The sequence below is a fragment of the Silurus aristotelis genome, assembly GCF_946808225.1.
Source record: "Silurus aristotelis genome assembly, chromosome: 22".
NCBI lineage: Eukaryota > Metazoa > Chordata > Actinopteri > Siluriformes > Siluridae > Silurus > Silurus aristotelis.
This window is the reverse complement of record NC_139595.1, coordinates 11002131-11118608: the sequence shown is the minus strand read 5'-3', so window position 1 is coordinate 11118608 and position 116478 is coordinate 11002131. Positions and strand designations below refer to the sequence as shown.

Here is a 116478-nt window from a genome sequence, read left to right as displayed (position 1 = left end):
CCTTCCAGTTGTTTTCCTGAACACTAAACATATCTACCTTTATCTGTTCCATCATTTCAGCTACCTCTCTCCCTTTACCAATCATAGTACCAACATTTAAAGTACCCACCCGAACCTCCACTCTCCTCCACTTCTCCTTTCCTTGCTGTCTCTGTAGACGTCTTTCCCTTCTCCTTCTTATGACAACAGTAGCCCAATTTCCACTGGTACCCTGTTGGCTAACAATACCTGTGGCGGTCGTTGGTAACCCAGGTCTCGACAAATTTAGTATGGAATTCAGTTATGTGATTGGCATATTTGATTTGGCACGTTTCAGGCTAGATGCCCTTCCTAACCCGACCCTTCCCATTTATCCAGGCTGGTGACTGGCACTTAGAGTGCAGTGGCTTGTGCAACCCTAATGGCTGGGTCACAACCGTTCAGTACAGAGTAATTTTTTTTTATAAATCAACTTTTTTTTTTCCTAATGGCAGAGACCTGTTGTTAAAAGGCAAATGATCACAGAAAGTACAATAATTTGCTGGACTCGAATTGTGAAAAAAACTTTCAGGAGACATAAGGAATCATTCTGGCACATGAAGCTTAACCCCACTGAAACTGTCATTAGGATGTGCTGAAAAACTATTTTATAAAGTGGTTCAGTCCTCAATTCATGATCATGAAGATATGGTGTACATGGGTTGGAGTGGACGATCTTTTGTGGCCTGCACTTGAGCTCTGAATTCAATGCTACTGAACACCTTTGGTATTAATTGGACTAATTTTGCAATTAATTGGATTACCTGCACCTCAGGCCTCATCACCCTACATGAGTACCTGACTATAGTAAAGCCCTTTTGGCTGAATGAGCACAAATCTCCACAACCAAAGTCAAGTGTCAATCTCTCCAGTAGTCAATCTCTCCAGTAGAGTAGATGTTATTACAACTGCAAATTGGAACTATATGATGTTTAAACAGCACACATGAACTTCATGGTCAGGTTTCCACAACTGTGTCTATAGTGTGCATGCAATATAAAACTCCAAGATCCTATAAAGGGTTGCATCACATTATTTAGACTCTTAGCATACCATGACATTTTGGACAATGCTTCCAACTTTGTGGGAACAGTGTGAAGGTTTTATTACAGCATGACTGTGCCATTGGGCAAAAAGCAGTGTTCATAAAGACATGTCTAAATCAGAGTCCTGAGCCAAACCCTATCAAACACCTTATGATTAACTGAAACTGACATTGCAAGTCAGGCCTTCTTGTCCATTATCAGTCTCTCCCCTCATAAATGCCTTACTGTAAGAATAGGCAAGAATTTCTACAAAAAACTCTCCAGAATAATGCAACTTAATAATAATGGAATGCAATGGCAGTCTTGATTGGAATAATGGTTAGCTAAAACCAAAACCCGGAAGGGAACGTCAAGCGCACCAAGCTGGAAGCAGCTCCGTCTCGTGTATTTTTGCTTTCGGAAGAGCGCTTTTATCCCTGTTTGAGAATTTGAAAGCAGTGCGTGGAGGATATTCCCACCAGAACTACGAACACACAGTACATTAACCACATTAAGGGTACGTAATTTCTCTGCTATGGCGAACATCCAGTTCATTCAGTGTGTGAAGTGTGACATGTTTAGTCAGTCTCTCTCCGTTGTTAGCGATAATTTAATCTGTAAGAAGTGTAAGCTAGTTTGCTCTTTGACGGAGAAGATCTTAGCATTAGAGGAGCGCATCCAGAGTCTAGAGAGAAGTAGTGAGTGCGAGAGCAGTCCAGGTTCTGCAGGGGAAAGTCTGGATGCCCTAGGTGAAGTTAATATTCCCCCGACTCCGGCATTAGAGCCCTTGCAGCAGGGCGAATGGGTGACGACTCGGCAGCATATTCGCAAAGCCAAAGCTAACGCTAAGGCTCGCCCACGGGAGCACCATTCCTCTCCGCTTCACGTGTCCAACAGGTTTGCTCTCCTCAGTGAAGCACCCGCTGAGAAACCTGAAAGAGCTCTGGTTTTAGGAGACTCCATTCTGAGGCACGTGAAATTAGCTAGACCTTTAGGGGCACCAGCAGCACAGGTCATGTGTATACCGGGAGCCAGGGCGCCGGACATAGCAGGTCAGCTTAGATTCTTAGGAAAGCATAGGTTCTCTAAGATAGTTTTTCACACAGGAGCTAATGATATACGCCTTCGACAGTCAGAGGTTACTAAGAGTAATATTATAGAGGTGTGTAAATTAGCGAAGGCAATGTCCGATGCTGTAATATGCTCTGGCCCCATCCCAATACGACGTGGCGATGTAGCCTACAGCAGGTTATGGTCGCTGAACTGCTGGATGTCCGAGTGGTGCTCCAAAAATAATGTGGGCTTCATTAATAATTGGAGCATTTTTGAGGGCAAGGCTGGCCTGTTAGGGCGGGACGGTGTCCATCCCACTCGGGAAGGTGCTGCTCTCATTTCTTGTAGTATAGGTCATAGTCTCAGAACAGCACTAGTTAACAAGTGACTGTCTAGAGCCAAGGCCAGGGAGCAGACAGACAGGCTAAACCGACCGTCTGCTAGCTGCACAGAGTCGTTACTCAGGATCCACCAAATTGAGACTGTGTCTGTCCCCCGAGCGAAACCAACATATAGGAATTCTCAGAAAGTCTGTTTTAGTAACCTGATTAACATAAAATTAAATAGGACTGAACGCACAGCCAGCACCTCTGATCTAAAGATAGGATTGCTGAATATTAGATCTCTCACGTCTAAAGCGCTTAATGTAAACGAAATTATTACCGACCAGGAGTTTAAAATAATGTGTTTGACAGAAACATGGATTAAACCAAATGAATATTTAGCATTAAATGAAGCGAGTCCTCCTGGGTATAGTTACATACACCAACCCCGTCTAAATGGCAGAGGAGGCGGAGTCGCAGCTATTTATAATAATAATCTAAGCGTCACACAAAAGACTAAACACAAATGTAAAACATTTGAAGTTCTTTACACCAGCATAAAATATTCAGTGTCTGAAAGCAGGTCCAGTCAGACAATTCCACTCATTATTATTTATAGACCCCCAGGGCCCTACTCTGATTTTCTCATAGAATTTGCAGATTTCATCACAAATTTAGTTACTTCTCTAGACAAAGCATTAATTGTTGGTGATTTTAACATTCATTTTGATCATCAGGAAGACTCCTTAAGAGCAGCTGTTGTGTCCATTCTAGATTCAGTTGGAATTAATCAGAAGGTTATAGGACCCACTCATAGTGGTGGACACACTCTCGATTTGTTGTTAACATTTGGATTAAAAATAAAAAACGTAGTCATAATTCCACAGTCTGAAGCTATTTCAGACCATTATCTCATCTCTTTTAAAATTTGCCTCAGTCATTGCATTACTACTTCACCACGTTATCGTGTTAAGCGTACTTTCACGTCAGCTACAACAGCGCGTTTTATTAACAATCTTCCAGAAATTACGATATTAGATAGATCTCCGTCTGACCCTGCAGAGCTCGACTGGGCCACTAAACACCTAGAATCAACATTACGTTATACCCTAGATGATGTAGCTCCCCTTAAGACCAAAATGATCAGGGAGAAAAAATTAGCACAGTGGTATAATGATCATACACGCACCTTAAAACAGACCACTCGAAAATTAGAACGTAAATGGCGTCAAACAAAATTAACAGTATTTCAAATAGCATGGAAGGGGAGCCTCCTAATTTATAGAAAATCTCTTAGTGCTGCTAGATCAGCATATTTCTCCACCCTCATAGAAAATAACAAGCATAATCCTAGATTTTTATTCAGCACGGTAGCAAAATTAACAGGGAATAAAAGCACTGCACTCACATGCACACCATCATTAGGTACTAATGATTTCATGAACTTTTTTAATAATAAAATTGAAAACATCAGGCAAAAAATCCAGACGGTTAATATAAAGCCAAATTATTTTACAAGTAACCCTGTAGACAGCAGTGTAATTATAACAGACAATCAATTACAAAGTTTTACTCCTATTCACGAGAATGACTTAATTTCATTAATTTCCTCATCAAAATCATCAACCTGCATTCTCGATCCCTTGCCTACAAGTTTCTTTAAACAGATCATTCCAGAGGTAATTGAACCTGTTTTAAAAATAATAAACTCTTCCATTAGCACTGGTTTTGTACCAAAATCCTTCAAACTGGCAGTTATCCACCCCCTAATTAAGAAACCTGACCTTGACCCATGTCAGCTGTCCAACTACAGACCAATATCAAATCTCCCCTTCATAGCCAAAATTTTGGAAAAGGTTGTAGCACAGCAGTTATGCTCACACCTACTTATGAATAATATTTTTGAAATGTATCAGTCAGGATTTCGGCCTCATCATAGCACAGAGACGGCGCTAGTTAAGGTGGTAAATGACCTGTTATTGGCCTCTGATCAGGGTTTTGTCTCCTTACTTGTTTTGCTCGACCTTAGTGCAGCTTTTGACACCATTGATCACACTATACTACTTGCTAGACTTGAGAACGTTGTTGGAATAAAGGGAACAGCTCTCTCTTGGCTCAGGTCTTATTTGACTGATCGCTATCAGTTTGTTGATGTTAATGGTGAGTTCTCCACACTCTCTGAGGTAAAGTTTGGTGTTCCTCAAGGATCTGTCTTAGGCCCTCTGCTTTTCTCTTTATATATGCTGCCTCTTGGAGAAATTATTCATAAACATGGTATTAGATTCCATTGCTATGCTGATGATACACAGCTATATATTTCAGCAAAGCCAGATGAGAGAGATCAGCTTAACAATGTTAAAAAATGTGTAAAGGACATTAGACAGTGGATGCTCGATAACTTTCTTCTGCTAAACTCAGATAAGACGGAAGTACTTTTACTAGGACCACATGCAGCTAGAAGCAAACTTTCCGATTACCTAACATCTCTGGATGGTGTTTCTGTTTCAGCGTGTACGGCTGTCAAAGACCTTGGTGTGATTATTGACTCGAGTCTTTCCTTTGAGGCTCACGTGAATAATATCACCAGGATCGCCTTCTTTCACCTTAGAAATATTGCTAAAATTAGAAATATGATGTCGTTACAGGATGCAGAAAAACTAGTTCATGCTTTTGTTACTTCTAGATTAGACTACTGTAACGCTTTACTGTCTGGGTGTGCGAGTAGGTGCATAAATAAGCTTCAGTTAGTTCAGAATGCAGCAGCAAGAGTCCTCACTAGATCTAGGAAATATGACCACATCACCCCTGTATTAATCAGTCTACACTGGCTCCCAATCAAATCTCGCATTGATTATAAAATTTTACTACTGACATATAAAGCACTTAATGGTTTTGCACCACCGTATCTGAGTGAACTTCTGTACCAGTATGATCCTCCACGCCTACTTAGATCAAAAGGTGCAGGCTATCTGTTGGTTCCTCCAATAATGAAGATTACAGCAGGGGGCAGATCTTTCTCTTATAAAGCCCCGCAGTTATGGAACAGCCTTCCTATCAGTGTTCGGGACTCAGACACAGTCTCAGTGTTCAAGTCGAGGTTGAAAACATATTTATTCAGTCAAGCCTTTAATCAGTAGATTTTTTCTCAGGTAAAGGCTCAGATCTGGAGGGAACATTGATATAGAGTGTTTGGTGAACTGGGATATTTGTACGCTGTCGTCCCCTCACATTCACGTGTTCACTCAGGTTTGTTGATGGTGGTGTGGTGGGTCGTCTCTTATCCCAGAGATCCCTCATGTCTGTGTTGCCTTCTGGTTCTCCCTTTTAGTTATGCTGCTATAGCGAGTCTTGCCGGAGTCCAAACTGCACAGTGACTTTAACTCTCATGCAACAATAGGTACACTTAATAATCCATATCCTTCTCTTCCTGTCACCCTCTTCTCTCTCTCTCTCTCTCTCTCTCTCTCTCTCTCTCTCTCTCTCTCTCGGTCGAGTTAAACATGCTCCTGAGGCTCCAGTGACCACTGTTCCTGCCCCTCTCCCCCCCGTGGATCTTCCCACTTCATCCAGGCCTGCCTGGATTGGATGTCAACAGTCTCCTACACTGATGTCAACAGTCTCCTACACTGACTCAGAAATACACTTCGCTTTTGATCATCATCACTGCACCCCGCAACATTGTATACCCGCCACAAATGGACATTCGGTGTAACCCAGATGAGGATGGGTTCCCTCTTGAGTCTGGTTCCTCTCAAGGTTTCTTCCTTATGCCATCTCGGGGAGTTTTTCCTTGCCACAGTCGCCAGTCGCCACCGGCTTGCTCATCAGGGACAAACTTACTCATAAAGAACATATTCATTTTTAATCACCGCATTATCTGTGTAAAGCTGCTTTGAGACAATGTTCATTGTTAAAAGCGCTATACAAATAAAAATGAATTGAATTGAATTAGCTGTCCCAATACGCTAATCCATATATTGTTACAAGATCATGTAATCTTTTTTTAGCCTAGTAACCTAGCTCAACAAGTTATTTACACCCAGTTCACCTTGTAGATTACAAACAAAACAAAAGACAATTAAAAAAACAAATGTTACAAGCTAAATCTATGTGCACTTAATCTTTTTAATTGATCAAATCTAAAATTTGTTAATGATTCTTAAATCAGTATCCTAAATTGTTGTAGTTCACAAGTTATGTTTTGAACACAAATAGTGGAGAAGTTCTTGACTCTAGGAAGAATGATAGACAGTAGGGTGGCATAGCTGCTGCACATTGCTGTGGAGTTATCAAAAAGATATGAGCCAAATTTGGTGAAATAGAAAAAAAAAATGGAGTAGCAAAAATATAAATATTAATGTAAAGTAAATGTAAATATTGTAAAGTTTTACCAGCACCTGTTGCATTTTGACACATTGATGCATAGCCATTTCTCATGAACTAGGTAGTAACTGTAAGAGAAATAAAATAAAAAAAAAGCAATGATGGTGCATAATCTAATTAGGTTAATTGACGCTGAACCAAGGGAACCAGACATGCCTGGCTTTTCGGATTAGCTGTTAAAAAATATAAGGATAAATAAACTTCGATATTAGACCCAAATTTGACACTGTGTGTTTGTTTCAGAATAATCAAAAAAATAATAATAATTACATATGGAAACCATGCATTATTTCACATTGTCACAATAACTGCCAGGAGTGTAGTCTGCTAATTAGTATGCTGATACTCTTTTAATTGTAAATCAATGTGTCAGCATGGGTCGGCTTTAGTTTTTTCCGAACTGTTGGCTCTAGTCGGACTGTGTCAGCTGTTTTTCAGTCAATTCTGCATGTTGAGTCAATAGCAGAGCTCGTCACAGAGAAAGAGAACTCCGATAGTTTATTCAGCTTTGCGGATGAGCACATAAGGAAAAAAAAAACAGAACAGGCTTGTTGTCGTCCTTGCTATTGTCTTTGCAACTAAACAGACATGATTGGAAAAAGCTACACAAATCCGTTAGTAATGATTGCTGCTCACACACACACTTATGTATATATGTGTGTGTGTGTGTGTGTGTGTGTATATATATATATATATATATATATATATATATATGTATATATATATATATATATATATATACATATATATATATATATATACATATATATACATATATATATATATATATATATATATATATATATATATATATATATATATATATATATATATATATATATATATATACACACACACACACACACACACACTTACATACATACACACATTATAATTATATATATTATATAAATAGACTTTAACGATGTTAACTATAACAAACGTGTTGTGAGGATACTGCGCATGTCTGGTTCTAAAGCATTTCCAGTAGCGACATTTTTATAGCACGGCTCTGTCATAACAACTAACTAACCAATACTTTTTAAACAGAAGAGCTAAGATATTTAAGGTAAATGATGTACTACAACTTTTAATAACACTGTTGTGTTCTCCTGAGCTTTAATTTCTGACAGCAAGTTAGTTTCTGGTCTGAGAGAGCACGAACAGCATGGTCCTAGTTTTAATTTTGAAATTTTTAATCGGAAGAAAAATAAACTGTCGCAATATCTAACTGTTGCAATATAACTGTGCACGTTAGCTAACCAGAAACATCCTAGGACCAAAGACGTCACTTCCTCACATGAACGGATGGCCGTTTAAATGGTCCATATTCACAGTTCTAATGCTTCTGGTTTCCCTGTTTGGACGCCGAATACAGACAACTGCCCCTTGCTGGTATGGGAGAGTTGTGTTTTCTAATAAAAGTTCAGAATATACACATTAAAAAATTCCAAAAATCAAATTGATTAATTGGCTGGCCAATCAATCAGTCAATCTCTAATGGGTATGTAATGAAAATCACTGCATGTGTTCAGAAACACCTCCAGAATTCATTGTCTGTGAACACAGTTTGCCATGATATTTACAAATGCAGGTTAAAGTATGATCCAGAAACACTGCAGACTTCTCTGGGCTTAAGTGCGTTTAAAATTAAAGGCTTTGCATATTTCAACAAGAAAATGCTAAACCAAATATTGCATGGATCATGGTATAAAAGTCGAACGCTGCATTGGCCTACCAGCAGTCCAGACTTTTCACCAATTGGAAACATTTGGTGTATCATGAAACAAAAAAATCCAAAAAAACATCAAGACTCAGAACTGGTAAGCAGTTACAATGTGACATCATACCTTTCCCGCCCAAAAAAAGCTCCAGCAACTTTTCTTCAGTACCCATACATATAAAGACTGAGTTAAATATTTTAATAATTGTTGGTTTTTTTTTTTTTTTTTTTTTTACATTTTACACAGCATCCCTAATTTTTGGAAGTGGTTACATGTTTTCTAAGTTCTTAGTTGATGTCTGCTTAATGTAGGCCAATAATTAAAAAACATGGAGTAACATTTTTCATGACAGCAGTATACAATATTGAAATGAATGTTTAAGAATGAGTAGCCAAATGCTACTCTGACTGCATCAGTTCGTATTAACTAAATATTATTTTTAATTAATATTTAAATATTATTTCCTTTGTTGTGCCATGCCAGGGGCAGTGCCTTCATTGTACTTTAAGAAAATTCAGCTCATTACAGTAAATCAAATCTTTTGATTCTGTTCACTATTTACTTCAGTGACTCTTCCGGACTCAACACACACTACTCACTTCGCACACCCATGACTTCAGTACCACTCACATTACATCACTTCATTACCCTAAACTGTTTACATGCCGTTTTTGCACATCTTTCCTGAAGTTCTGCTATATTGCTCTTTTGCACAATATTTTGTTTACATTTTGGCTACTTTTCACTTTTGTTCAGCTATTTTGTGTTTTGTCCTGCACTGTCTTGTGTTGTCTATGCACTGTTTGCACCAGGTTGCACACATGCACTTTATGTGGTGAGGACACTTACTAGTCCTTAGCCCTCTGTTTTCTGTTTCTGTGATTGTTGTTTAATGTAGCATCAGGGTTCTGGAGGAATTTGTTTCATTTCACTGTGTACTGCGTCAGCTATATATGGTCGAAATGACAATAACAGCTTCTTGACTTGACTCTTTCAGTACATTACATAATAAAATAAATCAGTAAAAATAATAATAATATTTTTGAAAAAGTCAACCATGTGTACATATTGGTGTAAAGCAGATTATGCTATGAATAAAATGTATTTAGCTGATCATAGTCATTTTAAGCTTTGTCTTTGTCACTGTTTCTCCCTCTCTATTTTTAAATGGTGGCAGACTGTCTGAAACACCCATTTTGTGATGTTTTACAAATATACAGACTAGGGCTGCAACAACTTAATAATAATCGATAATTAAGTTTGTTACTGATTAATTGGGCTGCTAAAGTTATGGGTTAGTGTGAGGGCAAGATAACACAGCGACTAGCAAAATGGCAGAAAGTACAGGTAAACCTGGCAGCAGGAAAAAGTGTGCATCCCGAATCATCCAAGGTATGGGAACATTTTATATTAAAAGCAACAAAGAACACTGTAACCTGCAAGTTATGCAGAGCTGAGCTTGTGTGGTATGGAAGTACCACAGTGATGCACGAGCACATAAAACAAAAACACACTGATGTCACGGATGTAGGCGAAACAGCAAGGTAAGCAAAAACTGTATATATATATATATATATATATATATATATATATATATATATATATATATATATATATATATATATATATATATATATATATATATATATATATAATCCTCAAGTGGAAATTATATAGTTAATGAAGTGCTTTTGTGTAAACTATAACTTTGGGACAGTCGCACTGGATCTTATCTGTCGTGACTTGCAAGCATCAGGTTGCACAATCACCTCGATCACAACATACTGATGGATTCAATTAAAACAGTGCGAACAAACGCTAAATCTAAAAGCAGCAAATAACAGCAGCAGTAAACAATTACATTTTTTTTTTTTTTAGGGTATTTGTACACCAATGCATATTTTTTCCGTTCTTTTTAATTAAGACTGTTGGCTTGCTGCGTTTCTCGGTTTCATTCTCTTTTTATAGCATTTGCCTAATACAACAGCAGCAGAATGGCTTTAACTGCTGATATACAGACAAGTGTTGCCAGTGAAGCATCCCTTGGCATTACAAGCCATTACATTGGAAATGACTGGAAGATGAATGTTGTTATGTTGATGCTGTTATTTGCTGCTTTTAGATTTAATGTTTGTTCGCATCGTTTTAATTGAATCTATCATGTCACGAGTGAGGTGATTACTGAACAGATGCCAGAACAGATCCAGTGCGACTGTACCGAAGTTAGAAAACAAACAATTCAAACAATAGCACTTCATTAACTATACCATTTGCACATGATGAGGTTTATACAATTTTTGTTCTCCTTCATCTGTGACACCAGTGTGTTGTACTTTCATGTGCTCGTGCATCTTTGCTACTTCCATGCCATAAGCTTAGCTTTGCATAACTTCCATGTACAGTTTTCTGCGTTTAATATAAAATGTTCACATGACTCGGATGACTTGGGATGCACACTTTTTCCTGCTGCCGGTTGACCCTGTAATTTGAGCAGTCCAACTAATCGATAATGGTATTTGTTGACAACAAATTTCATCATCAATTATCAATTTTATCGATTAGTTGTTGCAGCCCTATATACATAAATACCATGAATTAGAGTTGTATATAGTTATAATAAGGAAAACACCTTATTAAAAAAAAGGTTTCATCCAATTAATCAATTATCAAAATAATCATTAGTTGCAGCCCTGCACTACAGACACATGAACAAATGGTGTTCATAAATGGGTTTTTTTTGTTTTTTGTTTTTTTTTTAGCTTAAAGGACACCAGCAGAGCCATTACATTTTGCTGTAATTTGTCAGGTGCTGAGTTTAAGAAAAAGAACAACTTACATTAATCAGCTTCGAGAGGGTGACATTTTTATTGTGTAAGATATTGATTCACATTGATTAACTGGATTATTGTTAAATGCACAAATACAAAACTTTACCAAAGCATTGCTCCACCTTTCTCACTCTTGTTGAACCAATGTCCAAAGTGGATAAATGACGCTTTTGTTTTATTTACTACAGCCAATTACCAGAAGTCATATGTTTTACACAAACAGGACTTTAAAGTGAATGTGAACAATTAGTTAATTTAAAATATTTGTTAATATAAACTTATTCATTCACCATCTGAACATTATTATATTGAGAAATGGGTTAGGGTTGCCAACTTTAAACTGATTCAAACCCCTTCTTAACCTTTAATCGGTCCTTGGGGTCTATATGACCCCAATCGACTTTTCCTTGATTAAAAAAAAGGGTTCCCTTCATCTGAGTGGAATAATATTTTGTGACTTTTCCTACATAATCTATCTATACACACACAAAAAACTGGGCTTGATTCGGTTGTTCTGAAGGTATGTAAAAAAAATGTTTACACTTCTGGTCTTCGGGGTCAATATGACCCCACATTGAAATGAATGGGAAATGTGAAAAAAACTCAATATTTTTTCTTCATTTGTCAAAAAAAATCTATAAATGCAGCATAAATCTGAAAATTTTCACACAGAAATGAAGGCCTACTACTAGAGCATAAATGTGATGTAGAAAAGACATGCTCACTCACACACACACAAAGACACACACAAACAAACACACACATGTATGTGTGTACTGCCACAGCATTTTTATAGAACTGGCAAAGGAAATCAGTCACAAATGCAGAACAAAGATATAAAAGGGTAAGACCTAATTCATGCACACAAACACACAGGCACACACAAGCACACACACACACACACACACGCACGCACGCACGCACGCACGCACACATACAGTGAGGAAAATAAGTATTTGAACACCCTGCTATTTTGCAAGTTCTCCCACTTAGAAATCATGGAGGGGTCTGAAATTGTCATCGTAGGTGCATGTCCACTGTGAGAGACATAATCTAAAAAAAAAATCCAGAAATCACAATGTATAATTTTTTTTAACTATTTATTTGTATGATACAGCTGCAAATAAGTATTTGAACACCTGAGAAAGTCAATGTTAATATTTGGTACAGTAGCCTTTGTTTGCAATTACAGAAGTCAAACGTTTCCTGTAGTTTTTCACCAGGTTTGCACACACTGCAGGTGGGATTTTGGCCCACTCCTCCACACAGATCTTCTCTAGATCAGTCAGGTTTCTGGCCTGTTGCTGAGAAACACGGAGTTTGAGCTCCCTCCAAAGATTCTCTATTGGGTTTAGGTCTGGAGACTGGCTAGGTCACGCCAGAACCTTGATATGCTTCTTACAGAGCCACGCCTTGGTTATCCTGGCTATGTGCTTCGGGTCATTGTCATGTTGGAAGACCCAGCCTCGACCCATCTTCAATGCTCTAACTGAGGGAAGGCGGTTGTTCCCCAAAATCTATCAATACATGGCCCCGGTCATCCTCTCCTTAATACAGTGCAGTCGCCCTGTCCCATGTGCAGAAAAACACCCCCAAAACATGATGCTACCACCCCCATGCTTCACAGTAGGGATGGTGTTCTTGCGATGGTACTCATCATTCTTCTTCCTCCAAACACGTTTAGTGGAATTATGACCCAAAAGTTCTATTTTGGTCTCATCTGACCACATGACTTTCTCCCATGACTCCTCTGGATCATCCAAATGGTCATTGGCAAACTTAAGACGTGCCTGGACATGTGCTGGTTTAAGCAGGGGAACCTTCCGCGCCATGCATGATTTCAAACCATGACGTCCTAGTGTATTACCAACGGTAACCTTGGAAACAGTGGTCCCAGCTCTTTTCAGGTCATTGACCAGCTCCTCCCGTGTAGTTCTGGGCTGATTCTCACCTTCCTTAGGATCATTGAGACCCCACGAGGTGAGATCTTGCATGGATCCCCAGTCCGAGAGAGATTGACAGTCATGTTTAGCTTCTTCTATTTTCTAATGATTGCTCCAGCAGTGGACCTTTTTTCACGAAGCTGCTTGGCAATTTCCCCGTAGCCCTTTCCAGCCTTGTGGAGGTGTACAATTTTGTCTCTAGTGTCTTTGGACAGCTCTTTGGTTTCGGCCATGTTAGTAGTTGGATTCTTACTGATTGTATGGGGTGGACAGGTGTCTTTATGCAGCTAACGACCTCAAACAGGTGCATCTAATTTAAGATAATTAATGTAGTGGAGGTGGACATTTTAAAGGCAGACTAACAGGTCTTTGAGGGTCAGAATTCTAGCTGATAGACAGGTGTTCAAATACTTATTTGCAGCTGTATCATACAAATAAATAGTTTAAAAATCATATATTGTGATTTCTGGAATTTTTTTTTTAGATTATGTCTCTCACAGTGGACATGCACCTACAATGACAATTTCAGACCCCTACATGATTTCTAAGTGGGAGAATTTGCAAAATAGCAGCGTGTTCAAATACTTATTTTCCTCACTGTACATACATACATATGCACACATGCATTCTCTCACTCTCTCTCTCACACACACACACCGAAGACCGAGCTGTGTTTTCTTCTCTTTTTGCGTTTAATGAAACACACACTATTGTTTCGTATTGCCCCAAAAGGCATAAAAATGTGCTGCTCATGAGCACATGTCACAAGGATGACAAAATCAGTGACAGGAAGGACAAGAAGCCAGAGGTCATCTTGGACTACAATCGCTGCAAAGGCGGAGTTGACAACCTTGACAAGGTATTTACAAATTGTATTATTTGATGCATTGTTTAGCTAATTTTCAAAGTTGCTGAGTTAGTAATTGGTATTTCTTTTGCTAGCAGATATACTAATTTGTTCGTGTGTGTGTGTTTGAAATATTGCAGATGGTTTCAAGCTACAGCTGCAAGCGAAAGACTAATCGATGGCCAATGGTTGTCTTCTCCACAATCCTCGATGTTTCGGCCATAAATGCCTTTGTGGTGTGGAGAGAAATCAATCCATCATGGGAGAGAGGGAAGAGTATGAAAAGGAGGCTCTTTCTAGAGCAGCTGGGAAAAGCTCTGGTGTCCCCTCTGATGGAGCGACGACAACACATGCCTCGTACACCAGCCTCTGCAGTGATTCTGAAGAGACAACAACAGCATTCGTCCAACGAGCCAGGGCCCTCCACTGATCCACCCCCAAAGAGAAAACGGTGTCAGGTTTGTCCACGGGCAAAGGACACCAAAACTGACAAGCAGTGCACAAACTGCAAAAGAGCCATTTGTGCTGCTCACACAGTGTTCCTGTGCCAGATGTGCGTGGACTGATTATTGTTTTACAATTTGTTTTACATATTTTTTGTAGCTTGATATTGCTTTTATGTTCAGTGTTCAGAATGTTATTGAAAATTTTTTTATTGTTATTAGATGTTCCCTCATATTGCTTTTGTTTACATATTATTTATTTAATTTCTTTTGCATTCTAAAGTTAATTATTTATTTTTACACTTTGTTCATTAAAATAATGCACACAACAATATGCAACTAAAATCTGATTCCAAGTCTTGTCCTTTAGGTGTGTCTTAGGTGGCATTTAGGTGGCATTTTTCTGTCAAATTTCTGTGGCATTTTGTAAACATTTCAAAATGCATCAAAACTACAAATATTCTACTATTTTAAAAAATAATTATTTTAAATGTCCTTTCTTATGTGTATATATATATAAATTCACAAAATATATTTCAAAAGTTGTAATACAAGCAGTTGGCCACATGCAGTAAAATGAATGGCTCTCTATTGCCTCTGCTGGTCAAAACTATTTCTTTCTTAAACTGCAAAGAATTTAGGTTTATCTCTAACCAGTAGATGGCGTACTTCTACACACAACACCTAGATCAATATCCAGAAACAATTTTAATTAAATTTATATCATCATTTAAGTGATTTTTTCATAAAAAATTAATATTTCATATGCAAGCTTATGGTGTAGTTGAGGAATTGTGTGGTAAATAGGTACAAAAGTACTTCATATCTCCCAAAACACAGCATTAATGAATAGATGAGAAGTAAACAAAAAATATATATATATTATTTGTATAATTAAAAATGTATATTTTTTGTATAATTTCTCTATCAATTGTTGGGGTCATATAGACCCCAAAGACCAGATTTGTAAACAGGAAACGAAGACCTTATGAGGGTTAAGACCCACCACCTCTTGTAAAAAGGGGGCAAAATATCAAAATAAAAAAAAGCAATAAAAGCTGTACAGAAAATCTTCAATCTTCATGGTCCAGAATTAATCTTTTTTTATTCACATTTTATCTTGAATTTGCTAGATGTTTTCATGTTTTGATCATATTTATGTGCTTGTGAATTTTATTGCTTTATTTGAATTTGACACAGGGCTGCACCGCCTGCAAAAATAAAATAAAGAAAATGGTGGACATGCTCGTGGTCACATGACTTCTTTGTTTTCGACAGAATCTGTTTTTATACCTTAGCCATATGACCATGGTGTAATTAATTGAATTACCTTTGATTACAGGCTAAATTTCTATAGTTAATTTAATACCATTACATGAACACGGGAGTTATTTCGATGGTATATAATGCCGGCCATTTTACGCAAACCAGCGCAGACAAACAAGGGCGCACACCGAATTGTGAGAATAAATGTATTAACGCAAGCACCAAAACGTACCGATTCCTCCTCTTTTTCCATCCCCGTTGGCATATGTGGCACAGCCCGATTAACAGATACATATTCGTGCAAATCGGGTAAATCCAATACAACGGAAGACGGGTAGAGGCTTAGAAGCGTCCAGCGCCCGTGCACGAAAATACAATTTACTCATTTTTTCATAACACAAGTTGCAGCATGAATGTATCCGATCTGCTAGTGTTCACAAGTGATATGAATACAGCTCTCATTTTATTGCGTTATTCCGGAGATTAAGTTTGGATTGAGTGTAGGTATAATATTGCGGTGCGAGCGAAACCGGGAAGGCCCGGCTCTCGTTCGCGCTCTCTCGGTATACTTTTACCAGTAGGTCCGGTCCCTTTTTCTGGCACAGTACGCCATAGCCAACATGGCGGACATTAAAAATTCTTAAAGACTCAGTTCGCTTTTAACGGCCCAACCCCACGATCACGGAACAGCTATTCCTACAAGGTTTACTGCGACTGCGCTGTGTGTGTGTGTGTGTGTGTGTGTGTGTGTGAAACTAGACAAAAATGATCCAAATCTCATCAATCTAATTATGCAAAAAATATGCCATTTCACCTTCAATTAGCCGGATTAATTTGATTTCTGTTTATATATATATATATATATATATATATATATATATATATATATATATATATATATATATATATATATATATATATAAAACCTTTGGTTAAAGGTATTAGAAATAAAAAAATAACCGACTACTCCACCTTTCTAGCCACCCAGCCTACAGATAGGAAAGGAATCAAAGTGCCCCACTCAACTGTGCTTTTTCGGATTTAAAATGCACCCATTATTTATGCATGTCTATTTGTCTTCATTTTAAAGACATTCAAACGGTCACATATTTTATATTATATATATGTATTCCCTTATGAGGCGAATATGAAATCTGATTGGTTAAAGTAACAGAGCTAAATTCTTAAGGAGTCTATGGTAAAAACACCAGCTGAACAGACTTTGAAGGCCCTGGGCAGATTAGATTGACATGATGGCACATAGAGGTTAAAATCTGATTGGACAAAAAGCAGTGCAGCCAAGATAAACGCTATGAAATGAAGAGAATAAACTGTTGGGGATAAATAACTACAATTTAATGGAGCAAATATTAGAATTCATGTTGTAAATGCATGTGTAAAAAAAATATAATTGGATGGACTTATCTCTTACTGAGCAAAACTTAATAAATCTGAATGAGAGCGTTACTGATTCTGTGAGAACTGGGTCTTTTGGCTCAGCACAAACCAAAGGAACTATTTTCTGAACAGTATGAACGAACTTGAACATGAAATGAGTCATGAAAGTGCTTTTCAGAGTCAGGAATTTACATATCTACTTATTTAGACATTATTTTACTTTGTCATTAGACCAGCCATCAACTTACTCATCAATGCCACTCTATCCAGGGCTGTCGCTAGACACCAGAGCTAACTCCGGCACAATCCGGTAAAAAATGCTACTGATCTGCTGGAATCACTGACTAGTTAGCTCATTTGCCTCTGTATGTATTGCACAAAAAGGACTCAGTAGAAGCTTACTTCATAATACATGTAAAAGCTTTTTGCAGACATTCAAACTGAAACCAGATTAGACACTATCTTTTGCATGTGATGATCATGGTGTCCACAGGATTAATTTCCTTCACCATGCATTAACTAAAATAGGAACACTTACTAACAAGGAGAAATCAAATCATTGTCCCAGAAAAAATTTATTGAGTCCAGGAAGTGTGGTCAAAGGACTCATTCAAGACCATTCAAGAACCATAAGCATCATTCAATCGTAACAGCATACTTAAAAATATGGCAAGTGAAAATGGAAAATATAATTTGGGATCACCTCTTTGTTAAAAATTAATGGCATTAAGCTCTGCATGCCTGTGCTCCATTTTACACTAGCCCAAATGGTCTGGACAAATTGTGCAGTCATTGATGCGTTCACTGAAATCCTATAAGGAGCCAACCCCACTTCAACAGCAGTTGGACACATTCTTACAGCAGTAAATAGATACCTCAAACAGCACAACAAGAGAAACTCCTGATATGCTTTTTATACATTACAAATTGTAAACAAGCCAGGATCTACTGCAACTTGTTGATGATACACTCCAGACACAGATAGTTTTACTTAGGTAACTCAGTGCTGGTCTTGAATTATCAGTACAGAGAGGAAAAGTCGAAAACTTGTATTGTTATCTCTAAAAAGGACAATTGTCTTATACTGTAAAAGTGCATAATCCATATCTTTGGAAAATACATGCTGTTATCCTGATATTCCCCACCCTGATATTATGACACAAGACAATGTTGGAGAGGATTTGTCCTTGATATTTAGTAAGTCAAATAAATGTGTTTTGTAAAAATAACAAAGTTCTGTGAACCATCTGCAGAGGTGGGAAGTAACTTCGTTACTGTACTTAAGTAGATTTTTCTGGTATCAGTACTTTATTCCACTATTTATTTTTCAACTATTTTAACTTTTTACTTTTACTCAGTAAATTTTTACACAAATATCTGTACTTTCTACTTCTTACATTTTCAAAAACAGCCTCGTTACTTTTAGTATTATTTCTTTTCATTTGCGCTGTTTCCAGCCTATCAACCCTTCATTGCGTGGCTTTTCTTATTAAATTACTGGTGTATTATTTCATGGCTATCAGACGTAGACGTAGGCAAGTGGAGCTTACAATGAGCAAGGCAATAAGAGGAATGGTTAATGTGAATTCAGAGGGAGTCGCTGGTGTGAAAATAAATAAAAACAAAGACATTCCTCAACACCCATGGCAATATATAAGGGAGCTGTTCAAAATTATCGGTGTAAAAAAGTGCTGGCTTTCAAGAATTCGCCGTCAAATTTGAGAAAACACATACAGGTAATCTAACATTTTATTGTTATATCTTTCTTTTCATGAGACATTTTAATGTTTTAAGTTTTTTTCCCTACAATTTTGTTTGTCTTTTACATAAGGGATGCTGCCACATGTTGCTATTTTTTTTAAATAAGGATGTTCTTAATGTTCTTAATTTCTGTAGTATATAGCTGTCATTTGAAATCTAAAGTTTAGTCAGATAGTTTCTATATGTTGGAGAACTGCTCTACAGGTAAAGAATAAATGATAAACTTCGTATTTACATTTCAATAAAATGCACAAGATAACTCACCTTAAATTTGTCATTTGTAAAACATCATAATAATTTTGAGTTGCAAATAAATAAACATAAATAGGTAAATGTATATATATATATATATATATATATATATATATATATATATATATATATATATATATATATATATATATATATAGGCAAATGTATATATATATATATATATATATATATATATATATATATATATATATATATATATATACATATATACATTTACCTATATATATATATATATATATATATATATATATATATATATATATATATATATGTATATGTATATATATATATATATATATATATATATATATATATATATATATATATATATATATATATATATACAAACCCGATTCCAAAAAAGTTGGGACACTGTACAAATTGTGAATAAAAACAGAATGCAATGATGTGAAAGTTTCGAATTTCAACATTTTATTCATAATACAACATAAATGACATATCAAATGTTTAAACTGAGAAAATGTATAATTTTAAGGGAAAAATAATTTGATTTTAAACTTCATGGTATCAACACATCTCAAAAAAGTTGGGACAAGGCCATGCTTACCACTGTGTGGCATCCCCTCTTCTTTTTATAACAGTCTGCAAACATCTGGGGACTGAGGAGACAAGTTGCTCAAGTTTAGGAATAGGATGTTGTCCCATTCTTGTCTAATACAGGCTTCTAGTTGCTCAACTGTCTTAGGTCTTCTTTGTCGCATCTTCCTCCTTATGATGCGGCAAATGTTTTCTATGGGTGAAGGATCCGGACTGCAGGCTGGCCAGTTCAGTACCTGGATTCTACTTCTAAGCAGCCATGATTTTGTAATTAATGCCGTATGTGGTCTGGCATTGTCATATTGGAAAATGCAAGGTCTTCCCTAAAAGAGATGACGTCTGGATGGGAGCACATGTTCTAAAACTTGGATATACCTTTCAGCATTGATAGTGCCTTTCAAGATGTGTAAGCTGCCTATGCCACATGCACTCATGCAACCCCATACCATCAGAGATGCAGGCATCTGAACTGAGCACTGATAACAACTTAAGTTGTCCTTATCCTTTTTAGTCTGGATGACATGGTGTCCCAATTTTCCAAAAAGAATTTCAAATTTTGATTCGTCTGACCATAGAACAGTTTTCCAATTTGCCACAGTCCATTTTAAATGAGCCTTGGCACACTGCCACTCTGAGAGGCTCTTTTTTATACCCACTCATGTTTCTAATTGACCTAATAAGTTGCAAATTGGTCATCCAGCTGTTCCTTATATGTACATTTAACTTTTCCAGCCTCTTATTGCTACCTGTCCCAACTTTTTTGGAATGTGTAGTTCTCATGAAATCCAAAATGAGCCAATATTTGGCATGACATTTCAAAATGTTTCACTTTCAACATTTGATATGTTATATATATTCTATTGTGAATAAACTATACGTTTATGAGATTTGTAAATTATTGCATTCCTTTTTTGGGACGCAATTTGTACAGTGTCCCAACTTTTTTGGAATCGGGTTTGTATATACACATACACAAATGTATTGGGTCACGCGACCTTTCCTGCTATATGTGGTTCTTTTCCAAACTGTTACCACAAATCTGGTGGCACTCAATTGTACAGGACGTCTTTAGATGCGCTATAATACAATTTTGCATTCACTTGAACTTGTCAACCCAAACCTGTTCCAGCATAGCAATGCCCCTGTGCACAAAGTGAGCTCCTTGAAGATCTGGTTTACATGCTTTGGAGAGAAAGATCTTGAGTGGCCTGCTATAGAGCTCTGATCTCATCCCTCCCAAACACCTTTGGGATAAATTGGAACACTGACTGCACCCTGATCTCATCACCTACAACAGTACGCCTTTCGTAACACCCTTGTAGCTGATGAACACAAATATCCATAAGCACACTCCAAAAATCTAGTGGAACATCTTCCCAGAAGAGTGGAAGGGAATTATAAGAGGAAATTGGGACTAAATGTAGAATTCAATGCTCAAAAATTACATACCATAAATTAAGTAACTTCGTTACCGTTACCATATGGTGCGTTACCTGTTACTTTTATTAAATGAATAAATTTGGGCTGAAGTGTAGGCTACAGCCTAACCTGTTTACAGCAGCGTCACATTGTAGGATTGGTGGATGAACCACTGTATACACACGAAGAAGACATGGGCATGTCTCTGTTTAATCAGGTCTGTGCGGCAGTAATGGCGAGTCGAGGCGAGAGCAAGACGAGTTTCTCAAAGTGGAAATATGCTCATTATTTCACGTAAGTTGAACATGAAGACAAAAACATTTCAGTCAAATGTAAGCTGTGTCTTTCTGGTTCGAAGGTCGTATCTACTGCGATAAACAGCAACTACAATCTGTTCAAGCTCCTCCAGGAACTCCATGCTAGAAGCTAACCCGGTGTTCTGTTCTACTTTGTTGATAGTTTTCATACTTAAGCTGTGAAAGGAACATTTTTAAGAGCTCAACAGTACAGCAGAAGCCACTTTAGTTTTTGATTGTGAATATATTATTCAGCTTGTTTTGTTATTTATTTCAGAAATCCTTGTTATATATTCAGTTTGTGTTGGTCTGACTTATATAAAATAGTGTTTAAAAATTACTTTGTGTTTAAGTCAGTTTTGTGTTTGTATAGAACATAACGCATAAAAGGGCATTAATGGGAACATTAAAGAAGGTTCTTTAAAAAAGTAACTAAAAAGTTACTTTTAACAGTAACGCATTACTTTTTAGTGTAAGTAATCAACAAAGTAACTAAGTTACTTTGTGAATGAAGTAACTAGTAACTGTAACTAGTTACTATTTTTTAGTAACTAGCACAACACTATATATATATATATATATATATATATATATATATATATATATATATATATATATATATATATATATATATATATACACACACACACACACACACACACACACACACACACACACACACACACGGAGGGGTCTGAAATTGTCATCGTAGGTGCATGTCCACTGTGAGAGACATAATCTAAAAAAAAAAAAAAAAAAAACAAGAAATCACAATATATGATTTTTTAACTATTTATTTGTATGATACAGCTGCAAATAAGTATTTGAACACCTGAGAAAGTCAATGTTAATATTTGGTACAGTAGCCTTTGTTTGCAATTACAGAGGTCAAACGTTTCCTGTAGTTTTTCACCAGGTTTGGACACACTGCAGGAGGGATTTTGGCCCACTCCTCCACACAGATCTTCTCTAGATCAGTCAGGTTTCTGGCCTTTCGCTGAGAAACATGGAGTTTGAGCTCCCTCTAAAGATTCTCTATTGGGTTTAGGTCTGGAGACTGGCTAGGCCATGCCAGAACCTTGATATGCTTCTTACAGAGCCACTCCTTGGTTATCCTGGCTGTGTTCTTCGGGTCATTGGCATGTTGGAAGACCCAGCCTCGACCCATCTTCAATGCTCTAACTGAGGGAAGGAGGTTGTTCCCCAAAATCTCACAATACATGGCCCCGGTTATCCTCTCCTTAATACAGTGCAGTCGCCCTGTCCCATGTGCAGAAAAACACCCCCAAAGCATGATGCTACCACCCCATGCTTCACAGTAGGGATGGTGTTCTTGGGATGGTACTCATCATTCTTCTTCCTCCAAACACGTTTAGTGGAATTATGACCCAAAAGTTTTATTTTGGTCTCATCTGACCACATGACTTTCTCCCATGACTTCTCTGGATCATCCAAATGGTCATTGGCAAACTTAAGACGTGCCTGGACATGTGCTGGTTTAAGCAGGGGAACCTTCCGTGCCATGCATGATTTCAAACCATGACGTCTTAGTGTATTACCAACAGTAACCTTGGAAACGGTGGTCCCAGCTCTTTTCAGGTCATTGACCAGCTCCTCCCGTGTAGTTCTGGGCTGATTTCTCACCTTCCTTAGGATCATTGAGACCCCACGAGGTGAGATCTTGCATGGAGCCCAAGTCCGAGGACGATTGACAGTCATGTTTAGCTTCTTCCATTTTCTAATGATTGCTCCAACAGTGGACCTTTTTTCACCAAGTTGCTTGGCAATTTCCCCGGAGCCCTTTCCAGCCTTGTGGAGGTCTACAATTTTGTCTCTAGTGTCTTTGGACAGCTCTTTGGTCTTGGCCATGTTAGTAGTTGGATTCTTACTGATTGTATGGTGTGGACAGGTGTCTTTATGCAGCTAACAACCTCAAACAGGTGCATTTAATTTAGGATAATAAATGTAGTGGAGGTGAACATTTTAAAGGCAGACTAACAGGTCTTTGAGGGTCAGAATTCTAGCTGATAGACAGGTGTTCAAATACTTATTTGGATTTTTTTTTTTAGATTATGTCTCTCACAGTGGACATGTACCTACGATGACAATTTCAGACCCCTCCATAATTTTTAGTGGGAGAACTTGCAAAATAGCAGGGTGTTCAAATACTTATTTTCCTCACTGTATGTTTTCTTTCATTATAATTGGCAATTAGTTGATAACTTTTTACGTAATAGTTACCTTTTACTGCTCTGCTTTGCTGCTTTGTTGCTTCTCTGCATGGCTGTAACCTGCAGGGTTGCTTTGCTCATGTACAGTATGTTCTTTGCATTTTACTTGTTTTGCCCACACTGTTCTTACTGTATCTCTCTCTGAATAATACTTTGGTGGGATCCAATTGGCACTGGTACGTCTCTAGATGGTTCAGGATGTTTGCGAGTTTGGCATCTACTTCTTTAAAGTCCATAATCTTAATGAGGAGGGACGTGACTGGAGCTGGCCAAACCTCAGGAAGCCTCGGGATGGGGAGAGAAAGAGAAGCAGTTGAGAGGAATTAGCGTAGCTGCTGTTCATGATATTAACAGCACAAGTTGATAATGTGCATGTGATCAGATGTTCTGGAGCACAAGGTTATGATGCGATGTTTGCTAAAAAGATATGTTTTTAATCTGCTTCTGTTTTAATCTAATATCCATTCCATTCATTCTCTCACGCTTATCCGTAATTCGGGTCGCGGGGGCAGCAGTCTAAGCAGGCCCCCGCCTTCGACTGCTGCCCAATCCTCACAGCACCGTCCCTCACGGCCTTCCTGCAGGTGGTGAGCCCACGGGAAGGCGGCCCCACGTCACTCCAAAGTCACGGACCTTGATATTTCCCTCGTAAGAGACCCCCGGAGCATAGAGGGTTAAGGGCCTTGCTCAAGGGCCCAAGAGTGGCAGCTTGGCGATACCGGGCTTGAACCCCAGACCTTCCGATTGGCAACACAGCGCCTTAACCGCTGGAGCCACCACTCCCCCTTAATCTAATATGTTTTATTAAAATGTGAAAACGCTCTACCACCTTTAGTGGACTTTGCTATTCTAGGAACTACTAGAAGCCCAGAGTTTTGAGATCTCAGGGAGCGTGACGGATTGTAGCGTGTTAGAAGACTGGAGAGATACATGGGAGCCAATCCATTTAGTGCTTTATAAGTGAGTAGCAGTAGTTTGTAGTCTATTCGAAACTTAACCGGAAGCCAATGTAGGGACGATAAGATCGGGGTTATATGGTCATATTTTCTTGACCTTGTAAGAATTCTGGCTGCCGCATTCTGAACTAACTGAAGCTTGTTTATTAATGACGCAGGACATCCACCTAGAAACGCATTACAGTAGTCTATTCTGGAGCTCATAAACGCATGGACGAGCTTCTCTGCATCGGATATAGACAACATATTTCTTAGCTTAGAAATATTTCTAAGGTAAAAGAAGGCTGTTTTTGTAACTTGGTTGATATGATTTTTAAAATGATAAGTTGCTGTCTAAAATAACTCCCAGGTCTTTTACTGTTGAACTAGTGGTTACAGAGCATCCGTCTAAATGCAGGTTGAGATGCTGGTGCTTCTGTATACTAGTTTTTGGGCCGATGAGCAAAATCTCCGTCTTATCAGAATTTAGTAAAAGTCGAAAGTTATGGGTCATCCAATCTCTTATTTCCTTAACACACTCAGTTATCCGGGTTAATTGAGCTATATCGCGTGGCTTAGATGAAATATATAGCTGAGTATCATCAGCATAACAATGGAAGCTAATTCCATGCCTTCTAATAATATTTCCTATGGGAAGCATGTATATTGTGAAGAGCAGGGGTCCTAGAACTGAACCTTGTGGCACGCCATAGTTCACTAGCATTAGCCTGATTAGCTCTCCATTTAAATCTACGAAATGGTAACGATCAGACAGGTAGGATTTAAACCAGCTTAATGCCTGTCCCTGAATGCCAATGTAATTCTGTAAGCGATCTAGGAGAAGATCATGATCTATAGTGTCGAACGCAGCACTAAGATCTAGTAAAACTAACAGCGAGATGAAGCCTTGGTCTGAAGCTAAAAACAGGTCATTAGTGATTTTAACTAGGGCAGTTTCTGTACTATGATGGGGCCTAAAACTTGACAAACTCCTCAAATATATTGTTCTCTTGCAAGTGGGAACATAACTGGGCAGCGACAATCTTTTCTAAAATCTTAGACATAAATGGCAGATTTGAAATTGGTCTATAATTCGATAGCGTGTTTGGATCCAGATTAGTTTTTTTTTTAATGAGGGGCTTAATAAATGCTAACTTGAGGGATTTAGGGACGTGACCTAACGATAGTGAGGAGTTAATAATATTCAGAAGAGACTCACCAGCTGTATATAACACTTCATTTAGTAGATTTGTTGGAATGGGATCTAACTGACATGTTGTTGATTTAGCTTTGATAAGAACATCATACAGCTCTTCCTGTCATATACATGTCAAATAGTGGAGTTGAAGGTAACACTGTCTCAGGAGACGGTCTCAGAGGTTGAACTGCCACAATTGTTTTTCTAATGTTATCTATTTTTTCAGTGAAGAAATTCATAAAGTCCTCACTACTAAACTGTGATGGAACACATGTTTCAGATCCCTGATTTGTAGTTAGTTTAGCTACTGTAGAAAAAAGGAACCTGGGATTGTTTTTGTTATTTTCTATGAGTTCGCTCAGATGTTCAGCTCTAGCAGCTTTTAGCGCCTGTCTGTAGCTGAGCATACTGTCTTAATACGCAATTCTAAATACTTCTAATTTAGTTTTCCTCCATTTTCTCTCCAGATTACGGACTGTTCTCTTGAGGGCATGCTTATGACTATTATACCAAGGTGCAGGTGCTTGTTCTCTAACCTTTTTTAACCGGATGGGGGCAACGGTGTCTAATGTGCTAGTGAGGATAAGGTCTATGTTGTTAGCCATTTTATCAAGATCATTAGTAGTTATGGGTTTAGTGTGAAATTGAGATAAATCAGGCAGGTTATTTATGAATCTGTCCTTAGTGGTCGGAACAATAGTCCTACCAGGTCGATAGCGTAGTGCAACACGGCTAATCTGCTCCACCGGTAGTGTGTACAGTATAAGATAATGGTCTGTGATGTCATCACTCTGAGGTAAAATATCTATATCAGTGACGTCTGCGCCGTGGGATATTATTAAGTCTAATGTGTGGTTAAAGCGATGAGTTGGTCTGGTGACGTTTTGTTTAACCCCAAAAGAGTTTAATAAGTCGACAAATGATAATCCTAGAGCATCGTTTACATCATCTACATGAATATTAAAATCTCCTACAAGCAGCACTTTATCAAAATCGATCAAGAGGTCTGAAAGAAAACAAGCAAACTAGGGCCCTGGGGGTCTGTAAACGGTGACCAGAGCAAGTTTTCTATGTATGTCTGAAAGTACAATTTTAAGGACGAGCACTTCAAATGATTTAAAACTGAATCCTAATCTCTGACTAACATTAAGAGAGGCACTATAAATGGTTCCTACAAACACCCCCCCCCCCCTCCCCACGAGCAGTCTGACGGGGCTCATGCTTATAAACATATCCTGACGGTGTAGATTCATTTAGACCCATATAATCACCTGGTTTAATCCAGGTCTCAGTGAGACAGAGTGCATCGAGATTATTCTCTGTGATCATCTCATTTACAATCAGTGCTTTGGGTGCAAGTGTTCTAATGTTTAATAGACCAAACTTTAGAACTTTTTGGTGTTTGCTTATCTGGCATTTTTCAGTTTTAACTGTAATAAGATTATTTCTGGATCTTGTGTATTTAATTCTTGGTTTTACTACACGAGGAATAGATACGGTTTCTATAAACTGGGCTGTGTGTGAACTTGTAACTATTTGGTCAGTTGTATTCGTGTTCTCATAGTTGAAGATTTCCTGATGTCTTACCAGTCAGATGGTGTGAAGTATCCTGGAGATGTTATCTGATAGCACTGCTGCTCCAACTCTGCTGGGGTGCAGGCCATCGGGGGGGGGGGGGGGGGGACCTAAGACGCTCCCAGAAACAGTTCCAGTTATTAACAAAGAGAAGTTTGTGCTCTCGACACCATGACTGTAACCATTCATTTAGTGCAAGGAGTCTACTAAACTTCTCAGCCCCTCGCTGGTAAGTGGGAAGAGGTCCTGACACAATGATCCTCGTTGTGGGCGATGTGCTGCGTACCGTCTCCACCAGGATCCTGAAATCCCTCTTTAAGATCTCCGTTTGCCTCAGCCGGGTGTCGTTCGTTCCGGCATGGAGAACAACAGCTCCGAAGTTCTCGTTCAGGATCGCGGGTACCTGCGCAGCGACATCCAGAACACGAGCACCAGGAAAACAGCGAGTGTGCACCTTACCTTTAGCTCCGGTAGCGCGGACATGCCGGACGATGGAATCTCCGAGAATCACGGTATCGCGTTTCGTCTCGCGGAGAGGGGCGAAGCGGTTCTCGGTCGAGATCTCGAAGGCCGGTGGAATGACCCTAAAAAATCTATGGCAACCTGAATCATATAAAAAAAGCATTTTTAAATGTAAGTAAATAATTCAAAAGTGTAAAAAGAAAAGCATTGCACCAAATACTAAGACAGCCAGGCACAAGAAAAGTTTCTTCCCCCAGGCAATCTACCTCATGAACACATAAATGCACTTCCCATTGTGCAATAAAATAAAACACATGTGCGATACCCCTTTCTGTACTTTTCTGCAATAATCTGTACTTTTTGTGCAATAATACTCTAAATTTTATAAAAAATAAAAACTATTAAAATTTTGTTTTATTTATTTTCCTTTTTTTTATTTCTATTTCACTTTAAAAAAAAATGCAACTGGAAGCTTCTGTCACTAAAACAACTTACTTGTGAGTGCAAACATACGTGGCAATAAAGCTCTTTCTGATTCTTCTTCTGAATATCTGAACACCAAGCCTATAAGTTCAGTCACACCTGGTTACCTTTGCTACTGCTAAGGTAACCAGGTGTGACTGGACCTATAGGTCTGTTTAAGAGTACTCTCTTAAACAGATAGTACTAATAAGGATGAATAAGTAGGTGCAAGCTAGACCCAAAATCTAGCAGTGCAAAAAGTATTGCATCTTAACTAATATAAATTTCTAAGGCCAGCAACTCACACATCATGAACAGCAGATTCAACAAAGGGATAGCATTTTGAAAGCATTTCTCGGAATAAAATTCTATTTAACAAAAAATCTCGTGATTAATTCCTTCATTAAGTGTGTATAATTTACTAGTTATAGTCCTGTAATAATAACTGCATCAGCAGCTTATAAACGCAAGAGGGAAGCTTGGAAACCAATGCTAATCTGTTTCTACAGATATGAAAATAATTATACGTTAACGACCAACAGACCTAACATATCATGTGCACCTGTTAGGGCTTCAAATCCATAATTTTGTCACTTGAGGTATTTCTCAATTGAGCGGACCAGAGGCTCCAGTTGCAAGGAAGAACTTCCTGAGGTGAAGAAAAATTGACAAGAGCCATACTTCAAATTTAAACCAGTCAATACAATTTCACATAACATCGAGTCTGATTTCGACATCTCGCGGCTTCCTTCGAACTTCCTTCATCTCTTTTATGGGACTCGCGGGTGCGCGCGGCTGTGGGAGCGCGCACAAGCAAACAGTGGCAACGCCTGTGGAGGAGTACTGAATCGCACTAAGGTGTTTGTTCTATAGAAACGATGAAGTTGTAAATAGAGTTAACTGTAGGCCTAACATCAGTGTATTGGTTTATTAAGAAGGGAAAAAAATCGACGAACACACATTGGACACTGTATGTCCTTACCTGACACAAAGAAATCTCCGCATAAAGGTTTCAGGTATGTGCCTCTGGAAGGTGTTTGCTTTATTTAATGTTACATTTTACCAAAAAGGTTTAACGTGTTGTGTCTTAGCAAAATTTACGTAACTAACCACGGCATCTAGCTATGATAACGAGATTACACTCTCCTGAAACTTTTAGCTGGCCTTAGTTAACTCCCTTTTACTTGCAGAGGAATGAGAGAGAACCTGTTTCTTCATGCCCGAGTTCAGGACCCGATACAGCTATTTCAGGTAGCTCGTTAATCTTTTTGCCCGACCCATCGTTTATTAAACCTTAATTCACCTAAGTCGTGAAATATAGCTGTTCGTCGTCGTTTCCTCGTCGAAAGAAAATTCCTGAAAAATATGAAAATAAACAGTTATCGAAAATATGAGGCAGATTAATTCAGGCGTGTACCCTCGATTGCTAGCAAGGTGGCTAACTAACTTTACCGAATCGAATGTGTTATTTTGCAGGATTAGAAAAGACAAAATACGTGTTTAGTAGCGGAAACGTTTATCTATAGAGGAGCATGTAAAACTACATCTATTGAAGTGTCTACTTGTAGGTTTAAAGTTGTCTAGTAGTATCCTGAACACATCGTTTACTAGTTTGTTCTATTGGACTCTTATTTACACGTCGTTCACATAGACTTGATATAAGTCAGTAACGTTTTCAAACTTATGTTCGTTTCGATACATTTTACACTCCAAATAGTTTACGTGCGTCAGGTGCTTATTACACTGGAAATGTAATACTTTTCTAGAGGAGTAAACACATTTTTAAAAACACCATTTTCAAATGTTTATAGAGAAGGATTTTGATCTGCCTGAAGCTATGAAATGCTGCTTAGCATTTTTTTTGTGTATATAACAGACTCTTACTGTCATACAAATTGTCCGTAAAAGATTTGTATGCAAGTAAATATAATGGGAATTACACTGTTACTGGCAAATTTAATAAAAAGTGCTTATTCACGCTTTTCAGCTAATCACGTGACAGTGTCATTCCCTAAAATCTCTGTGTATTTTGGAGGTGGTAATTGGGTCAATGAAAAATGAAGCTTCTAACAAGTTTCATTTGTTAAATACATTTTTAAGCATTTAAGTTAATCTTTATTTTTTTTTTATATTTTTAATTTAACCCCCCTAAAAAAGTCAGGTGGTACAACCAAATACTTGCCAGAACTGTCTTAGAAGTTTCTTCTTTCAAAGTCCAGCAAGAACCTGGCTCATTATCTGGCAGCCTCACTGGAATGCTAAGTTGATTTTTCTACAATCTAAAGAAGTTCAGAAATGTTTGAATTTGTGGAAAGGTAGTAGCAAATCAAAAAGAGTATTATGGAGTGACAAATACAAGTTTGGATTTTTTGGGTCCAATTGTTGACAATATGTATGGTCCCTGGTGGTCTAGTGGTTAGGGTGCGGCGCTCTGACCGCTGCGGCCCGGGTTCGATTCCCGGTCAGAACCAACCCCAGCCATTCTTAGTGCCGGTCCCAAGCCCGGATAAATGGGGAGGGTTGCGTTAGGATGGGCATCCAGCGTAAAGACATGTGCCAAATCAAACATGCGGATGATCCGCTGTGACGACACCTGATGGGGGAAGCTAAAAGAAAGTAATTGTTGACAATATGTGAGAAGAAAAGTTAGAGAGGGATGGAAGAATGAATGCTTGTGGCCTTCAGTAACACATGGTGGAGGGTCTGTCCTGGTTTGAGGTTGCATTTCTGGAAATAGTGATTTTGCAAGATTTTGAAGGTGTGTATCTTATTCATATTCATTTTACATTCATTGCATTCTAATAGCCAGGTATTTAGGATCTTTGGCATTTAAAGACAATAATAATCATACAAGTATACAAATTAATGCATTATGTATACCAGGGGTCACCAACCTTTTTGACACCGAGAGCTACTTCTTGGGTACCGACTAATGTGAAGGGCTACCAGTTTGATACACAATTCTGAAATAACAAATTTGCTCAATTTACCTTTAATTATATGTTATTAATAATTAATGATATTTATCTTTGTCAAACTCAATTGCACAGGGGGCCAAAACTCAAAGCACACTTTAGGTCGCGGGCCGAACAGGATACACATTTATTGAACACACTTAAACAATGTTTTTTGAACATAAGTATGAATAAAAACAGACAGGAATATTATTCCAGAATAAATCAACTTAAACTTTTAATAAATAGCTCTCCATTAAAATACCTCCTGTCAAAATTATACAAGTTAGAAATATGAACATGCTGCAAAAAAACCCTGAACAAATAAATAAAAATTGTGCTTTTAAGTAAACACTAAAACATCAACCAATCAAAACAGTCAGATTTCTTTGCTCTTATGCCATTTTATAAAAAATAATCCTAAACTTTAAATAACTGAAAATATTTTGCTCTTCATAAAAATATCTCCTGTCAAACACACCTTCATCATGCAGCTCTTCAGAAACTCTCCCTCGGTAAATAACAGGCTGATGTGCCTCTGATTTCTCCTCTGCTTTCACACCAGCTTCACTTTGTGATTTTGTGAAAAATGTCTGCTGAAATGTCAGATTCTTCTTTAACTCTTCTACTTTCTGTATCTTCTGCTCTGCATTCAGGTTTTTCAGCTTCTCCTGATGTTTTGTCTCATAGTGGTGTCTTAGATTCAATTTCTTAATTACAGCTACATTTGCTCCACAAATAAGACACACGGGTTTACTGGCAGTGTCAGTAAACATATACTGAGAATCCCATCGGTTTTGAAAGGCTCTGTTTTCAGAATCAACTTTTCTCTTCGCCATTGTGAGGGGCTTCACAATAACTTTACAATAGGGTTAAATACATTAACAAAAGCTCGACTTGATAGACGCTGGAATGTTCCCAGGTTGCCTAGCGTTCGGTAAGGCAGCTCAAGCGCTGCATTATGGGATCTGTAGTTTGTGTTATCAGCGCTTCATATAACCGGGTCATTAATAACAATAATAATAGATCTGTATAAATGATCTTGCGGGCCGGATATAATTGTACGTCGGGCCGGATTTGACACCCCTGATCTATGTGAAGACACTGATCATGTTAATGATTTCTCACAATAATTATCAACAATGATTTAACAAGTTAGGAAACAGCTATTTTTAGAAAAGGCTCGCTAGCGACTCATGTGGTCCCTGCGGGCGACCTGGTGCCTGCGGGCACCACATTGGTGACCCCTGCTGTACACTATGTACAGCCATTTGATCACTTTGAATGTACATTTTTGCACCACCTGAATTTTAATTCTTCCGCCTGATATTATAATGGCAGGAAATATGATACATACTGTCTATTACTATTTTTATTTCAATGACATAAAAATACTACAGGTGTTTAAGACAACAGTTATTGAGATTAAAGTAGGAAAACGTATCAAAAACGATATCCTTTCTTCCTGCCAGAAAGCGATTGTTATACTAATAAAAGAAGTCAACAACTGTTTTCTTTGGATGGTATATTTCTTTAGAGTCCTTGAACTGTTAATGTTTATTTATCTTTCCAGGCTTTTCTTTAATTTGTGTTTTCTTAATTTCTTAATTTTTTTTATTTATTTGTTAATGCTTGCTACTTTCTGTGGTGTTGTACTGTATGAATGCTGTAAAGTAAGCATGCATTCAAAAAAGAAGTGTTAATGGTTTATTTTGTATAATATTACAAAATGGAAATAAATAAACAGAAGAGAAATCCTTTTAATTAAAACAATATTTGCTGGACCACCCATAATTTCTTCTATGTACACTTTACACAATTTTAACATTATCTGTGGATGTAGGTTGGCTTAAATCTTTCTGTCTCTTCATATAATCCCAGACAGACATGATAATGTTAAGCGTAGGGCTCTATGAGGGCCAAAACTTGTACTTCCAATACTCTACTCTACGTCTGGCTGCAGAAAACCTGAATTTGGGCCCAATCAGATGCCTCCATGATTGCATTGTATGATCGATAAATATCTCCTTGTATTTTTCAGCATTGAGGACATCATTAATCCTGACCAACTTCTTTAACTCCATCTTTTACAAATGCAAGAAACCTCCACAATGCTTCACTGTTGCTTGCAGATACTCATTATTGTACCGATTTCCAGGCCTTCAGGCAAACAGATTTTGACCCATTGGTCCAGAGCATTTGCTGCTATTTTTCTTCACCCCAGTTGCTATGTTTTCATTCATAGCTGAGTCTCTAACAATTATCCCAATTGTTTTGAGATGTGTTGCAGCCATTAAAAGCAATATTACCTTGGAAGAAGGTGGAGACAAGTGGAGACAGGCGGTGGTTGACCAAGCAGAGCTTTCTTTATTTTCTTTTCATTCTTGCCCCTTTGCTTTCCTTCCTTGCAATCACTCTGCACGTGTTTTCTCTCTCTCTCTTTTATTTAGGCACCCACACGCATGGTCCCACATGCCTTCACTCGACACCAATAAGATTCCCATACACATTTAGACATGCACCTTCAGTCAGCTCTGCTTGGTGTTGCTTTCCCCAAGGCTCTTTTCTCTCTCCTTTTAATCGGCATTGCCAGAAACTGAAACAGAGCCTACTGATTAGTTTAATCAGCTACAGGTGTGCTTCTTACTGCTTCTTTCTTTTGGCTCCACCCTCCCCTCTCGAACCAGTGCTCGTCCACGAACCCACATTGGCACTGCCACATACCCCCAACTTTCTTTTACTAATATTTAAATTAGTTTGATGATCTGAAACATTAAAGTGTAATATAATATAATGTATAACTTGTAATATAATAATCTAACTCAAGCAAATGGGCTGTATTTACTATGTCTCCTTGTTTTCTGGCTCCAACTGCAAGTCTCCTGCCTCAGCCTCAAGCGGAAGCAACATTATAAAATAGGCTTTTAGTTAGATCTAGTAGTCTTAAAATGTCTCAAAAGTGGCTCAACCAGTTATTAGGTTTAAGGGGCAAACACCTTTTCCACACAGGACCATGTAGTTTTGGATTTTGTTTTCCCTCAATAATAAAAACCTAATTTAAAAATGGCATGTTGTGTTCACTTGTTATTTTTTTACTAATATTTAAATTAGTTTGATCATCTGAAACCTTAAAGTGTGACAAACATGCAAAAAAATAAGAAATCAGGAAGGGGGCAAACACTTTTTCACACCACTGTATATACTGTAAAGTTTATATATTATGGTACTGTAAATTGCTCTGTTAAATAATTTACAAATTACAGGATACTTCCCCCATACTGAAAATAATTTTTAAGACTCCTGGGTAGACTAAGCCATTTCTCGACTTTATTCATCTCGACTTAATATTTTCAAGATGGTGTCATTAGAACGCTTCTCCATCAAAGTCAGGGACTATCTGTATATAATATATTATATTCACACATAATAGATAATTTTCCCTATAAATTATTTTTGAATAGCAAAAATTTATTTAAACAGTCTGCACATTTTTTTTCATTCTAATGAGTAAACTTTTTTTGTTTTTCAGATCATTTTGCATTGGTCGAGGTCTGTAGAGAATGCTTATTAAACTTTGACCTCTTTCCTCCAAGTAAAGGATGGCTGATCGCAGTGATCTCGCAGTCGCCCCAGGTCAGCTCTACATTGAGGTGGAATACGACTATGAGTACAAGTCTAAAGACCGTATGATAACCATCAAGCAAGGTGAATGTTACTTGCTGGTTAAAAAGACTAATGAAGACTGGTGGCAGGTTCGAAAGGAGGAGAGTACTAAGCCTTTTTACGTACCTGCTCAGTATGTTCGTGAAGTGCGGCGAGCCCTCATGCCACCAACCAAACCTCTCTCGCACAGTGGAGGTGGGATTGGGGCAAAAGGAGGATCTGAAAAAAAAGTTCAAACTGCCCTGGAGCACAAACAGTCAGATGAGAGTTTAAACAAGAGGAGTCCAACTCGGTCACTCCATGCTGGATATCCGACAGCAGTGCAGGCACCCAAAGAGGACAAAGCCAGTCCAAAAAGCCCAAGGCTCCGAGTGCCACTGGATTTGGATGTAGAGACTGAGAGGGAGGGAGACAAAGAGAAAAGGAAGGAAGAAGCAGGAGATGGAGAGTGGAAGAAAGAAGGAGTAAAGGATAGGAGGAGAGAAGAGTGGACAGGGGATGGAGAAAGGAAAAGAGATGAAGAAATGGACAGAGATAGAGAGAGAGAGAGAAAGAAAGATAGAGAGATAGGTGAAGAAAAATCAAGGGAATGCAAAAGAGAAGAAAGATGTGATAAAAATGAAGAGAAAGCAAGGAATGGACAGAGGGAGAAGAAGAAAGAATTAGAGATAATAGATGATGCAAAAAAGGAGAGAAAGGGTGAAGGAGGGCGACACAAGATTGCTATACCTGAACAAACTTCAAGAGAAGCAACAGAAAAAAATCTGAGCGATTTGGATACTGGGGATGAGCTTAGCAGCAGTTCAACTGAGCAGCTCCAGGTAGGGCTTATAGCACACATCCAGAACAAGGTTTTATTGGAAATCAATGCTATTGTAAATTATTATATTTCATAAAATATAAAAATAAACTATTTAGATTGTATCAACACAGCTACTGTATGAATAAAACATTATAGATAAATAAAAAATAGTCTAAATAGGTTAAGATGTCATATGGATTTAATAGTTCTGAAAACTTTATTTTTAAACTTTAGAGTCTGATTTAACTAATGCAGTGGTTCTCCATGTGTGGGGCACAGCCCCCTAGTGGACAAGGCAGGATTTATTTAATTTTTTTGTGTTCATTAATCTTCATTAATGATTTTCTTCATTGAAAGTAGAGCTGTTGTTACCTATTATTTTAGTAATCAAGTATTCTACCAATTAATCCAACAATTGAGTAATCGGGTAAGAAGGTTTTTCTTTTTTAGTAAATAACAAGCCTAAATATTCAAGAGGAAATAAGACAGGAAAATAAATTTATTTATTTTCCTTTTTTAAAATAAATAAAATTTTTATTGCTGAAATTGCAATCTGTGAAAACTTAACCCATTTAGTAAATTTAATTACCATATTACATAAAAATGTAAATGCAAATACAGTGGAACCAGGTTATGTCGATGTCCTAAGGGGTCGCCAAAAAGCATCGAGGTAACCGATGATCGAGATAAACGAAAATCAAAATGGCGGCAATATATTAACGTGCTTGAAATTTCTTTATGTACATGATGTGCGTTAATAAATGAGACTGTGCATGCAAGTGTTTTTGAAGGGGTTTTTTCACAACAGCGTTGCCTCGATTTGTTTGATGAAGGCATGTTATAAAAATACATACAGTACATGTTTATCTGTCATGAATCCACCTGCCACGCCCCCTTCGGCCCCCTTCAGCGTGTCAGGTGCTTTCTCGGACGCTTTTTCTGAAGCTCCCGGCTTCAATCGCGCACATCTGGTGCTCGTTTAGCATCATCACCAGCTCCTATTTAAACTTCCACACTCTCGCCGTCCATTATTGTTGGTATATGTTGATTCACGGCGGTCGTTGTTATCGCTCATGCATATCCCGGCAAGTGCCTTCCCACTGGCACTCTCTCACCGGCTGCTCTTTTCTTCCCAAAGCCCACCGCGGATTCCCCCCGATCCTGCCGGTGTTCATTCTATGCTTTTGCTGCTCATCCCACGTTCCGTGCCGCCAAGCGCGGCTTTCGCCTCACGTTCATCGCATAACATTTAACAACAAAACGCATGTGTGCACTAACTAACAGCAGAGATTCACCAGTATACAATACAACACCTGTAGCAGCTGTAAGGTTTGATTTTTCCGCCACTTCCGCGAGTTCTGGCAAAAATGGCAAATTTTTCCCCCCTTGTGCTCGAGATATCAGGGTTCGGCGACATAAAAAATCGACATAACCGATAAAAAATGCTTAGAAAAAGCGAGAATTTGGCGGTTCCACTTCAAAAACGTCGACTTAATAGGGTTGTCGAGGTAACCGAGGGCGAGATAACCGGGTTCCACTGTATATACATAAAAAATCATAAATACAAATAACATTTCTAATTATAAAAAAAAAAAAAAAAAAAGCAAAACGCACTATATGTTTTTTTTTTTTTTTGTTTTGAAATGATCTTTGCATGCAACTTTGTCTTTTTCTTCGGCCTAAATCCCATGAAAGCCCTTTTATTAAAGTTTTAGTTAATACCATGTGATTCTATTGATTTTAGCCCATTTCATTTTCAATGAGAGAAAAAATAACTGAATTAGGCAGACTTTTTATTTAATGTGGTGAAAACGGGCTTTCATATGAATCTTCTCCTCGCCCCGTGCTGTTTTCTTCCCGTTTCTCCATTTTTCATTCTGCAGCTTTTTGTGTGTTCCCTATTCAGAGTGCTCCAGGGTTTGGTGGGTGTGTCAGTAATAATAATAATGGAAGTATTTAACAGTATACCCACAAAATCGCTTAGTGTTGCAGTAGCACATAATGTTTTATAGTATTGTATATTGTGCAATGTGTAGTCATTTTACAATCCCAGATTAATTTGATGTTTTTGTAATTTGTAAATTATTATAGCTTTACAGATTATTTACATCATGCAAAATACTGGTCATTATAGCGCTACTGTTTAGACAGAGATGTTACCAAAGGCAACCCAAGTTCAAGTTTCATGCCAGAAAGGGTAGATTTTAGCTAGCATTTATCAGCTAGTCTTTGATGGCATGCAGTATTTTGTGCTTTCTAACTGTATTTATTATTGTGCATTTTGTTTGGTATGTATGTTTTAATCACTTTAGCTGGCTAGTTTGCTACTGATGACTTTATAAACTATGTTACTTTTGTTTAGGAGGGACAATTTTATGCTGCTCATTCTTGATTAGCCCAAATTAAAAATTGTTGCTTGGCTCTGAAGGTAGAAGGTAGGATCTTCAGGTTCAGAAAGGATGCAGAATACACTAAAATTCACATATTAAGAGACACAATTTGTTTTTAATGATCTTAAAACTTCAGACACCATGTTTATCAAGACATCACATTGATTGTCTACAGGGAGTACATATGTGCTTGTTTTATTGACCTGCTTTTTCCTTTCTTATTGATATTGGCTGATTCAAATTGCAGCAAATCATGATTTTAATTTGAAGGACATAAGTGCTTAGTAAATTGTAAAGGGAAGTTTTTTTTATCTCATCTCACAAATGTGAGTACACCCCTCACATTTGTTGCCAGCTGTTTTAACAATAATGGCTGTATGTTGAGTTATTTTCAGGACTGTACATCTGTACTGCTATACAAGCTGCACATTGACTACTCTTAAATATTTCCTAGTTTTATTTCTGTAATATTGTTCCTTAGAACAGTGGTCCCCAACCCCCGGGCCGTAGACCGGCACCGGTCCGTGGGTCAATTGGTACCGGGCCGCACAGAAAGAATACATAACTTACATTATTTCCATTTTATTTATTATCTGATTATGAACGATGTTTTATTTTGGAAAATTACCGGAATCTCTCTGCCACATCGGTCTATGACTCACTCTTGATGCATGTCATGATGCTTCGGTCACATGTCTTACCTCCATCCGCTGCCTTCTTAAAGGGTCTGCTCCGGCCGGTAACATAAAACATTACTGCTAATTTAAAACCCCCAAACTAGCAAAATGTCCAAAAAAACAACTGAGTTGAACAACAAAGTGGATTCACGTTTTTTATCATTATATTTAGAAAATACCAGTTTTTATGCCAGTTGTATCATTTTATTTTGTTGTATTTATCCACTACACCTTAAAGGCGGGTCTGTGAAAATATTGTCCGACATTAAACCAGTCCGTGAAAATATTGTCCGACATTAATTAACCATTAACCGTGGCGCAAAAAAGGTTGGGGACCACTGCTTTAAAAGATATTCTAAAACGGTTGCTAAAATTTGAGGGGTGTACTCACTTTTGTGGGATGCTGTAATTCATTTAGCTGCTTTTCCAGAATTTAACCTTTTTAGGTGCTGTTACACTTGACATAATGCAATAAAAAACATTAATTAGCCTGATTAAAAATATTTTAGGTGTGGAGAGCTCAGGGTGGAAGAAAGAAGAGATGCTGTAGGCAACAGGTTCACCAAAACAGAATTGGCTTTATTCGTAACCAATAAATGCTTTAATGCAGTAAATGCTTTCGTGTTTTACTCTCACTTTTCAGTGTTTTAAGCCTAAACACACATGCTTAAACACTCTACTCTGCATCTCTCTCTCTCTCTCTCTCTCTCTCTCTCTCTCTCTCTCTCTCTCTCTCTCTCTGTGCTCTTTTTTCTTTCCCTCTTTATCCAATTTACTGTAACAGAGAACGCACATCACTGCAACAGAGAATGCTGATTAGTTAGTTCACCTACAGGTGTGTGATTTGTACCACTCTTTTCCTCTAGCTTTGTCCTTCATTTATAAACTTCAGCTTGGCCATGCACCAATTGCCACATATCCCCACCACTTGACTCAGGCTGGGGAGCCTTCTGGCCTTCAGCGCAGTGGTATCTTTCATGTGATTGAGCCATTGAAGTGGAGCATGCTACGAAAATGGCCATGGCCTATTTTATTGCTAGACAATTCTTTTTATTAGTGCTGTATCAGCTCTCCCCATAGAGAGCTACGGCTAATGCACAGCACCATGCGCTTCTCCCCCTCCAACATCTGGGATAACACAGCCCCTAGCCCCCTCTTCGATGCATCTGTCTGTAAATCAAAAGGGAAAGAGAAGTCAGGGGAATGTAAGAGTGTTAAACATTTGCATTTAAATTTACACTTGCGGCATTTAGCAGACGCCCTTATCCAGAGTGACGTAAAAAAGTGCTTTGAGTCTCTAGCACCGAATAAATCTACACTGGTACGCCAGATTACAAACTTAATATAAATATAACTCTTAAATTCTACAAACTTGAAAAGTGCTAATTTAAGTGTTTCAGGAAGAGGTGAGTCTTCAGTCGTTGCTTGAACATAGTCAGGGACTCCGCTGTACGGACATCTAGGGGAAGTTCATTCCACCACTTCGGTGCCAGAACAGAGAAGAGCCTTAAAGTGTACTTACCCCTCATTTTGAGAGAAGGTGGTACCAGTCGAGCAGTGCTGGAGGATCTCAGACAGCGTGGTGCAGTGCGAGATGTGATGAGGTCACCGAGGTAAAATGGCGCTGGTCCATTTTTGGCCTTGTAGGCAAGCATCACTGTTTTGAATCTGATACATGCAGCTACTGGAAGCCAGTAAAGGGAGCGCAGCAGTGGGGTGGTGTGGGAGAACTTGGGCTGATTGAACACAAGCCGTGCAGCTGTATTTTGGATCATTTGCAGTGGACGAATAGCGTTCAGGGGAAGACCTGCCAGCAGAGAGTTGCAGTAGTCGAGTCGTGAAATGACAAGAGACTAAACAAGCATCTGGGCAGCCTGTGTGGACAGAAATGTTTGAATCCTTCGGAAGTTGTAGAGAAGAAATCGACAAGAACGAGCCACATTATAGACATGTGGGAAGAAGGACAGTTCATTGTCCATAGTTACCCCAAGGTTACGAGCAGTGGCTGAAGGGGAGAGCAGAGAGTCATGAAGTGTTATTTGGAGATCTTGACCTGGAGATTAATCACCTGGGATGACCAGCAGTTCTGTTTTGCTGGAGTTGAATATTAGTTGGTGAGCACTCATCCATGAAGATATGTTTGTCAAGCATGCCGAGATCCGAGCGGAAGCTGTGGTATCTGATGGAGGGAAAGAAAAGATTAGTTGAGTGTCATCTGCATAGCAGTGATAAGAAAACCCATGTAAGGAAATGACTTTTACAATGGAGTGGGTATAGAGGGAGAAAAGGAGGGGACAGTGTACCGAGCCTTGTGGGACACCAGTGGTGAGTCTGCACGGGGCAGATGTGGATCCCTTCCATGTGACCTGGTATGAGCGACCTTTCAGGTAGGAAGCAAACCATTCCCATGCTGTTCCGCGGATACCGAGGCTCTTGACGGTTGACAAAAGTGTCTTGTGGTTGACTGTGTCAAATGCTGCTGAAAGGTCCAGGAAGATAAGTACAGATGACAGCTTGGCTGACCGAGCAGCATGCAGTTTCTCAGAAACAGCCAAAAGGGCCGTCTCTGTGGAATGTGCCGCTTTGAACCCAGACTGGTTCGGATCATGGAGGTTGTTCTGTGGGAGATAGACAGACAGTTGGTTAAAAACAGTGCGTTCCAGAGATTTAGAAAGAAAGGAGAGAAGTGATACCGGTCTGTAGTTGTTGATGTCTGATGGATCCAGAGCAGGTTTCTTCAAATGGAAATGACCCTTGCTTGCTTGAAGGTAGTTGGTACATAGCCAGATGTTAATGACCCGTTGATGATTGTGGAGATGAAGGGCAGGCAAATCTTGTGTGATGGTCTGAAGCATAGTTGAAGGGATTGGATCCAGGGGACAGGTGGTGGGATTGCAAGATTGGATGACTTGCAGTATCTCATCTTCGGTTAAGGTTGAGAAGCTTGACAGAGACGTAGTGGATTGTTGGCTGTGTTGTGTAGTCATTGCTGGGGAGGAAGTGAAGGTCTGGCAGATTGTCTTAATCTTCTCATCATAGAAGGAGGCAAAGTCATTAGCAAACAGGGAGGATGGAGCAGGTGCAGCAGGGGGTTGAGTAGTGAAGGGAAGATGTTGTGAAGCTTATGAGGCTCTTGTGCAGAGACCTCAAGCTTTTTCTTGTAGAAGGCAGTTTTGGCAAAAGTCACCTTCAAAGAAAATTTGGTCAGGAGTGCGCGGTAAGATGCAATGTCTACATCGAGTTGTGATTTTTTTTCCCACTTCCTTTCTGCAGATCTAAGCTCTTGTTGATTGCTGCGCAAAACCTCTGACAGCCACGGTGTGGGACAAGAAGTCTTCTTGGGTTTTGTAGTCAAGGGGAAAAGGAGGTCCATGGTTGAGGAAAGAAATGAGAGGAAGTAGTCAGTAGCAACCTCCAAGGGTTGAGAGGAAAAGGAGTCAGGGTCAGGAAGAGATGAAAGAGTAAAGGAAGCTACAGAGGAGAGAGAGAGATAGATTGAAGGTTAGGATGGATAAGAGAGACATGCAAATAATTTTTAGGTTGAATAGGAAGAGTGATTGAAAAGGAAACCAGGTGATGTTTAGAGATTGGAAGTGGAGTGGCAGTCATGTCTGTAGTTGGAGTAGGGCGGGTGAAAACCAGGTCCAGGACATGTCCTCCTTTGTGTGTTGAAGGGCAGCTGTTAAATGTCAAGGAGAAGGTATTCAGAAAAGGCAAGAGGCAAGATGACTGAAGTTTGTCGGATGGGAGGATGAACTCACCAAGAACTGTCAGAGGGGTGCTGTCAGAGGGGAAAGTACTAAGGAGTGTGTCCATCTCTTGTAGAAAGTCTCCAAGGGGACCAGGAGGGCGGTAGATGACAATGATGAAAAGGTTGATTGGAGAGGTAACTGAAAACTGCATGGAATTCAAAAGAAGACATGGTTAGATGAGACAAAGGGAGAGGTGTAAAACACCATCTCTGTGATAAAAGTAGACCTGTACCACCACCTCTACTGGTTTCTCTTGGTGAGTGAGAAAAAGCATAGGCAGAAGACAGAGCAGCTGCTGTAGCAGTGTTCTGTGGGGATATCCAGGTCTCAATTAGTGCCAATAAGTCGAAGGTGTAGTGGGAAGCCAAGCCTGTGAGAAAGTCAGCTTTCCTTACAGCAGACTGGCAATTCAAGAGCCCACCTACCAACACTGAATGAGATTGAGACAACAGGGGAGGGTAGATGAGGTTACTGGCAATGGAACATCTGTTCTGTGGATGAGAACGTATGTGTCTGTAAGAGATGACTACAGAGATGGGTTTGAGGCATATGACTGATCTCCCAATTTGAGATCAATGTATTTTAAAAAGAAAAAGTACAAATAGGAAATTCTAAATAAACACTAAGCATTACTGGCTTTAGGGGGCTGCCTACAACCACTACATAGTCTGTATCGGAGCACCTTCAATATAAGTGAGTAAGCCCTGCCCACAATTCACACCTCAAGTGAGACTGAAACTACCCTTGATTATTCACCTGACCAAACTAATAAGCACAGACCAACACTCTAGAATCAAGTTAAGTAAAGTTAAGTAGATATACAAAGTTAGAATCCTACCTTACCAAAAGAGAGTAGATTCAAGATCGAGCTAAAGCAAGTTTGTGAGGCCGGAGGATTTGGTGATATATTGAATTGAATTTTGTCCCACTTTTCACAGATGACGTCTAACAGTTTGTGCATCTTACGGCTGTGCAATAATAAAACATTTTAGAGTATAGCTTATGGTTTCAGAACAGGACTAGTTAACAATTCACAATCTAGAGCCAAGGCCAAGGAGCAGACAGACAAACAGACAAAACTGACCATCTGCTAGCTGCATTGAGTCATACAGTGTTTAAAGAAACGTGGATTAAACCCAACTAATATATAGATTTAAATAAAGCTAGTTCTCCAGGGTATATTTATATACACCAGCCCTGTCTAATTGGCAGTGGGGGAGGTGTCACAGATATTTATAATAATAATCTGTGTTACACAAAAATTAAACCTATGTATTCTGCTAAAAAAAATTATAGTCTGTCAATTCCACAAATTATGATTTATAGATGCCCAGGGCCCTATTCTGATTTTCTTGTAGTATTTGCGGATTTTATCCTTAACCTAAAATAAAAAAAATATATTTTAGAGAAGGGCTACCAGGTCCAAAACTCCTGGAAGCAGCGCAACGGGGAAAGGCGTACAGGCATGCCCTTGAAGGTGTAAGGGAGAACAGTGTGGGACAGTGTGAACGCGAACAAGTCTACCTGTCTACTCCCAGATCTGCTCTCCCACCTGAGGGTGAAGCCGCCATTCCCCTGGTCTCAGCCCTTGTCTTGAAAGAGCGTCGGCTCCTTCATTTAAATAGCCCAGGATGTATGCTCAAGGAGCGCATACAGGAGGCCCACAGGAGGATTTGGCATGCCAGCTTGTACAGGAGGCACATGCGCAGACCCCCCTGGTGGTTGAAATAGTCCTTAGATCTGATTTGAGACACGACTTAAGATATACCTTTATTCGTCCCGCAGTGGGGAAATTTCTCTGTTACAGCAGCAGACTTGCTTGAGGGTCAGCATCTTTAACCTGAGCCTCATTAGTGAACGGTTCAGCTGACGTAAATCTAGACTAGGATGCAACCCTTACTTTTTGGGAACTATGAAGTACCGCTGTAGAAACTAACCCGGACTCTTTGTCTGATGGAGGCACCACCTTGATGGCCTCATTCCTCAGAGGATTTACCTCTTGTTCCAGAGCCTGCTTGTCAAACCGGGGCGGATGAGACCCGAACTGAATCTTAAAACCTCTGCCTACAGTACGCAGGACCCACGAGACACGTCTGGCAGAGCTGTCAGGTAGTCAAAAAGTAACAGTCCTGAGATCTGTCATCTCAGGGGGCTTTGGCTCAGAGCATTGCAGTCCTAGCATTCCTAGTAGGGGCAGTGCGAGTTGTGACACTCTGCTTTGGAACCGCCCGGTCACGGGAAGTGCTGGGTTGTTCTAGGAGCTGCGCCCGCCAAGCAGCCCCATGAGAGCGACGTGGGAGGAACCGCTGAAATGTTGCCAACTGCTTCTTGTCCTCCTGAAACCTTTTGACGACCATATTTACGGTATATATATGTAACCAAACAGGCCAGTCAGCACTAGAGGGCCGTTGAGCAGCACTGCCCTATCCCTGTCAGAAAGATTCGATAGGGTGAGCCATAGGTGCCTATTAGTGGAGACTCGGGCAGCCATAGACCGACCAACGGCCGCTGCACAGCGGAGCTACTAAACTTCCTGGCCGCCCAAAATGCCCCCCACATCTAGCTCTCGCAGCAGGTTAGCCTGATATGCACGTAACACCGCCATTGTGTGCCGACGTGTTACAAAGGGGCTTGGTGGGCAGTGTGGGGGTCTTAAGGGACGATGCGACACCCGGGGAGAGATAGCTAGCCATTGCTCTTTAACTCGGGGCACCGAACCGTAACCACACTCTTTCAGTCCTATTATGTTGGAGTACAACGACTGAAGAGGCGGGCCTAATACTGCTGAGTCCAGGACCTGGACACCATGGTGCGCAAGTCTGGAAAAAATGGCAGCCCCCAAAATAGAGGTTGTGATGTAGGTCACAGAAAACGCTCGTCAATCTTACTGGACGGGGCAGCTTTCTGCAAATCGGCTGGCCAATCCAAAACTAGTTTGGCTATGGCACGGGTCACAACCTCCATAAGCTCCTTAATCTCTGGTTTGCAGAGCGCAGCTCCCCTTATCAGAGTAAAAGAGGCGGAGCTGAATGTTCTCATCGCAAGGGTAGGAAACCGCCAAAAAGGCGTGCTTTACCGAAGCTTGTGAATGAGTGCCGGACAGAGCAGGTGAGGCAGCAGAAAGGGACAAGCCTGTCTCAAAACCCTCTGCAAGGTCCCTCCTCAAAGAGTGCCCACCGGGAGTAGAGCATTTGCAAAGACATGTGAGCGCAATATGCACAGTTGGCTCCCTCAAAAACTGACTTAGCATGCACTGCTCCCAGGCAAGCCCCACACAGGCTGTGTGTATCCCCTCCATAATATAGCGCAAGGAGGAACATACAGCCGGAAGGTGTGTTCAGTTTTCTTGGTTGCCTACATGTTATATATTTATATAACGAGGAAGCATTCCCAAAGCGTTTTTGACGCAGCTTGAGTTCCTGAAAGAAGGAGGCAGAAGAAGAGCCTTAGAGAGGAGACCCAGAACCCAATAGTCACTCTGACTAGGCTTCCAGAAGGACAACAATCACTGCAGCCCTCCAACAATCTGGGCTTTGTGGCTAGATAGAAGCCTGTCTTCAGTGCAAATCATATAAAAGCCAGGTTGGAGTTTTTGAGTAAAAGAATGAAAGAATTAAATATAATAGATAACAATCATAGATAGCATTAGCTACAAAATAATGTCTTAGAACAGAGAGAATACCTTCATGTTTAATAATGGTCCAAAGTATTGTAAAATATGTATAGAGATAAAATGTGTTTCATGATAAATTATATTTATTTGATATTCCTTATTTTAGAATAACAGTTGACTAAAGTTATAGCTTCATTACTATAGTGTCTTGAAATGAGATTTAAAAATGAAGGGTGGGGAAGCTAGAGAATAGTTTTCTTATAATGCTATAATACTTGCGACGTCTGGTTGCTTAAATATGTTTGTTCAAATGGTCTCAGGCTTACCTTTTTTATTATTTGTGTTGGTAGACCATGCACTACACATTTTTTCATGTTTACTTTTTCAAAATTTTTTGCCATTTTTGTTTTATGACAGAATTAGTTATCTGTAAAAGGCAATTTTGAATGAACCCTAAATCAGTTAGACACATGCAAATGCCTGGAAAAATCATTAGCACACACTGTGGTGGAAGTATACGAAAACATGAATTGTGCTTTACTGTTGGAATAGAGTATATAAAGAAATGTTGAGGTAAGAAATAGAAGTTAGTAATGATTGTATGTTTGTCCAAATTACTCATATAGGACAAGAATGAAAGTTTAGATATGCCTGGAAGAATCATTAGCACACACTGTGGTGGAAGTATACGAAAACATGAATTGTGCTTTACTGTTGGAATAGAGTATATAAAGAAATGTTGAGGTGAGAAATAGAAGTTAGTAATGATTGTATGTTTGTCCAAATTACTCATTTTAGGACAAGAATGAAAGTTTAGATAATGATAAACTGATTGCTCACATTTCTCAGAAGCTGCTTTAGGAGGAGGCCCTAAATCCACTCTGCGCCATCTCACAATTTCTTCCTCAACCCACACACACCCAGAGACAAACACAGTCAAACACTTTAGCATCTTTAAATTTATAAATTTGTTTAGACAAAGTAAATTTTTATCCCAATAAATTATCTAGTTTGTTGCATATAAACAAAAGGAACATGCATGTGTCACTCAAAAACAAAAAAACAAGTTTTGACAGGCACTATCATTTCAGAAAGTCTCAAGCTATAGCAATCTTCAATCTGAGAAATAGTACTGAGGGAGAATTAGAATCATTGTACAAACATTTATCATGGCTTGAATAAGTACCAAATATCTGAACCACCATACTTTGAATGTGAGGCTGTTTCTCAGAAGCCAATTTGTGCACTAACATAAAACTTGCTAGTCATCTTCAGAATTAGAACCTCAATTTAAGGTTTGAGGCTATGCAACAAACCTGATCGTAATGTTACAATAACGTCAAATTTTACCAGATTTAGTTTAGATTTTCCTGAAACGCTTAATAGAGAACTGTTTTATCTAGAACTAGATCTGAATCATGATCTACAGTGGTGTGAAAAAGTGTTTGCCCACGTCCTGATTTCTTATTTTTTGTTTCTTACACTTTGTTTTAGATCATCAAACTAATTTAAATATTACTAAAAAAGATAACACAAGTGAACACAACATGCAGTTTTTAAATGAAGGTTTTTTTTATTATTGAGGGAAAACAAAATCCAAAACTACATGGCCCTGTGTGAAAAAGTGTTTGCCGCTATGTTAAAACTGTGGTTTATCACACCCGAGTTCAATTTCTCTAGCCACACCCAGGCCTGATTACTGCCTTACCTGTTCGCAATCAAGAAATATCTTTAATAGGACCTGCCTGACAAAGTGAAGTAGACTAAAAGATCCTCAAAAGCTTGACGTTATGCCGAGATCCAAAGAAATTAAGAAACAAATGAGAAAGAAAGTAATTGATATCTATCAGTCTGGAAACGGTTATAAAGCCATTTCTAAAGCTTTAGGACTCCAGTGAACCACAGTGAGAGCTATTATTCACAAATGGCGATAACATAAAACAGTGAAGAACCTTCCCAGGATTGGCCGGCCGACCAAATCCCCAAGAGCACAGCAATAGTTTAAAGTCAGTGTTCATGACTCCACCATAAAAAAGAGACTGGGCAAAAATGGTCTGCATGGCAGAGTATCAAGACAAAAACCGCTGCTGAGCAAAAAGAACATAAAGGCTTGTCTCAAACGCTTGCCTGAAAACATCTTGATGATCCCCAAGACTTTTGGGAAAATACTCTGTGGACTGACAAGACATAAGTTGAACTTTTTGGAAGGTGTGTGTCCCATTATGCCTGGCGTAAAAGTAACACCGCATTTCAGAAAAGAACATCATACCAACAGAAACATATGGTGGTGGTAGTATGATCTCTGGGGCTGTTTTGCTGCTTTAGGACCTGGAAGACTTGCTGTGATAAATGGAACTATGAATTCTGCTGTTTACCAAAAAATCCTGAAGGAGAATGTCCAGCCATCTGTTCGTGACTTTAAGCTGAAGCAAACTTGGGATACAAACTTCCACCTCTGAATGGCTGAAGAAAAACAAAATGAAGACTTTGGAGTAAGACCTTTGGAGCAACAACTGCAATCAATGCTTGATTGCAGTTGTTGCTGCTAAGGGTGGCCAAACCAGTTATTAGGTTTAGGGGGCAAACACTTTTTCCACATGGGGCCATGTAGTTTTGGATTTTGTTTTCCCTCAATAATAAAAACCTTCATTTCAAAACTGCATGTTGTGTTTACTTGTGTTATCTTTTACTAATATTTAAATTAGTTTGATAATCTGAAACTTTAAAGTGTGACAAACATGCCAAAAAATAAGAAATCAGGAAGGGGGCTAACACTTTCACACCACTGTATACAGTCAGAGAATTTGACCACATACACATCATGAATTAAATTACTAATCACTGTTCAGTTAATTTTTTTTTAATTATGTTTTTGCTTTTCTGGAATTACCTAAACAACAGATGTAGTGCATTCATGAATCAGTTGCACACCGAGCCTGGGTGCTTGGGTGAAGCATGAAAATGCTGCTTACAACGTTATTATGCACATAACATTGTGACCACCTGCCTGGGCAAGCCATCGCTCCCCATGTTCAGCCATTGCTCACCACATGCCAGAAATGACCCTGTTGCCGGTCTACCACTGTTCCTTCCTTGGTCCACTTTAGATAGATACCGACCACTGCAGCCCGGAAACAGCCTAGAAAAGCTGCGGTTTTGGAGTTGCTCTGACCCAGTTGTCAAGCAATCACAATTTGGACCTTTTTCAAATTTCCTCAAATTCTTATGCTTGCCCATCATTTCTGCCCATTTTTCCACACATCAACATAGAGGACAAAATCTTTACTTGCTGCCTAATATATCCCACCCCCTAAAAAGTGCCATGATGAAGAGATAATCAGGTCTATTCAATCACTGGCCATATTGCTATAAGTTCACAATGTTATGCCTGGTCGGGGTATAAATTAATGTGTGGTTTGTACAATCATCTATGAACTAAAATAACCTCAGGTGACAAAATTAGCAGTAAAAATACAATTATCAGCCAGCCAGGTACTAATGAATTGCAAAAGATTAGTTAGTCAAGAAGTGTGACTAGATCCAAAATCTTTTAAGGTTTATTTTATTGCTGCTAAAGGTGGCTGTACATTCTATTGAAACAAAAGGTTTGTAATATATCATGTAATATGTAATGTGGTGTTGTTAATCCGAGGTTGTAGTTACCTAATCCTAAAACCTGATGAGGACCAGATGATTTTTATGTCCTGATATGTAAAAACCTACAATTCAATAAGGGTATACTTTCATTTCAGAGTTACTCTGTCAGTAATCAGCTACTGCCTTGCATTGTTGTAGTAGCATTTAAAAATTGCTTATTTTTCCCAAGGCTCTCTATGAATTTTATGATTAAATGTATTATTTGTGTATCATTGGAAGGAAAGACCTGACTCTCCCGTCTACACTAACCTGGATGATTCAAAGATCTCTCAGTCATCTTTGCCGTCACTGCCATCATCCTACCCACTTACTACACATGCTGACTGGGAGACTTACAAAGATGCAAATGGTAGGCACTTCTACTACAACCGCACCACGCATGAGCGTTCATGGAAACCCCCACGATTACGAGACAGCCATTTGAAGAGGGAGGAGAAACATATCACAGCCACTACAGAGACTGAGGTACTGTCTGAACAAACACACCATTAGCCATGATATATTTTTGTCTTACCCCTGAGACCAGTTGTATGAATTTTGGGAGAGGAACCTTGTCCCATTTGTGTCCGATACAGGATTTGTCCTACAGTCTTGGATCTTTTTTGTCTTTGACAACGTTTTGTCATAAAAGGTTAGACTGCAGGCAGGCCAGCTCAGCACTCAAACTTTTCTACTATGAAGCAATGCTGTTGTAATAGATGCAGTGTGCAATTGGGCACTGTCTTGCTGAAATATGTATATGCAGCCTTCCCTGTAAAAGACGTTTGTGTTCACATAGTGATTTCTAGATGTTTCTAAACCCATGCAGTGATTTTCATTACAGACACTTGCCTTTTTTTATGGAGTGCCACCTGAAGGCCAGAGATTGTGCAGAGATTTCTCCAGATTCTGAGGAATCTTATGATTATATGTACTGTACATACATATTATTTGCAAATTATGGTGGAAAATAAGTATTTGGTCAATAACAAAATTTCATCTCAATACTTTGTTATATACCCTTTGTTGGCAATGACAGAGATCAAATGTTTTCTGTAAGTCTCCACAAGGCTTTTACACACTGTTGCTGGTAGATTGGCCCATTCCTCCATGCAGATCTCCTCTAGAGCAGTGATGTTTTGGGGTTGTCACTGGGCAACATGGATTTTCAACTCCCTTCAAAGATTTTCTATGGGGTTGAGATCTGGAGACTGGCTAGGCCACTCCAGGACCTTGAAATGCTTCTTACAAAGCCACTCCTTCGTTGCCCGGGCTGTGTGTTTGGGATCATTGTCATGCTGAAAGACCCAGCCACGTTTCATCTTTAATGCCCTTGCTAATGGAAGGAGGTTTTCACTCAAAATCTCACGATACATGGCCCCATTCATACTTTCCTTTACACAGATCAGTCCTCCTATTCCCTTTGCAGAAGAACAGCCCCAAAGCATGATGATTCCACCCCATGCTTCACAGTAGGTATGGTGTTTTTTGGATGCAACTCAGCATTCTTTCTCCTCCAAACACGACAAGTTGAGTTTTTACCAAGAAGTTCTATTTTGGTTTCATCTGACCATATGACATTCTCGCAATCCTCTTCTGGATCATCCAAATGCTCTCTAGCAAACTTCAGACGGGGCCCAGACATGTACTGGCTTAAGCAGGGGGACACATCTGGCACTGCAGGATTTGAGTCCCTGGCGGCGTAGCGTGTTACTGATGGTAGCCTTTGCTACTGTGGTCCCAGCTCTCTGCAGGTCATTCACTAGGTCTCCCCCATGTGGTTCTGAGATTTTTATTCACCAGTTCCCTGGTGGTCTAGTGGTTAGGATGCGGTGCTCTCACCGCTGTGGCCTGGGTTCGATCCCCAGTCAGGAAACCAACCCCAGCCATTAGGGTTGCACAAGCCTTAGTGCCGGTCCCAAGCCCGCATAAATGGGGAGGGTTGCGTTAGGAAGGGCATCCAGCGTAAAAACATGTGCCAAATCAAACATGCGGATGGTGACCCCTAACGGAAGAAGCCGAAAGAAAGTTCTTGTGATCATTTTGATCCCACAGGGTTAGATCTTGCGTGGAGCCTCAGATTAAGGGAGATTCAGTGGTCTTGTATGTCTTCCATTTTTTAATAATTGCTCCCACATTTAATTTCTTTACACCAAGCTGCTTACCTATTGCCGATTCAGTCTTCCCAGCCTGGTGCAGGTCTACAATTTAGTTTCTGGTGCCCTTTGACAGCTCTTCGGTCTTGGCCATAGTGGAGTTTGAACTGTTTGAGGTTGTGGACAGGTGTCTTTTATACTGATAATGAGTTCAAACAGGTGCCATTAATACAGGTAACAAGTGGAGGAAAGTTACATGTCTGTGAGAGCCAGAAATCTTGCTTTTTTGTAGGTGACCAAATACTTATTTTCCACCATAATTTGCAAATAAATTCTTTAAAAATCAGACAATGTGATTTTCGTGATTTTTTTTTCTCATTTTGTCTCTCATAATTAAAGTGTATCTATGATGAAAATTACAGGCCTCTCTCATCTTTTTAACTGGGAGAACTTGCACAATTGGTGGCTGACTAAATACTTTTTTGCCCCACTGTACATAATATATTTAAAGTCTTTGCAATTTTATGATGCAGAATATTATTTTGAAATTGTTCCATAATTTGTAGACACACTTATTTGCAGATTTGTGAACCTCTGCCCATCATTATTTCTGAGAAACTTTGCCTCTCTTAAAATATTCTTTTTATAACAAATAATGTTACTGATTTGTTGCCAATTAACCTAATAAGTTGCAAATGATCCTTCAGCCATTTTTTAAACTAACATTTACTTTTCCAGCTTTATGTTGCCAATTCCAACTTTTGAGACTTCTTGTGGCCATCAAATAAAAAAAAATTAATTATTTAAAATAATTATCCAGTGGAGGGGGAGTGGTGGCTCCAGCGGTTAAGGCGCTGGGTTGTCGATCGGAAGGTCTGGGGTTCAAGTCCCGGTATCGCCAAGCTGCCACTCTTGGGCCCTTGAGCAAGGCCCTTAACCCTCTATGCTCCGGGGGTCCCTTACGAGAGAAATATCAAGGTCCGTGACGTCGGAGTGACGTGGGGCCGCCTTCCCGTGGGCTCACCACCTGCAGGGGGGACCGTAAGGGAGGGTGCTGTGAGGATTGGGCAGCAGTCAAAGGCGGGGGCCTGCTTAGACTGCTGCCCCGCGACCCGAATTACGGATAAGCGGGAGAAAATGAATGAAAGGATGAATGAATTATCCAGTGGAGAGAAATATTAATTATACCAAGACATTTTAAACATTGCTATGCTACCAACTTTGTAGGAACAGTTTGGGGAAGACTCTATTCTATCACAGTTTGACTGTGCCCCAGTGCAATAAAAAGTGCAGGAGGTTTTTTGGTATGGAAGAACTTGCCTGGCCTGCGCAGAGCCCTCACCTCGACTCCATTGAACACCTTTTGGATGAACTGGAATGGAGATTGTAAATCATGCTTTATCACCTAACATCAATTCCTTTTCAGAAGAGTGGATATTAATCTCTAGGTATTTATAATGCAATCTCTTTACAGTCCCTGTTGGTGTAATGGTCAGGTGGGCAACTTTAATTATTATTATTAAAAGTTTCCACATGAGCACAAAGTGCAGACTTTCATCTTTAATTTAAATGTATTTACTTACAGATGTAAGGTGTCTGAACATCTGTTTCATGCCCATGTGTTTTATTCCTTCATTTTATCACTTACAGTAACAAAGGTTTGCCTTTGGGAGTTTGTGGTGGTCATTTTTCCATATCAACTCAAAATGTCAAAAAAATATGTGTCAAAGTGAACAATCAAGTGAAAAAACGCCAATGCATACACGCATGTTTTATAATAGCCAAGGCAATAACCTGACCTGAATTCAGCCACAAAATACCACAAGCAGGAACCAAAGACAGTTGCAATAAAGCCTGACAAAGCATCACTTGTAACGGAACCCAAAGCCGTGCGATATTTATAGGTTACCAAAATAGTAAGAAAAAACTGCAATTAACCATTTAGGACTTTAGACAATATTTTTTTTGTAGTCCTTTAGCTTTTACAGAGTTAAAAATAATTACAAAAACTGACAAATATATAAAGATAATAATTATTCTTAAATACGTTATGAATATGTGGATTCAAATCTTTTTTTAGTCATTGACTGTCTGTAACCACTAACAACAAAAATTTCATGGACATAAACAAATTCAATGTGAAAACTGAGTTTTCACTCTTAAGATTGAGAGTTTGCCAGTAATTTACTTTAGCCACCTTTATTTGCTGGTGGTTTGTGGGACTTTTTGACCTTCTAACAGTTTATCTTCATGATCTGAAAAGCATGCTAAGGTTGAGGTGACTCTGAGGTGAGCAATTTAAGAAAATGTATCTGCTTTAAGAAGCTATTTTTTCATGCTTTTATTGTTAGTCATATAACCAATAAACAACTGGAACTTAGTTCCACTGGCAGCCATAAATGCAACACCATAGCACTGTCTCAGTGTTTTACAGTTGCTACTTTTAACATTTGGTTGCATTATATTTTTTTTATATTTTTGTTAAATCTTTTGAATTACAGCTGACACTTGAATCAAACCTTGATTGCTTTACTTCAGTTTGGCTGAGCTTGTGCTCGTGATGGCCTCAGTTTTCTGTTGTTAACCGACAGGAGTAGAACAGGTGTTAGGTGCTAGATTTTGCCTCACATTAATTTAATATTAAATATTCTTCACTTAGTGTGACAGAAAGTAAGTTCACAGTAGGAGACTTCAAAACACTTGTGTATATCACTCCAAATGAATGGCTATTGACTCCCTTTTTATTTAAGAGACAGTACAATTTTTTTTTAAGGAATACCTTGTTTGGTAGGTCTTAATAAAGACTACATATCTCTAGTTCCCCAATCGGGAACTTCGAGCTGCGGCGAAACGCTTTGGGAAAGCCCCTGCGTTGTCTACGCTCTGAACCATGTGTGAAATCTGGCCAATAGGCAAGACGTGACGTCATAGACAGGCGATGTCACGTAAACCAGGAAGCTACAAGATGGCTGTGCGGTGGTAGCAACATTAGGTTCTGCTCGTTCAGGTAAGCACTTTGTGTGTGTTGTCTGTGCAGTCATGAGCTTACTTGCAGGCGGAATTCCCCCGATGTGTTGTTTTGCTTAGCTTAGGAGCATGCTTAGTCGGCTTTTGAGGGAATCGGCTGTTGGCATTTTAGCTGTGTGGCTATGCGCTCCCGGCTCGTGTAACGCGGTGCTCCGTATTTCTTCCCCCGAGGTGGGAGAAATTTCAAGGAGAGCGCTTTCCCTTGCGGCTCTGTCCCGCTTTGCCGAGGCTAGCGGCGCCGGCGGTTGTGTGGCTCACAGGCCGATTTGGCTACTGCTACACAACCGGCCAAGCTAGATGGTCGACTGGCGACTGTTCACATCATGGTGTAAGCACCGTGACTTGGACCCAGTTAACTGGTCCTGCAGGGCAGTCGCTGGGTAGGCACCCTCTGGTGACACGTTTCCTCCGCGGCACCCGGAGGCTGAGGCCCGTCCCGGGCCTCAGCCTCCGGGTGCCGCGGAGGAAACGGAGTCACCAGAGGGTGCGACCCAGAGTGCCTGTCTAGGACTTGGCAGTTGTGTTGGCGGCTCTATCTGAGCCCCCCTTTAAGCCCTTGGCCGAGTTGGCCCTTAGGTTCCTGTCGGTTAAGACCGCCTTCCTTTTGGCGATTTCCTCCTTGAAGAGGATCGGGGAGCTACAGGCTCTGTCCGTAGCCCTGTCCCACCTGGAATTTGCCCCTGGCATGGCCAGAGTGTTTCTATACATGAAACCTGGGTATGTACCTAAAGGTGCCTACGGCTCCCACACGACGTGTCGTGTTACAGGCATTCTGCCCTCCTCCGTTTATAGCCCCCGGCCAGGAGATACAGAACTGACTGTGTCAAGTGCGAGCACTGGACGCTTGCCTCCACAGGACGAGTCCATGGTGGGAGTCGGAGCAGTTGTTCGTCTGCTGTGGCCCTAATAGGAAAGGTTTCCTAGCCGATGGGCAGACTTAACGTTTGTACTACGTTTGCAGGTGGGTAGTGGATGCCATCCTTTCAGCTACAAGTACTGGTCTCCTCGCTCTGTTGTGTGGCGTGATTGGACACTCATCCCAAAGCGTTTCATAGCAGCTCGAAGTTCCCGAATAGGGAATGTCTTCAGGTTATGTATGTTACCCTAGTTCCCAGAGGGAACGAGACGCTGCATCTCCGTGCCACACTCCCTGCATCCCTGCGGTGCTTACCTTCTCTCTTTGCAGAAGCTAATGTCACTACCACCGCACAGCCATCTTGTAGCTTCCTGGTTTACGCGACGTCACCTGTCTATAACGTCCAACTTGCCTATTGGCCAGATTTCACACGTGGTTCAGCGCGTGGACAACGCAAGGGCGTTCCCATAGCGTTTTGAAGCAGCTCGAAGTTCCCGAATGGGGAACTAGGGTTATATACGTACCCTAGAGACGATATTGCAGCAGTGCATCATTGATAATCTATATAAAATCTGTTTTCATTTTAAAAAATCACAAATTGGTCAATTACGTAGAAGCATGTTTATATATGTTTCTTTTTGAAAATATACTTTGTATTTTTGAGATGGGAAAAGTCTTTCAGAAAGATGAAAGTGGGATTGATAGGTGATTTTGTAAGATATAAATTGTCTGCAGCTGAAATTACAATGTAGTGTTCTTTTGATAATAATTCTAAATGTACAAAGTGCATAAAACCTGTAATGATTCCAACATGTGTGAACTGAAATGTATGTGTGACAATTAAAGGTTTCTTCACATTGTATACCAGTCACTTGCAAGTAGCCGTGCATATTACTAGCATATATGTATATGCATATGTTTGTGTTCGAGGGTGAGTCCTTTATTTAGACATCAAGGGTTTTTTTTTTGTGAATCTGCCAATAGATTTTTCATATTTCATATAATTAATTGATTGACATGCACCTGTATCTACAATATGTGTTTTAATGTTAATACTGATTTAGTTCAATCTGTCTCCTGGTGCAGGAGAGTGGAAATATGGCCAAAACATGCAGTTTGAACCGAAGACAGCCAGGTCCTATAGTGACAAAATGGAGGCACAGTACATATGTGTTGGAGACTAACATTAAGGTACATCAACATGTATTCATTATTTAAAAGCACTTGGAACACTTAAGTGAATATTTGACAGACACAGCCGATTCACAGAACGCACAGACTCCATATGGGAGTAAACTAAGTAAGATGCGAACAACGCACCATTTTTTAAGTAATTTGAAATTGATTTTTATATTTTTTATTTATATACAATGCATTCAAAAAGTTCACCTGCAGTGGTTGCGTAGAGTAGGTAGAGGGGCAAGTTTTTAAAGCTGGCAATAAATACACAGATGAAGTGCGTGAAAAATTTCAAGCAACTTTTCCGGGGACAAGAAAACCACATCGAGGTACTGTTTGAGATGAATAAATAAATACATAAGGGAAATAATGAGTTTCATTAATCAAATATTTTTCCATAACCTACTCTATGTGGCCACTGCTGAAGGACTTTTTGAATGCACTGTATGTGTATTTTGATGTAATATGGCTATTAAATGCACTAAATGGGTTTAGTTTTTACAGATATTCTTGTATGCAATTTCAGCAATAAAAATGTACATTTTCCTAAAAAGGAAACAAACTACTTGTTTATAATAAGAGACCTGTCTTATTGTCACTCTTTTATTTAGTATTACTCTTTAATAAGAAAAAGTATATCGTATCCAATTACTCGATTAATCAATGGAATCATTATTAGAATACTCGATTACTAAAATAATCTATAGCAGTAGCCCTAAAATACTAACATAGCAACGAAAGTGGTAGTGCAGGTGATCATATGGTGACTGCACATTAAAAGGATAATAATAATTAATAAAATGAAGAGGAATGTTAAATAAAAAAAATAATAATAATAAAATAAAAAGACAGCTTGAACATCTAATAGCAGTGGTTATGAAGGGCCTTCTGTACCACTTTACTGTGCTATTATTTTGCTTTAGGTCCATCTCAAGTCTCAATCAATCAGTACTAAATACATAGTATCCTATCAAAAGCACTGGAAAGTGGAAAGTACATGTCTTTCACATACTGCCAAATTTGTCCAAGTGGGAATGTGCCCTCTGTAAAGATTATAGTATTATCTATATTGACTTGATGTTTATATGACAACTGCAGGTAGTCAACTTATGGGCTAATGAGTTATGTGTTTGGCACATTTTCTTTGCAACTGGAAGTAGACATTTTTTTTTAATTGGGAGTTATTTACAGAATCTGTGCAGGCCTTCCACCCCATGGTTTAATGCCATCTCCTCAGATGAAGTCTTTTATCGGCTCCCTTTTCAGCTGTTCTATAGTGCCCATCAGGGAAAATATTTGTTCAGCATATGTATGAATGTAGTTCATGTAGTTATGTCTATGCTGGGTTTTAGGAGGGACCAGGAAGCAGGGGCTAGAAAACAGAAGTGAAGTAGGAGAAGGAGAAGTGTACTGTACTCTCTTCTAATTATATGGATTATGTTTTCTGGGCATACCTTGGGTCTGTTGATACCAATCAATAGTTTCTCAAATGCCACAACTTATTTGAGTATTGTTGCTTATGTGAATCCCTTAATTGTCACAGCTGGCATATCTAATGCCAACTTGCAGCTTGATAATGCACCATGTCACAAAGCTCATTTAAAGTAATTTTTAACTAGTTACATGAACATGACCTGAGTACAGTGTTCATTGGCTTTCCTGGTTACATGACTTAAATACAATAGAACAGCTTTGGGATGTAGTGGAATGTAGAAGTACATTAGACATGTAGATGGATTCGTGCTGAAAAATCTGCATAAATTGCAAGATGCAATAAGCATTGAACAAAATCTGAAAGAAATTATCCCGAACTCGTGTGGAATTCGTGTTACAAAGAATTAAGGCAGCTTTGAGATCAAAGAGAGGCCCTGCTCAATACTACTATAGTATTTTTGTTAAGGTGCCCAGTGTTAGAACGTTTACTGAGTGAACAATAAATGTATACCATGTATCCAAAAACACTTGCCAACAAAAATGAAAATATGATTGGCTCATGCAGCAGCATTTGATTTAAAAAACAACAAATCCTGTTACATTTTGCCAGTGGGGGGGCCATGCATTTGGTACCTTCAGTGGGGACTTACCCGACTGAAGTCACCTCTTAATACCACCACTATCACGTTGCAATTATAGAAACCAGCAATACCATACAAAAATGCAGTATAACAATTATACATTATAAAGAGGGAGGCATTTCACATATGGCGGGTGAACACCACTTTACTAAAGCAAGAAACCCAATTAAGACAACTCCAAACCTCTACACTACAACCGCAACTCTGCCACCTATATCATCTGGAGCAGTTCAGAATCAATATTTGTCTAATAACATGACAAAAATGTAAATAAAATACAACCTACCCACCAGAGATGCAGACTCATAATTTGCACTGCTTCTCAGAGGCTGTAAGCCAGTGGTACCGCTCGTATTTACTGGTCTGGAAGTGGCGAAGAAACCTTTCCCGGGCTGAGACAAGCTAGCTAGCTTCGGGGTTGGCCGACCTCTTCTCAAGATGTCTAGCTTTTCTGGAAAAATTATTTTTAAGTATGTCCAAGACCAACTCAGTATTCATGTGTGCAGCAGAAATGTTTTGCCAGTCGAACTTGGTTGTAACAGTTTCCCTCTGAATTTAGGCCAGCAGAGAAGACTTTGCTGGCCCTGACCGCTCGCCACTGCATTTAGCCATATATTAAATGCTAGTGGTCATAGTTTGTAAAACAACCCGGACACATACTTCATAACTGTACTTAAATAGATTTTTTCTGATATCAGTACTATATATCAGGCAACTTTTTACTTTCACTCATTAAATTTTTTACACATATCTGTACTTTCTATTTCTTACTTTTTCAAACCAGGCTCGTTACATTTAGTTGCCGTTTTTAGCCCATTAACCTATTTCCTGTTTTTGCAAAAAAAAATTTCCCAACCTATCACTCCAAACACGAAAAGTTGAGTTTTTACCAAGAAGTTCTATTTTGGTTTCATCTGACCATATGACATTCTCGCAATCCTCTTCTGGATCATCCAAATGCTCTCTAGCAAACTTCAGACGGGGCCCAGACATGTACTGGCTTAAGCAGGGGGACACGTCTGGCACTGCAGGATTTGAGTCCCTGGCGGCGTAGTGTGTTACTATTGGTAGCCTTTGTAACTTTGGTCCGAGCTCTCTGCAGGTCATTCACTAGGTCTCCCCCGTGTGGTTCTGAGATTTTTGCTCACTGTTCTTGTGATCATTTTGACCCCATGGGGTGAGATCTTGCGTGGAGCCCCAGATCGAGGGAGATTATCAGTGGTCTTGTATGTCTTCCATTTTCTAATAATTGCTTCCACAGTTGATTTCTTCACACCAAGCTCTTAACCTATTGCAGATTCAGTCTTCCCAGCCTGGTGCAGGTCTACAATTTTGTTTCTGGTGCTCTTTGACAGCTCTTTGGTCTTGGCCATAGTGGAGTTAGGAGTCTGACTGTTTGAGGTTGTGGACAGGTGTCTTTTACACTGATAACGAGTTTAAACACATGCCATTAATACAGGTAACAAGTGGAGGACATAGGAGCCTCTTAAAGAGGAAGTTACAGGTCTGTGAGAGCCAGAAATCTTGCTTTTTTTGTAGGTGACCAAATACTTATTTTCCACCATAATTTGCAAATAAATTCTTCAAAAATCAGACAATGTAATTTTCGGGATTTTTTTTCTCATTTTGTCTCTCATAGTTGAAGTGTACCTATGATGAAAATGACAGGCCTCTCTCATCTTTTTAAGTGTGAGAACTTGCACAATTGGTGGCTGACTAAAAACTTTCAGATGTGAGTCCCAAAATCTGTGGCGAAGGCTTAAAGGTTTAACAGACTTTCTGGGAATTTCTACATTTTGGTTTCGCTCGGGAGACAGACACAGTTTCAATATGGTGGATTCTGAGTGATGACTTAATGCAGCTAGCACATGGTCAGTTTAGCCTGTCTGTCTGTTCCCTGGCTTTGGCCTCTGGACAGTCACTGTTTAAATCAAGCTGCTCTGAAACCTATACTACAAGAAATGAAAGCAGCAGTTTCCCGAGTGGGATGGATGCCGTCCTGCCCTAACAGGACAGCCTTGCCCTCAAAATTGTTTTATCTATGAAGCCTACATTGTTTTTGGAGCACCACTCAGACATCCAGCAGTTCAGCGACCATAACCTGTTGTAAGCTACATCGCCACACCGTATTGGGATGGGGCCAGAGCATATTACTGGATCGGACATTGCTTTTGCTAATTTACACACACACACGCTAGCCACTGAGAAAGACTGACTATACATGGCAAATCAACAACAGAAAACTACGTCACATGGCTCAACAGCGCCACCGATATTACCTTTTCTATAGTATTGTCCCTTTAAAAGATGGAAGCTGGAATATGAGGGGTGTACTCACTTTAGTGAGATACTGTACATAATACATATATACACACACAGTTGAACTGTTACACCTCCTAAGTCTCGGGGTGTGGACCTAGCTAGGACAGAGAGAGATTAAACAGCAGTTCTCATGATAGCAATCACTTTTGCAGGCTTCACTGTTTAGGTCCTTTTCATTCGTTCTACAACACATGAGGATTGTGGGTATAAGGGATGTGAAAATGCCAGTACAAGTTTAAAGCCGTACACAAATTATGAGTGACCTTGGAAGTAAATTGAGTCTGAGTCTATAGACAGTGGGATGCCATACCAAGGAATTATTTCCTTACTCATAATTTCCACTACTGTTTTGGCATTTTTCTTAGAACATAGAAAAGCTTCTACCCATTTAGAAAATCTAACCAGTACTACCAGTAGATATTTCAATGGGCCTATCGCAGGCATGTGTGTAAAATCAACCTATAGTTGCTCAAAAGCAGAGATTTCACAATCATCCTGAGAATGAAGGTCACTGTAGGGCAGTGACATTAGAACTATTAGCCAGTAAACAAAATTTTTAGTGGATAACAGGATTGGTTCATATCCACTGTGGTGTTGTGTAGCCATGTGTTGTGTTTAAATGTGAAGTAGAGGTCGACGGATTAATCAGTTTTGCCGATTATCTGCAAAGATAGTTGATTGCTGGATTTTTTGCCTATCTGCAAAAATCTATACCAATAGTTTTTCTAGGCTGCTTCTGCACTGGAGCAGTTGAGAAGGGTCCAAAATACTGTCATTATACAGTATGAAAGCAGCAAAGGCAAGTTTGTTTTAACACGTGAGGCTGCATGCTGTACCTTATTAATGTTAACTTTAGTTAATACACTATGAACTAACAGATCAAATTTAAATTAGTTAAAAAAGTGATGACATTGCATTTATTTTTATTTTACAGTGTTTTTTATTTTGACCCAGTATCCAAAACTATCGGTTGATTAATTGTTTATCTGCAGGTATGTTCTACCATAGCTATAGATATTTGTAAAATCCACTATCGGTCAACCTTTCTTGTTAAGCATATGATGTACATGATGTGTAGAATGTAAAACCAAAGGATGTGAGAGAACCATTTTCAGCATCCAGTAGCATAAGCACACATGCCACCACCGCTTGCAGGTTTGGGTACAGGATTAAGTATTCCACTTCTGACACAATTTGTTAGGTTTGTCTCTGAGCTAGCCATCACTCCATGAGTTATCATCCCACTTGTTCTTGTCCAAGCTCTCCAATACGGGCACGAAAAGTGAATACAAATATCAGTCACAAACACTAGGTAAATTACTATAGGTAGAATAACTGAATTTAAATATTACCTAATAAATATTACCCATCTGGCACCAACAATGATGTCATGGTTATAAAAATGGACATCACATTTTCCTTTATTCTGATGAACGTTGTGATGTTTGTCTGAAGTTGCTGGCAAACTGCATGATTTTATGTATTTTACTGCTGTCACACTATTGGCTTATGGTTGTATGAGAAGTTGTTTCTAATAAAGTGCTTGGTAAGTTCATCCAGTATATGAATACATTCATGAATTAGGCATATTTGCCCAATAGATGTAGCAGTTAGCTTTAATAAAATGTCAATGTTATTTGAAGTGCTTTTAACTAGGGATGGCACCAAAACTGTTATTTTTTTGGATCGGTACATCACAGGGTCAGTACTAGACTACTGATAAGCTTCAGGACAAACGATATTGTAATCGATAATTGTGTAGTTTTATCTCTGCATACTTCAGTGTTAATTGTGAATAAGAAGCTGCTGGTCATTCTACCTGAACGATCATCATATGGCTTACGTTTGCTCAACGTACGTGTTATATCCATGCGCATGTGCAGTTTGTGTTAGTGTGCAATCAGTCATGGCAGCAGGGTTGAAACATTTAAAAGCATGGGCTCACGTTACAAAAATAAGTGACACCGGTATCAGATGCAATATATGCAGTAGTGTAATAGTGTACAAATGAGGCATCATTAGTAATACAAACCTGATTCCAAAAACGTTGGGACACTGTACAAGAATGCAATGATGTGGAAGTTTAAAATGTCAATATTTTATTCAGAATACAACATAGATGACATATCAAATGTTTAAACTGAGAAGTCAAGTCAAGTCAAGTCAAGTTTATTTGTATAGCGCTTTTCACAACAGACATTGTCTCAAAGCAGCTTTACAGAAAACAACAGTGAAGGTGAATGGTGTGCGTTTGTCCCTGATGAGCAAGCCGTGGCGACAGTGGCAAGGAAAAACTCCCTTAGATGATATGAGGAAGAAACCTTGAGAGGAACCAGACTCAAAGGGGAACCCATCCTCATATGGGTGACATCAAAAGTTTGGTCATAAATCTTTCAACAATACAGAACAATTTGTGATCATCATAGATCCAGCATCAGCTTCTCCATGCCAGGGCCTTTAAACACTCGGCATCTACTTCTCCATGATCATCCATAGGTCCATAATCTTCACGAGGTGGGACGTGACTGGAGCTGGCCAAACCTCAGGATGCCTCGGGATGGGGAGAGAAAGAGAAGCAGTGGAGAGGAATTAGCGTAGCTGCTGTTCATGATATTAACAGCACAAGTTGATAATGTGCATGTGATCAGATGTTCTGGAGCACAAGGTTATGATGTGATGTGTGTGATGTGTGTTATGTGTAGGCTTTGCTAAAAAGATATGTTTTTAATCTGCACTTAAACTGGGAGAGTGTATCTGAACCCCGAACACTGTCAGGAAGACTATTCCAGAGTTTAGGAGCTAAATGTAAAAATGCTCTACCGCCTTTAGTGGACTTTGCTATTCTAGGAACTACTAGAAGCCCAGAGTTTTGAGATCTCAGGGAGCGTGACGGATTGTAGCGTGTTAAGAGACTGGATAGATACATGGGAGCCAAACCATTTAGTGCTTTATAAGTGAGTAGCAGTAGTTTGTAGTCTATTCGAAACTTAATAGGAAGCCAATGTAGGGACGATAAGATTGGGGTTATATGATCGTATTTTCTTGACCTAGTAAGAACTCTTGCTGCGGCATTCTGAACTAACTGAAGCTTGTTTATTAATGATGCAGGACATCCACCTAGTAATGCATTACAGTAGTCTATTCTAGAGGTCATAAACGCATGGACGAGCTTCTCTGCATCAGATATAGATAACATATTTCTTAGCTTAGAAATATTTCTAAGGTGAAAGAAGGCTGTTTTTGTAACTTGATTGATGTGATTTTTGAAAGATAAGTTGCTGTCTAAAATAACTCCCAGGTCTTTTACCGTTGAACTAGTAGTTACAGAACAACCGTCTAAATGCAGGCTGAGATGCTGGAGCTTCTGTGTACTATTTTTTGGGCCGATGAGCAAAATCTCCGTTTTATCAGAATTTAATAGCAGAAAGTTATGGGTCATCCAATCTCTTATTTCTTCAACACACTCAGTTATGCGAGCTAATTGAGCTGTATCGCCTGGTTTGGATGAAATATATAGCTGGGTATCATCAGCATAACAATGGAAGCTAATTCCATGCCTTCTAATAATATTTCCTAATGGAAGCATGTATATTGTAAAAAGCAGGGGTCCCAGAACTGACCCTTGTGGCACGCCATAATTTACTATTCAATTCAATTCAATTCATTTTTATTTGTATAGCGCTTTTAACAATGAACATTGTCTCAAAGCAGCTTTACACAGATAATGCGGTGATTAAAAATGAATATGTTCTTTATGAGTAAGTTTGTCCCTGATGAGCAAGCCGGTGGCGACTGGCGACTGTGGCAAGGAAAAACTCCCCGAGATGGCATAAGGAAGAAACCTTGAGAGGAACCAGACTCAAGAGGGAACCCATCCTCATCTGGGTTACACCGAATGTCCATTTGTGGCGGGTATACAATGTTGCGGGGTGCAGTGATGATGATCAAAAGCGAAGTGTATTTCTGAGTCAGTGTAGGAGACTGTTGACATCAGTGTAGGAGACTGTTGACATCCAATCCAGGCAGGCCTGGATGAAGTGGGAAGATCCACGGGGGGGAGAGGGGCAGGAACAGTGGTCACTGGAGCCTCAGGAGCATGTTTAACTCGACCGAGAGAGAGAGAGAGAGAGAGAGAGAGAGAGAGAGAGAAGAGGGTGACAGGAAGAGAAGGATATGGATTATTAAGTGTACCTATTGTTGCATGAGAGTTAAAGTCACTGTGCAGTTTGGACTCCGGCAAGACTCGCTATAGCAGCATAACTAAAAGGGAGAACCAGAAGGCAACACAGACATGAGGGATCTCTGGGATAAGAGACGGCCCACCACACCACCATCAACAAACCTGAGTGAACACGTGAATGTGAGCATTCTAGCATTATCCTGGATAGCTCTCCATTTAAATCTACGAAATGGTAACGATTGGACAGGTAGGATTTAAACCAGCTTAATGCCTGTCCCTGAATACTGATGTAATTCTGTAAGCGATCGAGGAGAAGATCATGATCTATAGTGTCGAACGCAGCACTAAGATCTAGTAAAACTAATAGGGAGATGTAGCCTTGGTCTGAAGCTAAAAACAGGTCGTTAGTGATTTTAACTAGAGCAGTTTCTGTGCTATGATGGGGCCTAAAACCTGACTGAAACTCTTCAAAGATATTGTTCTCCTGCAAGTGGTTACATAGCTGGGCAGCGACAATCTTTTCTAAAATCTTAGACATAAATGGGAGATTTGAAATTGGTCTGTAATTCGATAGCGTGCTTGGATCCAGATTAGGTTTTTTAATGAGGGGCTTAATAACTGCTAACTTGAGGGATTTAGGGACATGACCTAACGATAGTGAGGAGTTAATAATATTGAGAAGAGGCTCACCAGCTGTATATAACACTTCCTTCAGTAGTTTAGTGGGAATTGGATCTAACTGACATGTTGTTGATTTAGCTTTCATAATAGCATCATACAGCTCTTCCTGTCCTATACATGTAAAACAGTGTAGTTGTGGGGTTGTAAGTACGATTGTGTCGGGAGATGCTGTCAGAGGTTGAACTGCCACAATTGTTTTTCTAATGTTATCTATTTTTTCAGTGAAAAATTCATAAAGTCTTCACTACTAAACTGTGATGGAACACATTTTTCAGATCCCTGATTTGTTGTTAATTTAGCGACTGTACTGAAAAGGAACCTGGGGTTGTTTTTGTTATTTTCTATGAGTTTGCTCAGGTGTTTAGCTCTAGCAGCTTTTAGCGCCTGTCTGTAGCTAAGCATACTGTCTTTATACGCAATTCTAAATACCTCCAATTTAGTTTTCCTCCATTTTCTCTCCAGATTACGTGTTGTTCTCTTTAGGGCATGCGTATGACTATTATACCAAGGTGCAGGTGCTTGTTCTCGAACCTTTTTTAACCGGATGGGGGCAACAGTGTCTAAAGTGCTAGTGAGGATAAGGTCTATGTTGTTTGCCATCTCATCAAGATGATCAGCAGTTATGGGTTTAATGTGAAACTGAGATAAATCAGGCAGGTTATTTATGAATCTGTCCTTAGTGGTTGGAATAATAGTCCTACCAAGTCGATACCGTGGTGAAACACGGTTAATCTGCTCTACCGGTAGTGTGTACAGTAGGAGATAATGGTCTGTGATGTCATCACTCTGGGGTAAAATATCTATATCAGTGACGTCTGCTCCGTGGGATATTATTAAGTCTAGTGTGTGGTTAAAACGGTGGGTTGGTCTGGTGATGTTTTGTTTAACTCCAAAAGAGTTTAGTAAATCGACAAATGATAATCCTAAGGCATCGTTTTCATCATCTACATGAATATTAAAATCTCCTACAAGCAGCACTTTATCAAAGCTGATCAAGAGGTCTGAGAGAAAACAAGCAAACTCAAGAAGAAAATCAGCGTAGGGCCCTGGGGGTCTGTACACGGTGACCAGAGCGAGTTTTCTGTGCATGTCTGAAAGTGCAATTTTAAGAACGAGCACTTCAAATGATTTAAAGCTGAATCCTAATCTCTGACTAACATTAAGAGAAGCACTATAAATGGTTCCTACACCCCCCCCACGACCAGTCTGACGGGGCTCATGCTTATAAACATATCCTGACGGTGTCGACTCGTTTAGACCCATATAATCACCTGGTTTAATCCAGGTCTCAGTGAGACAGAGTGCATCGAGATTATTATCTGTGATCATCTTATTTACAATCAGTGCTTTGGGTGCAAGTGATCTAATGTTTAAAAGACCGAACTTTAGAACTTTGTTGTGTTTGTTTATCTGGCATTTTTCAGTTTTAACTGCAATAAGATTATTTCTGGATCTTGTGTATGTAATTCTTGGTTTTACTACCCGAGGAATAGATACGGTTTCTATCAACTGGGCTGTGTGTGAACTTGTAACTATTTGGTCTGTAGTATGCGTGTTCTTATAGTTGAAGATTTCTTGATGTCTTACCAGTCAGATGGTGTGTAGTATCCTAGAGATGTTATCTGATAGCACTGCTGCTCCAACTCTGCTGGGGTGCAGGCCATCAGGGCGGAAGAACCTAGGACGCTCCCAGAAACAGTTCCAGTTATTAACAAAGAGAAGTTTATGTTCTCGACACCATGACTGTAACCATTCATTTAGAGCTAAAAGTCTACTAAACTTCTCAGCCCCTCGCTGATAAGTGGGAAGAGGTCCTGACACAATGATCCTCGTTGTGGGTGATGTGCTGCGTACCGTCTCCACCAGGATCCTGAAGTCCCTCTTTAAGATCTCCGTTTGCCGCAGCCTGGTGTCGTTTGATCCGGCATGGAGAACAACCGCTCCGAAGTTCTCGTTCAGGATCGCGGGTACCTGCGCAGCGACATCCAGAACACGAGCACCAGGAAAACAGCGAGTGTGCACCTTACCTTTAGCTCGGGTAGTGCGGATATGCCGGACGATGGAATCTCCGAGAATAACAGTGTCGCGTTCCGTCTCGCGGAGGGGGACGAAGCGGTTCTCGGTCGAGATCTCGAAGGCTGGTGGTGGAGGTGGAGACGTCCTCGATCGGGGCTTGGCTTGTCTCTTCCGCCGCGGCCGCATCCAGGGTCCATGTTGCACCGGTGCCGGAGTTGTAGGTGCGCTGGGCCTGGGCAGAGAAGCACGCGGAGTTGATGTGCTGGGAGCGTTAGGTTCAACCCGGGAGTTTACCTGGGATGAGTGCGCGTCCGCCCGGGATGTTTCCAGCGCCGCTTTCCGCTCTCGCAGCCGGTCATGCTTTACATGCAGCTCGCGAATCTGTTTCTCCAATGCCTCCATCTCCAACGCCACCGTTTGCAACTCGAACAAGTCCTCACCTGTGCTCGAATGCAGACAAACAACCGGCATAGTGCTTATCGTCACGAACAGATTTATTATACAGAGATGTGAGTGAGAGAAAATAAATATAAACAACACTAGTTATAGTCGAGTTAACTAACTACAGGCACAAGTCAGGAAGACAAAAACAATTAAGGATTATTAAAAGAGGAAAAACGGATGGATAGATAGCAAAGTTTGTTTGAAAGACGCCGAGAGAGATACAAACACGTAACTCGCGGCAAACAAGTCAAACACAAGAAGATGTATAATTTTGAGGGGGAAATAAGATGATTTTATATTTCATGGCATCAACACATCTCAAAAAAGTTGGGACAAGGCCATGTTTTTACGCAGCCATGATGTTGTAATTGATGCAGTATGTGGTCTGGCATTGTCATGTTGGAAAATGCAAGGAAAGAGACGACGTCTGGATGAGAGCATATGTTTGTTCTAGAACTTGGATATAACTTTCAGCATTGATGGTACTTTTCCAGATGTGTAAGCTGCCCCTGCCACACGCACTCATGCAACCCCATACCATCAGAGATGCAGGCTTCTGAACTGAGTGCTAATAACAACTTGGGTTGTCCTTATCCTCTTTAGTCCAGATGACATGGCATCCCAGTTTTCCAAAAAGAACTTCAAATTTTGATTCGTCTGAGCACAGAACAGTTTTCCACTTTGCCACAGTCCATTTTTAATGAGCCTTGGCCCAGAGAAAACGCCTGTGCTACTGGATCATGTTTAGGTATATCTTTTTTGACCTATAGAGTTTTAGCCGGCAACGGCAAATGGCACGGTGGATTGTGTTCACCGACAATGTTTTCTGGAAGTATTCCTGAGCCCATGTTGTGATTTCCATTACAGTAGCATTCCTGTATGTGATGCAGTGCCGTCAGTATGGTTTTCCAGCCTTGACTCTTAGGCACAGAGATTGTTTCAGATTCTCTGAATCTTTGGATGATATTATGCACTGTAGATGATGATAACTTCAAACTCTTTGCAATTTTTTTCTGAGAAACTCCTTTCTGATTTTGCTCCACTATTGTTCGCCGCAGCTTTGGGGGAATTGGTGATCCTCTGCCCATCTTGACTTCTGAAAGACACTGCCACTCTGAGAGGCTCTTTTTATACCCAATCATGTTGCCAATTGACCTAATAAGTTGCAAATTGGTTCTCCAGCTGTTCCTTATATGTACATTTAACTTTTCCGGCCTCTTATTGCTACCTGTCCCAACTTTTTGTGTAGTTCTCATGAAATCCAAAATGAGCCAATATTTAGCATGACATTTCAAAATGTCTCACTTTCAACATTTTATAGTGTATCTATATTCTATTGTGAATAAAATATAAGTTTATGAGATTTGTAAATTATTGCATTCCTTTTTCATCACAATTTGTTCAGTGTCCCAACTTTTTTGGAATCGGGTTTGTATAAATAATTTACCTCAAGCAATGCGCTGTATTTACTATGTCTTCATCTTCTCTCAGCTACAACTGTCTCAAGCGAAGGTAACATTCAAAATAAAGTAACCACTAGTAGTTTTTTGGAATACAACATCTTTGTTAAAGCGTAAATATAAATATAAATAACCCCACAGCAAATAATAAAAAGGCTAAAAGGTTTTCACCTTCAGTGAGGAATGAGACAGACACATGGACACTCAGGAGCGGCCCATTCACCATAGCGATGCATGGAAAGATGACCCCTGAAAAAAATGACATGTCCACTATTGTCCACTATATATGCACCATATTTGTTTTTTAAAGGCTTGAAAGCGCTGTGGACACACTGTTTATCTCTAATGGCTTATCTAGAATGAGGTGGAGATTCTGTCCAAAACGGAAGTAAATCAGATGTAGTCAAAGGCTTTTTTGTTATTTGTGGCATTATCTGTTCTTATACCTGACATTTTTTACAATGTTCCACTTCCAGTCTTAAAGAATCTTTCAGCAGTGTGATCTGTGTTGAGACCACAACAACCAAAACACCAGGATTGCAATTCTGCCAATTAAGTAATGTCCTTCAGTTCTACCTGTCCAAAGATCTCTTGTGCAGCTGGAAAATGGTTTATCTCTTAAAGATACTGGAATATTAAGTATTTGCGGTCATTGTAGAATCTCAGTGTACATTAAAAAAGTTTAGGCTTGTAGCTGGTATTTTAGGTTGAAGTGATGAAGCATTTGCTGCTTTTTTTCAAGAGTATAAAATATATGTATAAAATATATGGTTTCTATAGCTGTGGTTTCGTAATGATGTTATTAAGAGGTGGATTGATTCAGATGGGACACCTCTGAAGGCCTACAGTAGGTGTAAAATGCATAACCCATCACTGGTAGCAGCAGGATGAATTTAAAAGTCTACAGTAAAATTCTGACTGCTTTACAGAGAAATTAATATATTAAGAGGAACTTCATTATGCAGTGAGGCATTATCCCAGACACATTGCCAACACAACAAAGACTTCATTGAGGGGGAGAGTGAAAGGCTTATGACTGGCCAAGTTGATCACCCAACCTAAATTCCTGAATTCCAATTCCTGAAATGGAGACTGAAAGCAAAGAAAGTTGTTGGGTATAGGTTAATAATTTTTTAGATAAAGTGTTTGCTGATTTTCTCCTTAGGAACCTTCAAAAGCTGGGACCCTAGATTCAGAATCGTCCAACCCTTCATCCCCTAAACATCCACATTCTGTAAGTATAACATGTTCTTTCACTTTTTTATTTATTTTCCCAAAACACTTTCTCTTTATCTATTCTGTATTTTATATTCACATTAATTCCTGAATAATTTGGAAAATAGTAAAAAAATTTTTTTTTTAAGTTATATGCTTTCAAATATATAAGCTAGGACTGGGTGCATATAGTTCTATGAAATAGCTATCAGTGGTTGGATATTGGGAGGTATAAGAGAATGGCAGTGATTTGTAGAAAATTTGTTATAGTGACAAAGGTAATTAAAAAAAAAAAAAAAATTTCATTTATGTTTCAGTATTATTTATATTTTTGTACTAGGTGGGAGTCATTTTGGCCTGGGTGGGAGGAATTATATACTTGCGTTTCCCATCAGTTATAGAAAAATCCTATCAGTGGCTTCTGTGAGCTTATGCATTAAAAAACTATTATACAACCCACATTCCAACAAAGTTGTGATGCTTGTAACATGTAAATAAATACAGAATGCAATGATTTGCAAATACCATAAACCCATATTTTAATCACAGTAGAACCTAGAAAACATAAAATGTTTAAAATGAGAAAAATGTACCATTTTAAAAAATAATACAGGATTCTAGACAGTCATGGTGCTTCTTTGTCGTATATTTTGTTTCATGTTGTGCCAAATGTTTTCAGTTAGTGAACCGTCTGGACTGCAGGCAGGCAGGCCAGTTCAGCACACTGCCTCAACTGCAACCCATGCTGTAGTAATAGATTAACTTTAGCATTTTCTGACATGGCATCCATGGTTTCCAAAAAGAATTTAAACTTTTGATTTATCTGACTGCATCATGTTCACATATGGCTTCTTTTGAGCATGATAGAGCTTAAACTTGACAACCCAGCCATCAGGGTTACACAAGCCAGTGCACTCTTAGTGCCGATCCCAAGCCCGGGTATAAATGGGGAGGGTTGCGTTAGGAAGAGCATCCAGTGTAAAACGTGCCAAATCAAATATGCGGATCACGAATCCGAATTTCATACCGGATCGGTCGAGGCCCGGGTTACCAACGACCGCCACAGGTATTGTCAGCCAACAGGGTACCGGTGCAAATTGGGCTACTGTTGGCCGAATGAAAAGAAGGAGAGGAGGAAGATGTCTACAGAGACAGCAGGGAAAGGAGAAGTGTAGGAGAGTGAGGTTAGAGTGGGCACTTTAAATGTTGGAACTATGACTGGTAAAGGGAGAGAGAGAGCTGAAATGATGGAGCAGAGAAAGGTAGACATGCGTGTTCAGGAGACCAAGTGGAAATGGAGTAAGGCCATTAACATTGGAGTGGGGGTTTAAACTGTTCTATCATGGTGTGGATGGAAAGAGAAATGGTGTAGCGGTCATCCTGAGAGAAGAGTGTAGTGGAGATGAAGAGAGTTTCTGAAGGTAAAGGGGTGATGATAAATGTCATCATCCTCCACAAGTGGGTTGTGAGATGAAGGAGAGGGAAACATTCTGGAGTGAGTTAGATGAGGTGGTGGAGAGTGTTCCTAGGAAAGAACGATTGGTGATTGGGGCAGACTTTAATGGGCATGTTAATAAAGGGAACAGAGGTGATGAGGAGGTATGTCCTTAAGGAGAGGAATGTGTAAGGGCAGATGGTGGTAGATCTTGCTAAAAGGATGGAAATGGCAGTGATAAATACTTATTTTAAGAAGTAGGAGCATAGGTGGGTAGGTGCACACAGGTGGACTATGTTCTATGCAGGAGATGCAACCTGAAGGAGATCGGAGACTGTAAGGTGTTGGCAGGGGACAGTGTAGCTATACAGCATTGGATGGTGGTCTGTAGAATGTTTTTAGAGATGAAGAGGAGGAGAGTGATGGCTGAAAAAAGAATAAGATGGTGGGAACTGAAGGACGAAGACTGTAGTGTGAGGTTCAGGGAAGAGGTCATACAGGGGCTCGGTGGTGGTGAAGAGGTGCTGGATGATTGGGCAACTATTGTAGATGTAATAATGGAGACAACTAGAAAGGTACTTGGTGTAACATCTTGAAAGAGAAAGCAAGACAAAGAGAACGTGGTGGTGGAATAAGGAAGTGCAGGAGAGCATAAGGAGAAAGGGGTTGGCAAAACAGGATTTGGATCGGCAGAGAGCTGAGAAAAGTAGGCAGGAGTACAAGGTGAGATGGAAATGTGTTGACTAGTGAGGTGAGTGTGTTGAGAAGGTGGAGGGAGTATTTTGAGCAGCTGATGAATAAGGAAAATGAGAGAGAGAGATTGTTGGATGAGGTGGAGATGGTAAAGCAGGAAGAAAATAGAATTAGTGAGGAGGAAGTGAGAGTAGTGATTAAGAAGATGAAGAGTGGAAGGTCGGTTGGACCAGATGACATACCAGTAGAAGCATGGGGATGTTTAGGTGAGATGGCAGTGAAGTTTTTAACAAGATTGTTTAACAAGATTTTGGAAGGTGAGAGGATGCCTGAGGAATGGAGAAGGAGTGTGCTGGTACCGATTTTTAAGAATAAGGGAGATGTGCAGACTTGCAGTAACTACAGGGGAATAAAGTTGATCAGTCACACTGTGAAGTTATGGGAAAGAGTAGTGGAAGCCAGGCTGAGAGAAGAGGTGACCATCTGTGAGCAACAGTATGGTTTCATGCCGAGGAAGAGCACCACAGACACATTATTTGCTTTGAGAATGTTGATGTTGAAGTATAGAGAAGGTCAGAAGGAATTGCATTGTGTATTTATGGATTTAGAGAAAGCGTACGACAGGGTGCAAAGAGAGGAGTTGTGGTATTGTATGAGGAAGTCAGGTGTGTCAGAGAAGTATGTGAGGGTGGTGCAGGACATGTATGAGGACAGTGTGAGAGCAGTGAAGTGTGCAGTAGGAACGACAGTCTGTCGTTCTTACTGCACGAATGACAGCTCAAGGAAGCCTGGCGGCTCGAGGAAAAGAAGAAGGCCAAGGAGGAGGTTTATGGATGTGGTGAGGGAAGGCATGCAGGTAGTTGATTTCAAAGAGACAGATGTAGATGACAGATGTGATGACAGAATAGTATGGAGACAGATGTTCCGCTGTGGCGACTCCTAATGGGAGCAGCCGAAAGAAGAAGAGAAGAGCTTAAACCTAACCTGCATTTGGGGATGACACAGCAAACTGTGTTCCCAAATAATGATTTCTGGAGGTTTCTGAGCCTGTGCAGTCATTTCCCTTACAAAACCGTGGCTGCTTTGAATGCAGTGCCACCTGAGGGCCCTAAGAACCGGAGAATCCAATATTGATTTTAGCCTTTGTCTCTAGAGTTTCTTTTTGGTAAGATTAACCTTTTCAGCTTTTTGTTGCTTTGTGGCAATCAACTTCAGATGTAGCTTTTTTTTCCTTAACGATGCATTTAATCAGTTTAAACCTTTGATTTGTTTTCTATGTTCTTTTGTGAGCAATGTCTCAACTTTTTTGGAATTGTGGTTGTACCATTTTTTGATATTTTGCTGTAAGAAATACTGTAAAATGTATTATAGGAAACATTAGCACAATGAACTGCTATAAGAAAAAAAGGTTGTATTCTTTTAGTTAGATTTATTTTGAATACATAGGTTTACCATCCACTTTCATGTATTTCCAATTCTACTACACACTCTCATTGCTTTTTTTACTGACTTTCTCTAGAATTGTGAAAAATCTGGAACCCTTAATGTAACCAAGATCACTGAGCATGGCAAAAAAGTCCGGTAAGTTAACCCCTTAGCCTTCAGCGCCGTGCCAGCGTGATGATATCCCATTGTTTTCAGGTGTTAATGTTTAGCAATAGATTAAATAAAAAAGGAGAAGAGTAACCATGACTAACTACATCATTCTAAATCTCTAAGCCTAAAGCAGCGATTTCCGATCACTGTTTTTCAATGGAAAAACTTATAATGAATTTATTTGCTGAATTTGTGTAAGCAGTACACAACAACAACATGCATAAAAAAAAAGCACTACTTACATATTTATTGAAATACGAGCCACCGACACATCCACTGCTGCAAATCCCGATTTATTTGGAAAGATAACGCTCCACTGAACAACATGCCCTAAAGCATTTTTTGCTCCAACCAAACAAAAGTGTTGTAATTTAGATGGTTATTCTTTTGTTTATGTCACAGAACTTCGGATGGTGTTTGTGTGTATATGTATATATATAAATAAATATAAAAATAAAATAAAAAAGAGGCAGAATCTCGGGCTTGAGTCTCCTCTCTATAGGCAGGTGTCTTTTATGCACCACCTATCATTTTAAACCTTTTATTTCCAGCCAGTAGCATTATAGAAACAAAATAATTGATGGAAAATGTAGTCAATAAGTGCAGGATTCTAACGATATATGGGAGGATTTTATTCATCATGTGTGTGAGTCTTTTGTGTGAGTTTTATTACTCTTTACAAACTCTTACTAGCTGAAGCAGCACGTGGTGTGACGCCCCAGGAAGTGATGCAGCTTTCAGTTCGGCACAAGCAGCTGTTTATAGCTCGTTGAATTTGTTTACAAAAAAAAAAAAGAAAACAGAAAAAAAATGGACAATCAAAAAAAAGTTGTTTTATTAGAGATTTGCACAAAGCAGCGATGTGGAAAATATTTTTGGGGGTGGAGTAATAACAGAGACTTGGAGATCCCTTTACAGTTTTATACAATGTTATAGGTTTTGTTGCCCGTTTATTTTTATAAGAGAAGAGATGGCTACCTGGTCATCAATATGAATGCCAACTCAATATCAATAGCCAAACATGTATAACAAAAGCCTTTAATTGGTCAACCATTCATTTATATGCAGACTCTCAAACAGGGGGAGGGAGAAAAATGTCTGAGATCAGACAGTCTCAGATAAATGTGTGTAGGCATCTCTTTTTTCATGATATCTTCATTCAATTTAAAATATTAAACTCATAACACATGTGGCTTTTTACCTATTACTTTTCTGGATTGCTCCAAGACTGATTTCATGTATTTATATATGAAGAAAATAAAATTTTAATTCAGGATTTTTTTTGCACGGTACTTCGTATTCTATAACTTTCTATAACTTATCTTTTTGAGCAATATTAACTTTGAATAATGGATGGTAAAGCTCAAAGTGTCTTATTTTAAAAGATATTTAAATTGTGTATGTTCACATTTTTATCAGGATTTTTTCATATTTAAAGTTAGGTAGGGAATTTTTTAGCTGCGAGTTTCAAAATCTCTGCCGAAGGCTAACAGGTTAAACACCAAAGATGATTTGATTAAGATTGGAAACTCTGAAGATAGAGGTTAATTTCTTTATTATCTGACAGTATATTTTAGTACTTTACCTGCCATAAAACATAATTAAAAACTGCAGATTTGATAATTAAACCAATAATTACATAATATTCTCTTGTGCTTATATAGTGGTTATGGCATGTCTAGGCAAAAGTGCCCAAGGAACATTATCATAATACACTGCTTAAATACTGTACCAATTTTCTCATTGTCTGATATCTCGCTTACTTTATAGAAAGAACTGGACTTCATCTTGGACAGTTTTGCAGGGCTCTCAGTTGTTATTTGCTAAAACTCAGGCAATGGCTTCAAGTTGGGTAAGTGACATTAGATTTGCAAAATTATATGTGTGTGTATGAATTAACATGTGAACATTAACATTTTTTTTTTTCTTGATAGTTTGGAAGCCACCAAAAGCCAGAATTCAGTGTAGATCTAAAGGGAGCAACTGTAGAAAAGGCATCTAAAGACAAATCCAGCAAGAAACATGTTTTAGAGGTAATACTAAGCAACCAAATAAATGGATGACTGGTTCATACGAATTCTTGATTTTTATTGCTATTGTCAAGAACATCTATAACCAGTGGAATGTTCATAGGGACCGGTGGTGAGGAGCCTTACACATATGTCAGCCATTTAACAACTGTTAATTTTTAAACTCTTAATTATGTCCCTAAGTTTCTGAAGTAATAAAACTGGCTTACAGTTAGATATACCCAACAGTACAGTGTTGTTCCCTTTTCACATTTGTTCTGTACATTGTGACAATGGCAACGGGAAGCACACATACTTTATCACAAATTCCTTTGTAAATATATTTAATGGTAAGCTATTTTACCTACTTTTTATTAACTACTTACCATGTAGTTAATAGTTTTTAGTTCTTAAAAATGATGTGATAAGCTAATTGTAATTATCTGAAAATATGAAGAGTGCAGCAACCAAATATCAATTTTTTTTTTTTTTTTTTTTTTTTTTTTTTTTTTTTAACAGCTGTGGCTGATTGGGCAATTAATTGGTAGTGTTATGTAAGAGATGTTTAGTTTGACTAGCTAAGAGAATTGATTTGTATTGCGTTTTCTTCATGCAACATCAAGTAGCTCATTTTGACTAGTTTTAAACTGGTTTTATAAGAAAAATTTACCCTGTGCCCTGTTCGAATTAAATCTGAAAGACTTTTTTCTGGAGCCTGAGGGATCGAGTATTGTAGGGGAGTATCATGATTCATACACACATCCTCAATACACAAATGGTGATATTTTTGTGAAAGATTATTAATTGAGGCAGATTTTTGCATGGTTGTCTGCTATTTTCAGAGTAGTAGTTTTTGGTAGGTTATGTTCTCCCCCAAAAGTTTACTTCATAAAGTAGACATAAAAGTTTAATATTTTATTGAAGAATGTGCAGAGGTAAAACCTTATGTCACAGTTAAGAAGATATGCATATATATATATATATATATATATATATATATATATATATATATATATATATATATATATATATATATATATATATTTTGTTTTCATACCCCTATGACATTTAAAGGGTATTCAAAAAGTGTTCTACTAACTATGAACTTTGTAGAAATGTTTGGAGAAACAACTTTAGTATATACTGTCCAAGCAATTCCATTGACCTATTTTGACTAAAAAAAAAAGATTTGACCAACACAAACTTATTCTGTATATTTTTTGTCAGCAAAACCTCTACTTGAAATATTTCATATTTGGTCTGGATCATAAAGTTTTCAAAGGAATAATTACCTAAACAATGTTGCACCAAGTTTTACTCTTTTATAAAATGAATGTGTAAAGCCAAATTAATGAATTATAGTGCCCCCTTCTGGTAGGTATGAGTAATGTTGTTTTGCTGACTAGGGGTGTGATAATAGGACACAAGTTTGTTGAATTATAGCCCTGTTTTATAGCATTAAATTGGTTTTCTTTCATTCTTAAGTTCTGTAAAGCTGCTTTGAGATAATGTCCATTGTGAAATGTCCATATGAGGATGGGTTCCCCTTTGAGTCTGGTTCCTCTCAAGGTTTCTTCCTCATATCATCTAAGGGAGTTTTTCCTTGCCACTGTCGCCACGGCTTGCTCATCAGGGACAAACGCACACCATTCACCTTCACTGTTGTTTTCTGTAAAGCTGCTTTGAGACAATGTCTGTTGTGAAAAGCGCTATACAAATAAACTTGACTTGACTTGACTTGAAAAGTGCTATAGAAATAAACTTGAACTTGCATTATAGAATATAAGCCCACCATTAAATTTTATTACTGATTAATATATTGTTCTACATGTGTGCATAGGTGAAGACTCAACGTGGTACAGATCTTCTTATTCAATCGGATAGTGAGAGCATCATTAATGAGTGGTTCCAAGCCCTAACTGAAGTGATAAATACACATGTAAGTATTCACACATCCCTTCACTTTCTGTCTATGAGGTCCCTTAGATCCTCGGATCAGAGATTGTTAACCATTCTTTTGGAAGTTTAAAGCATTGTAGAGGTACACAATCCCCTGTACCGTTTTGTTTGTTTGTTGAATGTTGCTATACTTTTATACTAAACAGCATTTTACTCTTTTTTTTTTTTTTACTCAACTTATTTTTTAAATTCTTCTTAAATTGTGCTTTATAAATATATAGACTGGCACACACAGTGTTCCAAATGTACAGCAAGTCAAAAACATCATTTGTGGACATTGGCATAAAGCAGGAGAGAAGTTGGTGGTCCTCTTTAGAGAGAGACTTCCCTCCAGGTTGCTTAGGATCCTGTATGTCTGCAGCAGCATTGAGAGCATTCTGATTGGAAACACTACAGCCTGTTCTGGGAACTGTACTATGGAGGATAATTTTCCATAGGATCTTGTGTTCAGCTGAGTGTTTATCTGCAAAGCTCTCTGAGGTGCAGTCTATCTGCAACATGCAGTGTTGTACCAGGGCCATAATGATTGTGAAGGACATTAGCCATTCAAACAATTGATTCTTTTCTCTGTGGTCAAAGAAATAGTTTTCGCACCCTAAAGGCAAACAAAGCTAATAAGTAAGAATAAGTAATATTAATAAGTAGGAATTGCCTGTTGCAATTTAGGCCCTCAAGCAGGAGAACACTACTAGTGGTTAGACACTTTCCATAAGATCCACTGCTTTAACCTGTTTTGGCACACAGTGTATATTGCCCAAATAATTGCAAATCTTTCACAGCAGGCACACAAAAAAAAAATCTGTCAGCCTTTCCAATGCGAATGCTTCATAAATAGTTTTTTAAATCTATTTTTATGTTAATTCTATTTTATAATTTAAAAAAAGTGTATTTATTTATTTAATTTTAAGTTTCAAATGTTTATTGCAGTTATATTAGATTTTACTCTAAATTCTATTTTATTCCTCTTATAAACTCCTGTCTTATTGTACTCCTATGTATATTATTTACGCATCATGGACTAATAGTTAAAAGCATTTAACTGCATGTATGTGAGAAATACATTTTGCATTTCAGTGTACAGTAATCCCCAATTATTCACGGTGGTTACCCGCGATAAACGAACGCCACCCTAAAAATGCTATTTTATATATACAGTACTGTATTAACATTTTACTTCATTTTATCATTAATTATATTTTATGAATAAATTTCATTATTTTAACATAAGAACAATTCCCTATAAGTCTATCGTGCTATCCGCGAGAGACCGGAAAAATAAATTGGTTATGTGGCAAATGCAATTCTGCCATAAACCTGGGGATTACTGTATAGAAAACTAAAAAAATTGGTCTTTCTTTCAATACCTTCGGACTGGTTGCACATTTAGCAGCATAGACATGGCATGTCTACATCACTCTGTGTTGTCTTCTGTGTCTGCATGCTTTTTTGAGGCCTGGGAGTCTGATGAAGCTATTGAAGATGACATGCCAGAATCTCCAGGACCAGAAAAACAAGAGAAAGATAACCAAGATCAACAGAAGAAGACCAAAACCAGGCTAAGGAAATTTCTCACCCGAAGACCATCTTTACAAGCTGTTAAAGACAAGGGTTACATCAAGGGTAGATATACATGCATATAAATGTATATTATGTATGTAAAAGTACACAAATGCAACCCATTTAATGTGCGAACATAGTTAAAATCAGAGTTTCTTCACAGACACAGTGGCAGGCTGCAAGTTTGTTTAGTCTTATCGGAACACTCTGTTTAAGTGTCTGTGTGTAAGCATGGTTGCGAGTGAGAGCTAGATTAGCTAGAATTAGACTTACCGCCTGTTTTGTCCAGCTTCACTCTCCACTCTCCACTCATGAACCGGCATTCCTCGACGCGCCTGCTCCCACATATCGAGGAAGTGAATGAATGTGAATAAATGAAACAACTATCTTGTGTTTTTTTAAATGCAGATATATGTTAAAGAAACACACCCATTATCTGTATTATCCAAATAGGGTCTAACTAATGTAAAACATTTAATTTAATTGTTTCTATTCATTTTATTTAATTTAATCAATATAATTTGTGCTTATTTACTAAAAAGTCACCCAGTCTAAAAGTGTAAACTGTTGATGTTAATGTTAATAATAATAATAATAATAATAATATTAACAATAATAAAATATTAATAATAATAATAATAAATAAATAAATAAAATATTAATAATAATAATAATAATAATAATAATAATAATAAATGACAAGCAATTTTACATTTTGCATTTCTTCCCCTTAACTGTACCAAAATTGAATCAATCCATGACTTAAAAACCGAAGTACGTACAGAACCACAAATTATGTGTACCGTGTAAATGTGTAAAGTGTCAGGAATGTGTGAAAAAAAATTTTTTGAGACTAGAAGTGTTCTGTTAATTTTGATCCATTTACAGAAGATAAATCCAAATCAAATCAATATTTGGTGTGACCACCCTTTGCCTGCGAAATAGCATCAAATATTTCAGGTGAACTTGCACAGAGTTTTTGCAGAAGTTAGGCATACAGGTTGTTCCAGACATCTTGGAGAACTAACCACAGATCTTCTATGGACATAGGCTGCCTCAAATTCTTCTGTCTCTTTATGTAATCCCAGACAGACTCAAGGTTGAGATCAAGGCTCTGTGGAGGCCAAACCATCACTTTCAAAACTCCTTGTTCTGTTTGGACCGCTAAGACACCTTGCTAATGGTATGGCATAATTGATGAGTGTCTGCCTGTATTTGAGGACTTTGAGGACACCAATAATCCTAACCAATCTTCAACTCCATTTGCAGAAATGCAGCTCCTTGCTACCATTTATCTGCACACCATTTCTTGTTTTAGTGTATAGTTAAGTCGCTTAGCCTTTTTTTGCAAAGGTATGTCTTTTTGGCCTAAATTTATCAAGTTCATGAATTTATTCATAACGGCTACTTCTGGCTTTTTTTGGACAGTAGATGTACCTGGATGTACTTGAGTCCAACTAGTTTCCACTCTTTTTCCGATGGCACTGCTGACACTATGATAATGACTGTTTCCCAGAGGTGGGAAGTAATGAAGTACAAACACTGTTACTGTACTTAAGTAGATTTTTAAGTTAAGTACTTTACTTAATTTATGGCTTTTTACTTTAACTAATTACATTTTAACAAATATCTGTACTTTCTATTTCATACATTTTCAAACCAGGCTCATTACTTTAGTTTTACTTTAGTTTTCTATTTAGTGAAATTATCAATATTTTTCTTTTCATTGTGTGCCGCTTTCAGCCCATCAACCTATTTCTTGAAATTGAATGGCTTTTTTAACCTACCACTGGTGTATCATTTCCTGGCTATCACACACCACAGACATAGGCTAGCCTATGAAGGCAACAACATGCAAAACAGAAGGCAACAAAAAATATGACTAAACATAAATGAGACATAAAAGTACATGCAAGAGCCCATAGTTCTTCACTTTAACTTGAGTGAAAAAAATTTAGTCAGTACTTTTACCAGAGTCTTTAAAAGCATGAGTGTCTATAATTCTAATTGAGCGAAGGATGTGTATACTTTTGTTATCTCTGCTGTTTCTACCGACACATGTGATTGATGATCATAAGAACCTGCTTAGTATAATTGGCTAATCCATTTGACTAATTGTACAAATTCCCTGACTTTGTGCAAGTGTAAGAATTGATGCTGGCCACACAAAATATTGATTAGATCTTTTTTCAATTTGCATTTGCATGCATGATATCTCTCTCTCTCTCTCTCTCTCTCTCTCTCTCTCTCTCTCTCTCTCTCTCGATATATATATATATATATATATATATATATATATATATATATATATATATATATATATATATATATATATTTTTTTTTTTTGCATCTGACCATGCCTTCATTGTATCATTATTTGTGTAGATCTGGTGTTTGGCTGTAATCTGATCAGTCTCTGTCAGAGGGAGAAAACTACTATCCCTCATTTTGTGGAGATGTGTATCGACTACATAGAGAATCAAGGTATAGTAAGAGAATATATTCAGAAAATATATTGTATATATCTGTATTCAGTAAAATTTGTCTATTATATTCAGTAGTCTTCTTGTTCCACTACAAGCCACATCTACTTGTAATTGGACTAAAATTACCAGCCTAGAATTGGGGTATATTATTTATTTTATTGTATTTTTTTGATGAAAATATTTGCATTTGCCAATGCTATTTTTTATTTTGGCTTGGCTGTTTTTGAGGAGCAAATTGCTGCTTGATTCAGTTAGCTTGGTCAGTTTGCCACTTTCTATACAGATATCGTTTCCTCCATCTATCCCAGAATGTGCAAGCTAAATGTTGGACCTGCTGTTGATGATGCTGGAAAAGGTCCTTAAATAATCACAGTCTGTAAACATAACTCTGCAATTGTGCAAGACAATTCTAATTTCTGCAGTTTACAGATTCATTACATGATCATTTGTGGAAAACACTGGCAGTGTGAATAAGACATCAGTTGAGCAAATAGGTGACTGCCATTAAGAAAAAAAAATCCATGTGATTCCAGCCTCTTGCTTAGAGATGTGTTTATATTGTAGACACATTGCTGGGCACACAAGTGCAGGATTACAAACTATATTTTTTTCTTTCTGGAACACTTAAAAGAATCTACAGGCAATGACATTTTTGTTACTCTATTATCCAACTGTTTTCTGCAGTTCTGTCACAGAAACCTATACTGTAGGTTAGACACTGGTAAAGATAAGATCAGGATTAAATCAGATCCTTTTTGTCTATAGCACACAGCTTATCAGAACAGATGCATTTGCTAAAAAGTATGTCAATGTTAATGGAAAAGGGGACATCTGGGGTGTTTTTTTTTTGTTTTTTTTTTAAGTTTTTTATAGAATTCTCCATTTGCTTATTCTGCCTCCAAAGAGTTAGTATGAGATGAGCACCTAACAATATTTTAAAACTAAAAACTTTTTAGAAGGCCATTCCATGTAGACTAATAAACTCAAACAATTTAAAGAGAGAAAACATTGCCAGGCAGAAGTGGAAAGAGTAATAAATATTCTACTCAAAAGTTCTTACTTCAATGAAATTTTCCTTAAGTACAAGTAAAGTTGCCAGTCTCAAAATCTACTCCAGTAAAAAGTAACTAATTAAAAATTGTTATTCTTTTAATTTAATGAGGGGGTGGGGGATTCTAGTGTAGCGTATTTTTCGGACTATAAGCCGCTTCTTTTTTCCCACGTTTTAAACCCCGCGGCTTAAACAACGAAGCGGCTTATTTATGGTTTTTTTTTCCTGGGTTTTTCCCGGTTTCACAAACTTCAAGCCAAAAAACTGAGCGACATAACATTAGACCAATGAAATTTCCGAATGGAAACGAAAAAAAACGCACCTCACCTGTGTTCTGAGCTGCACGGTGACGCACGACGATGACAAAAGATAAACTCCCCAGAAAAATACAGTGGTTCCTTGACCTACGAGTTTAATTCGTTCCGTGGACGAGCTCGTATCTCAATTTGCTCACACATCAAATAAGTTTTCCATATTGAAAATACTTAAAATGGCATTAATCCGTTCCAACCCTCAAAATGAAACCCCGTTTTTATGTTTCATGTTATTAAATTGGAAAATACATTTCTAAATAACAAATCTTGTATAAAAACATAATAGAAAGAGTATGTAAAGATATAATAAGGTTTTATTCAGTGTATTTTCCTTGGAGATGAGACGACTTGAGCTAACGAAAACGCCGGTGGGGGGTGTGTGTGTGTGTGTGTGTGTGTGTGTGTGTGTGTGTGTGTGTGGAGGGGGGGTAGAGGCGATAAGCGGAGGCGGAGGGAAAACTCGTTTTTTACTATCACTCCTGTACACTACATATCCCTTAACTTTAACATTTTTACTTTTTCTTCTTTGCTTATCTTAAGTTTCAGTGTAGACAGTGTACACTGCGGCTTATAGACATGTGCGGCTTATTTATGTTAAAAATAAAAATCTTTGACAAATACAGTGCGGCTTATATAAGGGTGCGCTTTATAGTCCGGAAATTATGGTAGTTCAAAAAGGACAAGTGGACATACATTTCAAACTAGTTATTTTTAATTGAAGGAAACAAAAAAAATTTACAAGTAGGCTTGTATGAGGTATTTATGCAGTGTATTACCTGCAGTAGACAGTGCTCAGTACTTTCCCTGTTTGGAAGAGCATAGAGATGAGCATGTATACTGGAACTCAAAACATTTTACCTCCCTTAAAGTCTTTTTGCTGTGTTGCTATCCCTGTGCTCAGCACTGTAGCTCTCCTGCTATATCTCTGCACAGCTCCTGCAGACTGGAAGAGTACAGAATGCTGTCACTTATAATGAGAAAAATCACAAATGCAGATTCAGTTTTCAGACAGTAAACGCATGCATTTAACAACTCCCGCATTTCCCAGAGTGCTGGAACAAAACACCTTAATTGTACACTGCATTCTCAAGAAAACTGTATGATTAGTTATACAGTAATGCTCAAATCTAAAGCACCAACAGCAGCAGCTACTCTAAAATATAACACTTTTCATATGACACTTAAATCTTGACACTGGTAATAGAGTTGGCTTAATTGTGCTTTGATAATTTTGCCTCGAGTCACTGTTACTTTCCAACACTGATGCTAACCAATGATCATCGTCATGCAGTGATGCAACGCACCAGTACAACAATCATGTTAACTAAAAATATAAGAATTTTTAATTTACCTCAATGTTTTTGCAGGTTTGATTTCAAGTTTTTATAAGCTCGTCATAAGCTTTTAACTTTGCACTGTTGACCCCAGGTACCTAAACTCCTCCACCTTCTCCAACTCCTGCAACTGCACCACTCCACTGCCCTCCCTTTCATTTACACACACATGTACTTGTCTTACTCCTACTGACTTTCATTCCCTTACTCTCCAGCATGTACCTCCATCTTTCCAGGCTTTTCTCGACCTACTCCCTACTTTTACCACAAATCACAATATCATCCACAAAAGTCACAGTCCACAGACCTCCTGTCTGACCTCGTCCGTCAGCCTGTCCCATTAATCAGTGCAGTAGTTTCCAGGCTGTTTTTTTTTTTTTTTTTTTTTTAGTAACAGATATGATTTCAAATGTAGCAAAGTACAATACTCAAGTACTGTTCTATTCCCACCTTGGCTAGGCCTAGTGGAGTGTAGGAACAATAACCATTTAGTTGTTGCAGGTTGTTTGGACAAAATAGTAGGACAAAAGTTTAGAGTAGCATGTAACCAACCCATCTATATCAACAGTAGGCTCTTCACTGCTATTTGTTACAGTTACCAAGCCAGCAGTAACTGCTGTCACTAAACAAGTCCTCAGAGCTAGTGACAATCACGTGCATGATACTCTTTTAGTCTAATAATATGACAGACACGTGTCTTGCGTTTTCATTCAGGGGTACAGAGAACAGTCAGTGGCAAAGTTTTTCTGAACTGAATATGGACCAGAAAACTTGACAGACAAGGATGTACAGACAGTAATAGAAAGTAAAACCATTACTTTGTCACCAGGTTGAAACCTACAGGAAACTGCCTTCTTGTCATACCAGTGCTTCATGCGACAGGCTTTGTTCAGACGCTCACAAAAGTTGCTCACATAGTCTAAAATAGTGTTTCTTATCACTATCTACTAGAAACTTCTCCTTAAGAGATTTCAGAGGACCTCTAACAGAATGACCAAAAACAAGGTCTGCAGGACTAAATCCAAGAGATTCTTGAACAGCTTCTCTTACTGCAAACAGCACAAGAGGCACTCCTTCATCCCAGACTCTGTATTTAAACAGTATTTCCTTAACAGAGTTTAAGGACTGGTGAAATCTCTCAAATGCACCTTGGGACTCAGGGTCATAAGGACTGGACACGAGTTTTGTTTAGCATTTTTATAACCTGTGAAAATAGTTAGGATATGTAGTTAGTTCCTTGATCTGTTTAGACTACCTTGGGCAGCCCAAAAGTGGTGAAAATGGTTTTTAAAACATTGTTTTTTTTTTTACCACCACTGAAGTAGTAATTCTACATAAGGGAATCTCTTCTGGAAACCAAGATGCAGCACACAATATTGTTAGTAAATACTGATTCCCAGACATATTTCTAGACAGAGGACCAATGCAATCAACAAGGACACACTCAAATGGCTCCCCAAGTACTAGGGTAAAGAGGAGCAGGAGGAATAACTTGATTTAGCTTCCATGACAGATCCTCTGGTAAGAGACTGTAGAAGGGCTCTTCAGAACTTTTAAGACTGAAGGGACTTTACCTCCAGCTATGTCATTTTGTAATATGAGAGCAACACCCTCGACAGGTAAAGACTGACATGCTGCTACTTTATATATCCTTATAGATAGACTTGAGCGCAAGTACACATAGTGAAGAGGAGCTTTAATGTACTGCATGGTAATCCCTTTACAAAATGCACGTGTTCCACAGAAGGACTGGTCTGAATAAGATAAACATCAGCTAATATAAATGACTGAGTAGCACCAGTATCACACATTTTTTACAGGTACTGGAGTTTAATCTTTCCCAACTAAAGAACATTAACCATCTGTTACTAATGGCTGATTACACTAGGCTACGCTATTAAAAAAAATACAAGGCGTGACACCTGCCCTCTAACCTAGGGTGTCTAAACAATGGTGATACCTACTTGGTGAAATGTTGGTGTGCCCACATTCTTACCTGTTCTCAAACCAGGGCGACCAGCAAACAGTGCTCTGTCTACTCTTCCTTTTTTTAGGAGGAGTTGGGAGAAGTCATATGGCTGCTTTTGAACAGTAGGCTCTGCCTTCTCTGGTCAGGCTCTTGTTCTTCATTTGTCCTTTTTTTCCAGGCCTCCATTACAAATACCAGGTGACTCCACCTATACATATACATATATATATATATATATATATATATATATATATATATATACATATATATATATATATATATATATATATATATATATATATATATATATATATATATATATAAATACCAGGTGACTCCACCTATACACATATATATATATATATATATATATATATATATATATATATATATATATATATATATATATATATATATATATATATATATATATATATATATATATATATATATTAGAGAGCAGGTCCCCTGGTGGTCTAGTGGTTAAGATGCAGCGCTCCCACCGCTGCGACCCGGGTTCGATTCCCGGTCAGGGAACCATCCCCAGCCACTCTTAGTGCCGGTCCCAAGCCCGGATAAATTGGGGAGGGTTGCGTTAGGAAGGGCATCCAGCGTAAAACATGTGCCAAATCAAACGTGCGGAGGATCCGCTGTGGCGACCCCTAACGGGAGAAGCCGAAAAGAAAGAAAGATATATATTAGAGAGCCAAAGACAAAGCCAACAAAAGGGGGTGGGGAAAAGTAGAAAAAACAGCACATACATGTATAAGTTCAAACAAAAACCTACGTTAATAAAAGTAAAATTGCAGATTTTAAAAACTACTTTAAAAAAACATTTTACAATAACATGAGTAAATGTTTTTTTGTTAATTTTCACCTCTGGCCACAGGTCCTCATAGCCCACAGATATTTTTTAATTGTGAGATGGAAAGGAATTTATTATTATTATTATTATTATTATTTTAAACAATAGGATTTATACAGTGAGTAGTTTCAAGTACTACAAGTCATCAACCTTGGCCGACTGTAGCTTCATGAACAAGTCACTTTATTCTTTTAGTTTTGCAAAATCCTATTTTTAATTGCTGGGAAAACTCTCAAGGTGTGTAAATAGTGAATTGCCCATCACCATTTTATTTGCCCAAGTTATTGGTTTATTGGCTTTGCAAATCATTGCATTCTGCTTTAATTTACAGTAACGTTTTTTGTAATTGGGGTTATAAATAAAAAAACAGTAGTTATATGGGCATTATAGCATGTAAGAACCTGTTGCACTCTAGATGAAATGCTGGTGTGTTAAATGGGTGTGTCTGTTGAACTTTCTTTTTATGGTAATCAGAAAGTGGCTCTACAAAAGGCAGTTTAAAAGATGGGATGTTTGCAGCTTCAAGTGCATAAGCCATTGCTACAGCAGTGACTAAATGCCCTTCGATTTAAGATATCCACAACCTTTTCAGGTTCTTTTCCCTGTTAATTGGTTTCTTTGAAAAAGAAAGACATTCATTTGCAGCCTCTGATTTCACTTAAAGTAAATAATTAGCAGAGCATGTTGATGACCTACTTAAATGCTGTATGTGAGGCACTTTCTTGTTGGTTAGCAAGAAATACAGCAAATGCTGTATGTGAGGCACCTGCTCTTTCTTGTTGGTTAGCTGTTCAACATGATTTGAAGTAATTGTTACTTGCTTAAAAGTTCCAGTGCTTAGTTAGCTAACCCTAAATGTTGCAGTGAGTAGTTTTTAATTTCTCAAACAACCATGTTGGAAGACATACCGAGTGATCATGGAAAAGGTGTTACTCCAGAGGGGTCAAATAATTTGCCTGCAAAAATAAAGTAGAAAGCTGAAACTTTAAAAATTGGGTTAAGAACTGTCCAACACATTATTAAAATCTGAAAGGATAGTGGTGAACTATCATATTTGAAAGAGAAATGTGGTCATAATATGATCTTGAATGATTAAAGAGCAGAACTCATGGTGAATAGAATTCAAGCGATTGTGTCAAAAGGTCTGTGTAGCTGTGAAAACCTATTATCTGTGAGGCGTTTTTTAGAGAACAGGAAGATTGGACAATGGAAAAATGGTTATGTGGTCTGAGAAGTCCAGATTTACCAGTTCCAGAGTAATGGGCACATCAGGGTAAAAAGAGAGGCAGGTGAAGTGATACATCCATCATGTTTAGCCTGTGAGGGCAATGTTATAATCTGAGAATGGTCAGGTCTAGGATTAGCAATGTTATGTGCCCAAAAAAAATCAGATGTCTACCTGAATATACTGAATTATTTTTTCATAAATGGACTTTTTCTTCCCTGATGGCATGGCCATATTCCAAGATGAATTTCCAATCATCTATAAAAGATCTTGGTGAGAAATGAATGCAATGCTGCATTAAAATAACTGTGACAACGAAAAAGCTTATAAAATCTATGCCAAAAGCAACATGGCATGCAAATATAGGGTTGCGATGTGTAGGCGAGTGAGGTAAACATTTTCAGGGATAATCAGGTAATAATACAGAGAACCTATAATACTTATACAGTTATGTGCAGTGAGGCAAGGTAGAAAATTAGGTATTCAAGTAAAATGGTATTGATAATGCCAAGGGACAAACAAATTAATAGTGTACAGTAAATGTGTTTTGTTTTTTTAACATGGACTGAAGTGGAAATGTACAGTTCAGTGTCTAAGATCAAGAATCAGGATTGGGAATCATATTTTTTTGAAGAAAAACAAACATTAAAGGTGCATGAAAATGTATTTTAAAATAAAATACTAAAAACCTTAACATTGTGTATCAAAATAAACTACAAAATACAGCACCCACACCATGTATCAAAATAAACTACTGTATTTTTGTATTTTAGAATTGTTTTACAAGAGAGCATGAAATTTCTTCGCAAATCTTCCATCAGTTGGCTTATTTGATCTGTCCTTTGCCATTACACCCACTCGTTTAATTACATAAACAGTTTTTAACAGCAACAGCTTTTCTCTGGGCGAGTCATGCAATAAATCTGACATATGCAACAAGTTAACTGATGAATATTTACATACACATCCCTGTGATTTCCCAGATGAAGGTTAGTTGCTTGTAGTGAAAAAAAGAACAGGAAAGATTATATAAAGGTAAGTTATGAACAGTTTAATAACAGTTTGCGAATAACTAATAATTTATTCTAATTTAGTTTGCATCAGCAACATTGACTTAATGACAAACAAGTCATTCATAAGAAGACAATTGATTGCACCTGTATTCATAGCAACTACTTTCTAACTAATTAATTATTTTATTGTAATCATAAATATAATAATATATAATGTGTCAGGCAGATTCGTGCAATTGTAGGCAAAATCAAGATCCTACTAAACAGCTACTTCAATTAGGGTACAATATTTGTCAATTGGGTACTTATTTATCAATAATTCTACACCTATTTGAATGTGACTTACCTTGACCACCTTCTTCCTTATGGATACATTTTCTGTACTGATCTCAAGTCTGGGTAAGTCTGGGTAGGCACCAAGCAGAGGCCGCATTTTTATGATGCCATCATGTAGACTTCTTACAAAGTTTTTACAGTATTTCAAAACTACAGTATTTTGAGTATTTTGATACAAAATATGAAGCCATTTCCATTAACCCGATCAAATAGAAATGACAAAATCCTATTTTATATTTAAAATACATGTATCATAAATACTGCCTATTTCTGTTGGACAGTTTTATGGTGAAACTGAAAAGTGGTACAGAGAGAAACACAAATTGCCAGATTAGCCTAAACTGGGATTACTGATTAAAAAATTGACCACCAGAATTAATGAGGAAACAAAAATCCCTTGATAGCTAAAGTCCAAAACTATAAAACTATCCCTCAATGTCTACATTCAATAACAAATTATTATTATTATTTTATTTTTTTTAGGTCTGAATCTGGATGGTCTCTACAGAGTGAGTGGAAATCTGGCTGTCATACAGAAGCTGAGATTTGCTGTTAACCATGGTATATATTAATATATATATAAATATATATATATAATAATAATAATAATAATAATAAATGTGTGTGTGTAGGTGTGTGCGTGTGTGTGTTTGTGCGCAGCTGGATGACAACAGATATTCATATAATGATTCCTGAAAGATGTACATAACATCAAACAAAGATATAGAAGGAAATGTATAAAACATTTTGGATCAATAAACCTAAAAAATAAATAACTGCAGAAAGGCCACACTTGCAGACACGTTTAGCATTTCACATGTTGGCAAATCAAATTAAATCGGCTAAATTGTCTGTGCAAGCACACACTAAAGTAGAGAGCAACATCGATGCACAGATTTATTCACGCACATTAAGAATATTTATCAAAAGCTTCTTTCTTTTCACATTTTTATTCACAGCCCATTATCATAATGGGCTGTATATTAACTTATTTGAAGAAAAAAAAATTTCTATGTGAAATTAGACATTGAGCACCCCATATAACCAAAATAGCATAATCCTTGTTACATAACACCTGTGTGAATCAGAGGTCAAGGTTGTAAAACCTGACAAAGGTGAACGGGGTGGACCAGCTCGCCGCGTCGCAGAGGTCTTGGAGGGACACTCCAGAGGACCAAGCTTTAGAGGGGGGTCACCAAAGTGGTGCCCGTGGGCACCAGGTCGCCTGCAAGGACCACATGAGGCACCCGCGAGCCTTTTCTAAAATAGCTGTTTCCTACCTTGTTAAATCATTGTTGATAATTATTGTGAGAAATCATTAACATAATCAGTGTCTTCACATAGATCAGGGGTGTCAAACTCAGTGTCAAAACCGGCCCGACGTATAATTATATCTGGCCCACGAGATGATTTTATAAAGATCTATTATTATTGTTATTAATGGCCCGGAGATATGAGGCGCTGATAACACAAACTACAGATCCCATAATGCAGAGCTTCAGCTGCCTTACCGAATGCTAGGCTACCTGGCAACATTCCAGCATCAATCAAGTCGAGCTTCTGTTCATGTATTTAACACTATTGTAAAGTTATTGTGAAGCCCCACACAATGGTGAACCGATGGGATTCTGAGTATATGTTTACTGACACTGCTGGTAAACCCATGTGTCTTATTTGTGGAGCGAATTTGGCTGTAATTAAGGAATTGAATCTAAGATGCACTACGAGACAAAACATCAGGAGAAGCTGAAAAACCTGAATGCAGAGCAGAAGATACAGAAAGTAGAAGAGTTAAAGAAGAATCTGACATTTCAGCAGGTGTTTTTCACCAGAGCAAAATCAGTCACATCAGCCAGTTATTTACAGAGGGAGAGTTTCTGAAGAGCTGCATGATGAACTGTGAGACGTCTTGTGAGATATTTTTATAGAGAGAAAAATATTTTAAGTTATTTAAAGTTTAAGATAATTTTTTACAAATGGCATAAGAGCAAAGAAATATGATTGTTTTGATTTGTTGTTATTTTAACGTTTATTTAAAAGCACAATTATTATTGATTTGTTCAGGGGTTTTTTCGCAGCAAAGTTTAAGTTTATTTATTCTGGAATAATATTCCTGTCTGTTTTTATTCATATTTATTTAAAAAAAAAAACATTGTTTTAGTGTGTTTACACTGGTACCTTGACCTACAAGTTTAATTCATTCCGTGGTCGAGCTCGTATCTCAATTTGCTCGCACATCAAATAATTTTTCCCCATTGAAAATTATCCGTTCCAACCCTCAGAATGCCACCCCATTTTTATGTGCTGGGGTGTGGTAGTGTCAGGGATTCACCCTGCCACGCCCCCCTCTGTAGCTGTCAGGGATTCACCCTGCCACGCCCCCGTCTGTAGCTGTCAGAGATCCACCCTGCCACGCCCACCTCGATAGCAGTCACGCTGCTTCCCAAGATTACCGACAGCTGTGGCTCATGAAAGATCAGACTACATAAACTCACGTTCTTGAGTCACAGGCTGTCGGTCGTTATATTGTCAAGCTGGACAATCGCGTGGCTGCTCGACCGCCGGCTGTATATGCGAATTCCACTTCCGACTTGGATTACTCATTGCCGAAGGCTTTATGGATTATGCTTGGGACATTCGAACTCATAGCGGACAACGCGTATCGAGCGGATGTCTTTGTTTGTTGTTTTCAACGGCTTATGAGTGTTTTTGTGTTGTACGGTTGTTGAAATAAAAGGACAATGATCGGACTATATCGGCTTCCGCGTCTGCAGCCTGACAGAACGACCGACCTATACCGAACGCGGATTCGCCATTCCGCGATTCCGACCGCAACGGATCGGCAACTGAACCCGGCTTTGGATTTCCTCCGGAAGCTCAGTGCCGCTTCTCGGGTTCAGATCGACAGAAGCCGGATCATGAGAGCGCGGCTGCGCCACGCCCCTCAGAGAGCGCGAGGGGATTACCGGCTCGTTACTCGGGGAAAAAAGACGAATTGGGCGGATTTCTGCAAGGCATCGGCGAGTATGTGGCTGTTAACATTTCCCGGTTTCCTTCCGAACGAGCCAAGATTGCCCTCTGTATTTCCCTCCTGTCTGGAGAAGTTCTTGCCAAAGCCAGCTCACTATGGAGCGCCAAAGGGGGCAAATTCGGCTCACTCGCCGAATTCAGCGGGCTGCTTCTGGGGAAGTTGGGGATAGAGGTGGTGGATCTCCACTACAGTCCCCTTGAGGAGGAAGGTGCTTCATTCCAAGGTTCTCAAGAGCACGCGGCTCCGTGCCGGATCTCCCATGAGCCTGCAGCTCAGCCCCAATGTTTTGATGAGAGGGCTGCTTCATCTCAGGGTCTCTACCAGCGTGCTGCTGTGTTCCGGGGTTCTCGTGGACGCACCACACCATCTCCGAGCATCGGCGAGCACACCATGCCGTCACAGAGCTTCTACAGGCGTGCCGCTCTGTTCCGAGGTTCCCGTGGGCGTGCCACGCCGCCACAGTGTCTCCAGGAGCGTGCTTTCCCGCCACAGAGTCTTCACGAGAGCGCCGCGCCGCCACAGAGTCTTCACGAGAGCGCCGCGCCGCCACAGAGTCTTCACGAGAGCGCCGCGCCGCCACAGAGTCTTCACGAGAGCGCCGCGCCGCCACAGAGTCTTCACTAGAGCGCCGCGCCGCCACAGAGTCGTCACGAGAGCGCCGCGCCGCCACAGAGTCGTCACGAGAGGGCCGCGCCGCCACAGTGTCGTCACGAGAGCGCCGCGCCGCCACAGAGTCTCCAGGAGCATGCTTTCCCGCCACAGAGTCGTCACGAGAGCGCCGCGCCGCCACAGAGTCGTCACGAGAGCGCCGCGCCGCCACAGAGTCGTCACGAGAGCGCCGCGCCGCCACAGAGTCTCCAGGAGCATGCTTTCCCGCCACAGAGTCGTCACGAGAGCGCCGCGCCGACACCTCCAGTCACAGAAGGCGAAGTGACTCCTCCGAGTCCCTCTCCAGACGACGCCACATCCCAGAGCCCCTTCCAAGGCGACATCTCGCCCACGGAAAGCTCGGCTCCGCCCCAGGACCTCCAAGAGAGCTCCGCCCAGCTCCAGGTCCCTCCAGAGAGCTCCGCCCAGCTCCAGGTCCCTCCAGAGAGCTCCGCCCAGCTCCAGGTCCCTCAAGAGTGCTCCGCCCAGCTCCAGGCTCCTCAAGAGGGCACGACTCCGCTCCAGGCTCCTCCCGAGAGCTCGTCTCCGCTCCAGGCTCCTCCCGAGAGCTCGTCTCCGCCTCCGAGCGACCCCACGAGCTCGTCTCCGCTTCAGTGTCCCAAAGAGAGCTCCACTGATGTCGTGGACCTCCAGGCGAGCCCTTCTCCGCTCGTGGATCTCCAGGCAGGCTTCACCTCATTTCAGGCTGCTCAGTAGGCTCCGATCTGCTCCTAAGGGTCCCAAGGAGCGCCCCTACGCCCAGGGGTTTCCCTGTGCACTCACCCCGGCTCCAGGACTGCGAAAGGGAAGTTGAACCGCTGCCCCCGGGTTCCACCGACGGCGACGGCTCACCCCACAGTCCCGCAGAAGGCGACGGCTCGTCTCCAGCGCCCGCAGAAGGCGACGGCTCGTCTCCGGTGTCCACAGAAGGCGACGGCTCGCCCCCGGGCTCCACAGAAGGCGACGTCTCGCCCCCGGGCTCCACAGAAGGCGACGTCTCGCCCCCGGGCTCCCCGCATGGCGACGTCGGTCCTCCAGGTCCCTCTGACGGCGACGTCGGTCCTCCAGGTCCCTCTGACGGCGACGTCGGTCCTCCAGGTCCCTCTGACGGCGACGTCGGTCCTCCAGGTCCCTCTGACGGCGACGTCGGTCCTCCAGGTCCCTCTGACGGCGACGTCGGTCCTCCAGGTCCCTCTGACGGCGACGTCGGTCCTCCAGGTCCCTCAGAGGGTGGTACGACGTTCCTGGTCTCCGCCCGGGATGTCCTCCACTCCCCGGACATTGTCATGGTTGGCGTCCAGTTCCGGTTCCCCGCCATGGAGGTCGCTCCGGCTCCAATCCCCGCCAGGGGCTTTACTCAGCCTCCCGTCAGCACCGAGGGCATGGCTCTGTTCCGGATCCTCCTGCAAGGTGTTGTCCCATGCCGGCTCTCCGCAGAGGATGCTCACCAGGCCTCCGTTGCTCCCAGGCGTCTAAGGAGGCCTTCCTCGGAGTGCCCTGGCCCGCCTGGCATAGGTGGGTTTTGGGGCGTCAGGTGTCGCCCCTGGAGGGGGGGGGTACTGTCAGGGATTCACCCTGCCACGCCCCCTCTGTAGCTGTCAGGGATTCACCCTGCCACGCCCCCGTCTGTAGCTGTCAGAGATCCACCCTGCCACGCCCCCCTCGATAGCAGTCACGCTGCTTCCCAAGATTACCGACAGCTGTGGCTCATGAAAGATCAGACTACATAAACTTACGTTCTTGAGTCACAGGCTGTCGGTCGTTATATTGTCAAGCTGGACAATCGCGTGGCTGCTCGACCGCCGGCTGTATATGCGAATTCCACTTCCGACTTGGATTACTCATTGCCGAAGGCTTTATGGATTATGCTTGGGACATTCGAACTCATAGCGGACAACGCATATCGAGCGGATGTCTTTGTTTGTTGTTTTCAACGGCTTATGAGTGTTTTTGTGTTGTACGGTTGTTGAAATAAAAGAACAATGATCAGACTATATCAGCTTCCGCGTCTGCAGCCTGACAGGTAGAAGCAATAAGCGGAGGCGGAGGGAAAACTTGTTTTTTGCTACTCTTTCTATCACTTCTTTACACCACGTATCCCTAAACTGTTATTTTTTACTTTTTCTTTGCTGTACTTTGCTTATCCTCATTTTCGTCCCAATCTGAGCTTTCTGGCTTCGCTTCGTCATCTAGCAGCGGCATCTCGAGCTTGAACCTCAATTTCTTGCTCGCGTAACAAAGTAAAAAATCGACCGAATGACCGCTCGTACCTCGGAAAACTCGTGCAATAATGCTCTCGTAGGTCAAGGTACCACTGTAAATGTTTTTCCTGTTCGGCCCGCAAACTAAAGTGTGCTTTGAGTTTTGGCCCCCTGTGCAATTGAGTTTGACACCTCTGATCTAGATAAATAACATTAATTATTAATAATAACATATAATTAAAGGTAAATTGAGCAAATTTGTTATTTCAGAATAGTGTGTCAAACTGTTAGCCCTTCACATTAGTCAGTACCCAAGAAGTAGCTCTCGGTGTCAAAAAGGTTGGTGACCCCTGCCTTAGAGGCTTCCACACTCTGGGTCGAGTGAGCTCTGACCCTGAATGGAGCGGGGAGACCAGAGGACCCATAAGAGGATAAGCAATAGTTTTGACTTCCTCCAAGGACTTGTCCTGTGGACATAACAGTCCAGTGCTCTGACCGGGCACAGCCAGTTCAATCTCTTCTGGTTTGGGGTCTGGAATTGGGGAGGATTTAATGCCTGCAGCCTGACAGGTCGTAAGACGACCGAGGGCACCGTGGGGATATAACCTGCTCTAGGGTGCAGAAAGGCACTGGCCATGCCTGTAGTGAACTCCAGAAAGCAGGGGACCACAGGGACAGCCTGAAGATCACCTACTCTCCTCAGAGAGCAGATAACCAGCAAAAACGCAGTCTTATCAGACAAGGCTCGAAGGGGGGGTTCGGACAGAGCCTCCAGTACAATGACCAGGTCCCACCCAAGCACTCTTGGTCGCACAGGTGGCCTCAGCCTTTGGGTGTAATGGAGAAAATGCGTCAGAAGCAGGTCTCCGCCCAATGAATGCCCCGACACGGGGGCGGGATACGCCAAAATGGCAGACACGTAGACTTTAATGGCAGACGGAGCCAACCCTTTTGCAAACTGTTCCTGCAGGAACTCCAGAACTGAACCAACCTGGCTGACCGAGTTGAATTGGTGCTGAGCGCGCCACACAGTGAACAGACACCATCTCACTGCATACGACCCTCTCGTGGAGGGGACAGTGCGACGTCTCTAGAGATGCGAACAGGTTTAAACCTTTCTCAGATGTGCTCTACCATGCTGCTTCGTTTAACTGGCCTGGGATGTAAGCTGCTCTCAGGGAGAGCAGCGTACATCCCAGGCCCACAGGAGGATCAGACCCCCCCGGTGGTAGATATACGAGACCACTGAGGTGAGAGCATCAACACATGATGGCATCTGAGGTCTGGGAGGAAACGTATCAGCCAAAAGTACAGCCAGCGTCTTTGAGCAATTGATGTCCCATAGTAGATGGGGACTCTCCCATAGACCTTGCGTTGAGTGACCACCCATGACTGCTCCCCACCCGGTGAGGGACGCATCTGTTGTTAGCACTATGCGATGTCCAAGGACTCCCAGGACGAGGCCTTGAGATAGGAACTCGGGATCTCTTCAAACATCTAGGGCATGTAGGGATCGCTGCATGACCTTGATCGTACGGAGGGGATTGCCCTTCCGTGAGAACCCATGAGCCCTGAGCCACCACTGAAGGGGTCTCATGTACAAGAGACCAAGTGGAATGACATTGGACACTGCTGCTATGAACCCGAGTAGTCTCTGAAACTTCCTGACAGCCATAAAGATGGACGTAATTGCGGGCAGAGGAAAGCTGAAGATGTACTTCAGTTTGCAGATCAAGGAAAAATGCCAGTCCCCGACGTGGAGGATGTGACACCAGGAGAAAAAAGCGCTTGTCAAGCTTACTGGACGGAGAAGCTTTATGCTCATCGGCTGGCCGAGCTATATCCAGCTTCTCTAGGGCACGTGTCACAACCTCAAGGAGCTCCTTGCTTCCAGGTTCGCATGGAACTGCCCACCAATGCGCAGCATGTGTGTGCCCCACTCTTGCTAGCGGTCGACGGAGTAAAGTTGTCTCAGTGTGTATTTTTAATTTTTTTTCCTAAGTTTTAAACAGCAATTTTTGATGATAAAAGCATGTCTTCCAAGCGCCCAAGTAGTGGTCAGTATCTAACAAAAGTGGTCCAAAATTGGTGAACTAGTGACAGGGTCATGGATCCTAGGCTCAATAATGCAAGTGGGGAGCGAAGGCTGGCCCATGTTATCTGATGCTGACGAAGTTAATTTTGTTAATGCTTGATAGGTCAGGACTTTAAGGCAGCAAAAGGAGGACCAGCACAATATTAGGCAATTAGGCAAGTGGTCATAATGTTATGCCTGTTCGGTGGGTATAAAGTTCTTCTTCTTTCGTCTTCTCTCATTAGGGGTTGCCAAAGCGGATCATCCGTATACCCCTGTCCTCTACATCTGCCTCTTTCACACCACCTACCTGCATTTCTTGAACTTCCTCCTTGGCCTTCCTGGTCAAACCATCTCAATCTTGCCTCCCGCACCTTGTTTCCAAAACATCCTACATGTGCTGTCCCTCTAAGAAACTAATTTCTAATCCTGTCCATCCATGTCACTCCCAACGAAAACCTTAACATTATCAGCTCTGCTACCTCCAGCACCACCTCCTGTCTTTTACTCACTGTCACTGTCTCTAAACCATTCAACATCACGGGTCTCACCACAGTCCTATAAATTTTCCCTTTTACTCTTGCAGATAACCTTTTGTCACAAATCACTCCTGTCACTCTTCTCCACCCACTCCACCCTGTTTCCACTCTTTTCTTCACTTCTCTAACACACTTTCTATTACTTTGCACTGTTGACCCCAGGTACCTAAACTCCTCCACCTTCTCCATCTCTTCTCCCTGCAAACGCATAACTCCACTTCCCCCCTCTCATTCACACACATGTACTCTGTCTTACTCCTACTGACTTTCATTCCCCTTCTCTCCAGCACGTACCTCCACCTTTCCAGGCTCTTCTCAACCTGCTCCCTACTCTCACCACAAATCACAATATTATTCGCAAACATCATAGTCTAGGGAGACTCCCGTCTGACCTCATCCGTCAACTTGTCCATCACCCACTGCAAACAGGAAAGGGCTCAGAGGTGATCCTTTATGCAGTCAAACCTTCACCTTGAACCAGTTTGTCGTTTCTACTGCACACTTCACTGCTGTCACACTGTCCTCATACATATCCTGCACCACCCTCACATACTTCTCTGACACACCTGACTTCCTCATACAATACCACAACTCCTCTCTCGGCACTTTGTTGTTCACTTTCTCTAAATTCACAAATACACAATGCAACTCCTTCTGACCTTCTCTATTCTTCTCCATCAACATTCTTAAAGCAAATAAGGCATCTGTGGTGCTCTTCCTTGGCATGAAACCATACTGTTGCTCACAGATGGTCACCTCTTCTCTCTGCCTAGCTTCCACTACTCTTTCCCATAACTTCATGGTGTGACTGATCAAATTAATTTCACTGCAGGTCTGCACATTTCCCTTATTCTTAAATACCGTTACCGGCACACTTCTTCTCCATTCCTCAGGCATCGTCTCACCTTCCAGAATCTTGTTAAACAATCTCATTAAAAACTCCACTGCCATCTCTCCTAAACATCTCCATGCTTCTACCGGTATGTCATCTGGTCCTACCAACTTTTCACTCTTCATCCTCTTAATCGCTGCTCTCACTTCCTCCTAACTAATCCTATTCACTTACTGCTTCAACATCTCCACACCATACAACCTTCTCTCTCTCATTTTCTTCGTTTACATCAGCTGCTCAAAATAACTTGCAGCACATCCTTCTCAGCTCGGCCCCTCTGCCTGGCCAATCGGTATAAATCCTTTTCTCCTTCCTTAGTGTCCAACTTTTCATACAGCTCCTCATATGCCTTTTCCTTGGCTTTCACCACATCCCTCTTTACCTGCTGCCGCATATCCTAGTGCTCTTGCCTACTTTTCTCATTACTCTGTCGATCCCAATTCTGTTTTGCCAACCTCTATCTCCTTATGCGTTCCCGCACTTTCAATTCCACCATGTCTCTTTGTCTTCCTTTCTATTTCCAGATGTCACACCAAGTACCTTTCTAGCTGTTACCCTTATCACTTCTGCAGTAGTTGCCCAATCATCCAGCACCTCTTCACCACCACAGAGCCCCTGTCTGATCTCTTCCATGAATTTCACACTACAGTCTTCCTCCTTCAGTTTCCACCATCTTATTCTTCTTTTAGTCCTCACTCACCTCATCTTCTTCTTTACCTCCAAAACCATCCTACAGACCAACACTGTCTCCCCATTAATCCTGGCTTGGGACCAGCATTAAGAGTGCATTGGCTTGTGCAACCCTAATGTCTGGGTTATCGGTGGGTATAAAGTTATGGCTGATAAACAGTGGTGTGAAAAAGTATTGATGTCTTAATTGTTTTGCATGTTTGTCACACTTTAATGTTTCAGATCATCAATCTCATTTAAATATTAGTAAAAGATAACACAAGTGAACACAACGTGCAGTTTTTAAATTAAGGTTTTTATTATTGAGGGAAAACAAAATCCAAAACTACTTGGCCCTGTGTGAAAAAGTGTTTGCCCCCCCTGTTAAAACTGTGGTTTATCACGCCTGAGGTTAATTTATCTGGCCAAACCCAGGTCACAAAAAAGACCCCACAACAACATCCAAAGACCTGCAGGTTAAGGTCATTGTTAATGACTCCACCATAAGAAAGGGACTGGGCAAAAATGGTCTGCATGGCAGAGTTCCAAGACTAAATCTAAGGAAAAAGAACATAAAGGCTTGTCTCAAATTTGCCAGAAAACATATTGATGATTGCAGCAGGACAATGATCCAAAACACACCAGCAAGTCCACCTCTGAATAGCTGAAGAAAAACAGAATGAAGACTTTGGAGTGGCCTAGTCAAAGTCCTGTCCTGAATCCTATTGAGATGCTGTGGCATGACCTTCAAAGGGCGGTTCATGCTCGAAAACCCTCCAATGTGGCTGAATTACAACAATTCTGCATAGATGAGTGGACCAAAATTCCTCCACAGCGCTGTAACAGACTCATCGCAAGTTATCACAAACTCTTGATTGCAGTTGTTGCTGCTAAGGGTGGCCCAACCAGTTATTAGGTTTAGGGGGCTTTTTCACACGTGCTTTGTTTTCCCTCAATAATAAAAACCTTAATTTTTAAAACTGCAAGTTGTGTTCACTTGTGTTATCTTTTACTAATATTTGAATGAGTTTGGTGATCTGAAACATTAACCTCTTAGTCATCAGTGCTGTGCCAGCGTGATGATATCCCATCCTCCGGTGTAAATGATTACCAATAGATTACCACTACTTTTTTCCCACGTTTTGAACCCCGCGGCTTAAACAACGAAGCGGCTAATTTATGGATTTTTTTCCTGGGTTTTTCCCGGTTTCACAAACTTCAAGCCAAAAAACTGAGCAACATAACATTAGACCAATGAAATTTCCGAACGGAAACGAAAAAACGCACCTCACCTGTGTTCTGAGCTGCATGGCTTCGGGAGAAAAACTTCACCGGTGGCGCACAACGATGACAAAAGATAAACTCCCCAGAGAAATACGTAGTTGTGAAAGGAAGGAGGTAGACAGTGAACAATGACTTACTTGGTCGGCTACTGTTTAGATACAAGCCGTTGTAGCGCGTTGAGTCTGGGTGAAGGGATAGCTCGGTAACTCCATTTGCAACAGAAATCATATAAGCATAGACAGGTTTCCAAAACTGGTGCTTTTTTATTTTTCTTGGCAACAGCATTATGGGTTAGTCAAAGAAACTTAGAAATGAGCATCAGAAAATAATAAGGACATAATCCGCAGTCTCACACGCACACACACGCAGTAATACCGGCAGAATGCAGTGACTTGCTATTCCCAAAATGCCACTCTGCTCTTAAAGGAGCCACAACATATTTCAGCCGTTACACCGTGTAACAGACACTTTCTTTCGGTAAAGCTTGTGTAAAGTTCATTAGTTTCAGTGTAGATATTAGCGGCTTATAGACAGGTGCGGCTTATTTATGGTAAAAATAAAAATATTTGTAAAATTCAGTGGGTGCGGCTTATACAACGGTGCGCTTTATAGTCCGGAAATTACGGTAAATAAAAAGGGACAAGAGTAACCATGACTAACTATACATCATTCTAATGGTCTAAGCCTCAAGCAGTGATTTCAGATCACTATTTTTTAATGGAAAATGCATAACCAATGTATTTGCAGAATGTGTGTAAGCAGTGCACACAAACAGCATGCATAAAAAAATGCAGTACTTACACAACTATTGTAATAATGAGTCACAAACACATCCACTGCTGCAAAACCTGGTTTATTAGGAAAGATAAGGCTCCATTGAACATGTCATAAAGCATTTTTCTCCAACCAAACAATAGTGTTGTAATTTAGATGGTTATTCTTTTGTTTGTCACAGAACTTCGGATGGGGTTTGTGTGTATATGTTGACGAAAAACTTTTGAATAAAAAACTACATCTTGCTGGTGAAAAAACAAATATGACTGGTTAAATATAGTGTTACAAAACAAAAGAGACCACACACTACAAAAAAATTAAAAAATAAAAAATACAGTAAAAGAGGTGGCTTGAGTCTCCACTGTAGGCAAATGTTCAGGTGACTTTATCACCACCACCTATCATTTCAAACCTTTTATTTCCAGCCAGTAGCATTATGGAAACAAAATGATTGATGGAAAATGTAGCCAATGAGTGCAGGATTCTAACAAAATATGGGGGATTTTATTCCACACGTGTGTGACTTAGTTTTATTACTCTTTACAAATTCTTACTGGTCCTGCTGTGACGCCCCAGGAAGTGGTTACAGCTCTCAGTTTGGCACAAACAGCTCTTTCTAGTTCGTGCTAACTGGACTTTGTTTACAAAAAAAGGAAAAAAAGAAAAAAATGGACAGTCAAAAAAGTTGTTTTATTGGAGATTTGCACAAAGCAGCGATGTGGAAAATATTCTTGGGACGGAGTAACAAAAGAGACTTGGAAATCTGCATGAAGATGCTATTTTACATCTGTAAATGTAAAATATGCAAATTTATCTCCCTTTACAGTTTTATACGATGTTATAGGTTTTATTGCCCGTTTGTTTTTATAAGAGAAATGCTTAAAAAGTGTGTGTGTGTGTGTGTGTGTGTGTGTGTGTGTGTGTGTAGTTGCGATTCGAATGGCCGGACAGGAATCACATTTGTCATGAAAATCTTACTAAAATGTGAAATATACTCATGAGATATGTGGCTTTCAACTTTTCTGTATTGCTACATTACTGATTTCATGTATTTATATATGGAATAAAAATAATGTTTAATGCAGGAAATGTATATCCATGGCACTTTATCATCTATAACTCATCATCAGCTTTTTAAGCAATATTTATAGCAAGAAGTCAAGAAGTCAGTAAGAAGAAGTCAAGAAGCTTTTATTGTCATTTCAACCATATATAGCTGATGCAGTACACAGTGAAATGAAACAACGTTCCTCCTGAACCCAGGTGCTACATAGAACAACATAAAACAAACAGTACAGAACAGAAGAACACAGGGCCGAGAACTAAGATCCTCGCCACATAAAGTGCATGTGTGCAGCTGGTGCAAACAGTGCAAAAGACAACACAAGACAGTGCAAGACAACACAGGACAGTGCAGGACAATACACAAAATATAAAATTAAAAATAGAAATAGCTCCGCCAGTAAAACCTGTCGTAACAGAATAAGGTGCAGTGTAAACAGAAAAATGTAAACAGAATTTGTGCAATTCAGCAGTAGCAGCAATCAAAAATAGAGTTAACAGTAACCAAAGGATTTGGACAGAATATTGTGCAAAATAACAAGTCCCGGAATCAGCAACAGACGGCATGTAAACATTTTGCGATCGTGAGTTCAGTTCAGTTCTTTGTTGAGGAGCCTGATGGCTTGCGGGAAAAAACTGTTGCACAGTCTGGATGTGGCGGCCCGAATGCTTCGGAACCGTTTCCCTGATGGTAGGAGTGTGAAAAGTGTGTGTGACGGGTGTGTGTGATCATCCACAATGCTGTGTGCTTTGCGGATGCAGCGTGTAGTGTAGATGTCCATGATAGAGGGGAGAGAGATTCCGATGATCTTCTCAGCTGTCCTCACTATCCTCTGTAGGGTCTTGCGTTCCGAGACAGTGCAGTTCCCAAACCAGGCAGTGATGCAGCTGCTCAGGATGCTCTCAATGGTCCCTCTGTAGAACATGGACAGGATGGGGGGAGGGAGATGAGCTTTCCTCAGCCTTCTCAGGAAGTAGAGACGCTGCTGGGCTTTCTTGGTGATGGAGCTGGTGTTAAGTGACCAGGTGAGCTTGTCCGCCAGATGAACACCAAGGAATTTGGTGCTCTTGACGATCTCCACTGAGGATCCAGCGATGATCAGTGGAGAATGGTCACTCTGTGTTCTCCTAAAGTCAACAACCATCTCTTTAGTTTTGTCAACGTTTAGAGACAGGTTGTTGGCTCCACACCAGGCTGTTAACCGTTGCACCTCCTCTCTGTATGCTGACTCGTCGTTCTTGCTGATTAGACCCACCACGGTCGTGTCATCGGCAAACTTGATGATGTGATTCGAACTGTGCATTGGTGCACAGTCGTGAGTCAGCAGAGTGAACAGCAGTGGACTGAGCACACAGCCCTGGGGGGCCCCAGTGCTCAGTGTGGTGGTGCTGGAGATGCTGTTTCCGATCCGGACTGACTGAGGTCTTCCAGTTAGGAAGTCTAGGATCCAGTTGCAGAGGGAGGTGTTCAGGCCCAGTAGGCTCAGCTTCTCGATCAGGTGCTGAGGAATGATTGTGTTGAATGCTGAACTGAAGTCTATGAACAGCATCCTTACATAAGAGTCCTTGTTATTCAGATGGGTGAGGGCCAGATGAAGGGTTGTGGAAATAGCATCGTCCGTGGAGCGGTTTGGACGATATGCGAACTGCATGGGGTCCAGTGTGGGTGGAAGCTGGGTCTTTATGTGCCTCATGACGAGCCTCTCGAAGCACTTCATCATGATGGGTGTGAGTGCAACGGGACGATAGTCATTGAGGCAGGAGACAGAAGACTTTTTCAGCACAGGAATGATGGTCGTCGTCTTGAGGCACATAGGAACAGTGGCGCTGCTCAGGGAGATGTTGAAGATGTCAGTGAGGACATCTGCTAGCTGTTGTGCACATTCCCTGAGCACTCTGCCAGGAATGTTGTCTGGTCCAGCAGACTTCCGTGGGTTAACTCTGCATAGAGTTTTCCCTCACTTCAGCTGTGGTTAGACAGAGCACCTGGTCACTGGGAGGAGGGATGGTCTTCCTCGCCACCATGTTGTTCTGCACCTCGAACCGGGCGTAGAAGTCGTTCAGCGCATCTGGGAGGGAGGCGTCACGGTCACAAGCAGGTGATGTGGTCTTGTAATTCGTGATCGCCTGGATGCCCTGCCACATGCGCCGGGTGTCTCCACTGTCCTGGAAGTGGCCGTGAATTCTCTTGGCGTGTGCGCGCTTCGCCTCTCTGATGGCACGGGACAGTTTGGCCCTTGCTGTTTTCAAGGCCGCCCTGTCCCCTGCTCTTAAGGCAGAGTCTCTTGTTTTTAGCAGCGCACGCACCTTGGCGGTCATCCACGGCTTCTGGTTGGAGCGTGTAGTGATGGTCTTGGAGATAGTCACGTCATCAATGCACTTGCCGATGTAGCTGGTCACTGTTGACGTGTATTCCTCCAAGTTGATGAAATCGCCGTTGGTTGCAGCTTCCCTGAACATGTCCCAGTCAGTGCATTCAAAACAGTCCTGGAGAGCAGACATGGATCCTGCTGGCCAGGTTCTCACTTGCTTCCGAACTGGTCTTGAACGCCTGCTGAGTGGTCTGTATGCTGGGATCAACATAACAGAGATGTGGTCTGAGTAACCGAGGTGGGGGCGGGGCTTCGCCCGGTATGCGCCCTGGATGTTTGTGTAAACAACATCCAGCGTGTTTTCTCCTCTGGTTGCAAAGTCCACATTCTGATAAAATTTAGGGAGCACAGTCCTGAGATTTGCGTGATTAAAATCTCCGGCGACTATAAACAATCCGTCAGGGTGTGAGTTTTGAAGTCCGCTAATGGTCCCGTAGAGCACACTGAGCGCTTCCTTAGCATTAGCGCTAGGTGTTATGTACACTCCGAGCACAATAGCGGTGGTGAATTCCCGGGGTAAATAAAAAGGTCTACATCTCACAACAATAAACTCCAGCAGCGATGAGCAGTAGGTAGAAACAAGCACAGAGTTCTTCTTTTTTAAGTTAAGGTTCAGTTCATTTTTAGTTCAGTTTGGGGGGATTAATGCAAAATATAAAATTATTATTTTTTTTAATTCTTTTTTTATTAATGCAGTTTATTATTAATAACATTTGTGAATATCAACTGTTTACATTTTTTTTAATGTCTGCCTGGTTAAGTAATATATAAAATAATATAAAAAAAATTATAAATTATTTAAAAATAAAATTGAGTGAATCAAATGAATGCAATACACTTTTGAATTATTTTGATTAAATTATCAATAATAAGTAATCAAGTAAATTGGCACAAATTAAATAAAATTAAATAAATAGAAAAAAACTCTATTAGTTTATATTTGTTAGACATCATTTGGGTAATACAGCTCTGTATACAAGTGTGTGTGTGTGTGTTTTACATTTTAGATATTATTTTCTAAAGATATGCTCTACTTAGCTGTTCTACTTATTTTAGCAAACTTTAACAAACATCTTCATTCCTTCTGTCCTTCATTTATTCACTCCCTTGATGTGCAGAGTTGTCAGGATTTTCTCCTTTTATGAGAAATTTTTGAAGCTGGATATAAAAATGCACCTGGTCTGGAACATCTAGAACTTAATATGTTTGTCAGGGAACTCAGTTTTTAACTATGTCCCGCACGTAAAAAGGATTTCATTCGGTGCACAGAACTGAAAACCTTGTACCAAAACGTTTCTATATAAATACGTGTACTTGTTTTTATACGTGTGTGATTATTAGAGAGTTATACATACACTGATGCGTATCACTAGGACCCCCTTTTTGCACCCCTAAAGACATTGCAGTAGTATTTGGCACATATGGAGGAGATCCTGTAACTTGTAATGTAAGGTCTTTTGGAGCTTGTTTAGCCATCTTGTTCCACAGGTTCTTAATCTGAGATCTTGGAAATTCGGAGACCATTTTAACATCTTGAACTCTTTGTCATGTTCCTTAAACTATTTCTGAACAATTTCTGCAGTGTGGCAGGGTGCTGGGAGGGTAGGTTAGTCTGCTGAAAGAGGTCACTGCCTTTAGCAAATACATTACCATCACAGAGAGCATCACAATGTCGTTGCCAGCTTTTCTAGTGCATCTTAATGTTATTATTCCACAGATCAGCAACATATACAAACACAGTTTGGTTTGACTGGCTGCAGCTGTGCAGCACCATATGCAGTAGGTAGTGGTAGTGGCAACTCTTCTGTGGGATTAAAACAGGTGGGTTAAGGTTCACTCTCTAAGCACATAGGTGCCAGGGTAATGAGACAGTCTGTGTTATTCACTTTACCTCTCACAGGTTTTAATGTTATGGCTGATCAGTGTTCTTTCTTGTGTGGTGTACACACATCTATACATACAGTGGAACCTCGGAGCTCGCGAGGGTTAGGGACCAAGACCGGTCGCGAGTTCCGAATTTTCGCGACCTTTTGATACGCCCCTTCCAACCCAGTAAAAACCCAAAGAACACTATACGAAATCGATTTAAATGAGTAAATAACACTATTTCACTCCATAACACTTAATTATTAGACTATTTTAACAATACTTTATGTAAATTAACAGCAATTACAATGCTTAAATAAAAAAACAGTACAGGTACAGTAAAGTATGCAGTAGAGAAGTACAGTATAATAATAAATAATAAAAATAGTTTTAAAGCATTTTTTAGACAATTTTAATGAGATAAACCTTGATTAGAAATGTTAAAACTAGCGTTTTGAGCAGCTCGCGGTTGCTCACGAGCCGATCTGAATGAGAGTCACCGGTCTGAATGAAAGTTCCTCGAGCGCTGAGGCCACGAGCTCCGAGGTTCCACTGTATACTGTTTCTATATTGTCATGCTGAAACAGGTTTTGTTAGTTCCCATTAAGGGAAACTGTAATGCTACAGAATATATTTCATATTATATATTGTCAAGAAACAAAGAACTTGGTCTTCTAAGGCCAGATAACTGGTTTTTTTTTAGCAACCATAAGGCTGGCTGAGCTGAAATTTGATAGGGGGCATCCCGATATGCTAATCTGTAAAGCCTTATTTGACGATAATTTAATTAATAATAATAATAAAAAAAGGCCACCAATATCTTCAGTACTAGCTTCTTAGGATATCAAACTTTTGAAAGCTGCTGTTCATAGTGGTTCAGTTCAGATCTCAGAAATTGCAAGCTTTAAATTTGTCTAGTCTTTCTCTCTGTTGATCTGTAAAAGGAGATATGACTATAACTTAATTACTTAAAACCACAAATGCTACTGGCCAATCTGCTTTGAGCAGGCATTTTGCACAACTAGTATTGAGCTTCTAGTATCTTCACAAAACATGCTCATCCCTTTATTATGTATATTTGCACAACAAAAAATGTATCTTGTTTTTCTCCGCTTATTATGCAGGCCATTGATAAATTAAATCAGTATATTCTACTTCTTTCTACCATTCAGACAAGCGAGATGCCTATGACTATGCAGTATTCACAACATGAGCCACAATGTATTCACTGAAAATTCTTTCACTCCAGTCTGAGCCAGAGTAATTATTAAAAAGCTCACAATTGTCAACAAGTTAAACTCATGATTGCTTAAATGGATTTTTACCAAAAAAATGAAAGGCATATAGGATAAGTGTCTGAAGACCTTTGTTTTTCATGTTTTGTTATACAAAAATAAGCTTGGAAAATAAACTGTGTAGTGAAAATGTATGGTTAAAATTTTTTCAACTTTGACAATGCTAAGACAATGATATGAATTTTGGCCTGTTTTCACAATTGCATTGTAAGACATTCAAATATCAAAATAACAAAAACAAACAAGAAATAAGAAAGTGGAGCCAATTTGTTTCAGACATTTGTAATTCATGATCTATTGTATGAATTCGAACTAAACCTGGAATACTGATTATCTATTCAAGGCTCCAAGGATGTCTACAATGGATGTGGTGTGAAAATTGAAAATTACCTAGTTTGCCACATCTGGTAATCATTACACACTAATTAGTAGCTGTAATTATTATCAATATATTACAACTTGCAGTGAACAAAATAAAAAAATGACAAATTGGAACAAAGTAGATTGCTTGCTATATTATATACAGTCTTGTAAAAATTAACGTACACCCACTTTGAATTCTATGGTTTTACAATATTTAATGAAAATACTCCTATCCACCAGATAATGATCCCTAGCACACAAGAACATCTGCAATATAATTACTGAAAAAGAACAGAATCAAGAAGTTGCTTTGGTGCAGACAAAGCCCTGAACTCAATCTGAATAAAATGCTGTTGCAAGACCTTAAGACAGCTGTGCACATACAAATGCCTGCAAACTTCAATGCAAGGAAGCAACGTTGTAATGCCAAAATTCCTCCACAATTATATGAGAAACTGTTAGTCAGTTGCTAAAGGTTTTACAAGATACTGAATCAAAAGTTTTTCACATATAGTGTCTCCATTTGCTTGATTTTTGTAAAAAAAAAAAAGACATTGTAATGATGTGTAATTTGTCTGAAGATGTATTTACCTAATTCTCAGACCTGATAATGACCAAATGATTTTGTCACACGTCAAACCATAATTAAATTCAAAGAGGGTATACTTTAATTTTCACACAAGTATTTTTTATGTACTTTTGTCACCTGGTGTAGGTTCTTTTGCTCTTTTCTGTCTCTTTCTTAGATGAGAAGATAAATTTAGCAGATAGTAAATGGGAGGACATTCACGTGGCTACCGGGGCACTGAAGATGTTTTTCAGAGAGCTTCCAGAACCACTTTTCACTTATGCCTTTTTTAATGACTTTGTCAATGCTATCAGTAAGTAAAAGCAAATTGACTGATTGATTGTGTTTTTGTGTGAGTGAAAAATAACAGAAAATGAAACAATTATTATGTAAATAAGCAAGTTTAGATTTGACACTACTTGTCTGACTTCTTAACAGTTGTAATTTGTAAATACAGATTGTGTGTGTGTGTGTGTGTGTGTGTGTGTGTGTGTGTGTGTGTGTGTGTGTGTACGTAGAAATCACAGACTATAAAAAAAAAGTAAATGCAATCAGAGATCTAGTGAAGCAGCTGCCTCAACCCAACCATGATACAATGCAGGAACTTTTTAAACACCTGAGAAAGTAAGTATACATTGTATTATACACAATTTATGCTAACATAACTGCAGATACAAACATATTTTGTGTTTCATGCAGAAAAACAAAAAATATTATATGTAGATTATATGTAAGTCAAGAATTACAGTGTTTTTGTATGAAATGTATGTGTTCATAGAGTAATAGAGCATGGCGAGGTGAATAGGATGACCACACAGAGTGTTGCTATCGTATTTGGCCCAACTTTGTTACGCCCTGAGATTGAGAACATACACATGGCTGTGCATATGGTTTATCAAAACCAAATTGTTGAGCTTATTCTACATGAGTATGAGGCCATATTCGGGATGTAAGCTGTGATGCATCTTTCACCATCTGATGAAGACTATGTGAGGAGCTTCCATATCCACTGGTATCCATTATTTGAAAATGTGGAAAATTTTAAATGTATTAAATGCATAAATAATAAACCCATTTGTATAGTAAGCACAACAATTCTTCATTTTTTTCTTTAATGGAACAAAGATGCTTTCATGCATTTTTATATATTTGTATTTATTTATTTTTCTTTAATGCGTAGTAGCTCTTTTTGGACCTTACACATTTGGATCACCCATATTCTGTAACTTGAAAAAGGTTTTGCTGCGCAAACATGATAGAATGGCACCAGTTTGCTAGACAATTTTTTTCTAGGTTATTAATTGGAGTGCTTAGAGCTAAAATGGGTAATTAACTTCTAATATTGTTATTTGGTTAGCTTTATTTTGCTGCTGAGATGCCAGATTGCTAACAAGAACATCCTTTTAGACAGATTGCATACAAGTTTTTTTGTTAAAATCCTAAATAAAAAATATGTATTGGTTAAACTGATATTTGACAATAACCCACAGAAATGTTTGGATTCTTTTACAAATATCTAAGAATTTAATAAACTCATGTAAAAATCATTTTTGGGAATTTTACTATTAATATAAACTTAAAACATCAAGCAAAAAATAAAATGGTGTCATACAAAAAAAATGGCAACCCAAAACACTTACCCTGCACCTTTCTAGTTGAACATATATTTAAATATATGTGTTTATTTTGCATTTCTAAATAAACAAAGTAAGAAAAAGGAAACACTACCATTTTTCTTGTTCGGGTATTGGTGTTTGGTTTGACAACTGCTTTAGCTGAGACAGCAGAAACATTCAGTTTTCAGGTGCCTCCTGTTCACTGCAGTAAGGGGTCAAAAATCTTATAAATCTTATTTGTCTCTCTGCAATAACCAATAGCCTGCAATTTTCCTAGTGATTCCTGTTCTTTCTGTTTTGTTTAATCCACACAACACACAGGATTGGACAGTTTGTTGTTGTTGATGCTTAGGATATCAAGTCAAGAAACCCTCTATGAACTTTAGTATGTAAATGTTTTTTTTATATGCTAATTTTTGTTTTGTGCATATGTGCATGTATATCTTTGCTCATTAAAGTGTTGAAATGCAAACTCTTTACTGATATTAGATATCTAAAGATGCTAAAATAACTAATCCTCAGGATAGGAAAACACTACAGATAATAGTATTTTTTAAAAAGTGGTGTTAAACAGTGATGGTGTTAAATAAAATGTTTTTAAAAATTTCATTTTACACTATTTATTACTCATGCGAAACTCATGATTTTATAACATTCAAAACCTTTTAAGATGCCTCATAAGAATGGTGGCTACTGTATATACATTTATGTTTTTAATTAAAACAAAACTTTGTATAAGGCATAACTACAACTTTTGCATCATCCACATATAAGGCTCTAATCCACAACCAGGATTTAAAAAAGTATCAAAATAAGAACCCCGCCTAACACAGCCTGAACAAACATTGACCATAATGAGAAATGCTATTAATGTGAACTGACTTAAACTATAGAATAACATTTCTGTCCGATTTGGTCAACAGCCAACTAACAATGCATTTATCAGAGATCAAATACAGCTTATCAGTGTAACATTTAGTAGTATATTAGACTGGAGGAATACAAGCATTGAAAACATTTTGCTGTTTAATTCATGAATTAGATTGTAATTAGAATTGTGTAGATTGTACAGGTGCATGTCAATAAATTAGAATATCAATAAAAAGTTTATTTTAGTAATTAAATTAAAAAAGTTAAACTATAATATAGATTCATTACACATAGACTGATATTTAGAGTGTTTATTTCTTTTCATTTTGATTATTATGGCTGACAGCTAATGAAAACCCAAAATTCAGTATCTCAGAAAATTTGAATATTGTGAAAAAGTTACATTTTTGGAGACTCATGGTGTTACACTATAATCAGCTAATAAAATCCAAACACCTGCAAAGGTTTCCTGAGCTTTTAAATGGTGTTTTGGTCTGGTTCAGGCTACACAATCATGGGGGAGGACTGCTGACTTGACAGTTGTCCAGAAGACGATTATTGACACCCTGCACATGGAGGGTAAGACACAAAAGGTCATCGCTAAAGAAGCTGCTGTTCACAGAGTGCTATATCCAAGCACATTACTGGAAAGTTGAATGGAAGGAAAAAAAATCAAAAATTTGGGGGAGATTCACAAAGAGTGGACTGCAGCTGGAGTCAATGCTTCAAGAGCCACCAGGCACAGACGTATCCATGGGCTACAACTAACACATTCCTTGTGTCAAGCCACTCCTGAACCAGAGACAACGTCAGAGGCGTCTTACCTGGGCAAAGGACAAAAAGGACTTGACTGTTGCTCTATGGGTCAAAGTCATCTTTTCAGATAAAATGAAAGAAAATGTTGCATTTAATTTGGAAATCAAGGTCCCAGAGTCTGGAGGAAGAGAGGGGAGGCACATAATCCAAGTTGCTTGAGGTTCAGTGTAAAGTTTGCACAGTCAGTGGTGGTTTTGGGAGTCATGTCATCTGCTGGTGTTGGTCTACTGTGTTTTATCAAGTTCAAGATCAGCACAGCCGTCTACCAGGAAGTTTTAGAGCACTTCATGCTTTCCTCTGCTGACCAGCTTTATTAATTTTGCAGCAGGATTTGGCACCTGCCCACACTGCCAAAAGCACTAAAAGTTGGTTAAATGACCATGGTGTTGCTGTGCTTGACTGGCCAGCAAACTCACCAGACCTGAACCCCATAGAAAATCTATGGAGTATAGTTAAGAGGAAAATGAGAAACAAGAGACCAAAAAAATGCAGATGAGCTGAAGGACACTGTCAAAGAAACCTGGGCTTCCATACCACCTCAGCAGTGCCACAGACTGATCACCTCCATGCCACACTAAATTGAGGCAGTAATTAAAGTAAAAGGAGCCCCTACCAAGTATTAAGTACATATACAGTAGATGAAACATACTTTTTAGAAGGCCAACAATTCACTAAAAATGTTTTTTTGATTGGTTTTATGAAGTGATCTAAAGCAATAAAAATTTTTTGGGTTGTTGTTAAAATCAACAAAATTAAAAGAAACAAAGACTTTAAATATATCAGTCTGTGAGTGATGAATCTGTATAATATGAGTTTTAATTTTTGTATTTAATTACTAAAATCAACTTTTTAATGGTATTCAAATTTATTGAGATACACCTGTACATAATTTGAAATGAGCAGTATGGCTGATTTAGGGACTTTGCATGAGATGAATGTAAAGTATATTTATGGAAAACAGGTGGAGGATTGTTTTAAAATGACCAATAACAATTTTAAGCTCCAAAACTTTACTTGATGACATCATTTGCTGCTTTGTTTGCACTCAGTTGCTAACATACTAACAATGATCAATGATACAAATTGATTATACAATAATTACAATTATTTTGACATAAATACACTCGCTATGCATGCTCCCTAACATTAATGTTAAGTAATATAAAGAACTCATTACTTCAGAAGAACAACAAGTAAAAAAACAGGAATGGACATTAGATCAGTGGAAAACTGTCATTTGGGCTGATTAATCCGAATTTGAGAGGGTGAACAGACAGTTCCTGAATCTGTAACACCATGAAGTTGACTAAGAGAATAATAAGAGTGTGCAAAGCTGCCCTTAAAAGCAAAAGATGACTACATAATTACATATTTGTTCTGTCATAATTTCAAGGTCTTTACTCCTAAAGACCTTGAAATTATGACAGAACAAATATGTAATTATGTAGTCATCTTTTGCAACAGGGGAGGTTGTAGTTAAGTGGTTAAGGCTCTGAGTTACTGATCAGAAGGTCGAGGGTTCAAGCCAGGCTGACATTCTTGGGCTCTTGAGCAAGGCCCTAAACCAACTGTGCTTCAGGGGCACTGTATCATGGCTGACCCTGCACTCTGACCCCAGCTTTCTCACATTGCTGTGCTCTCATGCTCTTTCACTCTGCTGTAATGTACATGTGACCCCTAATAAGCACCTTTCTTTCCTTTCAGTTTTAATATAAAATGTTAAAAACAAGAAAAATAAACTAAAACCATCAAATAAGGTATGTCTAAACTTTTGACTGATAGTGTAGTGTATGTATGGAAAAAAAATGGCAGGAGGCTCTTAATCTAAAGAATACCATCCCTGCTGTGAATAATGGAGGTAGTAGCATCATGCATTGGGGTGACTGATGCACTTAAAAAAAAAACTTGTAGAATAAGAGAATATGCTAAATCTTAAGACATCAGACAGTTAAAACCTGGTTTAATTTGGGTCTTCTACAGGAGGACAAGGATGCTTAGCAGTTCTAAGAAAATGGCATAAAGAAAGCAGAGTGAAAGTACTGGACTGGCCTTCGCAAAATCCATACTTACAAACTCCCATTTGTTGACTGAACAGAAAAAGCACATCTCAGCAGGTGGGACCAGAATCCTGACTGAGGTACAGCAGTTGTGTTTAGAGTAATGGGCAAAAAGTCTGTCAAATATTTTAAAAAGCTTGTGAAAAGGTTGCATCAACTATTTACTTATTATATAGTAAA

The 116478-nt window shown here is 39.5% G+C and overlaps 3 protein-coding genes across 8 annotated transcripts in view; 1 reads left to right on the top strand and 2 right to left on the bottom strand.

Moving 5' to 3' along the window:
• The window catches only part of LOC310717077 (enhancer of polycomb homolog 1-like), a gene marked incomplete at its 3' end in the record, with an annotated part of 33399 nt that extends 16839 nt beyond the window's left edge, over positions 1-16560 (bottom strand). Inside the window, 2 exon segments of the mRNA XM_083524758.1 lie at positions 16086-16172; positions 16174-16560. Of these exon segments, the coding sequence (XP_083380884.1) occupies positions 16086-16172; positions 16174-16239 (153 nt within the window). The 5' untranslated portion in view covers positions 16240-16560.
• A 12576-nt stretch (positions 16561-29136) lies between these two features.
• LOC310717510 (rho GTPase-activating protein 12-like) lies at positions 29137-113164 on the top strand. 6 transcript variants are annotated; one of them, XM_083525676.1, is made up of 16 exons: positions 29195-29437; positions 29612-29672; positions 34905-35859; positions 50149-50394; positions 56974-57078; positions 71410-71478; positions 75107-75168; positions 76954-77035; positions 77118-77216; positions 79033-79131; positions 80603-80771; positions 83094-83192; positions 91785-91862; positions 111118-111252; positions 111458-111563; positions 111718-113164. In XM_083525676.1, the coding sequence occupies exons 3-16, from the start codon at positions 34975-34977 to the stop codon at positions 111890-111892; spliced, it is 2409 nt and encodes an 802-aa protein (XP_083381802.1). In that variant the 5' UTR covers positions 29195-29437; positions 29612-29672; positions 34905-34974; the 3' UTR covers positions 111893-113164. The 6 variants fall into 6 exon arrangements, with proteins under 6 accessions (XP_083381801.1, XP_083381802.1, XP_083381805.1 ...); XM_083525675.1 differs by lacking the exon at positions 29612-29672 and having other exon boundaries at positions 29137-29437; XM_083525679.1 differs by lacking the exon at positions 56974-57078.
• LOC310717692 (uncharacterized protein) lies at positions 66264-69031 on the bottom strand. The gene is made up of 3 exons (XM_083526096.1): positions 69022-69031; positions 67912-68780; positions 66264-66291 (listed from the first exon to the last, which is right to left on the bottom strand). The coding sequence occupies exon 2, from the start codon at positions 68740-68742 to the stop codon at positions 67915-67917; it is 828 nt and encodes a 275-aa protein (XP_083382222.1). The 5' UTR covers positions 68743-68780; positions 69022-69031; the 3' UTR covers positions 66264-66291; positions 67912-67914.
• Positions 113165-116478: the final 3314 nt, after the last annotated feature.

Bases quoted from the DNA above. Each gene is read 5' to 3' on its own strand.
- LOC310717692 (XM_083526096.1), bottom strand. From the start codon at position 68,742: ATGGAGGCATTGGAGAAACAGATTCGCGAGCTGCATGTAAAGCATGAC.
- LOC310717510 (XM_083525675.1), top strand. From the start codon at position 34,975: ATGGCTGATCGCAGTGATCTCGCAGTCGCCCCAGGTCAGCTCTACATT. The intron at 80,772-83,093 runs GTAGATATACAT...TTATTTGTGTAG, and splicing joins AGACAAGGGTTACATCAAGG to ATCTGGTGTTTGGCTGTAAT. The intron at 91,863-111,117 runs GTATATATTAAT...TCTCTTTCTTAG, and splicing joins GAGATTTGCTGTTAACCATG to ATGAGAAGATAAATTTAGCA.